The following is a 144,179-nucleotide window of genomic DNA, read 5'->3' as shown; positions in this document are numbered from 1 at the left end:
ACGTCATATAGTCGTTAATTTAATTTTAAAACTATGAACGCAAGTTTATATTCTTATTGGGAAAAAGATATATCTGTTGAAATTTAAATATAAGTTTGTAACAGGAATGAAATTAGTGTTTTTTATGTAATTTATTGATTGAGACTATGTGTTAATTATTACAGGGGGTGTTTGAATGGTGTGAGAAAGTTAACCTGTGTCCACAGTTAAATAATGTTCTTTTAATAACAGTTTACTTATTAATGGCGCTATGTTATAGAAACCTCCACGTTGTTTAATAGTGCTTGAAATTGCGATAAGCGCAGATTCAAGGAGTCTCCGGCGCGGTTTATTTGAAATGAATTTAACTACTTTTGCTTGTTTAAAATCAAAGGTGTGGTTATGTTGCAATGTATGAGAGAATAATGCACTTAGAGAATTGCTATTTTTTATATCTCTTTTGTGTTCATTGAGCCTTTTTTCCAATTTACGCTGAGTTTCACCAACGTATTTATGATGGCAATTATGGCAAGGAATAGTATATATACCTCCATCGGAAACTGGTTTGTTATAGAGATGTTTCGTGGTTTTTAATATATGTTTTATGGTTAGTGATGTGGTTTGTACGATAGGAATTTTTAGTTTGTTTACTGTGTTATAAATTATTGTATTATTGGTGTGTGTAGGTAAAAGAAGATGTCTGTTTATGAGAGAAAGGTCTGGTGTGTATGATTTTTTATTATTATTTATTCTGGAAAATATTTGTGTGGCTTTTCTCTTAGCATTCAATATGAAATATGTCGGATATTGCAAGGTTTTCAAAATGTTTGTAAGGTATTTGAATTCTTCGTCCAGATATTCAGGACTGCAAATTCTGAAAGCGCGTAAGAAGAAACCAATTATCATTCCTGTTTTTATTTTATTGTTATGGTGTGAATAGAAATGTATGTAATCGTTTTTGTGTGTAGTTCAAACACCCCCTGTAATAATTAACACATAATCTCAATCAATAAATTACATAAAAAAACACTAATTTCATTCCTGTTACAAACTTATATTTAAATTTCAACAGATATATCTTTTTCCCAATAAGAATATAAACTTGCGTTCATAGTTTTAAAATTAAATTAACGACTATATGACGTCACTAAAATTTCCTTCTCTTTAACAGCGCCAGCCCCCCTTCCTTTTTGAATTTCCAACATCAATTTTTCCGTTTCTCTTAAATAGAACTGCGTCACACTGTGCACGTGAAACTTTTTCAAATATTTTGTACTGGTATATTTTTTGGTTTCTTAATCTCATTCACCCAGAGGAAGTCTCGAAATAAAGACGAAACGTTGGTGAACACATAATACGGTTTGTTCCTTTTTTATTTTCTCTCTCTCTCTATATATATATATATATTCGGCATAATCACATTGACCCACCGGTTCTCGTCAGATCACAGAAGTTAAGCAACGTTTAGCCTGTCTAGTACTAGATGGGTGATCATTTGTGAATTCTAGGCGCCATATGTGCTCTCCGCTTATCTTAGCATTGTTTCTAGTCGTCCTGAACCTCCATTTGCCAACTGGTATTTAACAATGTCGACCCAGCAGATGTATGGCTGAAGATTGCGCAACTCTTGCCACAATAATTCCACACGAATGCACCCTTACAGTGGGTATCCATAGTCTGTCAATACTGAAAGGAGGCCTTATATATATATATATATATATATATATATATATATATATATATATATATATATATATATATACTAGCAAAAATACCCGTCGGTGACTGGGTTCAAAAACAGCCAACAGGAAATGGACTCTGATTTATTAAAGTATGATAGGTTATGAAAAGGAAGGGTTGTAAAGAGATAGCTTCGAATTTGGGTATATCAAAACCAAAGTAAAATATGATGAAAGTAAAAATAAAATAGATAAACCCCAAAATTCATTATACCATACCTGTTCAAACTGAAACACTTATCACAATATTCTGTGGATCTATATTAAAAAAACCTTGTTAAACTTTGTGACATATTTCTATCCTATGGAGGTCAGGCGCGAACGAACACCCCATAATTTTATTATAGCATATTTCTTCAAACTGAAACATAATTATCAAAGTATACTTACGCAAATAGATATGAAAAGTTTTTATTAAAATTTGTACCTATTTCCGAACGCAGACCCCACAATTTTATTATACCATCCCTATTTAAGTTAAAACATACTTATCAAAGTATTATCATGTACATCTATATCAAAAACACTTGTAAACGTTTTTTTTTTTTAATTTTCAAATTTTTTATTTCCATACTTTGTGGACCAGGCGCGAATGCAGACCCCACAATTTTAATTAATCATCATTATGCCAGATCAAACATACCCATTCCTGTGTCTCGATACAACTTCTATCATTATATGTGACCAGTTTTCTATAATAGTCAACCACATAGGAGCCTATTCCTGATCAGACACACACACAGAGACGTTCAGCTTTATATTATAGATATATATCGCATGTCAAGAGGCGATGAAAAAATCCATAAAGTGCTCAATGTGAGAGCTGAAGATACAATATTTCAATATTTACTACGAGTACATATATATATATATATATATATATGTGTGTGTGTGTGTGTGTGTGTATAATTTATTTAGGCAGCATTTTTCATTTAAGTAAACATAGTTACAAATAACAGAGGACGTTGTTTATATTATGCCGCTTTTATTTATTTTTTTTTCATTCCTTATAGTCTTTTTTTGTGTGAGAATAAAAAATAGTATAAGTTACATAAAATTAACGCAAAATTAATGATGTATGTGTTTTCCTTGAACTGTCTGACGTCGCTCTACAAACGCTGCTTTTTAGAAGGACGATTTTTTTGTCACAAAAGTTTTTTCAGAGGGTAGCAGCGACTGAAAGCTCAGTTGTTTAATATAAACACAATAATCATTTATATACAAATAAATACATATTGCTCTTTATTATAGACTGAAAGATTTCTCGTGTACTCATTATTATTAAAAACTATTGTTTTCATTGCTATGTTTGCATATTATTTAACTATATGTTCATATATTTTTAAAAAATCCTATATTTTATTAGTATTATTGTGTGCATGCGTTTTTTTTTAATTTCGTCAGTTAACGACTTCCACCATTTTAACCCAGAACATATTGAACTCGACTCCATATTCTCTTTTTCCTTTGCACTTCCTGTGAAAGAGACACTGCACGAAGTGAAACTAGTTGCCTCTCGCTTTGGCTAGCTAATCAACCAACCAGCTAAGCGTCCTACCGGGTTGGCTATTAAGATATTTCACGCTTGCATTGGTCAATTCTTTAAGTCAAACATTGGTTTGACTCGTGTGTCGACCGGAAGGGGCTGTCGGCATGTGGCCATTTGCCTCGTGAGTAATCGCCCCCACATCTTCGCCACTTTATCTTCCCTAATCTTTTTCTCGCTACCACTCAAGCTTGTCGTTTTTTTTTTCTTTCCCTGATTTCTTATTCATAGAATTTTGCAAGTTCCTTCCTTTTCAAATATTTTTCTGGCTCCTGTTTTTCTCTCTTCCTTCCTCGGTCCACCATTTTTTTTTTAATCGCCTAAATGCAGATTGTCTCTTTTCAGACATTTTTGTTCAAATGTTTTTCTTTATCAGTATTCGTTTAATTTTGAATCGATTTTGTGCAAATTGTCGTCATTTCCTTTGAGTTTCGTATAATTTGCTTGATTCATTTTTTTTTAACGGTCGCGGTTTCCCGTCGTTATTCAGTGACATTATATTCAATATTTTATATCCTTGTAACGTTAATATTCTGGTGGGCGATGTCCTTTTCTCCTCCATTATACCCCTTTCTCATAGAAGAGATGTTAGTAGTCTATCTCTACTCTATCATGGCAGGTGCTCGACTGAGTTTCACTCTATGGTTCCCGCCTCCCTGTAAGGCTTTCGGCGGCAAGAATCTGACTAGCTATAACCGCTGTCCATAAGTTTACATACTCGCTACCTATACCTACAGCTAAACAAAAATTCTATGAGCAGAGCTTTTTTTCTCAGAACTGCTCGTCTGTAGAACGCAATACCGCTGAGCTGCAACCCAACTTACTATAACATGATAATTTTTAAGTGCAACGTAAACAAGTTCTTGATGAGATCACTAAAATAAAATAACTTTTCGGATGTTTTTAAGGAAAACCAAACTCTGCTCGTCCGTGGAACACAATACTGCTGAGCTGCTTTCCAACTCACTATTAGCATGAATAAACAGAAGGGACATTGGCCTGTAATTAATAAAACGTGTGTTTTTGTTAATGAAGTTGTTCTCACAAAACTGAACGGAAAGTGACTCTGCACATCGATATATATATATATATATATATATATATATATATATATATATATATATATATATAAGTGAGAACGTGTGTGTGTGTAAGTACACTTCTCAACCTATATACTCTACAGTAATAATTAGTAATAAATAGTGATATTTAAAACTAGAAATAAAATAGGTTTAAAACTCCTAAAATTCGTACTAATTGCAAGGATCCGTGGCGCAGTGGTAAGAGTACTTGAAAACAAAAATCCATTGTAAAAAGTGATATTCTCCTGAAGATTGAAGGTTGTATCCTCAGTGTGGGCGACCGAAAAATAGAATCGCTGACGGAACAAGATCATGTTATCCTCGCGAATTAAAGGTTCAGCTCGAAATTCCATCCAAATTCCCGAGTTCGACAGAAACATTCCCGAGTTCGACAAGGTACACCTGAAGAATGTCGAAGGTTAAATCGACCGAAACGTTGTGAAAATAACACTCAAGATGTGAACAGTAGTTCAATAAATCCAAATAATACGAATAAGTTTAAAAGGTATCTTTTGTATTTACCGTAATCATCTTGCGTTTTTGTTAAGTTTTTTTACACCTGGGGGCTTCACGCCTTGTCTTGAGCGATTTTGATCAGTATGTTTCTCGTCCGATTCCTCAACAGTCATCGTTAATATTGCTTGAATAAATAACACACTTTGACTGGGAATAGAGTGCAGTATCTGTTGTGATACTATACGTCATCTTTTTTGTCCTTCTTGAATAAAACAATTTTTAACTTTTACCCAAATCTAGAGTTTTTTTTTTTTACTTGTGGACTGTGATGTTCCCTACACTGAAAACCCACCTTGTGTCTAACTCGGGGATGTGGATGGGGGGGGGAGTTAATAACTAATGTCTTTCCGCGACAATGAGGAAACTGATCTTGGATTCACACTTTTGTAGCACTGAAATAGTTACCAAAAAATCATTAGTTTTAATTAAAGTCATAATAGGCTCCAATACCTCGCATCCAATTTTCCGTGAATCGTCGACCGAAATAGATTAGTGGTGGTTGGTTGTTTTCTTTTACGGCATAGTAATCATTTTTGTACTATTTAATAGGGATCCAGTATTTTTAGAAAATGTATTCATGCTTCAAATTTTTTATATCTTCAAATATTTATTCATGGTGTTTAGTTTGGCTATTTTGTAGAGGAAGGATTTTTGTTTACTTAGCAGAACATGACTGAGTTTTTCAAAGTAAAAGAAAAACAATAAGATCAATGTTTGAACATGTTAGGTCTGGAAGCCAATATCTCCAGACAGCCTGATTTAGTAGCAGAAGAGAAAAAGAAAAGCCGATGAAAGATAGAGAGAGAGAGAGAGAAAAAGAAAGAGAGAGAGAGAGAGAGAGAGAGAGAGAAAGTGAGGGGAGGAAGACAGTTAGGGAGTATGTGTGCCAGTTGAGAGTAAAATAGATAGATGAGAATAGAAAAGGAATAAGGACAGGGATAATAGAGAAAGAAACAGACATATAAGCAGAGAGGGACAGACAGATTGTGCAAGAGAAAGAGAAAGAGAGAGAGAGACAGAAAGAGAGACAGAAAGAGAGTCTGCCAGACAGAAGGAAAAGATAAAACAAAAATAAAAAAAGAAAGAAAGGTGTGTTGGTAGTTGGTGATTATTTTGAGGAATTACGACCGAGCAAGACTTGAAGTCTTCAGTGACAAATCTGCGACATTTTCAATCTCATGTGATTAGAACCCTATCAGGAGCAGGTGCTTTTCACGATGGATATTTTCAGTCTGCTATTATTATTATTATTATTATTAGTAGTAGTAGTAGTAGTAGTAGTAGTAGTAGTAGCTTTTGTTGTTGTTATTGTTTTGTTAGTAGTAGTAGTAGCAGTAGTTTTGTCATATTTCCTGTAACCTCACCTTCCCCGCCGTCTTTTTTGTGTGTGAAGTGCATGTACAAGGCCACGCCAGAGTGGATATCTCGACCGCTCTTCCCCTCATCTTGCAGCTGTAAAGTGCATTTCTTCTATTTAAACGAGTCTCATCGTGCCTATTTTTGCGACCCCCTTTTTCTGGCCCCACCTCAACATCAAACATCTGCGTCGGTACATCTGTAGGTGAATCCGTCTACGCACGGACAGTGCTAAACCCTTTAGTTCAAAGGGTGTCTGATGATCGGTCTCTACGTTTCCCGTAATATACAAATAATATAGGTTTTCATTTTTATTTACGAAGAGTCATCACTTATTAAGGTCCGAAGGCCATTCGAGGATAAGAGTTACTGAGGGTCAGGAAGACGGTGAGACAACACCGGGATGATTGGTTATGGTTATGGAGTTTGGCAGAATACGATTATTTGTTTACATTGGACTTGAAGACGACAATATTGTTGTCAGCTAGGAAGTAGCTCCGCGATATTTTGTTCATCGAAACGGTTAGTTTTATGTGAGAAACTTTGCTCCCGTAAGTTTCGTTTACTTATAGGCACAGAGCGATAGAAATGAAAATCATTTACAGTGATTGTGGACGAGTTTTTGCTGTGAATGTTTTACAGGAAGGTCATAGTTTGGAGTTCAACCGAACATCTGTCATGAAAAGACCTATGGAATAGATGTAACAGAGCACGTGTGAAAGCATAGAAAATACGTAACTTAAATACTGGGATATTAATCGATATAGTTTCCTATTCTATATTCCAGTTCAAAAAATGCCATTATGCACAGCCGAGAAATTGAAAATTCTTCAGGAAATCTACTCCAACCTGTACTAACTCTTTGGGCGTGTAACAGAGCTCGTATGAGCACGTGTGAAAATATTAGCAGCAGACGAAGAATAGTTGGTTAGTAAAGCATCAACAGCAGCCGTTTGAGCACGTATGCAAATTAGCAAGTGTTCGCGAGCTTGCGTGACAAGAAAAAGAAAAAAAGAACAGCAGGGAGTCGAAGACAGATACAAAGTGCTCGCTGGGAAAGATTGACGTGTTAAATCGAAGACGAGAAATCGCTGGCGTGTTAACGAGGAGAGAAGAAAATTAACTGGGCGAGATGGACGTGTGGCCCCGTGGTGGCGGCGATAGACTTTTGAACTGGTGTCGAGACAACGAGGTTTTGTTAATCTCATGGCAGATTAAATGAACAGTAAAAAAATAAATAAAACAAAGCAAAACAGGCATTGTTTGGAAAGTAACAGTGATAAATGCCTTTTGCTTAAACAGAAAAAAAAAGCCGAGTCGAATTCATTTATTTTTGTTTGTTCCTTTGCGAAAATACTGGACGACGTGTAACGAACACGGTTGAAGCGTCACTGTCATGTTACACAGAGAAGGATTAGTAACGTCTCTACTGTGAAAAAGACGTGGTAGGAAACGATATCATCCACTAGTACTTGATTATACTTAACTAGTTGTCAACCTCGTGTCAGATCTGAATTATAAGATATACTTTAATAGGTGTTTAAAACAGTTTCCCTCCATTCACGGTGTTTGTTTTACACGGGAACCACCACTTACCAAGGCCCAGGGACCACTCGATGATAAGGGTTAATGGGTATACATTAGTCAATGTGATTATAGCGTAGTAAACATAAGTAGTGGGAATTTTGTAAATTGGATTACTTAAGGGGACGGCTCATAAAGAACTTGTTTACATTGGACTTGAAGACAATCAGATTGTAGTCAGCTGGAGAGCAGGCTACCGGAAGAGAGCTCAACAGGCGTGCGGTTCTGAGAAAGAAGCTTTGTTCGTGGAATTTACGTTTAGGTTTAGGCACAGATAAAGAGAGTGGGAAATTATTGATAGTGGTTTCAGCTAGACGAGTGTTTTTCGTGAAAGTTTGGCAAGGGGGGACCATAGATTGAAGCTCAGCTGAGCACTTGCCATGAAAATAACGATAAAGTAGAGATAAGCTCGCAACGTCTCTTCTGTGGAAAAGATGTTGCAAAGAAGCGAAAAGGGCATCCCCCACTAAGCTACGAAGTTTATTTTGCACTCTGTCAAGGCAGGATAAGCTGCTTCTAGCAGCTCCTGCCTATATGTGGCAAAAGTACTCCATTGTTGGCCGTACCTGGCTTTTGTTAGCTATGTCTAAGGCAAAGTGAAGAGTCGTTATGCACACTTAAACAAAAAACGCAGGGGGAGTCATTCTAAGCAATGTGGACCGATTTTCTTCGAAAGTGGAAATTTTATGTGAATATATAAAAAATATTTACATATATAAAAATGCTATAGATGTGTGTATGCGTGGATATATCTGTGCATAAAACTTCAAGTGTGTTTACGCATTTAAGAAGTGAAGGGTTACAACAAATTTTCCTGCTTTTGACAAATAAATGATAATTCCAAGAGTAATCTCCCTTGGAAAAAGTCAATATTTAGAATTAAAATTTAAAAAAAAAAAAACGGTCGTACAAATTAAAATCAGCGAAATATATTTTGAAACCCAGATTTACGATTAATTTTTTTTTTTACAATTAATCATGTTACGCTGTTTTCTTCCAGCCAGGTGCGTGTCGATACCATCTGTTTTGTCAAATGTTCTTTCAGTACACAGGACCTTGATTTTTAACATGGTAGACATAATAACTAATAAAGTATAACTCCTATAATTTGACCATCCGCTCCGTTCAAATTAGAGGATGCTGTTCAAGTTTCGTGAAAAAAATGTGCTGCAGTAAATTTTAACTTTCTAAGAATTAAGAAATAGTAAATGAAATTCATTGCTATAGGATACTTCAAGTATATATTGAATTTACGATATATTGCAAGTAAGAATTGTTAAATATTATTACCAGGGACAAAAACATTGAAAATAAATTAAATCTACTCTTACTTGTTAGGTATTTAGTACCTAAGTTATCATCTACAGAAATCATACATTTATGTAAAATACAGTTTTTATTTATTTATTCATTGAATGAGTCTCATTGCAGTTTCTATTTTCATTGATTGAGCTCTCGGACGCTGCCATTGTATTCCGTAAGCGATCACGAAAATCTACAATTTCTTGGTTCTGTAGCTTCTTTATGATTATATCTCTTCGGAGTGACATTGTTCGTAAAACATAGTTGTCACTAAAGTAAGGACTTTTTTCTAGAAATGTTATAACCGTCTTCATAGACTTTTCTGCATCATCCCATGATATTGCTTCATCAGACTGTTCTTGGTTATTTACATTAGCGTAAAGAGAATGGGAGCTATCGTTATTTTTATCAGCATTACTGCCTTCAGGATATTGATCAGTAGTTTCCTCATCTTTTTGCACCCACATTTCAACATCATTTGCATTAAGTGATTTAAGAACAGCGTGGTTGGTCGGTAACCATTTGGTTTCAAGAATTTTTCTAGACCAGATGTATTCTCTGATTCTTTCAGCTCAGAAGCCTTTGGCGCTGGACATAATTTACGCCATGCTTTTGTTAATGTGCTTGCTTTAAATATAGCAATTTGAAAAAAAAACATTATAGTTAGTGTAAATTAATTATCAATAGCTAATCTACATTAATTACATAGTACCAATATTAACATTTCTGCGCAATATCTGACTAAACCATGTAAACAGTTTTACTGCAACTCCGCATCAAATATGCTAATACAATTTCAATGACGAGACAATTCAAGTTTAGAGAAAATCCAGGTTTAGAAGAAGTCCAAATGAGAGGAAGTCCAACTTTAGAGGAAGTTCAACTTAAGGGAGTTTTACTGTATTATTTTACGCTTACCTGATAACTGGTGTACTACTAATACTATGCCAGCAGTGACAAATGGTGTGGTGGATAGAATATAAGATATGCAGTTAAATAACGGTGGTAGAGTAAGCGTCCATAAATGAAATTGTATGTAAATTACATGTAATATTAATAAGGTTACGATGCCGGTCTTAATTTCAGAAGGAACCTCCGCACATACAACACCGTGACAAAACTGACAAAATTTCCCACATCGACGCTTTCTCTCTAGCCTTCAAGTGTCTACGTTTAATTCATCGTTGTAAAGTCTGCTATCCTCTGCACATGCAACCCAGTTGCTTACGCATGCAAATTAATTGAAATAAAAAAAAGAATGAACCTGAACCTTTTCTCGCTAGAAAATAGCTGCACGACACATCGGGCATATTTTGAAGTTTTCATCTTTATTGCTGCATTCCATAAATTTGCCGGTTATAAAACCAGAAAATAAAAAAAAGGCTTAACTAGTGATAAGGTATGGCTTAAACTTATTTTGTTAACCAGCCATGTAGCCGCTTTCTTCCATATTGGTTTCTTGAAGGGTTTCCATTTTGGTTAACCTGTTTGGGGTCCAGGCGATTTAAATCTAGTAGTGGATGCGTGGATATACTTGTGCATAAAATCTCAAGTGTGTTTACGCATTTAAAAAGTGAAGGGTTACAACAAATTTTCCTGCTTTTGACAAATAAATGAAAATTCCAAGAGTAATCTCCCCTGGAAAAAGTCAATATTTAGAATTAAAATGAAAAATAAAAAACATCGTCAAATTAAAATCAGCGAAATATATTTTGAAACCGAAATTTACGATTATTTTATTTCTGACAATCATGTTATGTTGTTTTCTTTCAGCCAGGACTGGCTTGTCTGATAACTTACAGATAACAGGTAAATATGCTTGGTAGAAGGCAAGGTCATTATGATTTTCTGGTCAGCATTTTTCAGGCTAATGATACAGAGTAACCGAACTCAGGTGTATTTCATGGGAGACTTCTCTATCAGCACACGCTAAATGTGGAAGCACTCTCGAATATCATCCTACGCATAGCTATGTGTAAATTGTATGTGACATTTACTTTCTTCCCACCGCAGAAAAACAAGGTCGGACGATGGGGAAAGTTCCTAACGGATAGCAACTCTGGCATTTTAAAATTTGTCTATAATACTCTTCGATTCGGGTATCTCAGGCAGTAAGCAATAAATCTTACTTCGCCCTTAAAAAGGAACGGTAAGGCCTGGGAGGGTGGAACTCCTAGGACTATCTAGAACGAATGCCTTAACCCGATGGATAAAAGATCACCGAAATGGTCAAGTTTCTGTCAGACTGATTATTCGAAACGACAGGCTCAATTGTCATGTGTCCACGACCACGGACAATTTGCAAACGAATGTCACGAACCGATGCGATTATCTATTGTATGTGCGCCTCAGGCGATTTGCCCAGGAGGGTGGACTTCCATACCTCAGAGTGACAGATGCTATGTCATCATCTTCTAAAAAAAAAAAAAAACAGATACTGCCGGACTGATTGTAAAAGACGTATCCATGAACCATTCCATATGCAACAAGTGAAGCATGCGTGGCCCTCCGTCAGTGCACAGTAAACGAGGCATAAAAATGACTAAGTTCAGCATTTGACCCCCCCCCATTTAACCCTAAAAGTCCTCAAATCCTGGTAAAAATGAACAACCGGTGCAGTTTTAGGCCTTAACATATGTAAAATTCAGTTCTGTACCATGCAAAAAAAAGAAATGACTAAGTCCATCATCTGCCCCCCACCATTATGTCCCAAAGTCCCCAAGGCCTTAACATATTTAAATTTGAGTTCAGCACTATGCAAAACTGCTAAATAGACATACACAGGAAATTTCGGACAAATATGGTAAAATAGTTTCAAAAATGGAGTATTTTTATTAGCCCTAAAACAGCCCCTGGGGTACAGCTAAGCGTTATCGCGAAGTATAGACAAATAAAATTATATAGAAATCAGTTAGTTGCAATTTTTCAGAAAGTTCTATAAAAATCCATTCTTTTAATAAGCACAAAAGTGTCAATTTTAGCCATTTAAACCCGAAAGACACCATTAGGGGGAGCAACTGGAGTTTTCCTGGATAATTATTTCTGTTACTTTTTTTACTTATATCATGTTTTTACTCATATCATGTTTAATGTTTGTGCAAAATTTCCAAAATTTCCAAGGCGTAGTTATTGAGAAAAGTACGGGCAGACGAACGGACAAGGGTGAATTTACAGGTTCACCCTCCTGTTCTCAGGGGAACATTTAAACGATGTTCATGCCTTTGATCAATTTTAGTACTTCTATAGTGCTCCTCATATATTGGATGACAATCATCAAATCTCATTAATACTTATCCTAGAGGTTCTTGTGATATTGAGAAGTGTAGATCCGTCAGTATAATTAAAGTGTAAATGACCACAAGGTAACCGATAGGACACTGACGTAGCATGCGACAATATCTATAAGGCAGATCACGTACTCTCTTTATTTCCGGCAATAGCCTCAAGTAGGCTACAGGATTTTAATCGTCTTGTGGCCGGTAAAGCAGCATTCAACAAATAAACTGAATCGTTTCCGCTGTCGGGAGACATTTAATGACACGACAAGCCAACTGTGCTAATTTATTGTGATAAAACGCTGCGACTGTGCCAATTCCTCGCTCGACCGCACGGCCGTTGTTGACAGGTTTTCCGTTTTTAGAGCACTAGGGTCAGACACAGTCATGCTGTTGACAGGACAGTCATCTTGCTCACGCAACGCTCAGATGTCTCTTTTACAGTAAGCATTAATATAAGTGTCTGCGGCGTGAACCGTCTGTGATAGATAACGCCCATGCTGGACTTATAGACCGATAGTCGCACCAACTAGTGACAGAATAGAGAAGCAAGATGTGCTGCCGATGAGGAAGAAACTTTAATTTTATATTTCAAATAGAGTATGTCTAATCTATTACGTATCAGCTTTTTCGTTGTTAGACGGGCACTTGGCGCAACAGACCAAACCCGACAAGCAATTAAATCCCACCCCTTCACAGTAGGAATCCCTAGGTGTAAGAAAGCATTCTACTTCAATAGTTTCTTCCCCAGAACTGCTAGACTTTGGAACTCCCTTCCAGGATTCCACTTTCCCAACTGTACTGATATGCAGAAGTCCAAGAGTAATGTGAACAGACATCTTGCTACTCATTTTCCCTAATAATACCCCCTCAACCTATGCCCCTTATAGTAGCCCCTACTTCAAAGTGGCACTGTATCTTTTTTGGGGTGAAAATTGAATTTAAAAAAATAGATAAGTTTGCTGAGAAGTTTTGCGAGACTATCTCTGCGCTATTTTTATTTTTATTGTATGTGCTCAATTATCTCTCCGTAGAATATTTATGGCAAGCACTTGCCTAACTACAACCACTATCAACAATTTTGTTTTTACAAAAGAGTCAGCTGAAGCCACTCGAGGATAAGGATGAATGATTGTACAATGGTGAATGGGACAATATCTTAATAGTGGAAATTTGGTATATTAGACTACTTAAAGGGATGGCTAATCAAGAACTTGCCCACGTCGGACTCGAAGACGACCATAATGTAGTCAGTCGGAAATCAGGGAAACGAGAGTTACACAGGCGTGTAGTTCTAAGAAAGAAGTATCGTTCATGGAATCTACGTTAAGCCTTAGGCACAAATAAAGAGTGGAGGAAAATATTGATAGTGGTTTTAGGCAGACGAATGCTTTTCCTGTAAGTTTGGCGAACACTTGCCATGAAAGCAACGATAAAGCAGAGAGCTCGCAACGTCTCTTCCGGATAGATCATGGTGTTCGAATGGATTATGGTGTTCTAATGGATTATGGTGTTCGAAAAGAGATAACTGCAGAAACTTGAAGGTGACATTAGCCGAAACGTTGTGAGGATAATATATAAATCCAAATTATATAAATCGTACAGACTGACCTATTGTCCTAAAGTAATACGTACACTGCATTGATTTGGTGCAAAGAGGCAAACTGACATTTGCAGAACAAGATTTCGGTCACTTTACATTGTTTAATCCTCCGCTTTAATACATACACGGACGTCCGATATCCAATGAAACCCCCTCCTATGCACCCCTGTTCCTTACTGATATCGTCAACATCTGCAGACAAACGGTAACCAAAGGCAGAACGGGCGGAGACCAAAAACCATTCAGGAAGGACAAAATTCAACAGACCACTAATACGATGCACTGACCTAGACTTGCGACGTCTGCAACAATGTAGATCGAAAATAGTCTTATTCAGCCATAGAAGACGGCGTTAAATCATCTCTACAGCTGTTACCCCATAGTCTTCTAGACTGACGAATGCCAACAGCAACATTCGTTCCTATTAATTTTAAGCTATAAATAAAACATGGAGTAAAATATATTTCCTTTACATGTGTGGAAAACGCGAACAAAGGAAAAAAAGCAAAGTGTTACTCCTTTCATTAATATACATATCCAAGCCGCTTGTATAATGTACATTCAAAATATATGCATGTCTATGTGGCTTTATCTCATGAAATTAGCATGAATAAACAGAGGGGACATTGACTTGTAATAAATAACACACGTTTTTGTGTTAATGAAGTTATCATCACAAAACTGAACCGAAAGTAACCTCTGCATATCTATTTATAAAAGTGAGAACGTGTTTGTAAGGACACTTCTCAACCTATATACTCAACGAATGTTTATCTACAGACTTTGAATTTGGTATATAGAGCATTTAGACATGGGGAAAATTTTTTAATCCGTTTGCATCCAGAAAAAAGGGGCTGCTAAGGGGATTAAGATGAAAAAATAGTACTTAGGAATCATCGGATTTTTGTCTGTTTGCCAATTGTTTCACGAATGCGCAGGTACGGCCAGGAAACATTACAGCTTTTTTATGTCAAGAATAAGTAGGTTTGAAAACACTTTTTAAAGATCGTGTCAAACTGATCTAATGGATATTGTCCTTAACTCACTGTCTTTAGGTTTTGGTTTCACAAGAAATGTTTAGGAAAAAAAAAAGCAATAATACTCGCATGCACATGTCTTAGTTTCTGTATTAATAAAAATATAATATATATGTATATTTGCTACGCCGGGCGGCCTGCTAGTATATATATATATACGGTGTTTTTTATTTGTATTTTGGGTTTGGTTTGAAGTTGAACTTTTAAATGTAACACTGATTTTCGTCATTTGAATTTGTTCTTATTTTAGTGTAAAAGTTGGTTTCTTTTAAATTGAAATTCATTTTTAATTGGACAATAACACTTTTTATGTAATGGTTAGCCCTTAAAAACTTGAATTGATCGAATTCTTACCATAATTGTTAGCTTTATTTTTAAAAAAATTTGAAGCTTCAAGCTTTAAATATAAGTTCTATTTATAAATATGAAATTGAACTTTTTACAATTTTAAGTTAACCTATTGTTCTTCAATTTAGTTCAACTATTCTTTTAAAGTCTGATGTTGAACTTTTTAGGTGTAAGATATACATTTTTAATTTGAATTTAATTCCATTTTAATATAAAATTGAATATATTTAAAAACAGAAACTGGAATTATTTTAATTTAAGTTTTTGATATTTTGTCTTAATTTTTTAAATTTAAAGCTACTCAAGTTTTATGAGTTGTTCAATTTATAAATATGAAATTGAACTTTTTACAATTTAAAGTTAACCATTTGCTCCTTAATTTAGTGCATGGGGTTTTTCTAATTTGAAGTTGAACTTTTAGGTGAAAGGCTTAGTTTTTAAATTTGAATTTAACCCCATTTTAATATAAAATTATCTTTAAAAACAGAAATTCGAATTATTTTAATTGTGAACTTTTTGATATCAAAAAATAATTGGAGCTATTTTAATTTGAGGTTAAATACTTAATTTTAAATATAGATTTTGTCAATTTTTAATTTTGATTATTTTATTTGGACATTAATTCTTCTAATTTCAGCTTAAGTAGACGTACACGGAACCTTAAAAAACACTATTGTTCAACTCCCGGACTTGAACACCGACCCGTAATCCGTTGAGATATACGCTTCCCAGCCACCACATGGTGGTAGTGGAAGTGTCTAAATATTGGAAATAAAACTTTAGGCAGTCGATTAAAGTAATAGCCACCACGACGACGACAGAACAAAAATAGCCACCAACTGCGGGCTTGTCTTTGACAGTCATCGTTGCCTTTTTTTTCTGTTTAGAGCGACAGTTATCAGGGCAAAGATGATGAAGAGGACAAAGGATAGAGGACATTTGTAGAGATGCTGTTTTATTGTTGTTGCTTTCATAATGATTATCAATACAATCATTATTATAAAGCCTGTCTCCCTCCAGAGAGATTGGCGATAATAAGTGAGAACTAGGCAAGAAAAGCACAATTAAAAATTAAAAAAAGAGAAAACTTATCAGTTTCAGATGTTACGCGCTGTGCAGACCCTTCTCCCAGTGTCATTTTCATAAATGAAGAATTCGCCGGTTGACAACGATAGCCAAAATTAATGATTAAAAAATAAAAAAATTAAAAAGAAATGAAATATGGAAATCTATATTATAATTCGCTTCGTCTGTCTTCTTCTGTTCCTATCACTTTTTCTCGAAAACTACGGATCCGATATAGCTAAAATTTTGTATGCAACATTGTTATGGTGACGTGCAGCAAACTAAGTATAATGGTATCCGTTTGATTCCCAGTTAACCCTGCATTAGTCCCATGGGGTGTTTTGTCACCCCAATTTTGTTCAAGTGCTCATAATTCCTAGTTGGAAACTTATTTCTTTTCTTCCCTCCCAGTACTCTCCTGGCTCAGTAAGGGTACAGCACACTTACATTTACGAGGGCAGAGTGTTTTCGTTTTATAAGCCATATGATAATTCTCATTTATATTCTTGGTATCGCCCACTGTGAGGATTGAACCTTCAATCTCCAAAAGATTGCCGTTTACAACTTAAATATAATTTAGTGCGTTATCCGTTACGCCACGGATTCTTTTATGAATTTCGGGAGATTTAAACTTATTCTTGTTTATATATATATATATATATATATATATATATATATATATATATATATATATATATATATATATATAACTTTGCAATTTTTACATAACTTTGCAATTTTTATATAACTTTGCAATTTTTATATATAACTTTGCAATCTATATATATATAAATTTGCGATTTATATATATATATATATATATATAAACTTGCAATTTTTATATATATAAACTTGCAATTTTTATATATATAAACTTGCAATATATATATATACATATATATATAAATTTGCAATTTATAAATAAATATAAATAAAATTGCAAATTTTTATATATAAATTGCAAATTTTTATATGTATAAATTTGCAATTTTAATATATAAAAATTGCAAATTTATATATATAAAAATGTTCAATTTATATATATATAAATTTGCAATTTATATATATATAAATTTGCAATTTTTATATATATTCCTATGGATCACTACTTATTTGTTATTCATAACGTTTCGGTCGATGTGATCTCCAACCTCATTCAGATAATAAATGCATTGTGGAATGTGTCTCATTTCGAAATATCAAAGATGATAACTACTTTTAGAAATAGTAAATAAGTCCCAAGAATAAAGGAGAAATTGAAACCTTAAAAATCTTGAATCTGACATTCTATAAGTAATACACTTCAAACTTTCTTATAAATAAAGCTTAAAACATTGTGTTAATAAAACAATTATAGCTTTCGTGTGACGTTATATATTTGTAACTAGCGGGAGATGAGTGCCCCGTTTTGCTTGGTCGTAAAATACGATTAAAAATACAGGGTGGTCGCTAGAAAAGCAGGAAATTTGTCAAATAACGATTTAATTTTACAAAGAATAATTTCTACAAAATTCTTAAAAGACAAATGTTATATTATACTCATAGATACTCAAAATGTCGTCCGCTCACTTAACTGCAGCGTCTTAACCTAGAAATACAAGCTCGTGTGGCGTTTTGGAGGGTAAAAAAATAAGAATCACGCATTTTATTCATGATTAAATTTCCCGCTTTTCTAGCGACCACGCTTGCATTTTAATCATGTAGATTGCGTTCTTATTATTACAGAGCCAAATTTCTATTGAATATTAGATTCTATCTATCCACAATTATATAAATGCAACCTTGTCTGTGTGTGAGTTCATTCCTTATAGACTCCGAAACGGCTAAACAGATTTTCTTTAAATTTTACAGAACTTTAATGTATAAGTCTGGGAGTGATCTTAGTTAAGTTTTGTCTCAGAATACCTGGATAATTACCGATAATCGAAACCGTTATTTTAATTTATCTATCATCGGTAAAGCCGTTTTTTCTGTGTCGTCGCTTAGCAACAATGATAGAACAACAGGCCGTGAAAATTCTACTGCGGGTAAGTTGATAGCGTTTTCATTTATTTATTTATTTATTTATTTATTTATTTATTTGTTTGTTTTTGAATGACATGGTCTGTAGGTTCAAACTCCGCACGTAAATTTCTTAACATTTTTCATTAACTGCAAAGAATTTTATAAGACTTGAAAATTTACGTCCCCGCTATTTTAGTATATAGTACTGATTTCAAAAGTTAAAAAAAAAAAAAGAAAAAGATCTGTGTGTTAACGGCTAGAATCGAAACATACCGTTGGAGCTATTGGCAGTTAGATAAAATTTTAAATGAAACCACTTCAAGCTATGAATGGATTTGCCCATGAGTAAAATAATAGAAATATCAGCAAGTTGAAACGAACATTTTGCATTTACTTGCCGACATTTTTCTGCACACGAGAATTTTCAATCCAAATAAAGATTTTACTTGTTATAAACCATCCTGGGTGTATGATTACTATTTTCCGTTATTTTCAGTGTTATGTAAGATTTCAGCGGTTAAATCTTTTCACATAAACAGACACACATACATACACGATAGAACGATGGAGTTTTCGCCCTAGAAAAGACGACATGATTCCATTTCCGTTTGATGATAACCGATTTTATTTATTTTTTTTTTTTTGTTGCAAACAATTTACTAGCTGGCCAGTTATGTACAAATCCCAAGAGTGATAAGAGTCTTCTATAATGTCTGAAAGTGACACAATGTCCAACGAGCAAAATCGGAGATGCGCCGCTGTACAACTCATGCTCTCTACCGATCCCAGTTATGGCAAGAGGACCATTGCCAGCACCCTCAAAAATGCATCGCCAGATTGCGAAGAATGACAAGGACGCGCCCAGGATGATGAAAACAAAGTTTCCGGTCATGCTTATGGTCTTTGGTGTGGTTCCAAGTGAGAGCCACATCATACCACCTCACATCTTCGAAGTCGGCTTGAAAGTCAACACCAAAGTGTACCTGGATATGTTGAAGAGTATGGTCCTCTGACGCAATCAGGTGGCCGCTGGCAGATCATAGATGTGACAGCAGGGATCAGCGCCGGCCCACAAGTATAAACAGACTCTGGCTTGGCTTCAGAAGGAGTGCTACGACTTTGTACCTTTCTCTCACTGCTCCCTGATCTGAATCCACTGGACTACTTTGTTTGTCATACGTCGAGAACATCACCAACATGACTTCCTACAACACCAAAACCAGCCTGATCGCCGCCATCTGCCGATTATTCGTCGAGCTCCCACCAGCGCTTGTGTAAAAGACATACTTCCAGTCTCGGACCCGTATCGAGGCTGTGATTGTGAATGAAGACGGCTACATTGAATAGATATCAATTTTGCTACATAATCCAGCTGTAGTGTTTTTTTTTGTTTTGTTTATTTAGGGCGACACTTTTATCGTTCCACCCGTACTTCTACTGCTTTGTTTATATAGATTTACGCTGTTTTCAAAACATAAATTCAAACGTAAGCGAAAAATTAATAATAATCAAGTAAACTATCAATAACGTTGAACATTATTTTAAAATTTACAAAAACTGTTTTGCTTTAACTTCGTATTGGCGTTAAAAAGTTGATATTCAATATATACTAGGATTTGGAGTGGTAGGGTCCATCATTATATTTAAATAAATAAATACAAAATACAACTCAGTTAACGGGAATAATTTAAAAACGCTTCTTATAAGACGCAATCATCTATATATTAATACGATAGCGCGTGTGTTATTTATTTTGTGTGTCACGCTTACATCCGAGTTTTGGTTTCGTTTTTATTATTATTTATTATTATTATTTTTTATTTATTTATATTTTTTTTGCCCAAAACACACTTCAAAACACCTAAACAACGCCGGGCACCCAGACTAGTTTTTTTTTTTTTTTTAATAAATAATTTAACCGAGAAGTCTTCATAAGTTTTGGGTTTCGGTTTCGATTATAGCTGATGGCACTCAAGTCATTTATTTTTTATAAATAATTTTACCAAGAATTCTTCATTAGTTTTGGTTTCGGTTTCGATTCAAGCTAATGCATCCAAGTCATATGGATATATTTTTTTATTTCTGAAATCGCAACTTTATAACTATATAAAAATCGATAGAACATTAACTCTATAATAATATATTCGAAATCTGCGAGAATTAAAATATCATATTTAAGCGTACTTTACGACCGGGCTACGCCAAGCGTTCCTGCTAGCTTAGATTAATACTTTCGCAGTGTTAACAAAAAAGCTACAATAATATCAAAGCATCTTCATTTACGCTGAACGTCTACAGAATGCCAACATCAATATATTACATATGAATGAATCCCCTGTCGAATTTCCATAGGTCCCGCTAGCATGATATGGTAAAAATACAAACCAATAGCGTAACGGATAAGTGTTGATTTAAATAAGTTCATAGTGGCAGTTTACTGGTTGTTTAATCTTCAATATTCACTATAGGCAAGAATAACATTTTCTTTTACGTGGAAATCATAACTTATAAAGTCCTGAAACACACACGAGGATAAGGATTAATGAGTGTCCAGTGGTCGGTGCGACAACGCCGTAATTATTTGTAGTGGTGGAAATTGGGAAGAATTTGATTATTTAGGAGGACAGCTCAACACAACCATATTGTAGTTAGCCGGAAGGCAGTCCCGCTGTATAGAGTTCCACAAGCCGGAAGTTCTAGGAATAAAACTTTATCCCTGGAATCATTATAAAAAAAGTATTACTTTATCCTAATAACCGATTATGGCCGGAGAAAAATATTCTCGATGAAGGTTGGAGAATACATCGGTCGAAACGTTATAAAAAATTAAAAAATAGGATTAGAATAGCTGCAGAAATAATTCAAATAATACAAAGCAGAAATCTTCATCTAAAAAAAAAAAAAAATCCGAAACAAAAAATTAAATTCAGTTTGGGACGCATCGCAGTGCACCGGGAGGAAGCTTCACACGCCTCCCTGTAGTGACGTAGCATTTACTGTTGACTTTATGTGACCGGTCTCACTGCTTGTGCGATTATAATGGCTTGAATTCAAGTTTAAGATGAAAAAGTCAAGTATCATGGTGCAATTGTGCTTTAAATAAACATATTCATTTCGAACGCGCCCCTGTTATATCAAAGAAGCTATTGATAATTACAACAGAAACATTCATTTCGGGCGCACCCTTGTCATATCAAACAACCTACTGTTGACGTTGTGTGCCGGTATTATTGCTTGTGCGGTTATAATGGCTTGAATTTAAGTTAAAAATGAAAAAATCAAGTATCATGGTGCAGCTGTGCTTTAAACAGAAACATTCTTTCCATGTCATATCAAAGAACCTACTGCTGATTTTTATGTCGGTCCTTTCGGCTTTTGCGGTAATAAAATTTCTCGGATGCACTTGTTATATTAGGCTGTGTGAGTAGTAATTTTGGGCAAAATCGCCTGTCCCTTCTTTCATCAAATTTCTCGATTATCGATACTTATCGAAGACATTCCGATACAAAACTTAAGACCACTGCTAGGCACATAAAGTGCCGTTTCTGTGAAATTTCATAAAAATCGGCCTAGCCTTTTTTGAGTCCATGGGAGACGAACTAACACACAGAGACAGAGTTCCTTTTATATAATAGTATTGATAGAGATAGTGATTGGATAATTGGAGCTTCTCGTAAATAAAATGACGTATGGTTTTCATGAATAAATCTGTGATAAGCTTCTATTTCATTCAATTTAATCAGTGTGAATCTGTGTTTATTTTATTGACAATATCATTTGCATTTTTTTTTCTGGATTATCTCCCTTTTTTTTTTCTTGCGTAAAAAAACAAAAAAAAAACTAAAAAAATGTCTTTGTTTTTGTTTGTCCGTTGTTTGTTCGGGTTTACACACATCAAACGATAGACCGTCCGATTTAAAACAAGTCTACTTTCCCCCCCCCCCTTTTCGTGTGACTGCATTTTTCAGCTGTTTCCGACTAATCGGTTTTAATTGTTCTCCACATACAACGGATATTTCCCTCCTTTCTTTTATTCTGTTTTATCATCCCGTCAGATGGTCGGCGGCCTTATTTTTTTATTTTGTATTTTTTTTATCATCCTAGAAATAAAGCAATACAAACAAAATGATAAACATCCTTGATAAATCATAAGAGTTTGAAACGAAGCTAAACAGAGCGAAGTTAAAATATCCGTGCAGATCCCGAAATTCCCAGTAAAGTCATTAACATTCCAATAATTGTTCGAACCACTGAATTTATCGTCTATTGTTGTCGTCAGATGGATTCTACGGCCTTCTTTGGCTGTAAAATTAGTGCATAGAAATGGAAACACAATTGAGAGAAGGAAATTATATAATTCAAAGTTTCATAAGTTAATACCTGTAATGACAGACGAGGAAAAGACAACCAAAGACTTGTAATTACAATAACTGAACTAATATAAAAAAGGGAAAGATGGTCTCTCTTTATGAAAAAAAATAAAAAAAAACTCCTGCTCGTCACTGGAATTTTCTTACGTAGTATACTTTTCTCGACTGATATCGTTTCAATGCAAACAACGTGTTTATAACTAAATATTACCGTTTTAGTGAACTTTTCTTCGGCAACATCATTTTTAATATTGAACTCGAAAACAAGTTGCTCTCAACTGGAACTTCGTTACGTAGTATACTTTTTTCAACAACATCGTTTTCAATACCGATCGCTTTCGCTCAGTGATCTTAGCCCTCCGAGTACTAAAACGTGTGACAACTTCTGTTAGACTCGCCTTTTACTAATGAAAACATAACGATCACACAGAGATTAGAGCTCAGCCGAGCATTTTCTATGGAACTAACGATAGATTAGAGACAGAATGGAAACGTGCTTTCTATGAGAAAAGGGCTTTAAAGATCAGAAGAGATAATACTTCCTTAGATTACTAAGTGAATTTTGAAGTATGTAAAAAAAAAATGAAGAGTGCTTCGAGCGGCACATCTTCAGATGTGGCAGCGCTACTCTATCTTTTCTCGTTAAGTTCATAAAGCTGTTAAAGCCTTAAAGTTATTTCTTTAATAACCTTGTCTATTAAAGACAACATTTTCATTTTCATTTTCACGTAATCTTGGTAATTCTGAATCATGTGATAGCCACTAGACTTTAATTACGTGGTATACTTTTTTCTCAAACTAAAACATATTCAATGAAACAACGTGCTTGCCCCTAAATGTTTACAACGTAGAATAGTTTTTTCCAACAATTCTGCTTTCAACTGAAACTTGAAAACAAGTTGTTAGCAACTGAAGCTTTGTTACGTGGTATACTTTTCTCCAAAAACAACGGTATCACTTCGTGATCTTAGACCCTAGTTGCTAAAACACATGTCACAGCTTATGTTAGGGCTGAATTTTATAGATGCTAAAAACAACAAGCATAAATACTCTTGTTCCGACGTACACTTGTTTTTTCTCACATCCAGGTTCTACACACTAAGTATAGACGAGCCATTTTAGGGCAAATATAAGGTATGTAAAAACTATTTCCACTACACCATTCGGGTTCTGGCTCATTGTGTTATGTAGAAAGTATTTGTTAGTTATGTGTCTGTCGATCTATCTATATATCTATGTGTATTATCGATATATCTATCGATCTAGTTATCTATCTATTTCTGTATCTATCCATCTCGATCTATCTATTTCCCTGTCTAACTGGAGAAATAAACATGAGATGAATATGAAGAATGTTGATAAAAGGCTGTCAAAATATAACAAAGCTAGATCATAGACAAGTTTGCAAGAAGATCTTATCAGCTGATCGAATTGACGTGTGAGTCACGTGGATCAGTTTAGCTCGAGATGACCTTGGAGTTGGAATTTGGACATTGAGCAGAGCGGACGGTTTAACATGTCGCCTACCCCCATTACTGGGGAAGGAGCTGGCGTGTCTTAGAATGGAGACCTAGAATTAACCACTCAAGTAGAGATATTCACTTTCCATTCTTCTGCGATCGAAACCTGGAAAGTCAATAAAAACTGTATTAAATACAATCAGAGTTCTTGGAAGTGAATATATATTCGTTCAAACCGGTTTCAGCCTTCTCTCCAAGAACAAGATGAATTCCAGGTGGACCAAGATCAACGACGCATAAAAATAAGGTATGGAAAATACGTGTATGACACACACACACACACACACACACACACACACACACACACACACACACACACACACGAACATTTAGACGATCATAAGAACATAACTTAGGGTTCAGACAGTGAAGAACCACCATAGACATTTAATGACACGTATACATATAATGATAAACCCTTCATCACAATTACATATATCCTGTATGATGTTGGTACACAATACACAACAGACCCCTTTATGGTACCCAGTATACAACAATCACGTCCGTTAATATAACTGATACACGTAAGAGTTGACCAATTCATACTTTATGCTACATATTATGGACTCTAATCGATAGCGATTAAGCTACTGTGAATTTTTACAAGGTTCACATTTCGTACATGTCAGGATTACCCAGATCTGTAAAAGAGTACCGTTGCTGGAGTTGAATGTCATCATATATAACATCATATATCACGTCAACATATATAACATCATCTGCCATGACGCAACATATGACGTCATATTTGACGTTTTTTTGAACAAGCCAAATATAAACATGACGTCATCAAATACAACGCATCTGTCATATGACGCATATTGGACAAAAAACATCTGTCATATGACGCATCTGTCATATGACGCATATTGGACAAAAAACATCTGTCATATGACGCATCTGTCATATGACACATATTGGACAAAAAACATCTGTCATATGACGCATCTGTCATATGACGCATATTGGACAAAAAACATCTGTCATATGACGCATCTGTCATATGACGCATATTGGACAAAAAACATCTGTCATATGACGCATCTGTCATATGACGCATATTGGACAAAAAACATCTGTCATATGACGCATCTGTCATATGACGCATATTGGACAAAAAACATCTGTCATATGACGCATCTGTCATATGACGCATATTGGACAAAAAACATCTGTCATATGACGCATCTGTCATATGACGCATATTGGACAAGAAAAAAACAGGAATACGGCTTCATTATTATATTATTTATGTCTACAATATACGTCATATATGACGTTTTTGTGAACAAGCCAAACAATATAAACATGACGTCATCAAATACAACGCCATCTGCTGTCATATGACGAATATTGTGAATAAAAAACAAAAAGACAGGAACACGGCTTTATTCTACAATATACGTAATATATGACGTCACGATGCCATATATGATGACTAGGGCTATGGCAATAGAATATTATCATCGTTTTGACTCTCGAGTATATATCCGACACAGTTTGACAGTTAATCAACCGAGAACCAAATCACTGTATATAAAAGCATCTAAGATATCAACGGATACACACTCGAGAGTCAAAATAATGAAACGAATATGTTGTTGCCCTAATGATGACGTCATATAAGACCAAATGACAATTTTATCGCTTGGAGCTGGAAACGCTGCGTATATGCAGCTAGTATGTGTTACTTTCGGAACGATCCTCGTATATCTCTGGTTATAGGATATACATCGACATTATGTAAGGGAGTTTATTCTCTCAAGCACTAAGTGCATCACTATAAAGAACTGTTCGTAAGCTGTTATTATCGCAAGAAAAGCACTATACATGCATGTATACGATATACATACATATACATCTATATGTCGGGTGGAGGCATAAGAGCTATGAGCTCATCTGAGCGTACTCCATTAAAAAACAAACCGGGATGCAAAACTGCGGCGATAGCACAAGGATTGGAGCAAGGCTGATAGTACATGGCCTATTAGATTGGAGACTCTTCTTTGGACATTATCTAAAATAAAGAGAAGGATCCACCGGACCAGATGAGACAACAATGGTCCATGAATGGGCGAATGATGGTTTTGTAGTGATTAAAGATACTTCGAAGTATGTGTAAACTTCTAGCACGTTAGACCGTGCGCACATTCTTTGCAGCAGCCTTGGCAATGTCCTCGGTGTATTTGTTCCAGATCATGTTGCCTGTGGATGTCAAGCCTATGAGCTTGACCAATGGGCTCTTGTGTAGGGTGTTATTTACTGTAACAATCGGTTGTTGGTAATTGCTAAAAGAAAGAAGCTTGTTTTTAGTAGCATTAAAGGTTACTATTCATTTATGGCCCCATTCTACTACAAGTTAGAAAAGCATTTCATCCAAGGCATGAAAAGGTTACATCGGCCGAAACTTTGTGAGAATAAATAATATTAATTTAGTTTAATGAGAGAAGAGTCAAATTGAGGATGGAAATATTTCATGAAAAGCCAGATGCACCCGAGTATCTCCCTGTTGTAGATATTGACGGTGTGAGACTTTCAGAAAGCAACCCATGTCATGCATGTGTGTTTACGAAACCGATGCAGTTGATGTTAGCGGAGTTAGGAGATGGATTTATCGATTTCATGTGGCGACAGACAATAATAATAATCTAGAAAATGTAGAAACATCTAAACATGTAATACACATTAATTAATAAATACTCCTCCATTTTCAGTTCCTCTCTATTTTAGATTATTTTTACAGGGCATTATACTGGACCACATCAAATGGAAGGTGCAATAGTGAAATAAAAAGTCGGTACTAGTGCAGAGAGTGATCCGGACGTAAATAATAACGTTATTACTTAAAAAGCCATTCTTAACATGGGGAGGGGAGGGTGTTTTGTACCTATTCTATACTTCAACCTTACAATTGAATAAAAAACATATCATAAAACTTTAATTAATCTTGGAAATACGATTTAAAAAATAGCGCGGATCACTCTCTGCACTAGCACCAAAAAATCGTATAGGAGCAGTCACATTCACCTTCAAGAGACTGTCATTAATCATAAACGAGAGAAACATTAAAATCGACACCAAATTCAAAATACTCTTAACGCATGCGTGGTCTGTTCTTTTATACGGTTATGAGTGCTGGACAATCACCAACAGCACGAGGAAAAATCAAGAGGCAGCTGGAATTTGGTTCCAGAGGAAAAATTTTGAAGATATCCTGGACAGAAAATAAAACAAACCAGGAGTATTAGAAACAGAAAACACAAAAAGGTCTCTAATAAGAACAGTACGAAAAAGACAAACAAGGTTCACAGGCAATGTCTACATTAAAAGCGGAATAGAACAGATTAGTTTGACAGGAAAGATCATGAGTAGAAGAAGCAGAGGATGACAGCGAGACTGACAATTTGAATACCTGGGCAACATCAACAATGATGAGCAACAATCTGTTTCGTAGCGACTTTACTTGCAAATTCCAAATGGCGTACGTTTCTGAATGCCTCGAGGGAGAGAGAGATAGATGGAGACCCATAGCAGTTCATAGCCTGTACAAGGCAGCGCACCACTTCATGATGATGATGATGATGATGATGATGATGATGATGATGATGATGATTTCAGGACATCATATGGCTCCAATCTCCGATTTAAAAAAAATAAAATTTCAGATTTGCATGAAGTTCGATTCAGAGTAATTAGAAAAGATTTCCTGAATTTTCTATTCTTCTTAGGATCACGTAAACTTAAGCCTCTAATTTTAAATACATATTCTAGAATTTAAATGGTATAATAGAATTGGAATAGAATTGTTATAAGGATTTCAGCCATGAAGTTTGGTAGCATTATAGATTGATTTTAATCTTTCCAAAGGCACATAAAAATGGTGCGAAATTTTTCTGCGTCAGGAATTAATTTTACCTGTCCTGAAACGAGTATTCGTCTAGTTAATCGTAAAATCGACTTATCTTATATGGACGCGGGAATATATTATTGGACGAAGAGAAAACTTGGCAATCATTTTTTTTTACTTGGATAATATATAGGCAGCAGCTATAAATGTCATACCCAATAAGAACATCCAACATAATAATAATAATAATAATAATAATAATAATAATAATAATAATAATAATAATAATAATAATAATAATAATAATAATGATAATGATAATAATAATAATGATAATAATAATGATAATAATAATGATAATAATAGTGATAATAATAATAATAATGATAATAATAATAATAATAATGATAATGATAATAATAATAGTAATAATAATAATGATAATAATAATGATAATAATAATGATAATAATAATGATAATAATAATGATAATAATAATAATAATAATAATAATGATAATAATAATAATAATAATAATAATAATAATGATAATGATAATAATAATAGTAATAATAATAATGATAATAATAATGATAATAATAATGATAATAATAATAATAATAATGATAATAATAATAATGATAATGATAATAACAATAATAATAATGATAATAATAACAAAAACAATAATAATAACAATAATAATAATGATAATAATAATAATAATGATAATAATAATGATAATAATAATAATAATGATAATAATAATAATGATAGTGATAATAACAATAATAATAATGATAATAATAACAACAACAACAACAATAATAATAACAATAATATTAATAACAACAATAATAATAATAATAATAATAATAATAATAATAATAATAATAATTGCAAATGTTATCGAAAGAGGTGGAGAGGACTGGAAAATCTGGGGAGACTTGTTGTCACTCAGTTTCCAGGGAACACCACACACTGTATTCAATGAGATCTTCGATGACCTGTGTGAAAGCTCTTTGTGATCCAATAATAATAATAGTAATAATAATAATAATAATAATAATAATAATAATAATAATAATAAAATGTGGTTGATTTTTCTCTGTTACGTAGTTTTTGATGCATTTTAATTGATCTAAAAAATAAGTTTTTACGAGCGGTTTACAAAAACATTTTTATTTTTGTTTTTTTTTCTTCTTCTTTTAGGAAGTTTATTCAATTTAACGTTTTTCCGTAAGTAACGCTCCACATCATCCACCCCCCCCCCAATTTACCGTAAGTAACGCGCCGACATACACCGAGCAGAAGAACTGTTCAATTTTTCACAAAAATTCCGTTTATATTGGAGGGGGGCAATTGAGGGACAGGGGCAGGGAGGAACGGCTACAGATGCAAAACACAATGGGGCATTACATGGAATCATGAAAACTTTTTTCTTCTTCCTGAGAGTGTCACCATAAACAGGCACCACACCAAATAATGAGGGTCAAGGATGAGGGAAAGACCGAGAAGAGAAAGCACTAGCCAGACCTCCGCTGGTTGAGTACAAAGAGAACTAAAACATTGGGGCGGCTTATTGCCAGCCATATTCCAGTGAAGACGGTCGCCACCAACAAGAAATCAATGGTAAGAAGCTGCTGCGAAAACGCATATTCTTTTGCAAAGGTTATCGAAAGAGGTGGAGAGTACTGGAAATCTGGGAAGAATTGTTGTCACTCATACTCCAGGGAACACCACAAGTTGTTCTCACAAAGCAGCCTTTGATAGTGGCTTGTGTGAATACTCATAGTGAGTAAATAACAACAACAACAACAATAATAATAATAATAATAATAACAATAATATAACAATTATGAAAATAATAATAATAACAATAATGACAATAATAGTAATAAGAACAATAATAATAACAATAATAATAAAAATAATAATAACAGCAACAATAATAATAACAATAATAATAGCAATAATAATAATAACAATAATAATAATAACAGCAATAATAATAACACTGGTAATAATAACAATGATAATAATAATAATAATTACAATAATAATAACAATAATAATAACAATAATAATAAAAACAATAATAATAGCAATAATAATAACAACAATAATAATATAACAATAATAATAACAATTATAATAATAATAATAGCAACATTAATAGCAATAATAATAATAATAACAATAATAATAATGATAATAATAGCAATAATAATAACAATAATAATAACAATAATAACAATAACACCAATAATAACAATAATAATAATATTATTAATAATAACAGTAATGATAACAATAATATGGAACCAAGAACATTGAAGCTGCATATCTATAAGTTCTCTATCCCCTCCACCCTCCTATTTCCCAATCACTGTCCCCCCACCACCAAAAGAATGATGCCAAATAGCCGGGAATGGTCAAGGGGGGATGAAAAATCCGAGGAGAGAGCGCTGACCAAACCTCTGCTGACAACTGCAAAGAAAACTGGGAACTTGGGGAGGCTTATTGCCACTCACATTTCAGTGGTGACCAATAGCCACTGCTAGCGAGAAATCAATGGTAAGCGGCCGTTGCGATAATGCAAATTCATTTGCAAATGTTATCGAAAGAGGTGGAGAGTACTGGAAATCTGGGAAGACTTGTTGTCACACAGCTTCCAGAGAACACCATAGGTTGTTTTCAAGGAGAGATCTTTGATGACCTGTGTGAAAGCTCCGTGTGAGCAAATAACAATAATAATAATAATAATAATAATAATAATAATAATAATAATAATAATAATAATAATGAGAGATATTGGCTTAGTTCGATGTTTACATAATTTAATTGATAAATCTACTTCTCAGCTAAACGTTAGAGCATTGGCTGTACACACCGGATATTTCAATACACTGGGTACACATTTTCCCCACTCTTTATCTGTGCCTAAATACAAACGAAGATTCCATGAGCAAAGCTTCTTTCTTAGAACTGCACGCCAGTGGAACTCTCTGCCGCTTGCCTGTTTCCCACCTGACTATAACTTGGATGTCTTCAAGTCCAACATAAACAAACTCCTGACAAACCGCCCCCTTAAGTAAGCCATTCTATCAAAACACCCAATACTAATGATTACTACAATACTATCTCATTGATTACTCTACATGCAATAACCCTTATCCCTGAGTGGCCTTCGGGCCTTGATAAGTGATGGCCCCCATGTAAAAAAAAAAAAAAATAGTAGCTATGATGATGCCCTATCTCTGGTTAATTTCTATTGGTTTTCGACAATTGCCAAGAGTGAATACTAATGTTAATTTATGCCATTCTTACTTTATAAAAATGCGAGAAAAACTAATAATAATACGAATTTACACTTCTACTATGTAATGGCTGACGGAACGAGAAAAAAAAGTTACCAACGTGGATTAAACAAAAAGTTCAGTTAAAAAATAAAGATTCCCGAGTTCGACAAGACGCACCCGTAGGAAATCGGAGATACGATTGGTCCAAACTTTGAGAATAACATCAAAGTGATAATAGCATTTCGATTAATTCAAATAATTTCAAAGAATTCTTAACATCCGGGCACTATCTTGTGTCAGACTAAACTAAGCGAAATGAAATGAGTGTTTGAACTTGGGATAATCTAATAATCTCCAGGGTAGTGAACCATACTGAGTGTAGTGTGCTTCCATTACCATGAAGTGCTCGGTGGCATTGATTTTGTGCCAGACTCAACTAAGAGCAGAACATAGAGCAACCGTAGACAAGCTATACTCGAATATTATTAGTCATGACCTCTGCCGGGCGAAGAAAGCGGACGAGAGCTAAAGTACTCTTCAGTTTCTGGCGAGTGGTTCGAAATAGGAAAGCTGCGTAAAGAATGTGGATATCGAAGTATACGAATAGGAAAGACAGAATGAGGGAGATAGATCGTATGGAATGATGAATAGAAAGCAGAAGAGATAAAAAGAAAGAAAGGGGGAAGAAGGCGCGTGCGAGATAGAAGAACGGTGTACAATACAGAGCCAATTAAAGAATTTCGTAAGATGAATGAATTAGTGTGAGGTGGATGGAGTAAGAAACATGATAGGAAGAAATACTGTATATTTTTAATAGAAAGAAGGGACAGATAGCAGATCAAACGAATCAGAAAAAAAGCGGATAGGAATTAGTGAAGAGTTTCACTAAATAGCATAAAGAAACATGCACGTTTGAAATCGAACACATGCCTGACGAAGGAAAGACATCTCGAAATATAACTACACACACACACCACCTGATCGTCTAACTCAAGTAAGGAATCCTACATGTAAAATATTATATATATATATATATATGTGTGTGTGTGTGTGTGTGTGTGTGTTCACTGTTTTTAGAAAATAATTGTTATCAAAGTGCTCGATTACAAAGGAACATTTCAATATAAGAGCTTAATATTTATTTATTTAAAGCTGTAAATAATGCTAGGCTGACGAGAGCCTAGCATTATTTACCATTAACTATCACTCCTTATGTTAGGCTTGAAACCGACGGTACCAATGTTTTTCTGACCTTCTGTACAGTTATAAAAACTGACGCAAGAAACATTAAAAAAATAAAATGTTTAAATTGCAACGTTCTTTAACACGGTTAACGATAGCCGCATGGATACAATCCTTGCTGATCAAGCCAGAGATGACTTGTGTCGCCAGGTTCGAATCTATCGACTAGATTAATCGTGACACCCTGCACTGAAGATTCCCGAAAGGATGAAACACTAGTGTCTGTAGGTATTTAATTATTATAATAAATAATTATGTCAGCTCCTTTAAGAAACTCGTTTCTTATCGTTGAGCACTTTCAGTTGAATTAAGTCGGTCAATTTAGCTCTTATACATAGATCATCATATAACGATTAGATCACTCTGACTGACGTAAAAAAAACAATAAAAAATAAAATGTTTAAATTCACCATTATTTCACGCGATTAACGATAGCGGAATGGATACGGTCCTTGCTAATCAAGCCAGAAATGACTTGTGTCGCCGGGTTCGAATCTATCGACTGGTGTTAATCGTGACACTCTGCTCTGAAAATTTCCGAAAGGATGAAACACTAGTGTCTGGAGGTATTTAATTATTATAGTAAATAATTATATATATATATATATATATATATATATATATATATATATATATATATATATATATATATATATATATATTAATGAATCTGTTCTGCTCTTAACTCCTCAGAGGAAATAGCACCTATCAATCCATTAAAAAAAAAAGAAAATGCATATGAGTATAATGACAAAATCCAAAAAATTGGTAGAGAAGTTAAAATTACCTTTTATTTTTTTTTATTTATTATACCATTTAAAACATTTTCAAGTAAAGTCACTACGAAACAGGTGCCGCTAAGAATTGTGAATTTAAGCGTACTTAAAGGAATAAATAGCAAGACGGTCAACATCATGGAATTTTGAATACAGACTTTTGTGATTTATTTGTTATATGCTCTGTAATTACAACAGCAGTTCAGCCCGCTTTGCTCGTGCTCTATGTACTGTTCATAAGTTTATGTGCATATATATATATATATATATATATATATATATACATATATATATATACATATATATATATATACATATATATATATATATAGTGTTATAATGGAATAGTTCCAGGAGGAAATCCGCGTATGAGAGCTCAATGTGGTAAACAGAGCAATAACATAAAAATATAACACGGAAATTACATAATTGTCGATGCAATAATTTATACTCAAGTAGAGTATCAAAAATGTAATTGTCTAGTTTAGATGCTTGAAAATACCATAAGGTTGAAATAAATTATTGCATCGACAATTATGTAATTTCCGTGTTATATATTTATTATATATATATCACTTTTAATATATATATATATATATATATATATATATATATATATATATAGATTATATATATACATATAAAATTCCAAGTTAGTAATATCAGGTTTTCCCAGTTGGTTATTTATCTATCTATCTTCTATACTCCTATAAATTCGTTTTTCTTTTGTGTGCATTGATATTCATATTCAAAACTCTCTTTTCTATTTATTGAGAAAGAAAATACCATTTTATATATATATATATATATATATATAGATAGATAGATAGATAGATCGTGCAATTGCATTCATCTGCAAAATATCTAGCTAATTTGCATATTCTTTTAAACATTCATTTTAATTAATTCCCTATTAGTTTTTTCAGTTTTCTCATGAGATGATCATCTTTAGTTAACTATTACGTGCAATTATATTCATGCAGATAATCTACATGATTTATACTTGCGTAATATTTGTGTAAAAAGGTTATAGTAAACACAAAATTGTTTCCATATATATTTATGTATACGTATATATTTTTATTTAATCTCTATATATATCTATTTATCTATCTGTATATATCTATAAAAGTGAACGTGTCTGTGTATCTGTGTATCTGTGTGTCTGTGTGTGTGTTTACATTCCCTTACGCAATAACTCTGTCAATTTTTAGTCTACAGACTCGAAATTTGATATACAGCTTACTGAGATTTGGTTTGGCCAGAAATTTGGCGATTAAGGGGTAAAAGTTCAACGATTTGACCTTTGAGAACTCTACCAAACTCCTCCGACAATTTTGTGTCTACGCTCTTGAAATTTTGAATATAGGTTCCTTGGACATGGATCTAACTTAATAACTTGATTTGAGTCCAAAACAATAAATTTTAAGGGGTCATAATAGAATTTCTGGTCTAAATATTTGAAATTTTGCATAAAAGGTATTCAGAGATAGGGCAAGCTTTATCATCAGTTTGGGTCGAAAATTTTTAGTTACCAATATATAAATGTATGTATGTATGTCTGTTTGCATGTTTGCCTAAAATTTCCAATAGAGGCGACGGATTTTACCAATATCAGTATCGTTTTAAATTTCGACCTTTCATACGACAAATATCGAAAAATTGGCTAAAAACATAAATATCTTCCCCTTCAACTAGGCACTTTTCTACAGGGAGGGTCACTTTTTTCGCCGATATTTTTTAAAGTTATCCTCTCCTTTAGATTGTCTAGCCTTAATTTTAAAAATGTCACTTCCGGTTTGGCGGTGGTAATAACAGCATAAACGATAGGTTTTACCCCGTTCTTTTCCTCCTTTGCGGTACGGGTTCGAGCCTTTCTACTACCACTTTTTGTTTTTGCTCAACATACACATCCAAACACTCGGGCAACGCCGGGCGTCCATGCTAGTATATCTATAAAAGTGAAAGTGTCTGTGTGTGTGTCTGTGTGTGTGTGTCTGTGTACATTTCCATACGCAATAACTCTGTCAATCTCTAGTCTACAGTCTCGAAATTTGATATACAGGTTACTGAGATTTGTGAAAATTGATGTTATCGGTTGTTGGCCAGAAATTTGGCGATTAAGGAGTCAAAGTTCAACGATATGACCTTTGAGAAATCTACCAAACTCCTTCGACATTTTTTAGTCTACACACTTGAAATTTTAGATATAGGTTCCTTGGACATGGATCTAACGTAATAACTTAATTTGGGCCCAAAACAATAAATTTTAAGGGGTCATAATAGGGGTTAAATTTTAAAAAAATTGACCGCTTTTTTTGTTTTGCTCACAGCATACACCTCAAAACACCCGGGCAACGCCGGCCACCCATGTTAGTATATATATATATATAGTAAAATGTTTGACTCTATTCTAGGTAACGTACATCTAAAATTTAAAGTATTTAGACCCAAAATTGGCGGAAGACTTTGGTAGAATCTACAAAGGTCAACTCTTTCAACTGATCTCTTGGTAGGCAATCTCCACACAAAAACTGATTAAAAAGCCTGCTGCATGTCTGAATGCCTTTTATGTAAAATTTCAAATGTTTAGACCAAAAATTGATTTAATAGAGACCGCAAAGGTCAAATTTTTTGATCTTTGACTCCTTGGCAGCCAAATTTTCGGCCAAAAACCGATTAAAAAGCTTGCCATATTTCTAGATACACTTTATGTAAAATTTCAAATGTTTTGACCAAAAATTGGCGGAGGTGTTTGGTAGAGTTTTCAAAGTTCAAATGGTTGAACTTTGACCTCTTGACAGCCAAATTTCTGGCCGAAAACCCATTAAAAAGATTTCAAAAATCTCAATACCCTTTTGCTAAATCTCGAATCTGTAGAGTGAAAATTGACAGAGTAATTTGCTAGGAAAATGTACACACAGAGACAGACACACAGCCAATTCCACTTTTATAGATATATGAATTAGAAATTTATTTTGTTAGTAGTCATTTAATCTCCTGCAATCGTTTAACAAACCTTCTGTCCCGACTAACAATAGTCTTACGTTTTCAGGGATCATCAGCTGTTTACTATAAAACATTGCTATATCACATGTTATATATATATATATATATATATATATATATATATATATATATATATATATATAGAGAGAGAGAGAGAGAGAGAGAGAGAGAGAGATAGAAAGAGAGGGGGTTTGTGTGTATTTAAATAGGTCGTATTAACGGACATTGGGCATTTGCCTTACACTTAAGATTTGCAGAAACAACTTTATAAAAGGTTGTCTCTATTTCTTACAGTTATTGCATCGACTGCAGCGACCCTGCTGGACACCATTGTTCGTCTCGTCTCATTTAATTCATGGCCGATCGATGGCAGCGCCCTCTTGTGGCGGACAGCGGAAATGAACAGTTCATTGTACGCCTAACCTACACCAGTCTTCGGCCTTCAGCCTTCTTACTCTATATTTTCTCCTCGCATACGTCGCCATCGCTCTCCATCTCTATTTTTCTCTCTCACTCTCTTCTCTGATGTGTTCTTTTTTCCTTTTTGTAACGACTAAACCCACCTCTAATCCGTGGTATGTCATATCTAGCACAATACACACGTTCCCTAATGTAGTCTCACTTAAAAATCTCATTCTTTCTCGACCCAGATCTGCCCTTAATTCCTTACCGTACAACGTCGATCAAGGTTTTTTAAAACCCCTTATCTTGCTTTTTCTCAATCTCAATCTCTCTCCCCCCTCTCTCTCCCCCATCTCTCTCTCTCTCTCTCTCTCTCTCTCTCTATGTATCTATCTATCGTCATCTGCTCTGTACCTCATCATTATTATCTCAATATGATTCAATGTTATTTCATTTTTCGTTCGTTCATTCCATTCGAATTTCTTTCGTTCTTCTTTTCTGTTTCTCCTTCATTTGTTAATTTTACTTTATTCTCCACGTTTTTTTCAATTTCTTTCTTTTGTTTGTTTTATTTATTTTTTATATTTTTGGTTTCCTCGGTTATTCCCTCTATTTCCTTTCTTTTGTTTCTCTGTTAATACGTTAAATATATCCGTATTTCCTCTATTTCCTCGTCTCCCTATTTCATTCGTTCGCTTAACAGTTATTCTTCCTTTTCGTTCTTTTATTCGAATCTTTTTTCTTTGTTTTATTTTTCATTATTGTTTAATTTGTTTTCTTTCTTTCGTCGTTTGTTCATTCCATTCACATTTTAAAAAAAAATCATTTTGTTTTATCTTTCTTTCTTATTTAATTCGTTAGTTTCACTTTTTTGTCTTTTTGTGTTTCTTTCTTGTTGCCTCTATTTCGTTCAATACTACTTTTTCATTTTCATTCATTTTTTATTTGTTAATTCGCTCTAATTGCATTTGTCCTCTTTTCGTTTTTTTCCTTTATTTCTTTTTTCTTTATTTCAATGCTTTATTCGACGATAATTTCCCATCCCTTTCTTTCCATTTAAATTTTCTTTCTTCTTTCTTTCGTTTATTTTCTCTTACTGTTCCTTTACCAATTCGACTCCCATTTATTTCTTTGTTTATTTTTTAAAAATAATTTTCATGCATTAATTTGTTTAACTCTCTTTTTTTTTGTTTGTTTTTGCTTTTTTGTTAATTTGTTTGTTCTTATTCTTTTTTCTTTTTCTTATTCATTTATTTCTTTATTTCTTTATTTCATTTATTCAGTCAACTCTTCCTTCATCGCCTTCCTTTCTTTTCTTTTCTTTGCTTTTTTTGTCCCCCTTTCCTAATATATAAAATATTGTCGATTGCCAAATGTTTTCTTTCTTTCTTTTTTCTCTTCTTTCGCTTCGTCCCACTCTTATACCTTTCTTTTTTTTTCTTTTTTTATTTTATTTTGTATTTATTTCTCTATTCGCTTTCATCTTTCTTATTTCTTTTTTATACATTTTTCTACCTTCATTTCTTCATTTTACTATTCATTCATACATTTTTTTCTATCGTCATCTCTTTATTTCTTTTCTTTCTGCATCTTCCATTCAATTGTTCATGGTTTAACCCTCATTTCTGTTTTTCCTCTTTGTTTTTTTTGTCATTTATTTGCCCTATTTCATTCTGTCTTTTTCTGTTACTTCGATATGTTTAATAATACGTTTGGCAATAATTTTTTTCATTTTAAACCTTCTTCTTATCTCTCATCTTCTATAAAAAAGAAGAAAAACTAAAGGAAGAAAAAGAACGACCAATTAAACAATCGTCATTATTTAATGTGTTTTCTGCTTTTCGTTCTTTCTTTCTTTCACTGTCCATTTGCTTTCTTCTTTTCCTTTTTGTTTTATGTTTTGCTTTCTCTATTTTTTATCCCACGTGACCATCGTTTCGTTTTTCGGCTTCCATTTTTGTTTCGTCTATTTGTTCTATTTCATTTCTTTTTCTTTATGCATTTGTGTTTCTAACTCGTTCAGTATTTCCGTAAGATCGTCTTTTGTTTCTTTCCATTTTTCTTCTCATATCTTTTTCTTTCTCTTTTCTTTTTTTTTTAGTATTTTTCTTTTTTTTTGTTTTCCAATTCTTTTCTTGTCCTATCTTTCCTTTCCTTTTTAATTTTCTTTGTTTTATTTCCTTCCTTTTTTCTTGTTTTTTCTTCTTTTCCTTGTTTTTTCTTTCTTTTTCTTTTCTTTATTTTTTTGTTCTTTTCCTTTCTTTTTTTCTCTTTGTACTTTTTTTAATGTTAATTCGTTCGTTCGTTCCTTGTTTCTTCTTTAAGTTCTATACTTTATTCGTTCATCCACTATTTCTTCCCTTCTTTCACTCTTTCAGCTGAGTCCCATTTCTTTATTATTCCTCTTTCCGTTGATTGTACGTCGTTTTTCTCCTTTCTTTCTTCATTTCACCATCTTCTTTATTTATTTTTTGCTCTTTTTCTTTATGTTCGCTCTTGGAAACGTCCTTTTTCTTTCCTTTCTTCTTTCCTTCCTTCTTTCTCTCGCTCGTTATTTCATTTCTTTAAAAAACAAAACAAATGCTTATATTCTACTTAATTCCGGTTCCGTTGTCACTGTTGGTATTTGTTTTTTCTTTTTATCTATCTATCTATCTATCTATCTATCTATCTATCTATCTAGCTTTCTTTTTTTCTTTTTATCTATCTATCTATCTATCTATCTATCTATCTATTTCTTCTTTCCCCTATTCCTCCCTTTCATAAGCCTCCCACCACTAACAGGACCACCGCCACTGCCAAGCGTCTTCCTTAGATTCCCCTTCAAGTTTCTTGGCATTATCTCAGCACCTTCGAATTGCCTACACCACTATCCCCCCAACACGCATACTGATCTTCGGTTTTTGAAAACTTCACAGGAGAAACCCCCAGCTTTGGCGATCGTCCATAACATTGTTCACATTTCCGTTTTTGACATCACCGGGTTTGTTGCTTGCTCTATAGTGATTTGCGAGGAGGAAAAGTGGGGCATGCAGTGGGTGGGGGCAGGATTGTGGCGGGGTCGGAGCGCCAGTGCTAAGTACAACGCACATCGATGGTAAACGGCGATCAATTAACAGTACAAAAATGAAGGAAGAAACCAACACAGAAAAGAGAAATATATATCTTAACATAGTGAGATAGAATTTGTTAAGTTATAACTATAAAGTGATCGATATTTGTAAATAATAATAATAATAATAATAATAATAATAATAATAATATAGAAAAATAATACGGTTCATGAACGAGGAAAAACAAAGCTCCCATCTTTAAGGAACTACGAGCGGAAGAAATTGAAAACAGAAACAGAGAAGTTTAACAAGCTCCTCCCACACATCACAGCAGATACAATCACAGACTTAAACAATTTAATTCATGCATGCGCCAAAATCGTAACTATGGAGTTCAAATCAGAAAGATGCACTGAAACAAACCTGGATCTGAAATGAGGCTAGAAATCCAAGTCAACAAACATTAAAGAAAAAGAAGCGACAACGATAAAAAGGAAGAAAACGACGGAAAATTGGAAATGCGACTAGCAGGGAGAGGTTAAACAAGAAACATGAAGAACTTAACCAAACATAGAAACAAAAGAAAGGAGATTAATACGATATAGATACAAATCTTAACAGTGCAAGTAAAATATGATATTTGAAAAGCAATGAAAATGTGAACGAAGGAAAAACAAAAACAGAACAACCAAACCTGACAGAAACAAAACTCCGCTGGAGTAAGATATGGGAAGAACGACGGAATCACAATAGAAATGCCGAATGGCTGAAAGACATGACAGAAGACATGACATCTAAGAAGGAACAGTGAATGAAATCAGCAGGGAACCCGTAAGGAAAACCATAGGAAATGTGTATACAGGAAACAAACGTGCCAGATTAGATGACAAAAGGTAGAACCACACTGAGACAGAAGGACACGGAGAAAGGAACTGTCCCCATCAACTATAGGCTCATCACCTGCTTACCTAATATGTGAAAAATACTAACAGCACAACTGAGGGAACAAATCTATCACTCTTTGAATAATCGTTGACTTCCCCCTCCCCCAAGGAGTCCAAAAATGAAAAAAGAGGCACACATGATCTGCTATATATAGATCATGAGATCCTGAAAGAGAAAAAAAAGGAGAAAGAATTTAGCCATGGCATGAATCGACTACAAAAAAAAGTACGACAGAATCTCACAAACATGGATAATAGAATGCTTAAAAATGTATAAAATCCCAAGCACGATCATCAACGTTATAGAAAACGCAATGAGAACATGGAGACTGGAACTCACAGCTAATGAACAACACATAACAGAAATTAAGATACAAAGAGGCGTCTTGCAAGGAGATTCACTGTCATCATTACTGTTCATTATAGCCATGATGCCCCTGAACAATATACTGAGAAAGTGACAAGCTGGATGCAAGTTCTCTAATACAGAGGAAAAAAATGAACAACCTGATGTACATGGACGATCTGAAACTTTTTTGCAAGGAACGAGAAAATGAACAAGAGACAATAATAAACACTACAAGAATCTTCAGCCAGGATATCCAAATGGAATTTGGTATGAAAAGTGCACACTACTTGTTATAGGAAACGAAAAAATGGAGACGCAGAAGGCATGGGACTACCCAACCAAACAGATATAAGGGAACTAGGGGAACAAGACGCCTATAAATACGTGAGAATTGTAGAAGCAGACGCCACCAAAGCAACAGAAATGAAAGAGAGAATTGAAAAGAAATACACCAGAAGAACAAGAAAACTTCTGGAAACAAAATTATATCACAGAAACCTAATAAAAAGTATAAATACATGGGCAGTATCACTAGTAACATACTTACGAACCGTTCATTTGGTGAACTAAAAAAGAACTGAGACAGCTCGATCAGAAGACCGGGAAACTCATGATCATGCGCAATGCACGAAACCCAAAGCACGATGTTGACCAACTCTATGTAAAAATGGAAAGGCGGCCGAAAAGGACTGGTTTGTATAGAAGACTGTGTGAATGGCACAAACCAAGAACTAGAATAATACATCATGCAGAACACCGAAAGAATGATTATGGCAACGAGAGACACTGAAAAAATCAACAAAACAGAGACAATGGATAAGACAATAAAAGAAAAATGGGAAGAGAAATAATCACATGGAAGATTCATAAGAATGACAAAAGATGAGAATAATGAAACCACTTTGACATGGATGTGAAAAGGACACGTAAACTGAGAAACTAGATCCCTAATAACTGCAGCACAAGATACCTCGATAAGAACCAAGCACATCAAAGCAAAGATCGACAAAACACAAAAAAACCCAGAAAATTCAGACTCTGTGGACAAAGAGACGAAACGATAAACCATATAGTAAGCGAATGGAATAAACTAGTCAAAAAGGAATACAAAAACAGGCACGACAAAGTTGGAAGGGCAGTACATTGGGAATTATGCAAACCACGGCATCTCGAATAGCCCATAGACACCTTAACATCGTTCCTTGTCAAAGTGACTCAAGAGGAAGACAAGGGTGAGAATCCAATCAGATCTGGATAAATCGTACAGACAAGAATATGAGAAGGTCAAAGAATGCCAAATCAAGAAGCTCACAAAGTTCAAAGACCAGAGGAATGTAACATCAAAACACCGCTCACCTGTGAAAGCGGTCATCAACCTCAGCAGCCGCCAACTGAGTCACTCAGAGGGAGCAGTACTAAATAAAGGTCTCAGCTTCGCAACAACAACCAAACGCGTTCCATTCTTCACATGGAAGATATAGCCTTGAGAATCCCATCAAACCAAGGTGATGAAATAAGATGGAAAGTGAGACAAGTACTCGATAAAGCCAAGCCTCCTAAATCAAACATCTCTCGGGAAGATAGGCTGGCTATAAAAACCCTACAGAGTGACAGCAGTATAATAATTCTGCCAGCAGACAAAGGCAATGCTACTGTGGTGATGGAAATGTCAGATTACTTTGAAAAAATGGCAGGCCTAATCGCAGATGGTAGTTACGGTAAAATAAAGAAGGACCCAACTTTGAAAACCGAAAGAAAGCTGTTACAAATCCTTACCAAAAACAAGGAACACATCGCTCCGATGAGATATAGACAGCTGGTCCAGCATTACAGTAAGCTACCACATATGTACGGTCTCCCCAAGATACACAAAGACGGTATTCCACTCAGACCCATAGTGAGCTGCCGAGGCTCAGCATGCCACCCACTGAGCAGGTACCTTGTGGATATAATAAGCCCATTAGCAGGCAAGTCAGCAACACATGTAAAGAATTCTGCCCACTTCACGGAACTGATCAAGGGAGCACCCATCAGTACAAACTAAATGGTAAGCCTAGATGTGGTTAGCCTGTTCCCTAAAGTCCCAACTAGTGAGGCACTAGCAGTAATTCAAGACAAACTTGCTGCAGACCTCTCCATAGAAGAGCGCACATGTGTACCATTGCCAAACTTAATGGAAATGCTGACATTCTGAAACAACCTACTTCAGAATGGGTACTGACCTATATCGGCAAGAGGAGGGGCTAGCTATGGGCTCGCCATTATCACCAGTGATGGCGAACATATACATGGAATACTTCGAAGACATGGGCTTAGGTTCAGCTCCCTTAAAGCCCACCATGTGGCAAGATACGTTGATGACACCTTCATACTCTGGCCCCATCAGGAAGACATCCAGGCTCTCCTAGACCATGTGAACTCAATAAGACCATCGATAAAGTTCACAATGGAGAAAGAAAAAGATAACAAACTGGCCTTCCTTGATATACTCATATCACGCACAGAGCATGGGTTTAAGACATCCGTATATCGCAAGCCTACCTTCACTGGACAATACCTAAACTTCAACTCCCATCACCCATACAGTATCAAACATGGAATCGCACGCTGCTTACAACATCGAGCAGAGACAATAAGTAGCGATAACATTACATGAAATGGTCAGGTTGAAGAATACCCTCCGTAGTAACAACTGCCCCGATAGCATACTATCCACCAGACGTGTTAATAGTATAAGAGAGGAGAGTGAAGCCCCGCATGAAGGAGAACATGACCAAAAACTGCATATACTCCATCCCATGCAGTTGCAGAAAGGTTTAGAAGGGGGAAACATGCCGCTCCCTTAAAGTAAGGTTGGAAGAACACCGAAAAGCGATAACTAAAGGGGAGACGAAAAAATCGGGTATAGCCAACCATGTCTGGATGGAGAGGGAAGACCATCTATGGGATGAAGTAAAAATAATAAACAGAGAGACCCACTGGAAAGTGAGAAAACTTAAAGAAACAGCTCACATGCTCGGACATAACAACCTACTGAGCAAACCAAGCATAGAGTTGAATGCAATTTGGACACCTCTGAAATAGAGAGAGAAAACCTTGAATAATAACATAGGTTTAACATTAACAAAAATCAACTAAGAATTGTCCTAGTGACATATGGCCGAGTGGTCCTAGACGTTGTATCAAAGTTTACAGTAACCCAAAGGTGCTGAACGAAAGCAGTAAAAAGTAACATTCAAAACAGAGAATCAGCAACTATGTCCCAGATGTAACATTCAAAACAGAGAATCAGCAACTATGTCCTAGATGGAGTCCGAACACGGTACCCCTGTAATAATAATAAAGGGTTGGGTTCGAGACTCCTAACAAACGGTTCCCCAGTTCGATACGAAACCCCTGATGAAGGCCGGAGGGCAAAACGGCCGAAACGTTGTGACGATTACAACCAAGCTGGGGAAGTCAGTCCGACAATCTCAATCAATGAAAACACCTCATCTCAAAAATATAGACAATTACTATCCAATCGGTACGGACCCGACATTAGGATTGAATGGCGACACCTAGAAGAGCGTCATATGAAACTGGCAAGACTCGCTAACCATCTAACCTTCCTGTACAGATGTAGAGACTTAAAACTCATACCAGCAGGGTTGACATTACAAACAGCAGTGGATTCCAGGAAGGCACGTAGAGTCGCGGAAAAGGCAGGGCATGCCCTCGTTCGAGAAAGGATCCAACACACCCGCTGGAATAAACAAAAACTAAGGAACGAAATCTCCGACACCTTAACATCGTTCCTTGTCAAAGTGTCAGAATCCAATCAGATCTGGATAAATCGAAGTCAGTCCGACAATCTCAATCAATGCTTTCATTAGGTTTCCTCCATACACTTTCGACTTTGCAATTAGTTTCACTCTTCTAAGATACTCCTTCCTGACTTTTTCCTTCATTTCTCTGTTCATGATGCCCTCCCACTCCCAGCACTCCCAAATACTTATATCCTGTATCTTCTATTTCTTTCATGATTTCTCCATTTGGCAGCACTATTCCGTTCGAATGAACCTTTACTCCTCTTTTCATTACCAGCACCGCACATTTACTAATCCCAAACTCCATCCCAATGTCTTCTGAGTATGTCCCCACAATTTCTACCAGTCCATCCATTTCCTTTTCATTTCTATCGAATATTTTCAAATCATCCATAAACAGTAGATGGTTGAGGCGTCTGTCACCAGATCCAAAGTTATATCGCAGTTTTTCTCTCTTCAAGAGGATGCTCAGTGGCATCATTATCATTACGAAAAGAAATGGCGATAACGAATCTCCTTGAAATATCCCACGTTTAATGCCAACCTGCCCCATCTCCTCTCTGTTTGCTGTCAGCACCGTTTTCCATTGAGCCATACTTGTCTCCAAAAGCCCTACCACATTCTCAGCAACCTTCATCATCAATAGTGTTTCACGTATCCATGAATTAGGAACCATGTCATAAGCTTTTCTGTAATCGATCCATACTACGCTCAGATTCCTCTTTTTCTTCTTCGCATCCTGCATTATTGCTTTATCAATTAGTTGATTTAGTACGTCTGGAGCCTTTCCGGCACCCCTTTTGTTCGTCATGAAAAACACCATTATTCTCTAGATGTTCATACATTTTCTCCGCAAATATTCCAGTCAACAGTTTCCACATCAATGGCAGACATATAATATGCAGTTTCCACATCAATAGCAGACATGCAATATGCAAGCCTCTTAGACCTTTTTCTCTCAACTTCCCCTGAGCTATGTTCATGTTCTGTTAATTCTCCTCTAGGATCCTCCGACCACTCCGTCGTATCAGTTAAGATAAAAACGAAATGTAAGAAGCCCCCAGACGTACCCCTCCACCGTACTGTATACCGATACTCTGTGGCTGACTGGGATAGCTTCCGTACATTCATATCTGATTTACCTCTGCACTCCATGTTTAAAAAGGATGTGTCCTCTATAGTATCAGATCTGACCGAATGGTTAATTGTAGGCATATACCAATTCATACCATCTAAAAAATTTCAACAAAAACCTAACAGCCAGCCATGTTTCTCCCCAGAATGTGCTGCTGCTATCGCGCACAGAAATCACTTTTTCCATAGCTACCAACGTAATAGATGCACTGAAACTAAAGCTGCTTTCAGGTCTGCCAGCAACCACTGTAAAAGAGTAATCAAAAATGCAAGAGAGCTATATGCCCAGTCTGTTAAATCCAAGGTAGCTGATCAGCGGCTTCGATCCCACCAGTTTTGGCAAATAACAAATAAAATCCTGAACAGAAGTGTGCGTTCTATACCAACCATTATCAATGGACCAGAGGTCATCTCGTCAGCGTCAGACAAGGCCAAACTATTTGCAAAGAACTTTGCAGCTAATTCTACCCTATGCGACGAAGGCCATCAACTCCCCATATTTCCTCCTATAACACAGAACAAGCTAGGTAACATACAAATATCCGTGCAGGAGGTCGCCAAACTAATAAAGAACCTAGATTCCAGTAAAGCAACTGGCCCTGATGGCATCCCAATTATAGTGTTAAAAAAGCTTCAACCAGAACTTGCTCCCATACTTACGAAACTATTTAAGCGCTGCCTTAAGGAGAAGTGCTTTCCGACTCCCTGGAAGACCTCTTCAGTTTGCCCTATATTTAAAAATTCAGGTGATAAGTCATCTCCCTCTCAACACAGACCTATAAGTCTCCTGTGTGTTATGAGTAAGTTGCTGGAATCCATATTAAATAGAGTCAACCACCTCAGCAGGAATAACCTACTTAGTGACACACAATATGGTTTCCGGTCTGCAAGATCTACCGCAGATGTGCTGACGGTTATATCCCACAGGATAAGTGAATCTCTTGACAAAGGCTTCCTTTCTAGGGCAATTGCTCTTGACATATCAAAGGCCTTTGACAAGGTATGGCATAAGGGTCTACTTCACAAGATTTCCAGCTACGGTATAACGGAAAATGTTTTCTCAATCATTAAATCATTTCTCTCCGATAGGCTCATAAGAGTAGTGGTCGATGGACAAAAATCGGAAGCCTGCAATATAAATGCTGGAGTCCCCCAGGGGTCAATCCTGGGCCCAACTCTCTTCCTGATCTACATCACTGACCTCCCTAAACACATACTTAAATCATTCGTTGACATCTATGCTGATGACACAACCATCTACGGCAACACATCAAAGGCTGTAAATGACAAAGTTCTCTCTGATTCTCTCTCCTCTGATCTCGAGCGCGTGGTTCAGTGGGGGAAGATGTGGCTGGTTACCTTTAATGCATCCAAAACCAAAATCCTATCCTTACATCATCAACGCTCTGATCCCCGGCTGGCATCAATTGTGATGGATGGCTCTCGTCTGGGTGAGGCTCCGTGTTTTGACAAGCTTCTGGGTTTGACCTTTACTCCTGATCTGAAATGGAACACGTACATCAAGTCTGTTGCCAAGGTCGCTGGAAAGATGGTGGGATCCTTCTACCGCTCGAGAAGATATCTCACTACTGATGCAATTCTCTATCTATATAAAAGCCAAGTACGTCCAAGGATGGAATACTGTTGCCATATCTGGGCAGGAGCTGCTAAAAACAGCCTATCCTGCCTTGACAGAGTACAAAATAGAATTCGTGGCTTAGTGGGGGATGCCCTTTTCTCTACCCTGCAACCTCTCTCCCACAGAAGAGACGTTGCGAGCCTGTCCTTGTTTTATCGTTATTTCCATGGCAGATGCTCGTCTGAACTCCAATCTCTGGTCCCCCCTCGCCAATCATTCACGAAAAACACCCGTCTAGCTGAATCCACTGTGAAAAATTTCCCCCACTCTATATCTGTGCCTAAATCAAAACGCGGATTCCATGAACAAAGCTTCTTTCTTAGAACTGCACGCCTGTGGAACTCTGTTCCGTCTGCCTGCTTCCCTCCGGACTACAACTTGGATGTCTTCAAGTCCAATGTTAACAAATTCCTAATGAACCGCCCCCTTAAGTAAACACTTCAGCAAATCTCCTCACTAACTTAATGTACTTGCAATAACCCTTATCCCTGAGTGGCTTCCGGGCCTTGATAAGTGGTGATTACTGTGTAAAAAAAAAAAAAAATTGGTCTATAATTATTGGTATCTGTTCCTTTCCAGGATCTTTCCTAATCAGTGTTGTTCTTCCCTTCACAAGCCAATCAGGGACATCTCCCGACTCTACAACCCTTTGCAGAGCAGCAGCTATAGGTGGATAAAGGCATGGAAACTGTTTAAACCAGAAGCCCATCACTCCATCTGGACCAGGTGCTTCCAGTTTCTAATCCTTCGTATGCCAGCCTTAACGTCATCGATGGTTATCTCAACGTTCTTCATCTGCTGCATTTCTGATAGCCTTTCTCTGACCTCTCCCAACTAGCTAACCTTCTCATTATATCGGCCTTCGACAGACCAAATCCCACTCCAGAACTTCCTTGTATCTTTTGCATTTGGAGGGTTGTTATTTCCTGCCTGTTTACTACCATTTAATTCTTTATATAGCTGAGACTGGGTGTTCCGGAAAAGCTTGTTCTGCCGAAATGCAACACTTTCCAACAAAGTTCCTAATTTTCATACCACCAGTGTGGACCTTCTCTTTCAACATTGTTAGAACGTTCATCGTTCCTTTTTCCAGCAATCTATACCTCCTTTCAAGCTCGTCCTTGGCTTTCTGTCCTAGTTTAACCCCTTTTCTTATTTCTTCGATTCTACCAATGTCTTTCCGCCACCGTTTTATACTTTCTTCAAGCCGCCTCTACCAGTGTGGCCTTCTATCCTTCATTTCTCCCTTTTTCTTGTGTAATAAGCCAAGACGATTCGTAATAACGTATGACGCTGCATACAGAAGCCTGTTAAGTTCCGTAATCGATATTTTCTTTCTTATGATGTTGTGAATTACTCCTTGAATTACTTTTACCTCGTTTTTCACCTTCCGCCTATCACTTCTCTCCATACTTGGAATCTCTATGATATCGTCTCTAAGAAGAACCTCTCTTAACTTCTGAAGTACTTCTTTTTCTACATAAGTCAAAGTTCAAACTTCATCACCACTTCTCCATACATCTGCTCCTTTCACTGGCTCCATTGTCTCAGAGTCAATGATTTCATCTGCCTTAGATCCTTCAAACTCTTTCTCATTACTTCCCGTAACCATAGGATTCCATACCTCCTCAGTTGTCCGCCTCCCATCATCGCTTACATTTCCCTTCTGCACTTCCACTCTCTCAGTTCTTTCATCAGAGCTAGTTTCATCAATTTTACTTTCGTTATTCATTTCATTCCTAAACACCCATTCAATCTCTTCTCTTGCAATCATTGAAAGTAGGTTGTTATTTTTAATTTGTTTTAACTGGGATACCAAACTCGCGACACTTCTAGCTCCTACTCCTCCTCTTGATTCCCATTCTTCGTTCACTTTTCGGATATATCCACCAGATTTGGTACTTCCACTTCTACAGTACTGGGACCTTGAGGAGGCTTATTGCCACCCTAATTTCAGTGAAGGCCAATGGTCGCGGCCAACTAGAAATCAATAGTAAGCGGCTGTTGCGATGGCGCAAATTCTTTTGTAAAGGTTATCGAAAGAGGTGGAGAATACTGGAAATCTGGAAGGAGAATTGTTGTCACTCAGACTCCAGGGAACACTACAAGTTATTATCAAAGAGTAATATTTGATGACTACTGCTAGTGAGTAAATAATAATAATAATAATAATAATAATAATAATAATAATAAAAGAAACCCCTTAAATGCAGAGAATAATACACATGAATCACATCCATGAGCCAGACAAACTGCTCCAGCGGTAAAGCATGAAGAAGCTTTACAGGGAATGAAGAACGCTGAAGCTGCATATCAACACGCCCTAGATTCCCATCATGCATCCCCTCCCATTGGTCTATCGCCCACCCCCCAAAAAAGCAAAGCGTGAAACCAAATAGCCGAGAAAGATCAAGGAGGAGAGAAAGACCGAGAAGGGAGCGCTGACCAGACCCTCGCTCGACAAGTGCGAAGATAACTGGGACGTTGGGGAGGCTTAGTGCAACTCAAATTCAAGTACAGACCAATGACCGCTTCCAGCGAGAAATCAATGGTGGGAGGCTACTGCGATGACGCAAATTTATTTGCAAATGCTATCTAAGGAGGTGAAATGTGGTGGATATCTGGGGAGACTTGTTGTCATTCAGCTTCCAGGGAACACCACAGGTTTTCAATCAGATATTTGATGATCTGTGTGAAAGCTTAATATGAGCCAATAATAATAATAATAATAATAATAAGAAGAAGAAGAAGAAGAAGAAAAAGAAGAAGAAGAAGAAAATGCTGCTGCTGATGATGATCATCATCATTATCATCATGATTACGATTGTCCACTCTCAATGTTAGTATATTTCGTCAGATAAAATGAACCGCTTAAAATTTATATAGACTCCGGACGCTCATCGCAAAATATTATTTTATTCAATTTAAGTAAACAAAATTACCATTTCTCGCTACATAAGGCCATTAAAAGAATGGGCTTGTGTTAGAACGGAGACCACTGCCGTCTTATGATGATTTTGATTAGCTCAATTGATAGAAATTAATATACCACTCTTTTTTTTATCGAGCATTATTAACAGCGTCGTTCAATTCAATGGTTTTTACTTTTGCATATATTTTATCTAGAATATATATATATATATATATATATATATATATACATATATATATATATATTTGCCTACTTATACGTAAAATTTTCATTATTTACTTCTACAGTGCTCAATACATAGGTAGAGCTAAGTAGTAAGTTATGAAAATATATATGGCAATTAAGCTACACAATATTCCGCGTTTTATCCTCGTGAGAATTTCGAGGATAAAACACGAAATATTCTGTGTAGCTTAATTGCTATATATATATATATATATATATATATATATATATATATATATATGAATCACTCCTCATCGTGGTTAGGTCGTAAAATACGCTTAAATATGGTACTTTAATTTATGAAAATTTTGTATTCATTATATTTTAGAACTAATTCTCTACTAATTATAATACTGAACCCAATATATAAAACCGGTCATCTGGTCCTAAAATATGTTTAAATATGATAATTTAATTCATGCAAGTTCTGTATTTATTATTACAGAAGCAATACGCGGTTGATTATTTTATTATACCCAATATATAGTAATGATTTCAAAAGTAAAATATAGATATTGCATTTTTGTATCCACTATTTTTTAGGGCTGTTTCATAGATATTGGTTGACCTGTTAAATGCATTTTCATCGCTTAAGTTATTACTGAGCCTACTTATAATCGAGTTAGGAATCTGTTTTATAATTGATGGTGGATGATTGGACTTAGAGTTTACGTATATTGGAGTAACGTTACCTTTTAAGTAGGGTTCCTATGTGTTTTTTCTAAATTTAACGTGACGTCCAGGAAGTTTGTTATTTTTATGTTAGCTAATACGTCTACTTTTAGGCCTAATTTTTTCATTTCCTTGTCTATGATTTTCTTAAAGTTATCTCCCTTGACTTTGTTGCAGTTTTTTACTATAGCTAATCCGTCATCTCAAAATAGGCCGATGTCCGTAGTTTGATTATTCATTCTATATACTCTCACAATCATATTTGATACTACGGATATCGGCCTATATATAGATGACGGATTAGCAATAATAAAAGACTCCAACAAAGTCAAGGGAGATTACTTTAAGAAAATAGTGGATACAAAAATATTGATATCAAATATAAGCAACAAAACACCAATAACTATAATAAAATTAAAAATAGAAGAAAAAGAAATATAATCTGGTATACAGCCCCATACAACCAAATGTTAAAAACAAAACTTGGAAAGAAACTTCTTGATCTTATAGAAAAGAACTTTCCCGCAACCAACCCCTTACAAAAAAGTTTCAATAAAAATACCCTAAAGTTATCCTACAGCTGCTGCGAAAATTTAGAGATGATAATTAAAGCACATAATAACAAAATATTAAATAAAAACAATGTAAACAATAACAAAATAAACAATAAAAAAGTAGACTACTACTACTACCATGTCTCCTTCTCCAACATCAGAGGTCTACGTTCTAACCTTCCAGAGGTTGAAACCCAATTACAGGAGACTTTTTTAAGTGAAACTGGCATTGGACAGGCTATTTCCCTAGAAGAGTTCGCAATTAAAGGATACCTAACTTAACTTCTAAATCTGACCCCCAAGATCGCCATGGGCATGGAATATGTGCCGATATTAAAGATAGCTTTCCATGTAGTAGGGACATCTCCAGGGAAGATCCTAACTTACCCTATATGTGCTTCCGGGTTGCTTTAGCTCACACTACGGCATTTATATTTACTCTCTATCGCCCCCATAACAGCGGAGTTACTATCTTTCAAAGCATATCTGAGAAAATTGACCAAGTCCTATCTGCTTATCCTTCAGCTAACATTCACGTATGTGGTGACTTCAATGTTCACAACGTCGAATGGTTGACCCACTCTAACAAGACCGATGATGAGGGGAGGTTCTGTCATGATTTCTCCATTGCCTATGACCTCACTCAGATTGTTCAGGAACCTACCCGTGTGCCCGACAATGACGGCCAGTATGCGAGCCTACTAGACCTTTTTCTCACAACTTGCCCTGAACTATGTTCAGTTTCTGTTCTGTCGCCTTTTGGATCTTCCGACCACTCTGTTGTATCAATTAAGATAAAAATGAAATGTAATAAGTCCCCAGACGTACCTCTCCATCATACAGTATATCGATACACTAAGGCTGACTGGGATAGCTTCCGTACATTTATATCTGATCTATCTCTGCATTCCATGTTTAAAAAGGATGTGTCCTCTATAGTATTAGACCTGACTGAATGGTTAATTGTAAGTATTGACCGTTTCATACCCTTGAAAAGGTTTCAGCAAAAACCTAACAGCCAGCCATGGTTCTCTCCAGAATGTGCTGCTGCCATTGCGCACAGAAATCACTTTTTCCACTGTTTCCAACGTAATAGATGTATGAAAACTAAAGCCGCTTTCAGGACTGCCAGCAACCATTGTAAGTAAGTAATAAAGAATGCAAGAGAGTTGTATGCTCAATCTGTTAAGTCCCAAGTAGCTGAACAGCGGCGTGGTTCCCACCAGTTTTGGCAAATAGCAAACAGAATCCTGAACAGAAGCGTGTGCTCCATCCCAACTATTATCAATGGACTTGAGGTAATCTCGTCAGCATCAGACAAAGCCAAACTCTTTGTCAAGAACTTTGCAGCTAATTCTACCCTTTGCGATCAAGGCGGCCAACCCCCAATATTTCCTCCTGTATCAGAAAACACGCTATGTGATATACATACGTACGTGATGTTGCGAAGCTAATCAAAAACCTTGATTCGAGTAAAGCAACTGGCCCTGACGGTATTCCAATTATAGTACTCCAAAAACTTCAACCTGAACTAGCGCCCATACTTACAAAACTGTTTAAACGTTGTCTTAAGGAGAATAGTTTCCCATCTCCCTGGAAAATCTCATCAGTATGCCCTGTATTTAAGAATTCAGGTGATCGCTCATCTCCCTCTCAGTACAGGCCAATAAGTCTCCTGTGCGTCATGAGTAAGTTGCTGGAATCTGTGTTAAATACAGAAGTAATCAACCATCTCAATAAAAATAACCTTCTTAGTGACACTCAATATGGTTTCCGTTCTGCTAGATCTACAGCAGATGTGCTTACAGATCTCATAGGATTAGCAAATCTCTCGACGGAGGCAACCTTTCTAGGGCAATTGCTCTTGACATATCTAAGGCCTTTGATAGGGTATGGCATAAAGGTTTACTTCATGAGATCTCTAGCTATGGTATTGCTGGAAATGTCTTCTCAATTATTAAATCATTTCTTTCTGATAGGTTCATAAGAGTAGTAGTTGAGGGGCAAAAATCAGAAGCTCACAGTATTAATGCCGGTGTCCCTCAGGGGTCCATCCTGGGCCCAACTCTTTTCCTGATCTACATTAATGATCTTCCAAATCACATCCTTACATCATTTGTAGACATTTATGCTGACGACACTACCATTTATGGTAGCACATCTAAGACAGTAAACAACCAAGTTCTCTCCAATTCTCTCTCCTCTGATTTTGAGCACGTAGTACAATGGGGTAAGAGGTGGCTGGTTAATTTTAATGCATCTAAAACCAAGCTTCTCTCTTTACATCATCTACATTCTGATCCACATCTGGCATCAATTGAAATGAATGGCTCTCGTCTTCAGGAGGCCTCAAGTTTTGACAAACTTCTTGGCTTGATCATTACTCCTGATCTTAAATGGAACACGTACATCAAATCTGTTGCCAAGGCCACTGGAAAAATGGTGGGATCTTTCTATCGATCCGGTAGATATCTCACTGCTGATGCTATTCTCTATCTATATAAGAGCCAGGTACGTCCAAGGATGGAATACTGTTGCCACATATGGACAGGAGCTGCTAGAAAGGACTTGTCCTGCCTTGATAGGGTTCAGAATAGATTCGTAGCCTCGTAGGAGATGTCCTTTTCTCTTCCTTGCAACCTCTATCTCACAGAAGAGATGTTGCGAGTTTGTCTCTGATGTATCGTTATTTTCATGTGTTCGACTGAGCTTCAACCTATGGTCCCCCCTCGCCAAACTTTCACAAGAAACATTCGTCTAGCTGTAAACACTATCAATAATTCCCCCAACTCTTTATCTGTGCCTAAACCTAAACGTAGATTCCATGAACAAAGCTTCTTTCTTAGAACTGCACGCCTGTGGAATTGTCTTCCGTTTTCCTGCTTTCCGGCTGACTACAATATGGTTGTCTTCAAGTCTAACGTAAATAAGTTCTTGATGAGCCGTTCCATATAAGTTATCAAATTTACCAAATTTTCATTACTAATGATTACTATATTGTCCAATTTCTACTGTACACTCTTTAACCCTTATCCTTGAGTGGCCTCTGGGCCTTGATAATGTGGTGATGCCTATGTAAAAAAAAGACACCATGACAAAAATAAAACTAACACAAAAGACACATATATAACTAGCAGAAATGATAATGATAATAATAATAATAATAAATCAACTCCGGACAACAACAACCATACTAGAAATAAAAATAAAAATACTAATAACGAACAAGATAAATGCAACTGTAGATACCGCACACTTTGCCCACTTCAAAATAAATGTCTAACCAAAAACATAGTTTACCAGGCCACAATATTTGCGAAAGAAACCCCGAATAACAAGAAATATTACGTAGGTATGACTTCCTTAGATTTCAAAACTCGATATTATGACCACAAAAGTACATTCAACAATAAAAAAAACACCGTATGAAAACAACATTAGCAAATAAATACTGGGAACTCAAGGAAAGCGGCTGTTCGCCGGTAATCGAATGGAAAATAGTAAGACAAGCAAACACCTGTAGAGACCTAGACTACTCATGTAGATTATGCTTTCATGAAAATTTGCAATCCTGTACTTTAAAGAACACCAACATCTATTAAACTGTAGGATAGAAATAGCGAACAACTGTGTTCATAGGATAAAATTTACTCTAGGATAGACATACAAAATAACTTTAAAACTAACAAAAACAATAGAAAATAAAGAAATAAAGAAATAAAATAAATAAACATGCATATACAAAAACAATCATATATATATATATATATATATATATATATATATATATATATATATATATATATATATATAACATAAAAAAAAACTAACCTAGATTTGAGACAGGTCAAGACACTAGATATCCATATCCAGGCTAAATAGAACACACACAAAGAATCAGGTAAACCAAAGGTCAAATGGGCATTTGTTCTGTAAGTGCATGTCCATTGGCTGATAGGAAGGGCGCGGTGGATACTAGAAAGCTGATTGGCTAACTAAAATCTCAATAGAAAGTATGTATATAAAAACGACAGACAACCACAAAATTCGCGTATAAGCCTGAAGAATCCTAGAGATGATGACACGCGGAATATTCAGTGTAGCTTAATCGCCATATATATTTTATAAATTACTAACTAGTTCTACTTACGTATTGAGTACTTTTGAAGTAAATACTTAAAGTTTACGCATAAATTTATACTTTTGTATATTAACTTTATGTGAGTAAATGAAATAGTTATATATATATACATATATATATACATATATATATATATGTATATATTGTGTGCATTTAGGCAGCATTCTTTAATTTAAACGAACGTTGTTAAAGACTAAAGATAGCTTCCGTTTTGTTAGACATTTTTATTTATTTCAATTTTTCTGATTATCATTTTACTGTGTATATCCAAAACTTAATATAAGTTAAGTTAAGGAAGACATAATCAGGAAGGATGTGTTAATCTTAAAAAAACGAAAAGCACCACCGCGATCAACTTCGGACTACATATGAAACTTATATTCATTCGTTGGTTCCACACAGTAAAAGATCGTAAGAAAAATTTCAAAAATGTTATAATTAAATCAAAGCACTCGTTTGTCTTTAACAACGTCTGTTTAAATTTATTTATATATATATATATATATATATATATATATATATATATATATATATATATATACAGTAGCGTCCAAAAGTTAAGGGCTAGTAAAACCTCAGCAAGTTTAACCATATATTTGAAACAAATACACACGAACAACAAAAAATTACTTCACAATTATATAAATAACATGTATATCTTCAATGGGTCATAATTTCGTTAGCCTACACTAAGTATTTTTTGAATAACTGCCATTTTAAATAAAATTGTTCAAAATTTGTGTGTCCAAAAGTTAAGGGCTAACACGATTGCGGCTTTTGTCCTTGCTGTGAATGGCTGAAATTACCAACTAACTAGTATTTGGTAAACAAACCCTTGCTATTTATGACTTCTTGACACCTCTTGGCAGAGGAATCCACCAACTTCTTGCAAAACGCTGGCGTTATCGCACTCCATTCAGCATGTAAGCACTGCCAGAGTTCTTCTTGATTTTTTGGGCACTGAAGTTGAGCACGTTCACCAACTATTTTCCAGATATTCTCAATAGGATTAAGATCTGGACTCTGAGGAGGCCAACGCATCGTTTCAACTTTTACCTAGTCTAAAAATTATTTTTACTTTCTTAGCAGTGTAACAAGGTGCGTTATCCTGCATGAAAATTGCAGGTTGATAGAGCGACGACCGAAGACTAGGAACTGCATGCTGCCGTAGAATCTGCTTATAAACTTCTGCATTTATTCCACCTTGCAGACGAATCAGTGGTCCACAGCCTGCAGCTGACATAACGCCCCAAACCATTACACTTCCTCTTCCAAATTTCACAGTTTTTTTCACGCACTTAACCTCCAATCTCTCACCAGTTCTTCGCCGGACATACGTGTTGCCATCAGATCCGATAACGTTAAACTTCGATTCATCACTAAAGTGCACACGGGACCAGTTTTCGGTTGTCCACACAACGTGTTATTGGGCAAAAGCGAGGCGGAGTTTCTGATTCTTTTTGGAGATAAGAGGCTTCCTTGCTGGCACTCGAGATTGCAATCCAGAAGCGTGCAACCGGCGTGTAACAGTTTGCCGAGACGCTTGAACAATAGACCTTTGCTTTAGTTCTCGAGATATTTTAGCAGCAGTGTTAAATCTGTCTTAAGTTGACATTTTGACAATAAGACGATCCTGTCGAGCAGTTGTGATTCGAGGTCTACCAGATTTTGGGGCAGCTGCCATTGATCCTGACTGCTTGAAGTGTGTCACACTACGCTTTACTACACTAGGAGACCTTCGTACGGTGTCAACAATCTCAGAAGTTTTCTTGCCATTACTATGAAGATGAATAATGAGCTGTTTTTCTTCGACAGAAACGGGACGACGTTGTTTTGCTGCCATGTTGTACTAGTGCGATACAAACACTCATTTCTTTTACCCAATTACAATAATTTTAATGTTCTTTAGTACAAATTTGAAGTAGGATTATTCATAGTACCTGTCTGACAGCGAAACGACGTGTGTCGACTTCAGAATGAAGATTGACGTTTCTCTCTCTTTTTATAGGAGAGCGAAGTCCACAAATGTAAAGTTATGAGCCAGGGGCGATAACTCTTACCCGTTGGAAACTCCACTTATGTAAAGTATGTTCAGGGGCGATAACTCCTGTCCACCTATACAGTACCTTACTGTTATAATAATTAAAGATTATACCGCCTAGCCCTTAACGTTTGAACCACGAGAATTTGGACAAACTTTTGTGTTATTGGTCATAACTTCAAAAATATCCAACGGATGCTTATGAAATTTAGGCGAGACATGAGTGATGAGTATATCTATAAGTATATATGCATATTAAGTATTTTAAATGAACGGTATTTCTTAAAAAGTACTTAAACTTGTCTTGAAACTACTAGCCCTTAACTTTTGGACGCTACTGTATGTGTGTGTCTGTGTGTCTGTACATTTCCCTACGTTATAACTCTGTCAATTTTCAGTCTAGAGACTCGAAATTTGATATACAGAGTACTAAGATTTTGGAAAAATCTTTGTAATCAATTTTCGGCCAAAAATATGCCTGTTAAGGGGTTAAAATTCAACGATTTAACCTTTGAGAACTCTACTAAACTCATCCGACAATTTTGGGTCCAAACACTTGAAATTTTTGATATAGGTTCCTTGGACATGGATCTAACTTAATAACTTTATTTGAGCCCAAAACACTAAATGTTAAGGGGTCATTATAGGGGTCAAAGTTTTAAAAAAACTGACCGCTTTTTTTTTTTTTTGCTCAACATTCATCTCCAAAAAAACACGGGCTGAAATACGTGTGTGTGTGTGTGTATATATATATATATATATATATATATATATATATATATATATATATATATATATATATATATACATATATATATGTGTGTGTGTGTGTGTGTGTGTGTGTGCGTGTGTGCATGTTTGTGCGTCTGTGTGTGTCTGTGTGTGTACGTGTGTTCACACAGCATTGTTTATGTGAAATTATCAACAAAAAAAAATTCGAAAGAAAACAATTCACTATATCAGATTATCTAAATTATAAATCTCACCTGTCTGTTTAAATGTATGTATGTATGTATGTGTGTATGTATGTGTGTATCTTTTATTCATGTTGAATTCACCTATTCGTCACAACCATCATCGTCGTCGTCATGAACGTTGAGGATTTGTGCCGTTATGAACGCGTGTTCATTTTAAAAGCTGTACTACCGGCCAATCGAACGTCTCTCTATTCTATGTTCTGTGTAATTGGGATTGTTTTATTCTTTTATTCATGTTGAATTCTATTCGTAACAACCATCATCATCGTCATCATAAATGCTCTTTCATATATATTCTACATGTACGTGTATGTGTACGTGTGTGCATATGTATGTACATGCATGTATGTATGAATGTATGTGTGTATGTGCATGTTGTCATGTGTGTTTGTTCTTGCGTATGTATGTTTGCGTGCATCTGTTTGTATGCATGCTTGTATGTGTACCTGTATATCTTTATTTCGATATGTGTGTGGGGTGGAGAGGACTCCCAAAAGCCCTGTTAAGGCAACCCCTCTGGGTGAAGCAAATCTCTGATTAAAAAAAAAAACATAAAGCGGGAGACCAGTACCCGCATTAAGCTGGTTTGCAGTTTGATTTGTTGCTGGCTATCTTGCTGATGCTTGTTGCTGGATCTCAACATTTTGAACAGAGAGAGACTTAACTGTCGTAAAAGCTAAAACTCTGTAACACCATATTTGTATAGATACTTCCTCAGGCATCTGTCTATAAAAATTGTCCGTGGCGATGGAAAAAGTGTCACATGTGTAGCCCTGAAATGCTGGAAGCATGTAATAATTGATCTGCCATCATTCTATATATACATATGTGTGTGTATGTATGTGTGTATGTATGTATGTTAATATATGTACTAGTGTATGCATGTGTATGTATACCTATTTGTATATGTATGTATATATGTATGTGTGTATATATTTTATTTATTTATTTATTTTGTGTGTATATATGTTTATGTGTGTTTGTATGTATATACGTATATATATGTGTATATATATACGTATATATGCATATATATGTATGTGTATAGGTGCATTTATATGTATGTGTAGGTATATGTAGGTAACTTTATGTGTATGTATATATATATATATATATGTGTGATACATGTGTACGTATATGCATGTGGATATGTGTGTATATGTGTGTATGTATTTGTATATGATAGTATATATGTGCATGCATATGTATGTATAAGTGTGTACATATGTGTATGTATATGTTTGTATGGATGTGTTATATGTATTGTGTATGTATGTATGTATGGATGTATGGATGTGTGCATGTGTGTATGTTTATGGGTATGTATGTGTATGTATGTGTGTGTATGTATATATATGTATGTATGCCAAGGACCGTCTTCAATGTCATGTCTGCTTGAGCGTGTGAATTTGCTGGCAGGACTAAAAAAAAAAGAAGGTTATCTTCGGGCTCATGGACTTTCGGTGACTGAGGGAGTGGCACTCGCCTGACAAGACGTTGCAATCATCATGCATCATTTATGTATGTATGCGTGTATGTATGCATGTGTGTATGTATGTGTGTATGTATGTGTCTGTGTATGTATGTATATATGTGCGCGTATGTATGTGTGTGTGCGTATGTATGTATGTATGTGTGGGTATGTATGTATTTATGTGTGTATGTATGTATGTATGTATGTATGTGTGTGTGTGTGCGTATGTATGTATGTGTGTGTATGTATGTATTTATGTATGTATGTATGTATGTAGGTATGTATGTGTGCGTATGTATTTATGTATGCATGTATGTGTACGACATAATCACGTTGACACACCGGTTCTCGTCAGATCACCGGAGTTAAGCAACGTGGACCTATCTAGTACCAGATGGGTGACCATTTGAGAATTCTTGGCGCTGTATGTGCCTTCTGCTTATCTCGGCATTGTTTCCAGTCGTCCTAAACCTCCACTTGCCATCGGTATTTAACAATGTCGACTCAGGGGAGGTGTGGTTGGAATTGAGCAACTCTGGCCATAAAACATTCACGTGCAGGCACTCTTACAGTGGGTATCCATAGTCTGTCAACACTGAAGGAAGTCTTTTAATGTATGTATGTATGTATGTATGTATGTATGTATGTATGTATGCTCATAACTTTCGACAGTGGCGACGGATTTTCACGAGATCGGTATCGTTTTGAAACTCGAATCTTCGGACGACAAATATCAACGAATTGGCTAAAAACATTATTTTCTTTACCCTCAACTGGGTACATTTCTATAGGGAGTAGCGCCTTTTTTCGCCGATATTTTCGAAAGTTATCCCCTCTTTTCGATTGATTAGTCTTAATTGAAACCTTCGCCACTTCTGTTTTGGCGATGGATGCAACAGCAAAGACGTCACTTTTTTTCACGTTCTTTTCCTCCTTCGCGGTAGGGTTCGAGCTTGCTTGCCGACTACCACTTTGTTTTTTTTTGTTTTTTTTTTTTTTTGTTTTTATTTTGCTCAACACACAACTCCAAACACCCGGACAACGCCGGGGTCCCAGACTAGTATAAAAGATTGTACGAATAAAAATTTAAAAAAAAAAGAAATATCGACCTTTTTTTTACCAGTTTTATGTTTTTACTATTTTATGTGTGTTTTTTTTTTTAGAACGTTGCACGTTTTGCCACTTTTATGGGACAGTCTAAGAGCTTTTGCTGACCATAAAACATATCATAGGTTTCATATCTGACATGATATGACTCAATATTTACATCACAAGCATGATTTCTCTTAAACTAACATCTAACAATCTATATAACCATAACCATCTACATAACCTAATAAAGGTGAATGTGGTTAGCAATATATATAGTAATATATTCTTAGCATTATTCCGACTATTGTTCTAATCCTGGATGTTATTTTCACAAAGTTTCGACAAGTGTAATCCTCGACCTTCTTTGGTCGCCTCTTGAACTAAACAATCGTTGTGTTGAACTCGGAAACTCGTACCGAATTTCGAATAGAAACCTTTTATTTAATTTACGGAGGTAGCTGGATCGTCTCCCGTCAGCAATGACCGAGTAGGAATCTTAACTAATTGTTAGCTCTATTCTGAGTATCGTCTACACTGAAGATCGGACCTCTAAAAATCTCTCTCTCTCTCTCTCTCTCTCTCTCTCTCTCTCTCTCTATATATATATATATATATATATATATATATATATATATATATATATATATATATAAAATTTCTTGTAAAAAAAAAATATGCTTTCTGCTCTAACAGTCTTCCACAGGGTACTTTCAATCTCTCTTCGTTTTACGAGGTGCCTTCAATAATTTTCCAGACTTTTCTTGTATGAGCACTTTTGTATTACACACATTAAACCCTAACCCCTTCGAAGTAATCTCTCCGGCTGCAATGCATTGATTTACCGTTTCGACAACTTCTGGAAGACCACTATTATCATCGTGACAGCCTTTTTACCCCCCCATTGTCTCATAACGAAAACCTCTCTAGAGAGAATAAGGAACTGTCTTGATGCCCATTTGGGTTCAATTTAATTCTAATCTTTTCTAAGAACCCTTAGGACGAACTTAGTTTCTCGTTTGTGTATATAGTTCCCACACTGACATCAAACTATGTACTTATTATCTCTATAGACACATGTTGGTGCTTATCCATGAAATGCTTTCTTCAGCAATTCAATTCTGGTGTTCTGACTTCGTTACTTCTCCCACACCTCTCATCATCCCTCACAGACTCCCTGCCTTCCTTGAATCTCTTATGCTACTCAGAAACTGATGCTCGATTCATGCAAGAAAGCACAAAAGCAGTCTGAATCATTACATACATTTCTGTAGCATTTTTTTTTCAAATTTAAAGCAGAATTTTATTCCATATCATTCTTTTTTTTTCATGAGGATCACCACTTACCAAGGCCCAAAGGCCACTCAGGGATAAGGGTTATTGCGTGTACAGTAATCAATGAGATAGTATTGTAGTAATCATTAGTATTGGGGGTTTGTCCTCATGTTCAGATTACATTTTTAAGATTCACAAGCTGCGACAATCCGGCTTTAGTAGGGTGTATTCCAACTCCTGCTCTAGCTGTTTATTTGAACGTGAAAACATAAAATTTGGTCAGTAATCTCATAAGATGTATAGCAATAATATACTGAAATTTCAAGAGTCTACGACAATAGTAAACGCATGTCGACAGAAATCGTTATCCACCTATTTCTCCTGATCTCTCTTCTAAGTCAAACTATCAGCTGACATGAAGATATATGATAAATATCAATATCTAATGGGAATATAAGAAAAGTTTGAATAAACAAAAACAGAGAAACGACGGAAAGAAAGGAAGAATTACAAGAACAAGAAGAGCCAAATGAAATACATAAAAGGAAGGGGGTAAAAAAATAATAGGAAAAGGTGTAAAAAAGAAAGAACGCGCAAAAAAAAAAAAATAAAGTAAAAGGTGTAAAAAAAGAAAGAACGTTTAAAAAAAACAAAGTAAAAGGGGTAAAAAAGAAAGAGTTAAAAACATAAGGGTTGAAAAAAGTGCATCATTCCAATATCGACGATTTTCATAGAAGATAACTACTGACCAACCTGGAATCACACAAAAACCGGCTTCCTGACCGACACACCCAAATAACTTTCTACGCCTTTTTACAACCCAGACACAGTCCAACCTTCAACTTTCTGCAAGCCAAATAAATATTTGCATTGTTTTGTTTTAAAAGACGATTTTCTAATTCGGTGCTTCGCGTCTGATAATTAATTATTTTATTGGCAAGCTAAAAGTTATACAGGTTAACTAAATAGCGGAAAATCACACTATATTTTAACTAAAAGATATATTACAATAGAAAAAATGCGAGCATGAAAAGTAATATGGTTAAGCTTAAACATGGACTAGTTGTTTAAATTGGAAAAGAAAAAGACAAGATATTCTAGTAAACAATATAATAAATTTGTAACTTAAAATGTTGCAGTATTAAGAATTGATTATATAATGCTATAAATTGAAATAAAAAATCTTAATGCTACAATATTTTATGATAGTTATAAATTTATTATAATTTTTACTAGAATATCTCGCCCTTTTCTTTTCCAATTTTAACAACGTCCTTTACTTTTCCATGTTTTAACTTAACCATATTACTTTCCATGCTCGCATTTTTCTATTGTAACCCATGATTTTCCCAGGTTTCCAATAAATTCACTTGTTATTTTTTTAATTTCAGTCTTATTTTTTGCCCCCATAAAGACATATGTAATAACAATGTATGACACTCGTCTGCTTTCAACAAAATCCCCCAATTATCTTCCTTTCATGCTTTCATTCTCTCTTGTTATTTCTTTTTTCGAATTAGTAGCAACAATAGTCGCTGAATTGACGTGGTTGCTATGGAAACCAGTCTTAAAAAGCGTCACTCACGTCTTTACATATTTTTACGATTTTGAACAACAGAAAATTCATCATAACTTTTGTTTTATTGAACAAAAATTGAATTTTATTTCACAATATAGCTAAGAAGGTGATCTATAAACTGTAATAACTGTTGAAATTTTGGTTGAAAATAAGCGAACCATGAAGCTTTAAAGCAGTTCTAAATGATTAAACTGCCACTTAACCATATATTCAAACACAGTAGTGCTTGAATGATATATCCTGGTATGTATATGGACACCGATGTCAACTATGTCAATCGAAAATTATGATCATACTAACAGAGAAACCTGACGTTGCCCGGGATTGAAGGATGATCAATAATAGTTTCACACTCCCATATTTTCATCGAAATTTGTGAGATCCCCCATTTGTAAATCAATTGTCTACTCTAGTTGGGGACCCATCGTGGTGCACCTGGAGGGAGCTTAACATGCCTCGCTGCAGTGACTTACTCCACATAACATCATACTTTACGTTGCACTGCAGAGAACCTACCGTTGATTTTATAAAATTATTTTAATATATAATGGCGTGAATAAAAGTTTAAAACGCAAAAGTCAAGTATCATGCTTCAGTTGTGCTATAAAAAGAAATACTTATTTCGAACGCGCTCCTCAATTATCAAAGAATCTACTGTTTATCTTATATATTTTTTCTTTCTGCTTGTGCGGTGATAATTGCTTGAATTAAAGTTTAACATGAAAAAAGTCAGTCTCATGTTTCAATTGTGCTTTAAAAACATTAATTTCGAACACAACACCATCATAGAACTAACTGTTGGTTCTATATGCCAGGCTTTTCTGCTTGTGCGATAATAAAACTTCTCAAATGCACTTGTGATGTTAGGCTTGATAAAGTGTTAACTTTGGTTAAAATCACCTGTTCCTTTTTTCACCGGATTTTTTTTTATTTTCGATCATCGATACTTATCGAAGCCATTCCGAAACAAAAGCTATCTAAGAATACTGCAAGAAGTTACATAATGTCCATTGTGTGAAATTTCATATAAATCGGCCTAGCCCTTTCGGAGTCCATAGCAAACTCTCTCTTTCTCTCTCTCGCTCTCCCCCCCCCTCTCTCACGCACACACAAACATAAAGTTTCTTTCATATAATACAAGAGATTTATCATGACAATACTCGAGCCACCATGCGACAGCAAATCGTTGTCAGTATAAGTTTATCACTGCAATCATTAAAGATGTATTTTATGCTTGGAATTTCCACGAGGGCAGTTGTTGGCCGTTGCTGATTCCCACATGTGGATGTTGCTGTCTTTCTAACCTTCACTCTTGCTCGAGTACAAGTCACACATTCCTTCTTTGGAAGCACCTTAGTTCTTGTATAGCTTTTCTGTTTATTTCTAATATAGTTATAATAAGATAACACGCAGGATCATGTAAGATCATCAAAGTTAGGCAACGTTGAGCCTGTTCAGTACTTGAATGGGTGACCATTTGGGAATATTAGGTGCTGTATTTTACTACTACTACTACTACTACTACTACTACTACTACTACTACTACTACTAATAATAATAACAATAAGTAGAAGAAGAAGAAAAAGAAAAAAATAAGAAAAACAATAGTAATACTACTACTACTAATAATAATGATAATAAATAATAATATGCAATAATAAATAATAATAATGAATAATAACAATAAAATATAATAATATATAATAATAATAACAATAATAATAACAATAAAATAATAGCAATAATAATAACAACAATAATAATAACAATAAAATAATAACAATAATAATAATAACAATAATAATAATAACAATAATAATAATAATAACAATAATAATAATAATAACAATAATAATAATAATAATTACAAGCGCTATGATCCAATAATAATAATAATAATAATAATAATAATAAACCAAATAAGAATGATGAAAATGTTAAAGTATGGTAAAACAACAATGATCACAAACTAATAATAATACTAATAATAATTACAAGCGGTATGATACCAACAACAACAACAACAATAATAATAATAATAATAATAATAATAATAATAATAATAATAATAAGAAGAAGAAGAAGAAGAAGAAGAAGAAGAAGAAAAAAAAAGAGAGAGACAAACGACAAAACGAGAAAAGAGAAATGGGAAGAGAAACAACTCCACGGAATATTCATAAGAATGATAAAAGATGAGAATAACGAAAACACCTGGACATGGATGCGAAAAGGACATATAAACCGAGAAACTTAATCTCTAATAACTGCAGCACAAGATAACTCGATAAGAACCAACCATATCAAAGCAAGGATCGATAAAACACAAGAAAACAGCAAATGCAGACTCTGTGGACAAAGAGACGAGCAATAAACCATATATTAAGCGAATTTACCCTTATCCCTGAGTGGCTTCCGGGCCTTGATAAGTGGTGATCAATGTGTAAAAAAAAAAAAAAAATGCAGCAAACTTGCCCAAAAGGGATACAAAAACAGGCATGACCAAGTGGGGAGGGCGGTACACTGGGAATTGTGTAAACGACTGCATTTTGAGCGTACAGACAAATGGTACAAGCATAAACCTGCAACAGCACTCGAAAACGAGAACCACAAAATCCTATGCGACATGGACATACAGACGGACAAACCCATCCAAGCAAGAAGACCAGATGTCGTAATAATTAACAAGAAAGAAAAATCCTGTCAAATCGTAGACTTTGCAGTCCCAGCTGATCTCAGGGTGTGTATGAAAGAAAAGGAGAAACGAAGCAAATGCACAGAGCTAGCCAGAGAGTTAAAAGAGATTTGGATGATGAAGAAAGTCCAAATAGTACCGATAATAGTAGGAGCACTAGGAACAATTCCGAAAAACTTCGAAAAAAGAATGTCAGAAATTGGAATCAGAGGAATAACTGCAAAAGTACAACGACTAACGATAATGAAAACGACTGAAATATTAAGGAAAACCCTTGAATGCGGAGAATAATACAAGACAATATAACGAATAAGCGTTACAGGGAATGAAGAACACCAAAACTGCATATTTACAAGTTCTACACCCCCCCCCCATCATGCATCCCCTCAATTGTTTCATCACCGATCCCCCCCCAAAAAAAAATGATAGCAAAGGGCCGAGAAGGGTTAATAAGGACTGAAAGACCGAGGAACAAGCACCAACCAGACCTCGGCTGGACAAGCGCAAAGAGAACTGGGACCTTGGGGAGGCTGTGTGCTACTCAAATTCCAGTATAAACCAATAGCCACTACCAGCGAGAGATCAATGATAAGCGGCTGTTGCGATGATGCAAATTCATTTGCAAATGCTATCGAAGGAGGTGGAGAGGGCTGGACATCTGGGGAGACTTGTTGTCACTCAGCTTCATGAGAATACCACAGGTTTCCAATCAGATCGTTTGCTGACTTGTGTGAAAGCTCCATGTGAGCCAATAATAATAATAATAATAATAATAATAATAATTACAAGCGCTATGATACCAATAATAATAATAATAATAACACTAATAATAATAATAATAATAATAATAATAATAATAATAATAATAATGCTATCGAAGGAGGTGGAGAGAACTGGACGTCTGGGGAGACTTGTTGTCACTCAGCCTCCAGAGAACACCACAGGTTTCCAATCAGATCGTTTGTTTACTTGTGTGAAAGCTCCATGTGAGCCAATAATAATAATAATAATAATAATAATAATAATAATAATAATAATAATAATAATAATGATAATAATAATAATAATAACAATAATAACAACAACAATAATAATAATAACAATAATAATAACAATAATAATAATAATAACAATAATAATAATAATAACAACAACAATAACAACAACAACAACAACAATAATAATAATAATAATAATAATAATAATAATAATAATAACGAACGTAATAGTAAAAATAAAATAATAATAATGATAACTCATTTGGGTAAAGAAAATACAAAACATTCTGGTATTAATATTAACTAGTGAGAATGTAAAACATTAATAGTAACTAGTGAGGATGGGCGTTGCCAGGTCGTAAAATACGGTTTAATATGATATTTTAATTTACATAGAAATTGAAAAAAAAAATAAGTAAACGGGACTTGATTACTATCAGTAAAGAGCGACACCGAAAGCAACATTTTAAAAGCAAAAAATAAAAAAAAAATGGATAAGGAAATCCCACGTTGTAGATGCAAACTCGCAAAAGTTAAGCTCGTAAGCAAACACATTAGCAATCGGCCCACAACGACACAGATGTAATGACATTGCAAATTTACCTTTTGAAAATGAAACAATGAATCGATCGTTCGGGCATGCACGATTAACAAACAGCGTCGAAACCAAGGTTTTCTTTTTAATTTTTTACCTGACCCTTTCAAACAAACCTCATTTCTACATGAAATAGTTGACGATTCTTTCTAATTTATCGATATAAACTTGATACATCGCTCTTTCTAACGATATCAAGTTCCTGCCTGTTCGATACAGATGACAAAAGTATTTAGCGGACATACAAACACACACACACACTTACACATAAACACGCACATAAAGACGGCTGGGATTCATATAATAGATAATCTAAACTTGTGAGATAAAGTGAAGGAAAGAGAATATTTGAAGAAAACACTTAGCAATTTCAACCAATAAAGACTAAAATTCAAAATTTAAGATTAAAAACAATTAAAATAAAAGTTAAACTATACCTAATGTAACAAAGTTTCTAAACTCTTAAAAATGGACGCATAAACACCACACACATAAATTGAAACATTCACATGTATATAATATATGCGAGCTAAATAATATGGGTTATATAATAAGAATCATAATAACCTATAAAATAATTATACATAAGAATATACAAAAAAAAAACATCATTAAAAAATAACACACTTAAAACATTATTTTCCCTCCATTACCAAGAAACTCTTCAATTACGCCATTAGCTTGGGGTTTCTTCTTTCTGACAGCTCTGATAATAAAACAGATATTATCCGAAAATGTAGAAGTACTGTACTAATTAATAAAAAGAATCAATTTGTTAAAAACTCAGCTAGAGCATTTGATGTTTCCATAGGCTCACTTGATTCAGCATAAATTACTGGTTTAGTTGGCCTGTATATCTATAATATAAAGTTGAATGTGTGTATGTGTGTGTGTGTCTAGTCACGAATAGGCTCCTAGATGGTTGACTGTTTTAAAAAACTGATTACATATAATGATAGAAGATGTATCGAGACACAGGAATGTGTATGTTTGATCTGGCATAATGATTATTCATTAAAATTGTGGGGTCACAAAGTATGGAAATAAAAAAATTGAAAATTGAAAAAAAAAATGTTTACAAGGATTTTTTTATATAGATGTACATAATAATACTTTGATAAGTATGTTTTAACTTAAATAGGGATGGTATAATAAAATTGTGGGGTCTGCGTTCGCGCCTGGCCTCCATAGAATGAAAATAGGCACAAACTTTAATAAAGACTTTTCATATCTATCTGCGTAAGTATACATTGATAATTATGTTTCAGTTTGAAGACATATGGTATAATAAAATTATGGGGTGTTCGTTCGCGCGTGATCTCCATAGAATGGAAATATGTCACAAAGTTTAACAATAGTTTTTTAATATATACCCACAGAATATTGTGATAAGTGTTTCAGTGTGAAAAAATTCGAAGCTATCTCTTTAAAACCGTTCCTTTTCATAACCTATCATACTTTCATAAATCAGAGTCCATTTTCTGTAGGCTGTTTTTGGACCCAGTCAACGATGGGTACTTTTGCTAGTACTATATAATCTTACTAAAATATAGCGATAGAAACTATCGGCTTTCATAGAAATGATGTACTTCTTTTAGTTAAAAAACTTCGATCGCCTTAAATGCGATAAAATAAAAAAGACTTATTATGAAGGAAATAAAAAGAATTAACCTTAAAGTAGATATAACCTTAAATATTAAAATAGTTAATTTTCTGGACGTAACTTTGAATTTCAGCAAAAGAACATGTGAACCTTATGAAATGGAGAATATGAATCTATTTACATCCAACACCTCTAAATCAATCATTAAACACACACCCAAATCTATCAGCAGAAAAATTACTTTTAACTCCTCAACTAAAGAAATTTTTAACAACCATTATAATTTTATAATAAAGCTCTTTAAAAAGCAGCTACTAAAATACATTGGACCTAAACTAAATACAAACAGAGTTAGAAAAGAACGTAAAAGTAAAATAATTTGGTTTACACCTCTCTTCAACTAAATGCTTAAAACTAATCTAGATAAAAAAAAAATATCTAAATCCCTTTAAGTTACATTTCTACCTAGAAATATTCTTCACAAAATTTTGAATAAAAATACTATTAAATCAAGCTATAGTTTTAGTAATACTATTAAATTAAACTATAGTTTCAGTAACAACTTAGAAAAATAATTAAAAAAAAAAAAATCCTAAATGACAAGACAGAATTCAACCAAAGCAAAAAATAAATAAATGAAACTTGTAGTTGTATGACTGCTACCTCATCTTTATTTCGAGGCTTTCTCTGAGGAAGTCTCGAAATAAAGACGAAACGTTGGGGAATACATAACTCGGTTTGTTCATTTTTATTTTCTCTGGTGTGTTGGAGTACTACTTTCATTATTCTCATCATAAATATATATATGCATATATATATATATATATATATATATATATATATATATATATATATATATATACATATATATAGATATATATATATAGAGAGAGAGGGAGGGAGAGAGAGAAGGAGAAAGTAAGAGAGAGAGAAATAAAAAGAGAGAGGGAAATCGAGAACATCAGGAGTAAAAAAAGTGTTAGATGAAAACAAAGTAAGAGAGGAAGAAGGAAAGAAGATAGGGTAAGAGAGAGAGAGAGAGAGAGAGAGAGAGAGAGAGACGAAAATAAATAATATTAGATAGAATAGGGTGGGAGCTCAGATCGATATCGAATGGATGCAAGTGATAATTGCAACCGTTTCAATTGACCTTTTTCCAAAACACCATTGTTCCATTTTTTTTTTTCAAGACGGAAGAACTTTTGTTTTTATTGTATATTTTTTTCGTTCCATTTCAACGACAGACATGGCCGGCGCCAGGGATCAGGGCGCCCATGCTCGGGGTTAATCGGATTTGCAAACTGAAATATCTCGAATTGATTCAGTCGGATAATCAGCGCGAAAATGTCATCGCGTTCATCAACCGATCGATCCGACTGACGTCCGGGTCGGTGAAATAAAGAAACTGGCAATAGCAGTGACGATAGTGGCCAGGCATAACATCAATTTAATATATATATATATATATATATATATATATATATATATATATATATATATATATATATATATATATATATATATATATAAGCGATCAACTTTAGCGCAAATGCGACTTCACGGCCGTTGAAAACTATCTGTCAGTTTACTGGCCTTTATGGGTAATTTTCTTCCATTCATCTGTTAATTGCCGGAAAGATGTAACCACACGAAGTCAAAGGTAGCTTTGTTCGAATTTCAGGACCAACAGTAATAATAACTTCATGCACTGGATATTGCGTAATCATGAACATTAGTGCCTATAAGTATAAAAATAATTGTTAATATTTATTAAAAGCATAATATATATATATATATATATATATATATATATATATATATATATATATATATATATATATATATATATATACCCGTCGATGACTGGGTTCAAAAACAGCCTACAGAAAATTGACTCTGATTTATGAAAGTATGATAGGTTATAAAAAGAAAGGGTTGTCAAGAGATATCTTCGAATTTAGGGGTATCAAAACCAAAGCAAAATATGATGAAAGTAAAAATAAAATAGATGAACCCTATAATTTATTATACCATACCTGTTCACACTGAAAAACGTATCACTATATTCTGTGGATCTATATTAAAAAACCTTCTTAAACGTTGTGACATATTTCCATTCTATGGAGATCACGCGCGAACGAACACCCCATAATTTTATTATACCATATTTCTTAAAACTGAAACATAACTATCAAACTATACTTACGCAGATAGCTATGAAAAGTCTTTATTAAAGTTTATGCCTATTTCCATTCTATGGAGGCCAGGCGCGAACGCAGACCCCACAATTTTATTATACCATCCCTAGTTAAGTTAAAACATACCTATCAAAATATTATTAAAAATATTATATAAAAATGCCTGCTAACATATCTATCTATCTATCTATCTATCTATATATATATATTTATAAATATCTATATATATATGTTTATATATATGTGTATATATATTAACATATATATTTATATATATATTTATATATATTTATATATATTTATATATATTATATATTTATATATATATTATATATATTATATTTATATGTATTTATATATATAATTGTATTTATATCTGTATATATTTTTACATATATATATATATATATATATATAGAGAGAGAGAGAAGAGAGAAGAGAGAGAGAGAGAGAGAGAGAGAGAGAGAGGGAGTGAATGTTTATTCCAGAAATGTTATTTATTTAAATATATACCGTGTTTATTTAATGTGTTAAATTTGTTACGGAAAAAAAAGAATAAACATTAAATAAGAATGAAGCTCAATGCATCTGTTTTATAGTAGCAGAGCAAATATATTTTGCAATTTTGCTAAAACCCCAAGAATTAAAATAGGCTTAAATATGATATTTTAATTCCTGCAGATTTCGTATATATTATTATGGAGTTAACGTTCTATATATTCTTATATATATATATATATATATATATATATATATATATATATATATATATATATATATATATATATATATATATATATTACAAAGGAATCACCACTTATACAGCTCCAGAGGGCACTCGAGGATAAGGGTTAATGAGTGTGAGAAAGAGGTTGTAGGGATGAGAAAAGGCATCTCCCTCTAGACTGCGAATCTATTCTGAACTCAAGGCAGTGTAAGGTCTTCCTAGCAGTTCCTGTCAAGATGTGACAGCAAGAGTCCATCCTTGGACGTACCTGGCTCTTATATAGGTAAGAAATTTAATCAGTGGGTAGATATCTACTGGATCGATAGAAGGATCCCATCATTTTTCCATCGATCTTGGCAACGGATTTTATGTACGTATTCCATTTTAGATCAGGAGTAAAGGTCAAACCCAGAAGCTTGTCAAAACAGAGATCCTCCCCAAGACGAGAGCCATTCATTTCAATTGATGCCAGATGGGGATCAGAGCGTTGATGATATAAAGATAAAAGCTTGGTTTTAGATGCATTAAAAGTAACCAGCCACTTTTTCCCCATTGTACCACATGATCAAGATCAGAGGAGATAGAATCAGAGAGAACTTGGTCATCTACGGCCTTTCATGTGCTGTTGTCAACAGCAAAAATGACTACGGATGATCTAAGGATGTGATTTGGAAGAGCATTAATGTAGATCAGGAAGCGAGTTGGAACCAGGATGGACCCCTGAGGTACTCCAGCATTAATACTGTAAGCTTCTAATTTCTATTCATCAACCACTACTCTTATGAACCTATCCGAGAGAAATGATTTAATAATTGAAAAGACATTTCAAGCTATACCACAGCTGGAGTTCTTGTGAAGTAGACCTTTATTACATACCTTATCCAAACCCTTTAATATGTCAAGAGCAATTGCCCTAGAAAAGAAGCCTTCGTCGAGAGTTTCGCAAATCCTATACGAAATAACCGTAAGCACATTTGCTGTAGATCAAGCAGACCGGAAACCATATTGCATGTCACAAAAAGGGTTATTTTTGCTGAGGTGGTTGACTTCTACTCTATTTAACTCAGATTAAAGCAACTTACTCATTACGCGCAGGAGATCTGTACTGAGAGGAAGATGACTGATTACCTGAATTCTTAAATGCAGGGCATATCGATGAGATTTTTCATGGTGTTGGGAAGCAATTCTCCTAAAGACAACGCTTAAACAGCTTTGTAAGTGCAGGAGTTAGTTCTGGTTGAAGCTTTTTTAGCATTATGATTGGAATGCTGTAAGGGGCAGTTGCTTTACTTGAATTAAGGTTTTGATAAGCTTAGAAACATCACGCACAGATATTGGTATGTCGCATAACGTGTTTTCGAATCCAGAAGGAAATACGTAGGGGGGGGCGGTGTTGGTCACATAGGGTAGATTTAGTTGAAAAGTTATTGGCAATATTATAAAGTTGCGATATAAAAAATAGAAAAAAATATATCCATATGTCTTGGGTGCATCAGCTTAAATCGAAACCAAAACTTATGATATATATATATATATATATATATATATATATATATATATATATATATATATATATATATAAAGGAGAGAAAAACATAGATAGATAGATAGATAGATATAACGTGAGTCCCTTCAACTATAATCGAAACCAAAACTAAAACTTATGACGAATTCTTGATACAATTATTTTTGAAAAATAGATTACTAAAATGCCATCAGCTATAATTGAAACCCAAACAAATACTATGACGAATTTTTGGTAAAATTATTTATTACAAGAAGAGGAAGTCCATAAAATGATATATATATATATATATATATATATATATATATATATATATATATATATATATATATATAATAGAAAGAAAATTAAAACTACAAGTTGAACTTTACACTCAAAATTTATTGTTCGACTGAATAAAAAAAAAACAATTTACTTGGGACTTTGTAAACTGTTTTTTTAGAGTATTCAGTCGAACAATAAATGTGATTGTAATATTCAACTTACAGTTGAAATTTCCTTTCTCTTATAATAAGCTCTACACTTTATTGCGTATTGAGCTTTTTTATTCGATTGAGATTAAATTTTATATATATAAATATTGTTATTTATATTAGTTTGTTGTTTACAATTGCGTATATCAGGTAAACACTACATCCCTTCGATTTTCTTACTATATATATATATATATATATATATATATATATATATATACATATATATATACACATACATATATAAATATTCATACATATACATACATATATATCTACATATATACATATATATATACATATATATACATATAGCCACACACATATATATATACACATATATATATACACATATATACATCCATATATATATATATAAATAAAGTATTTTTTATTTTAACCGTTGTCTAAATTATTTTATATATATATATATATATATATATATGCATATATATATATATATATATATATATATATATATATATATATATATATACAGGTATACATACACACACACATATATATATATATTAACTATTCATAAATTGATTTTTATTTTAACTGTTGTCTAAATTATTTTTTGGAATTATTATTTTAGATATTGGAGAGATGTGAAAGAAGCCTTTTCTTTCGGTTATTATATTGGAGGAATGGAAGATTAGAGTATGTTTTTCTATTAATAATCATATATATAATGTATATATATATATATTTTTTTTCTTTTTGTACACGGAAATAAATGTTCTGGTGTCCCCCTACCTCTTAATAGATATACCCTTAATTAACTTACCTTCTTATCAGCGAACATTTTTCTTACTCTTAAAAAAGCCATCACTAAACGTCGAGTTCTGAGGTCACCTACCCCTCTTTTTAATACTATATATATATGTGTGTGTGTGTGTGTGTGTTCCTATGTGTGTGTATAGTGGTTTATGCGTGTGTATGTGTGAAATGAAAACTCACCTTCAGTCTTCTCTATTTTTCATCATTATTTATAGCCCGTCACAAGGGGTCATATATTCCAACGGAATCTCTCTCTTTTGCTTTATTTATTTTCATTTTTAACGTTGATGAAGGGTGAAGTGTCAGTTGACACCACATTTTTACCTTTCTCTTGAGCTCGAAAACTATATGGCCATTTTATCCCAACCTATAATTGCTATCAGGGTATTACTACAGTTTCTTGGCATTGTCTAGAACAGTTCCTATTCTATTTCTGCCCCCCCCCCCGGGCTGTGCGATTGGCGCTGGGTTGAAAAAGAAGAAGAGAAAAAATATGGAACGCAGAATAAAGGGGCCAGCGAAAATGGCCTTTTCTTTTCTTTAGAAAAGGAAACCCTAAACAATGGTTCTGAACTGTTGTTGTGTCATCGCGACGATTTCCGCCCCAGCGTTCACTTCCGGTATCAAACCCTAGAGACGCACGGGACTTTCTTTGTGTCACATCCGATTGGATAAGGTTTAGCTAGAAAATATCAGCTCGTTTCTGAGATGAAGAAAAACATCTCGCCTGACAAAGAAACGACAGCAATTCTCTATCTTGAGTTCTTTTATGACAGCCAGGAATATTATTAGAAAAAAACAAAAAAAAAAAAAACAAAAAAAAACGGCGTATTTATGTCAATAAGTCTATTTATATAAAGTTAGGCGTGTGTACATGTTTATAGATTTCTATATAAAGGATTTACCCAAAAACTATTTTATGGAAATCGCTCTAGACAAGCATGAAGCCACTTTATATAAAGAACTAAAAATACTACTACAGGGTAAAATAAAACTTGCCAACGGCAAGTGTTACCTTAAATAGATTATGACCCAGAAAGCAGAATTCTTTCCTCTTTGCCAGAGATATCACTCATGAAATACGAGGACCTGAGTACAAAAAAAGGGAAGCGAACGTAACGAGGCTGCTGAAAGTAAATCAAATATCCAGTCTCTACTCTCCTAAAATCATCCCTCTATACTCCTATCATTTGTGTGTGTGTATTGGTATTCATATTAAACACCCTATTTTCTATTTATTTAAAAAGAAAATACAACTTTGTTATATATGAGTTGTGGAATTGCATTCATCTGCAAAAAATCTAGCGAATTTGCATATTCTTTTAAACATTCATTTTAATTAATTCCCTATTAGTTTTTTTCGGTTTTCTTATGGGATGATCATCTTTAGTTAACTATTACGTGTAATTATATTCATGCAGATATTCTACATGATTTATGCTTGCATAATATTTGCGTAAAAAATGTTACAGCAAACACAAACTTCTTTCTATATATATTTATGCATGCGTTTATATATTTATTTTTAAAAAATTACCTACCACACTCCTCTCTCAGTTTTTGGTCTACAGACATGAAACTTAATATGTGGGGTATTCGAACCCAGGCGAAATTTTATATTTGGGTTTTAGTCGGAGAAAATCGATACAAAAGTGTGAAAATTGAAGCAGTGAAATTTGCGAATTGAAGATTGAACGACGGCATAACGAATATGCATGTGTAACGTAGTAGCTATTAATTCATGTTTACATTTTTAGCTTTGCAGTAAACATGTCTTCATAGCTCAGGCATCAACGTCAAAAAATAAGTAAATCGTAAGCTAAACATTTTGTTTCGATTCTCAGTGGTCGCACACGAGTGATTTTTATAAAAAAGCTTTTTTAATCATTACTATATATTGAGTCTAATATAATATAATAATAAATACGAAATCTGTATCAATCAAAATATCATATTAAACGAATTTTACGACCGGGTAATGCCAGGCTACCTGTTAGTATTAGTACAAAACTCTTGAAACTTGAACCAAAAATAAATGTTCAACTATATTTGCTTCATTCTCCCCCCTTACATCTTCATTATTCTCCATCCGTTCTTTATTTTGTTTCAACTGAAAAACCGATGCGTTCCTCTAATCGTTCCGTCTTGAAAATTAAATATTGTTGATTTTGTTTTTTGTTGCTTAAATTTTTTTTTAAAAATTTATTTTGTTTAGTTATCCACGGCATTTTCAAAATAAAAAAAAAATTAAAAAACAACACGTTCAGCCCAGAAGAATTTAAATTTTCCAACTGAAAAACCGATGCGTTCCTCTAATCGATCAATTTTGAAAATATAATATAGTTGTTTTGTGTGTGTGTATGTGTGTGTGTGTTTTAATTAACCGATCAACATGACTTTTGCAACATATATAGTAGGCGTAACGGTGAGCAATATGGACAATATTAGTTTACTCTTGTTTAACGCTAAGGTGAGAAAGTCATGGCAGAAGCCCGGTGTGAAAATTTAGAGACAGTTGATGCGAAATTTTAACAAAATTATTCGGTATCAAATAAATATTCCTCAAATTTATTTAATAAGATATTTTGTGGATTCAAAATCATTTAATGTATTTTGATTAAAATTGAAATAAGGATTCTAGACATAATTAAAATATCTTGATTTTAATTTATCAAGGGGCCATAAGATGTTGCAAATACTGCTTTGCTTATCTTACTGATTATAATACAGGGGTCTTTCGAAGAGTAAAGCCTCCTATGTTGAAGAGCTACGAAGACGGGAGTGCACAGTCATCCTTCAAAATGTATGTCCCAGAATGTATTTTTCTACATAGTCACCACCATTCTCAATACACATTTGCCAGGAATTCAAGGACGCATTTCTATTTCTGACGCACCTCCATGACTGGTTGCTTTCTTAGAGTATTTCACCGTCAATATGTGAAACAGAGAGATGAAACTTCCAGGTTATGAATGCATAAGTTAAGCCATTATAAAAATTCAACTTGCATTCTCCTCCGATCAATTCGGAAGGAATAAAAAAAAGTAGGGGGTACTAGTTTTTGAACGCTACTCGTACTTGGACTCAGGGTTTGAATCGTCTAACCGGCTATACAATTATGTCATCCATACTGCTGAATTTAAGTGACACAAAACATGTATGCTTTCGGATGTCTCGTATCCGGGGTTCGCATTGTGCGCCTGGCGTAATAGTTATCTCCATTCTCTATCCGGCAAAATATCTTCTATGCGATGAACTTAAATTCTGAGCACACGTCAATTATTTGTCTAAAACAAAATAAATCATCATTTTTTTTCTCGAACACTCTACTTATGTATGTACAAGGAAGAATTATAAAATTGTCGCCCTAGAAAAGAAAACGTGATTCCATTTCCGTTTGATGAAAGCCGGTTTTCTTTTTATTTGTTGCCAACCATCTACTAGTTGGCCAGTTGTGTACAAATCCCAAGAACAGTAGGAGCCTTCTATCATGTCTGAAAGTGACACAATGTTCAACGAGCGAGATCGGAGATGCGCCGCTGTACAATTTATGCTCTCTACCGATCCAAGTTATGACAACAGGACCATTGTTAGCCCTTCAAAATGCATCGCTGGATTGCTTCGAATAACTGCTTAGCGTGATGAAAACAAAGTTTCCGGTTACGGTTATGGTCTTTGGTATGGTTTCAAGTGAGGGCCACATTAAGCCACCTCATATCTTTGAACCGGCTTGAAAGTCAAGACCAAAGTGTTCCTGGGTGCTCTGAAGAGTGTGGTGGTCCCCTTGGCCGCTTGTAGATCTTGGGTATAGCAGTCCACAAGTGGAAAAGGCATGCTCCCAGTTCCGTATCCGTATCGATGCGGTGATTGAGGTTGAAGGCGACTACACTGAATAAATGCTCTTCTACATAATGAAGTTACTTGAATTATTTTTTTTTCAATACAATCTATAAATTAAAGTTGTAGTGTTGTTTTCTTTAGGGCGACAATTTTACCGTTCCACCTTCTATTTCGCGCATCTACGTGACTTACAAGTTATTATTTTTATTTGTCCGTGAGTTAGGCTTATATTTTAGTAAAAAAATACACAAGAAATGGATTACTAATGTAAAGTCATTTCGGCATTTGCTCTTCAGAATTATCTGGTTTATTCCCCCACGACCTTGATTCTAGTTCGTTAGACTTTTTTGTCTAATGATTTCCATTCATTCGCTGTTTTGATATCTCATTGTAATACAGCTTATTATTACAGTAACTTCTTTTCAAGAACTTGAGTCTTATTCCTGCTGAATGTTTTCCTACTACGTATAGCTTTAATCATTTCAAGACTAATAGATAGCACTTGTCATTTCGACTATCACCTTTCATTCTTGTTAGCTCCTTACATAAAGTGGCTTTACGCTTTGTCTGAAGCTATTTCCATAATCTATAATATAAATCTCACGTGTTTGTTTAAATGTATGTATGTATATATTTATTATATGGCGGTCAATCTCTGTTGTGGGCGTCATATTACGCTTCTCCCAGACAAATCAACCCCACGTGCACGTCGTGACCACTGCCACGCAGACGGGGCTCTGATGAACGGCGAGTGTCCTGCGCCGTATAACTGGACCTCCACTGTCTTGTGGGCCAAGGTTCTTTTAACCAAAGGCTAAGGCTGAGGTAACCCTGACAGAAACTTCCAGAGGAGCTTAGGCCCTGTAAGCTGCGGCATACATGACGCACCGGCGTGTGGAATATGCTCTGGTACCAAACAACCTAAGTCCCAGTCATGGATCAAATGGCATGATGGGGGAGAGGGCTCCGTAAGCCGTGGTGAAAGCAACCTCTCTAGGAGAAGGAAAACTCTGATATAAAACCTGCAGCAACTGCTGCATCCAATGATGTTGACTTGTTCTTCTTTTTGGTTCAATGTGGCAGTTGTTTAGAGAGTGGAATTGTCTCAGTACAAAGTCTTTCGTCACTATAAAAAGCTTCAAGCACTGGCATTACTTGATATGTAATTGGATACACATTTTACTATCAGTGTGTATCTCGATAATAAAAAGGCTGGCTGAAGCCTAAAACGCAAACAGACACTCAATGAGGGCTGATGCGGATATGGGCGTCAATGGAAATAAAGGCTCTGAAACATCCAGGGTCTGGTCCGGCAGGTGTTCGAGGCACCACGGCCTGAACCCGGTCATCAGCGGATGTGCAGGCCTGTGTGCGTGGATATATACATATATATATATATATATATATATATATATATATATATATATATATGTGTGTGTGTGTGTGTGTGTGTGTATGTGTGTATATATATGTATATGTATGTATGTATGTATGTATGTGTGTGTGTGTGTGTTGTAGGTGACCGTCCCGCACGTGCTGCTAGTGGCGCTCATTTCTGCGTCTTTTGAGCCAGAGATGTATTAAGTAATGGAACTACTCGAGAACGAGTTTGCTGCCATCATGCATTATGTATGTATGCCTGGCTAAAACTTTTTGGCAGAGCCGACGAGATCGTTATCGTTTTGAAGCCGACTCTTCGAACGACAAATATCGAAAAATTAACTAAAAATATTAATTCTTTTACCCTGCACTGGGCACTTTTCTACAGGGAGGGGTCGGTTTTTCGCCGATATTTTCGAAAGTCCTTCTGCTCTTTTCGATTGACTAGCCTTAATTTTAACCTTCGTGACTTCCGGCTTGGCGATGGATGCAACGCAAAGATGTCACGTTTTTCCCCCCCATTCTTTTCCTCCTTTGCGGTACGGGTTCGATCCTGCCTGCCTACTACTACTTTTGTTTTTTCTTAACACACACCTCTAAACAACCGGGCAACGCCGAGAACCCAGGCTAGTAAATAGTAATAAGAATGACACAAACTGTTTCTTAGTTTGTAAATAAACTATTTTTTTAGTAGTGTTTATATTTATTATATTGATTGATATATTGATTATATTGATTGATATATTGATGTTATCGGATAAAACAAAATTATTTACAATCACCAGGAACGTTATTGTTTGGGTGAGTTTTACATTTTAAATCATATAAAGGAAACATAATTGCTATTCGTTTAAAGAGAGTTTTTGTGACTCTCTTATCCATCCAGGTTTGTTTATCCTTTAGTCCTCAAAATACATGGGCAACATTTCTGCCAAAGTGGGAAGACATGCTGGTGTCTAAGTCCGTTGGTATTTTGAGTGGGTTATATTTTTAATCCTCTCAGATTATTCATAATCATTTAACTGTTGTTGTGAAGAGTTGCGGTAGATTAATAAATAAATATGTATGATATGAGTAAATGTCAGGGTAAGTTAATGCATATGCGAGATGGGTTTGCGTAAGGGTTGGGATTAGTTTATTGATATGCAAGGTTATTTGGATTAGGTTTCGGGTTAAGTAGAAGATATGCGAGATGATTTGTGGCAGTAATTGCAGTACGAGTAAGTTAATAGATATACGAGATGAATTAAGGATAGTATTGGGTTTTACTAATATATGTACAAATTGGGTTAGGGTTAGAATTAGGGTTAAGTATTAGATATGCAAGGTAGGTGAGGTTTGGGTTGGAGTAAGTTAATAAATATGCGAAATGGCTTAAGGTTAGGGTTGAGGTTAGATGATAGATATATGGGATGAGTTAGAGTTAGGTAAGAGATATGCGATGTTGATAAGGGTTAGAGTTAGGCAATAGATGTAATACATAGATATGTGTTAGGTTTGAAGTTAAGTAACAGTTCTGCGAGATGGATTAAGGTTAGATATGAGGTTATGTATTAGATATAGGAGATGCGTAAAGGTAAAGATTGGGGTTAAGTAATTGATCAACGAGATGGGTTAGGATTAGGATTAGATAATATATATGTAAGATTAGTGATTGTAGAATATTCCGAGATACTTCTTTGAAGAAATAATTTAAATTGAAAACATTTTTCTAAAATTAAAAGACCTTAAAAATAATTGCAAAAATATTTTACTTACTGGCATTGAATGAACAAAATACTCGAAAAGAAACAAAAATGTATTTGTTTAAAAACAATAAAATAATAAATGAAAATAAATGTAAAAACAAATATCAAATAGTTTATATATATATATATATATATATATATATATATATATATATATATATATATATATATATATATATATATATATATATGCCACAGAATTTCTCTCGTCCACAACTAGGACCGCTGGGAGAGATTAGCTAGAAAATGAATCAAACAATTAGCATTGAATGAACAAAATATTTGAAAGGAAACAAAAAATTTTTCGTCATCTATATATTTGTAAAAGTGAGTGAGTGAGTGAGTGTGTGTGTGTGTGTGTGTGTGTGTGTGTATATGAGGACACTTCTCAACCTATATACTCAATAATTTTTTATCTGCGGATTTTAAATTTGGTATATAGGATATTCACACACGTGGAAGTTTTTTTTAAACCATTTTCACCCCTAAACAGGGCTGCTAAGGAGTGAAAATTGAAAAATTGGTACTTAGGTCTCATCGGATATTTCTCTCTTTGCTAAGTGTTTCACGAATAGTTCACATTACAGATTACTTATGTAAAGAATAACTAGATTTAACATACTCTTTACAGGTCGTATAACGCTGGTCTAGTGGTCAATTTACTTGATTCCGTGTCTTAAGGTTTTGGTTTCGATCCCAGCCCGAGTACTTTTTTAACTTACAAGAAGGGAACTGTTTAGAAAAAATAATACTCGCATGCATATGTCTCAGTATCTGTATGAATTAAAATATAATAACTATGCGTATTTTACGACCGTATAATGCCTGGCAGCTTGCTAGTAAAACAAAAAAGAAATGGAAATAAAATATATGTGTCATGCGAAAACAAATATCGAATATTTTTGTTATATACATGCGATACCATAGAATGTCTCTCATCCATAACAAGGACTACTGGAAGAGATTAGCAAGAAAATGAATGACAGTAAAAGTAAAACATTCAGATCGACATCCTCGAGTATTAAGTATCTAGCGGGGGTACCCGGCGTTGCCCTAGTGTTTGTTTCCGGGACGGGGGGGGGTTTAAAAAATTTTATGGTAGGTGAGTAGGAAGGATCAAACCCGGAGTCATGAGTAAAAGTAGGAAAATAAAGTGTGAAAAAAAACAAAAAAAAAAAAACATCTGCAACGTTAACAGTTCGGCCACCAAGAAAAGTCCAATCCAGTTGTTTAGGAAAAAAAACAAAAAAAAACGACTACGGTAGGTCGGCGTGAACGTGAAAATATAATGTGAATTGTCCAGCACGCTAACCACTACGCCACAGAGCACTGCAGCTTAGTTTAGTGATTTTAAATAACTTCACATGAAAGAACTACGAAGCCAAACCGGTGTTCTCTTCTCAACTGTTCCTTGTGAACGATCCACAAACGGTGTTAAGTGGTGATAGGGGGAGGAGGAATTTATTAGAGAGAAAATATTTTACCACTTCCATTGATTTTAACCGATTTTGGCCGTGACTTCTCAGCAGAAAAAGTATAGAAATCTAAGATTATCGAGGAATTTGAGAAATAATAAGCCTATAACACACCTCAGATATTGTTCTGCCGTTTGTGCATATTATATTTGCATGAAATATCTTGATTTTTAATCCTATTAATGTCAAAATCCGACGGGAAAAAATGAGTTCATTTTATTTATATAGAAGAATAGATAGAAGAAGAAGATAGAAAGAAAGAATAGAAGATAGAAGAAGAAGATAGAAGATAGAAGATAGAGAATAGAAGAAAAGATAGAAGAGATGATTGATTAGTATTGAAAAAGTTGAAGAAAATGGGCAACATTTACATCTTTACTCGTTGTCGGTACTCTATGCAGAATATGGACCATGTTATCGCCGGCATATTCCGGACAGGTTACGTAAATTGCCAGAAAAAGCGAACGAAATGTTCGTGTTTACTTTTTTTATTTTATATTTTTTGGCGAAAACGTGATTCAATTTTTAAGCTTTCGAACGAAAATTTTCTGCTTCTTTTTTTATTATTGTAAACGATAGACACTATTTCAAGCACTAGTATGAAAATTAAGCAAAGAAAAATATAATTACAATCGGCAACAGTCATCGAATGGTAATTTCAACGATAATATATATTGAAACAAAAACAAAAACAAAAAAAAACAAAAAAAAACAGCATATACAAACACAACCGTCGTAGTAATTACCGCCAAAATGGCGGACTACAAAAGTACACCAACTACACCGAAAATCGTAACTTCTAGTTAATTTATAAAATTCGAAAGAGTTCATCTTTTGTGCATGGGCGAGTCGCCACAATAAATATATATAGATCACAAAAAGGGTTAATTTGCTGTTAAACGTCCATAGAGAACAGAAAGAAGACTTTTCGCAGCTTTGTAACTTTTGTGTCAACTTGGTTATACCTTTAATCATCAAATTTCATGAGCAATATTTTTAACACGGGTTGACTACTGTTTTCTAGATCAGCAGTTTTTTCGTTTGGTAGCATTTAAAGTCGTCCTATAATATTCATCATCATTCAACCTAATCAATCTGAATAAAAAATATTTTTGAAAACGGTAAAATAGCACGCAATGAATCGGAACAAAAATATGGAGGAAACTGCTTGGTTTTAATGTGTGAAACGAAGTGTACGATTTTTAAACGGTAAAAAAATGTCTTACAAGACGGGTAAACCAGACGGCTTCGATAGAGAATTTAATTCCAGTGCATTTTATATAAATTATATGCTGTTTTCTTTCTAATTTTTGAGTTCCTAAATATTAACTATTAGCAGAGAGACTCGACGTTGCCCAGGATTGTACAATGTTCAACAAACGTTTCACACTTCCATATTTTTATTGTCATCGAAATCGGCGAAATCGCCCATTTTTCAATTAAATCCATTGATTGCTCTCGTTGGGGATCCATCACAGTTCACCAGGAGGAAGCTTAACATGCGTCTCCGCAGTGACTTAGTCCACATTTTATTGTAGTCTACATCATTGCACTGTAGAGAAACTACGGGTGATTTTATAAAATTATTTTAGATACTACTGCTTGAATTAAAGTTTAAAACCCAAAAGTCAACTATTATGGTTCAGTTGTGCTCTAAACAGAAACGTTCATTTCGAACACGTTCCAATCATATCGAAGAACTTGTTGATTTTATATGCTTGGCCTTTATGCTTGTTCAGTGATAATAGCTTGGATTTAAGTTTAAAATGAAAGCCGGGTACCATGCTTCAGTTGTGCTCTAAACAAAAACATTCATTTCGAACGCGTTCCTGTCATATCAAATAACATACCGTTAATTTTATATATCATACCTTTCTTCTTATGTGGTAAGAAAACTTCTCAAATGTACTTGTGATATTAGGCCGTGTAAGGTGTTAACTTTGGTTAAAATCGCCTGTTCCTTTTTACATCGGATTTTTTTTTTTTTTTTTATTATCGATACTTATTGAAATTATTCATTAAAAAAAGCTATCAACGAATTGTGTGAACTTTCATAAAAAAAAAATCAGCCCAGCCGTTTTGGAGTCGATAGCGAACGAACACACAGAGATAAAGTTCCGGTCATATGATAGTAGATGTTGTACTTTTAGCGAAGAATATAAAAAACTACTTCCGTTTACATGTCACTAGGTTTTGGTTTCTTTCGTTTTTTTTTTCTTTATTTTTCTGGCAATTTCTGTCCGATCTTTTTTTCATGGGACGGAGCGGGAGGATTATTGAACTAATTAATGAATTCAGTCGTGATTGAAGGAAGGATTTTATTAAACTTTGCAGTTAATTTCCTTGTCGGTTAGTTAAAAAGAATGTATCTCTCTTTAGAGAATCTCGTGGTCTTGACTTCCGTTTCCTGTTCGCTTTTTAATTTTGCATTATTTAACCTCTCATATTCTTTCCCTCTCTTTCATCTCTTACTCTGTCTCTCACTCTTTCTCATGCAATCACTCTCCGTCTCTCTCCCTCTAACTAAGCTCTGTATAATTTGCCAATTTCTAAGTGACAAGCGCAGTGACAGCTCCCGTTCTTGTCTCATTTGCTCGCTGTCAGCCTCGCCGAATCGGTTCGCCTTTATTGGATCACCGTTCGCCATTTTGCTCGTTGACATTATATACACAGAAATTATCTGTCGTTGGTAACCGCGAGTCAAATTGGCGGGAAGCGTCTCAGACGGTGATGCGCGGGAAAACTCTGATTTGACAGGTGACAAACAGTCCATCACTAAGAACAATTGCCACCGGATATTTAAACTTCTGCTTTTGTCCTGAACTAGAAAAATTAGAAAAGGCTTAGCAGACTTGCACCTAAAACAGCCGAAAGAAAAAGATATTCATTCATTAAAAAAAAGCGTGCTTTCACAATGAATTAATGATATCTGTATTATACGCAATTATTATATAATATATAAAATAATCGCAACTATTTATAGATGGCGTTTATCTAGTCCCTATTAACATTTATATTTTACTATCTAACATTATTTTCATCTCAACAAAAATGTATTTCGAAAAATTTCAATGAGGAATCTATTTCGTCTGGGTCTAGATTTTCAGTTTTCGTATTAATACAATTAATGGCCGGATATATATATATATATATATATATATATATATATATATATATATATATATATATATATATACTAGCAAAAGTACGCGTCGTTGACTGGGTTCAAAAACAGCCTACAAAAAATGGACTCTGATTTATGAAAGTATGATAGGTTATGAAAAGGAAGGGTTGTCAAGAGGTAGATTCGAATTTTAGGGTATCAAAACCAAAGCAAAATATGATGAAAGTAAAAATAAAATAGATAAACCCCATAATTTATTATACCATACCTGTTCACACTGAAACACTTATCACAATATTCTATGGATCTATATTTAAAAACCTTGTTAAACTTTGTGACATATTTCCATTCTATAGAGGTCAGGCGCGAACGAACACCCCATAATTTTATTATACCATATTTCCTCAAACTGAAACATAATTATCAAAGTATACTTACGCAGATAGATATGAAAAATCTTTATTAAAGTTTGAGCCTATTTCCATTCTATGGGGGCCAGGCGTGAACGCAGACCCCACAATTTTATTATACCATCCCTATTTAAGTTAAAACATACTTATCAAAGTATTATTATGTACATCTATATAAAAAACACTTGTAAACGTTTTTTTTTTTTTAAGTTTTAATTTTTTTATTTCCATACTTTGTGGACCAGGCGCGTACGCAGACCCCACAATTTTAATGAACCACTGTTCTGCCGGATCAAACATACCCATTCCTGTGTCTCGATACATCTTCTATCATTATATGTAATCATTTTTTTTTTAAATAGTCAACCATATAGGAGCCTATTCATGACCAAACACACACACACATTCAGCTTTATATATATATATATATATATATATATATATATATATATATATATATATATATATAGTTAAAATAGAAGAAAGCTTCTATTTAATTATAACTATTTTATGTTTTCGCCTTTTCTTATTATCTTATATCGTATGAAAATTTAAAAAAAATGAATAATGCAAGTTCTATAAGTGTCAAGAAAGTTTTCGATTCCCTGTCGAATAATCATCCGGTGAGGAGGCAAATGAACGAGTAGGCTTCAGTAGAGAAATCTCCATAGGTTTGCAGGAGTCAGAATTTAAGTCACAGATAAAAAATAGTATCACATCAAGCATTTCCGAATATTATTTCTAGTTTGAAAGGAAATATATACAGTTTATCACAAAAATGAATACACCTCTCACATTTCTTCAAATATTTAAGCATATCTCTTCACGGGACAACACTGAAAAGATGATTTTGGACACATTGAAAAGCAGTCTGTCTGCAGCATATATAACAGAGTTAATATATTTTTCCCTCAAAATAACTCAAAATATAGCCATTAAAAGCTAAATCCCTGACAACAAAGGTGAGTACACCCCTAAGAAACTACACCCCTAAAAAGTGAGTACACTCCTAAAATCTACACCCCTAAATGTCTAAATTGAGTACTGCATTTTTTTCCTCAAAAATAGCATGTGACTCATTAGTGTAACTATGTCATGTGTTCATAGGGAGCAAGTGTATTCAGGTTTGTAGTGCAGCTCTCACATTCACTCTTACCAGTCACTGAAAGTTCTAACATGGAACCACATGGCAAAGAACTCTCTGAGGATCTTTAAAAACGCACTACATAAAGATGGCCAAGGCTACAAGAAGATGGCTAACACCTTAAAACTGAGCTGCAGCACAGTGGCTAAGACAATCCAGCATTTTAAAAGAGCAGGGTCCACTGAGAATAGATCTCGGGTAGGTCGTCCAAATAAGCTGAGCTCACGTGCTGAGCGTCACATCCAAATTCTTTATTGAATGATCGGCGTAGGAGTGATGTTAGAATTGCTGCAGAGATTAAAGAGGTTGGGGCTCAGACCATACTCTGCACATCACATCAAATTGTTGTGCATGTCTGTCACTTCAGGAGGAAGCCTCTTCTGAAGGGAATACACAAGAAAGCCCGCAAACTGTTTGCTGAAGACATGTCAACAAGGCCCATAGATTACTGGAACCATGTCCTATGGTCTGATGAGACGAAATTTAATTTGCTTGGTTCTCATGGCCTTAAGCATGTGTGTCGGTGACCAGGTGTGAGGTACAAAGATAAATGTGTCATGCCTACAGTCAAGCAAGGTGCAGGTATTGGAGAGTTACATTTCATTGAAGGAAACATGAATAGCAACATACTGCAGCAGAGCATGATCTCATCCCTCCAGAAACTGGGTCGCAGAGCAGTGTTCAGGCATAACAATGACCCAAAACACACCCAAGACAAGCATTGCTTTACTGAAGCGGCTTAGGGTAAAGGTGATGAGCTGGCCAAGCATGTTTCCAGACTTAAACCTCAAGCAGGGGCTGGATGTGCGCAAAGTCTCAAATATTCGCCAGCTCGGCAAAGTCGTAACTGAAGAGTGGAAGAGCATTCTAATTGCTACATGTGAAGCTCTGGTAAACTCCATGTCCATGCCAGTTTTGGATAATGATAGTGACCACACAAAATATTGAGAGTTCACATATTGTATGTTAATATTGACAACTTTTCGTAAGGGGTTTTGTTGTCAGGGATTTAGCTTTTAATATATATATATATATATATATATATATATATATATATATATATATATATATACTTAATTTACTTACATAAAATTAATATACGAGAGTATAAATTTATGCGCGTAAGCCTGAAGAGTCCTAGAGTGGATGAAATCCGGAATATTCAGTGTAGCTTAATCGCCATATATATTTTATAATTAACTATATATATATTTATATATATATATATATATATATATATGTGTGTGTGTGTGTGTGTGTGTGTGTGTGTGTGTGTGTGTGTGTGAATATGTTGAATATGAAAACTAGTGGCCACACATATGCAAATATGTTTCAGTGACCACCCTGCTAGGGAAAATCACATCAAGAATATCTCCGAAAGTATCAGTCAAAAATATACCTTTTTTTATATTAAAACCAATCAAATTGCCAAGGGTAAAAGGGGTAACCAGATAAAATAATTTATCACATTATACAAATTGATGTGGGATCTCCCAATATAATTTCATAGTTATGTTTTTTTAGTTAGCATTAAACATACGGCTCTACTTTTAGTTGTTATTTAAGGAAGACGGATTTTAGAAGAAAAAGTCTTATACTAGCGCAAAAACTATTATTAACATTTTTTACATTTAAATTGATTATTAATGTTCTTAAGTTGAGATAAAATCATACATATATAAATATAAACGCAAATATGCATGTATATATACATATATATATGCATATATATACATATATACATATATATATGTGTATATATATATATATATATATATATATATATATATATATATGCATACAAGTCTCGTTAAATACGACATATTTTCTTTTTTCTGAGCTATCATTGTAAAGTTACCATTAGCCGAGCAATCTTTTCGTTTCAGCAGGCAAGTTGTACAGAACAACACCCAGTGATTTAATCGACCATATTCTTTTCTATTCTGTACATTATATACAAGTACTATTCAATAGTTACATTCATCGGTTGAGATTATTAATCCCTTTCTTTCTTCATTAGACTAGTTGTGTTTAAAATAAATAATACACGTTTAAAGCATAACATTATATTTAAAACAGATGCTTAAACGTTTAAAATAAATAAAATTACTATCAGATGATTGATTGACGATTGAAAAAAAAAACATTAAAAAATTAAAAAGTGACTTTCAGTTAACTATACTCATTTTACTGGGTTTAGAATATGTATGCTCTTTTTTTTCTTAAGATACTTATGATAGCATTAGTGATTAATTACGAATTACATAGTTTAGAAAGTTACGTTTTGTATAAGTACAATGCATTATTTTATTTATTTTACCCGACTACGAAGATATAAACTGTTTAACTCATTAGACTAATTGCATTTAAAACAAGTGATTAACGTTTAAAATCAATAAAATAAAATGAGAGGATTAATTATTGACTGAAATACGTACTTAAAAATTTTGATGAGATATTAAAAATTATCTATCTATCTATCTATCTATCTCTCTCTCTCTCTCTCTCTCTCTCTATATATATATATATATATATATATATATATAGTAATTTATAAAATATGTATAGCTATTAAGCTACACTGAATATTCGGCGTTTAATCCACTCTAGGATTCCTCAGGCGCATAAGCCTGAGGAATCCTAGAGTGGATGAAACGCCGAATATTCAGTGTAGCTTAATCGCCATATATATTTTATGAATACTAACTAGCTCTACTTACGTATTGAGCACTTTTGAAGTAAATACTTAAAGTTTACGCATAAATCTATACTTTCGTATATTAATTTTATGTGAGTAAATGAAGTAGTTATATATATATATATATCAACATAAAAAGGAGAAAATAAGGTACGTCGAAGTAAAATTACTATGCATAATTTACATTTAAATCAATCTGGCTAAGAGTATATATCTCTTTCTATCTCATTACACTACCCATGTTTAAACTATATATATATATATATATATATATATATATATATATATATATATATATTAGCAGTTCAGCACGGGTTCGCTCGGGAACTATGTAGAGTTCATAGCTCTATATGCATATGTATATACACAGGCGGCAAAAGGAAAGTTCGCACTTGTATTTTTTTTAAACTGAAAAATTTAAGCTAAATTTAATGTAACTGTTTAAACAAACTTTACTTCATTTGATTGGTCTTTTATTCTTCTATAATTTACCTGTTCATGTCTGACTTTTAATTGAAATATTCTAGTGTTCACGTTAATTAAAAAAAAACACTTCAAATTGTGGAGGTAAAAAGAAAGTCCGCACAATGGAAAATTGTTATTTAAATGTAACTTTAGGACATAAATGTAACACAAATAAAACAGGAACACAATGAACTAGTTATTATTTAGTAGCATAGTCCTTCTGCAATTTGACAGCCTGCAATCTTTTGGGAATTCCTTGAATTAGACTGCAACAATACTCCGGGGAAAGATTTGAAATTTTATCTTTGCGTAGTTGTTGCTTGATGTAATGCCATACGTTTTCGATAGGATTGAGGTATGGAGATTGTGCAGGCCAATCCAAACACGGAATATCATGTTCTTCCAAGAACCTCTTGACATTGGCAGCTGTGTGAATGAGAGTATTATCCTGTATGAAGATGGGATTATCATTCAAATTCCGACCAAAGTAGGGTAGAAAATGCTCAGTCAACATATTAATGTACTTGGTCGAATTAATTTGACCTTGCAAGCGAACTATAGGCCTTATACCATTGGTACTTATAAAGCCCTGCACCAAAACTGACCTCGACCACTTTGAACGGGTGAAACTGATCACCTAAAATTATGAAGAGTCATGATCTGCATTGCATCTGACGAATCCAGAAGGCGCTTTCTGTTCTTTACAGAAATCATTGGCTTGCGTCTTGCAACATATATTCGCAAATTAAATTCCTTTAATATGGTCTTGACAGTAGAAAAAACCACTTTTTAACAAGGTTGCACTGTTGTTGGATTTGGGGAGCCGTTTCAAATCTGTTTCTTAGGCTGAGGATCTTGATAGCATTTTCTTCCCTGTAAGAAGTAATTCTAAAATTAGGGGCATCACGAACACTGCATTTTCTTCCCTGTAAGAAGTAATTCTAAAATTAGGGGCATCACGAACACTGCCGGAAAAAGGAAAAATATGTACAGAAAAAAATAAAAAAAAATTAATAAAGATGCAACCAGAAAAAAATAATGAAAAACATTTAAAAGGGAACGAAAATAAAACTATTAGAAAAATAAGAAAAATAATAGTTAAAAAAAAAACAGAATGGAAAAATATGTACAGAAAACAATAAAAATACCATGAAAATAAATCAATAAAAAGAAGCAACGAAAAATAAATACCCCCTAAAAATAAAAATAATAGTTTTAAAAAACAGAAAGGGAAAATATGTACAAAAAAAACAATAAGGAACAATGCAAATAAAAGAAAAAAAAATAATGAAACATATTTAAAAAAAGAACGAAAAATTAATATCCAAAATAAAACAAAAAATAGTTGAAAAAGACAGAAACAGAAAATAATGTAAACAAAGCAATTTAAAAAAAAAACAATGAAAATAAAATGGGATTGACTAAAGCAAGAAAAAATAATTAAAAATATTTAAAAAAAAAAAACAAAAAAACATCGGATTTTAAAAAGGGGGTAAACATAAAAATATTAAATAATAAGAATAAAATAAAGTAAAAAGGGTCAAACCACTAAATCAATACAGGCGTTTGCAAACGACATTAATACATTTAGAAACAGGTTTAATCTACCCTTGGCGACCCGCAGAGTAACGTTCAATGTCATTGGCTTTTTTTTCTCACCCCGAGGGGAAAATGTCGTGTCGCAGGTGGGGCTAGCTGAGGGGGAAAAAGCCGCCTGAGCATAGAGATAAACGGATAATAAAAGAATAGATAATTTAGTTTGGGTGGAGAAGGAGGGGGATTAAGAAGAGGGAAAACAAAATAAATAAAAGAATTAAAATAATAAAAAAAAAGACGGACGGAAGGCGGTATCGTTAAGAAACGAATAACAAGCATCGGCGTTTGTCTCAGCCAGCATCGAAGGTCCACTGTAAGCTAGCATAAGCGAGAATGGAAAGAAGAGAAGAGGAAATAAACGGAAATACGAAAGATTAAAAATCCCGAAACCGTGAGGGACTAATCAAGAATACCGACAGCCTGGTGAGAACCCCCACCACTAATCCTAACCCCATCGTACGCTCCACAAAACGCAAATCAAGAAACAATTTTGGTTATTTAAAAGTTGTCTTAAACGTTTTTCTCCCCCGGGGGAACAAATCTGTGTCCCGACTCGCACGATAAGGCATCCTCATTGTTCAGTCTTTGCAAGGATACCTTTGTATCGTCCAATCATCTGCCTTCGTCGATTGCCACCTCGACCCGGCAGGTGGCGCCCTTGCAAGACGGGATCTTTTTTCGTTTTCCTTGCAGGGGTTCTAATCAAACATAGAGTCATGGGTGCGTGTCTTTTTTTGCCTCGAAGACATGTGAAATTAGTCCTGTCTTGATTCTGTCATTTCGTTAGTTACGCCTTTTTAATGCACACAAACACACACGCATAAACAAACGCGCACGTACACGCATAAATATACCGCCTTTGCAATTATCATTTTTTTGTAAACTGATTGACTTATGTATTACTCCGCGTGAGTAAAAGCAAATGTCGGTTCCCAGACGATAATCGTTTTAAAATGTTTTCGTTCATAGAGACGGGACCGTTAATCGGATGTGTGAATATACATACATAGTGCGCGCAAAAGTTTACAACATCTTACGAAAATGTTTATGCACGAGGTGTTTTCAATAAGTGTCCATACTTTTTTGTACAGAAATTTAAAATTGTCGTTGACTCTTGAAAATGCAGTATGTTATTGATATACATCTTATGAGGTAACTGACCAATTTTGATGATTTTAGGTTCAAGTAAAGAGCTACAGCAAGAATTGGAATACACCCTACTAGAGGCTGATTGTCACAGCTGATGAATTTCAAAACTGCAATGCGGACGTGAGGAAATTTGAGAATAACGATATGTAATAAAATTCTGTTTCCTCCACTAACCAACAATCATGAGGTTGTTTGCTCAGCAACCGAAAAGGCTAATATGCTTGCCAGTCGGTTTGCCTCAAACTCCACACTGGACCCTTCCAACCACCTCCTACCTGAATTTCCTATGCGGACAGACGCCACGCTAGACGATCTGAAAATCACCCCTGCTCAGGTGCATGCTATCATAAAAAACCTTGACACTTCAAAAGCATGTGGACCTGATCTCATCCTAGCTGTGCTATTAAAAAAGTGCTCAGCCGAAGTAGCTCCAGTTCTCTCCAAACTCTACAACAAATGCCTTAATGAAGCTTGCTTTCGGGCTGTTGGAAAACTGCTTCTGTGGTACCAGTATTCAAGAATTCTGGCGAAAGAACTGACCCATTAAATTGTCGCCCCATTAGCCTCCTCCCACTTTTTGCCAAAATATTTGAGACCTTAATTAACCATGCTCTTACAGATGCTAAGCTTCTGACTGACCAACAATATGGATTTAGACAAGCCCGTTCCACAGCAGACATCCTAACTTTAATCTCTGAACGTTATATACCATTCACTGGACAAAGCGGGGGAGGGCAGAGCGGTAGCTCTAAATATATCTAAGGCTTTTGACAGGGTATGGCATGAGGGTCTCCTCCGGAAGATTAGATCATACGGCATCACTGGTAGAATACTTAACATAATTAAATCCTTCTTAGATAAGAGAAAAATCCAGGTTGTCCTCGACGGTCGTACATCTAAACAATATGATATAAATGCGGGAGTGCTCCAGGGGTCTATCCTTGGACCTCTACTGTTCCTGATATTTATAAATGACCTCCCCGACAAAATTTCCTCTGAGATGGGTATATATGCTGATGACACCACACTCTATAACAGGCATGACTGGAAAACAAATTAACACATATCTAAAGAAATGGCAGAAACACTAGAGGATGACCTCCAATCTGTAGTGGAATGGGGACAAAAATGGATGGTCACGTTCAATTCCGCCAAGACTAAACTAATTTCATTCAATAATTACAAGAAACCTTCTCTACCACCTATAGCAATGGCCAACAACTCATTATCTGAGAATACGTCTTTCAAGCTCCTTGGCCTAACGTTCACAGGAAACATGAGTTGGAACAATTACATCGAGGGCATTGCCAGGGCCGCTGCGAAAAAGGTAGGCTCTCTCTACCGTGCTAGAAAACTACTAACACCCGAAAGTATCCTGTACCTCTATAAGACAACCATTCGCCCATGTATGGAGTATTGCTGTCATATTTGGGCTGGTGCATCGGCTACTAGTCTCTCGCTCCTTGACAAGGTTTAAAAGAGAGTCGCAAATATGATAGGCCTTGAACTGGCATCTAAGCTTCAGCCTCTGTCCCATCGACGAAACGTTGCATCCCTTTGCCTTTTCTACAAGTATTTTAATGGTGAATGCTCTGACGAACTGCAAGCACTTGTGCCCTCACGACGTGAACACCCTCGACAGACCCGAAAGGCTGCAAAATCCCACCCCACACTGTAGAGATCCCTAGATGTAAAAGATCTTTCTACTCCAGTAGTTTCTTCCCCAGAACCGCTAGACTTTGGACTTCCATTCCAGGTCCCTGCTTCCCCAACTGTACTGACGTGCAGAAGTTTAAGTGCAACGTGAACCAACATCTTGCTGCCCAAATCCCTACATAGTACCCCAGTAGTTGTTGCCCCTGTTATAGCCCCCTACACCAAAGTGGCAATTTGCCTTCTATGGGATGAAAATGTAATAAAAAAAAACTTGGAAAAAAATTCCACAGAAACGTATGGAATGCTTCAGACTGCTTTTGGACCATCTTGCACGAATCGAGCATCAGTTTTTGAATAGCGCAAGAAATGTAAAGAAGTCAGTGAATCTGTGATGAATAAGGAGAGCCGTGAAATGAGTACGGAAGTCAGAAAACTAGAGTTGATTGGCCAAATAAAGAATTTCATGACTAAGGACGTCGTGTGTATATAAGTGATACGTGCACAGTTTCATATCATTGTGGGAACTTTACATACTTATTAACTTTACATACTTATTCATGGGGAATTGAAGATGCGGAAAATTTGCGCGATGTTTGTCCTAACGGTGCTCAGAGAAGATCACACTATTTGACCAAGATGGGCATTAAGAGTGTACCTCACCTTTCCTATAGTCCAAACCCTCTCCCTGTGATGGTTGGTTATTCCTTAATCTCAAGGAAAACCTAAGAAGCTATCGTATGAGACAAATGAGGAAATAAAAGAGGCTGTGACACGCTCACATAAGAGGACGTCCATAAGATTTTTCAGAATTTGTTGAGAAGGTTCAACAAGTGCGTTGCAGCCAGAGAAGATTACTTCGAGTTTCATGTGTGTACTATCAATAAAAGTGTCTATACGAAAAAAGTATGGAAACTTATTTAAGACACTTCCCATCTCTAACATATTTAGTTTAGTGGATCTTTTACTGTTAATAATTATTTAAGCCTCTATTCAAACACACATAATCATATTAATATCCTTCAAGGGAAACACTATCTAATAACTAGAAATACTCGTGGTATTACAAGGAATGAGATCCCACATATATAGCGCAAAAAAGAAAAAGTTTGAACAGAAGAACCAATAACACGCAGTAAGTATAAGTTTAACATTCATATGAAAATAGCGTATTTTAAATATAGAACTGAACCAAATGAGATAAATTAATAAGTACTAATAAATACTCAGAAAGTAATATTGTGCTACATAGTTCAATACAACGAATTCGTTTCTCACGCCATTACAAAATAATATTTAACTGATAGTCGACAATTAGGCTACATCTAAGAGAGGTCACTCTCAAACTCTTGTCCAGGGTTGCTAGATTGTTTTGGGGGGCTAAATTTCCAAAATTTGGCCTTTTTTTTTTTTTTTTAAAGCGGTTCGACCTTTAAATTTTTTTTTACCTTTTACAAAGCGTAACTAAAGACAGAACAAACAGAATATTATAGAGATTAAACAATTTACAATTAATTGACAATGTTTTCAATAACAAAACTGCTCTTTATACGTATTTCGGATCTCTTATCGTTTTTTCTGACTCCACCGATTTTCCTCATCATCGTAGTTTCGTCTAGTAATGCTGTACAACTAACTTCTTTACACACATGAAAGACACAAGGAGACGGTCGCTGAGGGTTATTTTTAACCTATATTTTTTGTAGATAATTGATTCTGGAGAGAGAGAGAGAGAGAGAGAGAGAGAGAGAGAAACTAACGTTATCTTAAGTTATTTAGTATTTAGTTAACTTTTTATCTTTTATTAAAATATATGCCACACAGATATGGGGATCGAAGCAAGATTTCCCGCTTTGGTTATTACGGCCTCGTACATTATTCGCGATGTTTCTTTCGCATGGCTTCTACAGAGAAACTCATTTGAAAACTTTTGTTTTTCCCAGCTAGGAACACGTGACAGCATTACGTCACTCATTTCTGGGAACGATTTTGTTTTGCAGATCTGAGTATTTATAAGTCACCACCATTCTGAATGCACATTTGCAAGGAATTAACTGACTCATCTCTGCTTTGGGCACACGTCTATAATAGTGGTCGCTTTCATAAGAAGATAGAAATAGAAAAAAAAATGATATATATACAATATCTGCAACAGAGAAATGAAACTTTCTGGTCGTGGATGCCTACGTTCAGTCATCAGAACAATATAATTAGTAATTCTCTCTAATCTATTTGGGTGGAATAAAAAATAAAAGCTTTACTTTTGGAACACTCCTCGAAAGTATGGATTGGGCTCTAGAGCTTATTCTTACTATTTTTATTGCGTTTTGATAGATACAATCATTTTCTGGAATGATCAAAATTGTCAAACAATAAACAAAAGTACCAATCAAATTAATAAAACATGGCGTCTCCTATTCCTTCATTTTGAAAAAATTGCTTAATTTACTAAAATAATGATTTTACTACAATACTTTTACAAACAATTAATTTTTAACAAAAACGTGATTTCTTCATATAAAGACAAAATTCATTTTTTTATACACAGAACGAGCGTTCCTTCTTTTTTACTTCCATTATAAGTGTATTCGAGGAATAAAGGGATATCGAAAGGTCATAATTTCGTTCGAAGCCAATTATTAGCTTATTAACGAAAACAAAAAACATCAAAAATTGGTTATTATTCAGAATAGATTTCAAGTTGGTTGATTTTCTCTGATATATAAAAGTTGTCTATTATTTTCTTTTAAAATTTGCGAGTTCTCGTGTTTTTAAAAACCGTCTCTTTGATAATTGTCCCAGTCCATGGTTTCGCTTAAGAAGTATTTTCTTTTAAAGGCTTCAAACAGATGGCATATCGACGTCGTGGAAGGTTTTACATTAGAGTCATTGCCAAGGTCACTGGTAAAATGGTTGGATGATTTTACCCCTTAAAAAGTTATCTCACACTTGACACGGTCCTGGATATGACCTTAAACTATATATATATATATATATATATATATATATATATATATATATATATATATATATATATATATATATATATATATATAAGTAAATTTTTGGTACAGCAGAATGGAAGGAGAAATTTCAGAGGAAACATAATTTAATTTAAATACCAAAAAAAAAAACAAGAAATGGGCAGGTGAAATTAAAATTTTCCCTAAGGCCTTATCGTCTGACCCTCTAAGAGGAAACGTCAGAATGATAGATTAAAAACTAAGAAAACGAATGAGGGAAGAGGGGAATTTTGGTTACAGTTGGAAGAACAGTGGAGAAAAAAAAATAAAAAAATAAATAAAAATCTCACTGTTCAGGTGGTTTTAAATCAATGAATATCTCCAACTGATGTCTAAGAATCTTTTGTCTACACAGGCTAGGTCGAGAGTTGTTAATAACTAACGCCTCAATGATATTGAGATGATAGTTCGACCTAGCACTCCCAGGCTCATGAGTCTGCCATTGGCGATCACCTGTTGAGTATAAATAGGTGTGCCGATCAATATTCCGATGGGTGGTTTTCTGTTTTATACAGTGCTAGGTCGAACTATCATCTCAATATCATTGAGGCGTTAGTTATTAACAACTCTCGACCTAGCCTGTGTAGACAAAAGATTCTTAGACATCAGTTGGAGATATTCATTGATTTAAAACCACCTGAACAGTGAGATTTTTTATTTTATTTATTTTATTTATTTTTTTTTTTCTCCACTGTTCTTCCAACTGTAACCAAAATTCCCCTCTTCCCTCATTCGTTTTCTTAGTTTTTAATCTATCATTCTGACGTTTCCTCTTAGAGGGTCAGACGATAAGGCCTTAGGGAAAATTTTAATTTCACCTGCCCATATATATATATATATATATATATATATATATATATACTAGCAGGGGTTACCCGGCGTTGCCTGGGTGATCGGCCCCCTTCCCACTCCGAGGGGTAACAAAAAAAGTCACTCCTCTGGATTTACATGCTTGGTGCCGGCCTCCCCCCTTCAGGGATAGATAATCCCCAACCCCACCTTCAGGGAGGAGGGTGCCTGGAGGCTTCTCCCCCCCCAAACAAAAAAGTTACCTCCTCCTGGCCTCTTCGCCCCCCCACCCTTGGGGGTGACACCGGCTCCCTCCTTTGGGGTGAGAAAATGCCAGGCTTCCCCTTTTGGTGGGGGGATGGTGGCCAGCTCCCCTTACTTGCCCGTAGGTGGGTGGAGGATCGGACGCCCTTCCGTTAGGAACCCACCCTTGGGTGGAGGTGGAAGGAAAGGGTATAGCCCTCCCCGCTTCGGATAGGATTTAATAAAGAAATATAATTAAAAAAAAAAGTAGAATCGATCAGGATCGAACACGCAAACTAACGGTTCACAGTTTAGTATGCATACCCGAATTACTCTCTTACCTTTAATAAATAAAAAAATAAAAAAAAAATGTAGTAAAAGAAAGTATAAGCAAATGAATGGATAAACGGGAACGGGCTTGGTTGCCATAACAACGTGACGTACACAAGGACGGTAGTGAACGTGTGTATGTGTGCGTGTGTGCGTGTGTGCTGGGTAGTAGTACTAATAGTCTGTCCTTTGGAGGACAGCGTTTGTTTTCGTGTTGTGTGTACGTGTGTGCGGCTAGCGCCAGAATGGCGGACGTGGTGTCGGAGGTTGGATTGTGATGGCTTGTGTAAGTTTCGTAATCTTGTAATTTGTAAATGGCAAGTTAGGAAAAAAATAGACCCTTCCAAGATGGACAATAAATAAGGGCATAATATTTTATGGTAAATTTAAAAACGTAGGAACCATAGTTTTTTTAGGAGATGTGATTATTGGATTAACCAATCAGAAATCGTCTGTGGCACACACATATCTGTTTATATATATATATATATATATATATATATATATATATATGCGCGGGCTTTGAGGAGTGTGGAGACACTCTTTAATTGCCATTGCTCCCAGGTATACTCTGACCCGGAGTGCAAGTACCTGTTAGGGTCCCAACTATGGGTTAAATAGAAACCAACTTAAAACAAAAAATATTCTATCAAAAAAATTTTCTTCAAAATCTTTGGATTCGGCATTAAATAACCTGAAAAGGGTTGATATGCCGTAAAACAAAAACAAGCAACCAACCACATCTGATACAATCCTCTACATCCTAATATGTTCTGAGGTGAAGTACTATTGTGACACGTTCGTGATGTTTCCTTCGTTAGGCTTCCACAGATGGCCTCATTTGAAACCCTTTGTTTCTCCCATCTAAGAAAACGTGACACCAGTCGTCATTTCACTTTGTTTTCTTTACGACATTTGACCTGTTGCCCCACCCCCTTTGTCAATTTTAAGTCACTCATTTCTGGGAACGATTCTGTTTTGCAGATCTGAGTATTTATCAGTCACCGCCATTCTGAATGCACATTTGCAAGGAATTAACTGACGCATCTTTGCTTTGGACACACGCCCATAACAGTAGTCGCTTTCATAAAAAGGTAGAAACAGAAAAAATATATAGTCAATATCTGCAACAGAGAAATGAAACTTTCAGGTCGTGGAACATTCAGGTCCTTTTCCAGGAAGCTTTTGAGCTATCTACACGTAAAAGCTTGTACCAGACTTGTACGCGCGGGGAGACTAGCACATTAGCTGCATTTTTTTTTTATTTCAAAATGTCAGTGCATATCAACTAGACTCAGATTTACAGGAATCAAATCGTTTATGTAATCGAGTGCACAGCGGCAAAGGTCACACTTGCCTAAACGGCAGCAGAATTAAAAACTAAACTAACATTCACCTTTCCTTGTTTTAAAATGGATGCATGTTTCTCTCTTTTTTTTCTTATTCTATATCTCTCTCTTTCTCTCGCTTTCCCCACTCTCTCTCTCTCTCTCTCTCTCTCTCTCTCTTTTCAAGAAAGAGTTTGGACACCATCTACAGCGGACGTAAAAAATGAGACCCGAACGCCCTAGGCGAAGCAAACGTCGGATAGAGTTTAAAAATGCTCCTTATATAAATTTTGCAAGAAAGTTCTTGCAGTTTTTAACATTTTAAAGCCTTTCTCATACAGAAAGTTGCCGGGATGCTTGAAAAAGTAGAAGTCTGTAGATGAGTGTCTTGAGAGTATGGTGGATGAGTTAGAGTTTGTAGCCTTATACGTTCAACTTCTGCAAGGTCGGTTTAACAACGTGCGGCGGGCATTATCGTGGAGAATTGGCCCTTTTCTGTTGACTAATGCTTGATGTTATGTCGACGTTTATGATACATTTCATCCATTTGTTGACAATACTTCTCCGCCACAATTGTTTCGCCTTAGACCGGTCGCAAAGCACCAAAAAGTCAATTCTGGCTTCGGGAAATGTCGTAGAGCTCGGTCGGCGTCTAACCACTGAGCCGAGCGCCGCCGGTTGTCGTAAAGAACCCACTTTTATCACAACCCAGTCGAGAAACGGGTCGTTCTTGTTGCGTAAAAGTACGAAAGATGACACAACGGCGTTTCTTTTGGCTTTCGTTCGATTCGTAAGGCTCCTATTGATCAAGTTTTTTTTGTTTGTTTTTCGAATCTCGCTCGTGGTTGGAAATCATCGTATATGTATTGTCTAATTGAGAGGCAAGTTCTCGAACAGTTGTGGATAGATGGCTCTTAATTGATCGTTGTCAACATCCGATGACCGACCACAACACTCATCATCTTCTAGATATCCATCACGGCAACGAAATTCTTTAAACGATCGTTGCGCTGTGCGTTCAGTAGTGGTTTCTGTGCCATACGCGAGCTTTTCGACTTAGCTTGAATCGAAATAAGAAAACTGTGCGAATTTGCTTTTTTCCATTTTGTATTCGCGTTCTGAAAAGAAAACAACATAATTGTTTTAAAACGATTGTAATTTAAAAAAAAAAAACACTCTTTAAAACAATATATAAAGTAAAGGTAATCTGAAAACTTATTTGAAAAGGCATCATTCCCCATTTTATACAAGCGTTCAAGTTTCAGAAAGCGGTCGATATCATCAATACTGATGAGGAAATCCTGCCCGTAATAACCCCAAAATAACCCAGAGACAAGGCTCACAGCGGATATAGCCTACCGTTGGTCGCATCAACGCCTTAGTCTAAAGAGAATTTTTTTTTTACATAGAGGTCACCACTTATCAAGGCCCGGAAGCTACTCGAGGATAGGGTTACTAAGTGTACAGTAGTCAGTGCGATAATATAGTAATCGTTAGTAGTAAAAATTTGGTAAATTGGATTACTTAAAGGGATGGTTCATAAAGAATTTGTTTACGTTGGACTTGAAGACAACCAAATTGTAGTTCGATGGAAAACAGGCAATCGAAAGAGAGTTTCACAGGTGAGCAGTTCTAACAAAGAAGCTTTGTTCGTGGAATCTACATTTTGGTTTAGGCACAGATAAAGAGTGGGGAAAAGTATTGACAATGGGTTCAGATAGACGAGTGTTTTTCGTGAAAGTTTGGCGAGGGGGGGGGGAACCAAAGATTGGACCACCGATGAGCACTTGCCATGGAAATAATGATAAAGCAGAGATAAGCTTGCACCGTCACTTCTGTGGGAAAGAGGTTGCAAGGAAGAGAAAATATGCATCTCTTATAAAACCCTCCAGTGTACTTATTCTAGAAACGCCTCCATGACAAACCAAGCAACTCTCTACGGGTTCACAAGCTATTGTGTTACACTATGGCAACATTTGGGGAGGTACTGCTCAAAGCACCCTTTCCTGCCTGGACAGAGTACAAAACCGATCTCGAAACCTAGTGAGCAATGCCCTTTTCTCTTCCCTATTACCGTTTTCTCACAGAAGAGACGTTGTTAGTCTTCCTGTACTCTATCGTTACTTTCATGGCAGGTGCTTGACTAGGCTTCCATCTATAACCCTCGCCTGTGAAACATTCTCAACAAAATCCCATCTAGCTACAACCGCTCTCAATAGTTTCATTTTCCTTCTCTACCAAAAACTAAACACAATTTCCATGAGCAAAGTTTCTTTCCTGGAACTGCTCCTATGTGACGCACAATAGCACGAGGTCGCGTTCTAGCTGACTATAACATGATCGATTTCAATTGCAATGAAACAAGTTCGTGTCCTATCAACTGGAATTAATGGCTTATCTAACTGACTATGTGTATTTATTACGAATTTGTATAAAGCCCAGCAATAACCACTGATTGCCGTGACAAATAACACTCCATCTGTGAGCCACTCCTTCAAATTCTTCGGCTTTACATTCACAGGCAGCATGAATTGGAGCAAATATATAGAGGACGTCACTAAGGCTGTTGCAAAGAACGTGAGCTCTCTCTACTTTGCTAGAAAATTACTTACAACAGAGAGTATTCTATGCCTCTTCAGAGCCACCATTCGTTCATGCATGAAGTATTGTTGCCACATTAGGCTTGTGCATATACCACTAGTCTCTGTCTTTGACAGGATCGCATAAAAAGTCTCAAATTTAACAGGTACCGTATTATCGGCCAATTTCTAACCTTTGTGTCATCTCCGCAATGTTACATTCCTGAGCTTGTTTTCCAATTACTGTAATAGAATGCGCTCTGATGAATAATTACACTTGACCCTCCCCTCGACGTACACACTTTTGATAAAACCGATAAGCAGTAAAATTCCACCCCTTATCCGTTAAAGGTTTATAGATGCCAAAAAGCGTTCTACTGTAATAGTTCCTTTTTTCGGATTACTAGACTTTGAAATTCCCTCACTGTTTCCAGCTTCTCTGACTGTAATCACATGCAGAAATTTAATTATGACGTGAACATACATCCCGCAATTAAACTCCTCAGAATCATTCTGTTAAATATGATTCCAAATAGTAGCACCTCACGTCCAAGTTGGCAATACGCATTGTTTGAGGTAAAAGAGAGTCAATAACTTCGTTTACTGATGTATCGATCAATTATTTTGCTTTTTATCATTTTGTCAATGATTATTTTGACTATTGATAGAAAATATATCATACAATATTTTTAATTATTATGAAAAGTAATAATAAAATAAAATTTAAAAAAATCAATCCGAAACGTGCTGTAAAACAGCTTCATCTAAATTTAGACGACTAAATAACGTTCAAATTCTACGAGAATATTCTAAATTAAGTGTCTATTTCAGAATCCATCCATCCATTCATCCATCCATCCATCCATCCATCGATAGCCTAGAGCCCGGGGGGAGGGGCATAGGCCATCCACAACTTTGTAGATGCTTTTGTGACCAGGAGTTCTTTTTTCGAGGTGAGGTAGCTGGCCCCACGTCCAACCTTCCCAGAAGGAACATACAGCGCCTAGCCTTCCCAAATGGTCACCAACCTGGTACTGGCCAGGCTCAACGTTGCTTAACTTCGGTGATCTGGCGAGAACTGATGCTTCAACGTGATTGTGCAGAATGTTTTGGGTAAATTTTTTGATTATTAACTGTATTTGTTGTCAAATTTTTTAATCGATAAAAACAAAGAAAAGGAACGAATAATAAACAAATGATTCCTACCACAAGCAAAAAATGTTGATTTTTACTTAATTAATGCCTAATCTTTGTGTTTTAAAGTTTTTTGCACCAGTTTTATTTACAGGTATTTCGGTGCCTTCAGGATCTTGTAACCTCGTCATTTTCAAAGATGGCGTAAGAAGTTAATTGCAGTAAAAACTCACACATTGAAATTTACAAAAACAGAAGTTAATAAAACATAGATATATTGGCAATTACATTCTTGATTGATTAGTAACATTTATCTCTAAATATCTATAAAAGTGAAATTGTCTCCGTGTGTGTCTGTGTGTGTATATTTCCCTACCAAACTACTCTGTCAATTTGCAGTCTACAGAATCGAGATTTGACATAAGGGGTATTGAGATTTGGGAAAATATTTTTAATCGGTTTTCGGCTAGAAATTTAGCTGTCAAGTGGTCAAAGTTCAACGATTTGACCCTGGAAAACTCTACTAAACTTCTCCGCCAATTTTGGATCTAAACACTTGAAATTTTAAATGTAGGTTACGTGGACATGGGGCAAACATTTTCATTTGATTTGAGCCCCAAAAAATAAATGTTAAGTACTCAAAATTGGGGTCAAAGTTTTAAAAAATTTAACCTCTGCGGTCTTTACCAAATTACTCGGCCAAGTTTAGGTCTAAACATTTGAAAATTTACATAAAGTGTATTTATAGATAGGGAAAGCTTTTCAATCGATTTGGGTTGAAAATTTGAGCTGTTAGGGGTCGAATTTCAAAGAATGTATTCTTTGCTATCTCTAGTAAGCTACTCAGACAATTTTTGGTATAAACATTTGAAATTTTACATAACGGGTATTCAGACATACGGCAAGCATTTTAATCAGTTTTAGGGTAGAAAATTTGGCTGTCAAAATGTCCAAGTTTAAAGAATTGACCTTTGCAGATCTAGCAAACTTCTCTGTCAATGCTGGGTCTAAACACTTGACATTTAAGATGTACATGTATTTGGACATGGGTCAAACTTTTATTTTGATTTGAAACCGAAACAATAAATATTAAGGGGTCAAAATTGGGGTCAAAGTTAAAAAAAAATTACCTCTACAGTTTCTACTAAATTACTCAGACAATTTCTGGTCTAAACATTTGAAATTTTACATAAAGGGTATTCACACATAGGCCAAGTTATGAACAGTACACAGGGCCTGAGCAAAGCTGAGCTGAACTGCTAGATAGCTATATTCTTGTTTACATTTTGAGTTTTAAGTTGTTCTACGGTCTCCCTCGGGACTTTACTTCGATTAATCCCCGGCACAATTTTTGAAAATGGCAGATTTACAAACCTGATACGTCATTGATAAAACATGTAAATAAATGTACTTTAAAATAAATGAAACCACCCAAAAAATAGGCATGTGTATAGAAAATTTAATTGGCTCCCAATTATTTTCTCTACACTCTCTCTCTCCCTCTCTCTCTTTCCCAGGCGTGATGTTGCTAGTCTCAGTCTTTTTTTAAATACTATTGCTGTAGTTATTCATAGTTTTCTGACTTTGTCCCTACTTCTTTTGTTCCAGTTTGTTTGACTCGTTGGTCCAGGGGACTCCGTCAATTCGCTGTTTCGATATCTAATTGTAATGCAACTTCTAAATCCAATGGCTTCTTTCAAAGAACCGATTGCTTGTGGAACTCTTGATAATTGTTTTCCTCCTAACATTATCTTCAGTCTTTTAAAGAACATAGTAAATAAGCATCTCTTAAATTTCCAATCATTATGTTTCCTTCTTGTTAACCTCTTCATTAAGTGACTTTACGCTTTGTTTGGTGCGATTTTCATAAAAAAAGTTACTTGTCTTGCTTGCGGTAACTGTTTATATTATTATGTTTATATTATTATGTTTATATTACCATGTTAATATTATAATGTTTATATTATCATGTTAATATTATCATGTTTATATTATCATGTTTATATTATGATGTTTATATTATTATGTTAATATTATCATGTTTATATTATTATGTTTATATTATTATGTTTATATTATTATGTTTATATTATTATGTTTATATTAAGTTTATATTAAGTTTATATTATTATTTTTAAATTATCATTTTTATATTATCATGTTTATATTATTATGTTAATATTATTATGTTTATATTACTATGTTTATATCATGTATATATTATCATGATTATATTATGTTTATATTATCATGTTTATATTATCATGTTTATATTATCATGTTTATATTATTATGTTTATAATATTATGTTTATATTATTATGTTTGTATTATCATGTAAATATTATCATGTTTATATTATTATGTTTATAGTATTATGTTTATATTATTATGTTTATAGTATTATTTTTATATTATCGTGTTTATATTATACTGTTAATATTAATATGTTTATATTATTATGTTTATATTATTATGTTTATATCTTGTTAAAGCTTTCATGATTATATTATTATGTTTATACTATTATGTTTATATTATGTTTATATTATCATGTTTATATTATTATGTTTATATTATAATGTTAATATTATCATGTTTATATTATGTTTATACTATTATGTATATATTATCATGTTTATTTTTGTTTATATTATTATGTTTATATTATTATGTTAATATTATCATGTTTATATTATTATGTTTATATTATCATGTTTATATTATTATTTTTAAATTGTGTTTATATTATTATGTTTATATTATTATGTTTATATTATTATGTTTATATTAAAATGCTTATATTATGTTTATATTATGTTTATATTATTATGTTTATATTATTATATTTATATTTTTATGTTTATATTATTATGTTTATATTATAATGTTTATATTATTATGTTTATATTATTATGTTTATATTATGTTTATATTATCATGATTATATTAGGTTTATATTATTAGGTTTATATTATACTCGTTATATTATTATGTTTATATTACTACGTTTATAAAATCATGTTTATATAATCATGTTTGTATTCTCATGTTAATGTTATCATGTTTATATTATTATGTTTATTTTATTATGTTTATATTATTATTATGTTTATATTAATATGTTTATATTATCATGTTTATAATATTGTGTTTATATTATTATGTTAATATTACCATGTTTATATTATTACGTTTATATTATTATGTTTATATTATGTTTATATTATTATGTTAAAATTATTATGTTAATATTATTGTGTTTATATTATTATGTGTATATTATTATGCTGATAATATGTTTATATTGTGTTTATATTATTATGTTTATATTATCATGTTCATATTATTATGTTTATATTAGTATGTTTATATTATTATGTTTATATTATCATGTTTATATTATTATGTTTATATTATTATGTTTATATTATTATTTTTATACTATCATGTTTATATTATTATGTTTATATTATTATGTTTATATTATGTTTATATTATCATGTTTATATTATCATGTTTATATTACCATGTTAATATAATCATGTTTATATAATCATGTTTATATTATCATGTTAATATTATCATGTTTAACTTATTATGTTTTTATTATTGTGTTTATATTATCATGTTTTTATTATGTTTATATTATGGTGTTTATATTATTATGTTTATATTATCATGTTCATATTATTATGTTTATATTAGTATATTTATATTATTATGTTTATATTATCATGTTTATATTATTATGTTTATATTATTATGTTTATATATGTTTATACTATCATGTTTATATTATTATGTTTATATTATTATGTTTATATTATGTTTATATTATCATGTTTATATTATCATGTTTATATTACCATGTTAATATAATCATGTTTATATAATCATGTTTATGTTAATATTATCATGTTTAACTTATTATGTTTTTATTATTGTGTTTATATTATCATGTTTTTATTATGTTTATATTATGGTGTTTATATTATTATGTTTATATTAATTTGTTTATATGATCATTTTTATATTAATCTGTTTATATTATTATGTTAAGACTATCATGTTTATATTATTATGTTTATATTATTATGTTTATATTATTATGTAAATATTATCATGTTTATATAATTATATTTATATTATTATGTTTATATTATCAGTTTATATTATCATGTTTATATTATTATGTTTATATTATTATGTTTATATTTTGTTTATATTATCACGTTTATATTATGTTTATATTATTATTTTAATATTATTATGTTTATATTATCACATTTGTATAATTAATTTTATATAGTCATGTTTATATTACCATGTTTATATTATGTTTATATTATTATTTTTATATTATCATGTTTCTATTATGATGTTTATATTATTATGTTTATATTATTATACTTATAATATGTTTATATTATGTTTATATTATTATGTTTATATGAAGTGTATATCGTTATGTTTGTATTATTATTTTTAAATTATCATGTTTATATTATCAATATTTATACTATTATGTTAATATCATTATGTTTATATTATTATTTTTTATATTAAGTTTATATTATCCTGATTATATTATGTTTATATTATCATGTTTATATTATCATGTTTATATTATTATGTTCATATTATTTTGTTTATATTATGATGTTTATATTATTTAGTTACTATTATCATGTTACGAGTATTATTTTTATATTATCATGTTTATATTATCATGTTTATATTATTATGTTTATATTATCATGTTTAAATTGTCATATGTATATTATGTTTATATTATTATGTAAATATTATCATGTTTATATTATGTTTATATTATTTTTTTATATTATTATGTTTATATTATTACGTTTATATTATTATGTTTATATTATCATATTTATATTATTATGTTTATATTATCATATTTATATTATTATGTTTATATTATGTTTATAATTTTATGTTTATATTATTATGTTTATATAATTATGTTTATATATATTATGTTTATATTATTATCCTTATAATATGTTTATATTATGTTTGTATTTTTATGTTTATATTATCATGTTTATATTATTATGTTTGTATTATTATGTTTATATTATTATGATTATATTATCATGTTTATATAATCATGTTTATAATATCATGTTTATATTATTATGTTTAATTCATTTTTATATTATCATGATTATATTATGTTTATATTATTCTTTTTATATTGTCATGTTTATATAATTATGTTTATATTATTGTGTTTCTAGTATTATTTTTATATCATCGTGTTTATATTATACTGTTTATATTAATATGTTTATATTATTATGTTTATATTATTATGTTTATATTTTACTTATATTATGATGTTTTTATTATTATGTTTACATTATTATTTTTATATTATCAGGTGTATATTATCATGTTTTTATTATGTTTATATTATTATGTTTATATTATTATATTTTTATTATTATTTTTATATTATCATTTTTATATTATGTTTATTTTAATATGTTAATATGTCATGTTTATATTATTATGTTTATATTATTATGTTTATATTATTACGTTTATATTATTATGTTTATATTTTTGTATTTATATTATTATGTTTATATAATGATTATATTATGATGTTTATGTTATTATGTTTATATATGTCTTTTTATACTATCTTGTAAATATTATCATGTTTATATTATCTATATATTATTATGTTTCTATTATTATGTTTATATTATGTTTATATTATGTTTATATTATTATCTTTATATTATCATTTCTATATCATCATGTTTTATCATGTTTTTATTAGTATCTTTATATTATTATGTTTATATTATAATTTTTATATTATCATGTTTACATTATTAAGTTTATATTATTATGTTGTTATTATATATATATATATATATATATATATATATTATTATATCTACTTATATCCCTCAGTCTCAGCCAGACAGAGTTTGCACTTATGAAGAGCATCTTCAAAACTACGGAAAAACGCGCTAGAGTCAACTGTCAAATCTACTTTTTGAAAAAATGCCGTAAAAACAAAATTATTCCTAACACAATCAGGAACATAAATCTGCCAACATGTTTCCGTTTTCTACACACTTCACGACAATTTATATATGACTATTGCTTCAAAATAATCATTAAGCAACACCACCGGACTCTACATGGACATATTAATTCAGTCAAGAACCTCCGGAATTCCCTCACTTCATCTACCCCTTAACGGTCATTCGCTAAACAACATCCAATCTCTGATCGACCGCGCATACCATTCCAGCTTCAACAATGAACAGAAACGTCTAATACGCAAATTTACTTGGCTTAAACAGAAAACTAATAAACCGGTCTACAACAGACACATACATAATTCACAGGATTCTTCCACCGACAAGTCCCTTAAAGATGATCTTCTAGTAACTGACCTCACTAACTCTCTTTCCACAACTGAAACGGATCTCCTTTCACTTGGCCCTAAGTTTATCCCCACAATGAAACTGACGGATAAAGCTAAACTCAACATAGAAACGCAGTTCTGCAGAACTGCTTACCACCTTAAATGGCTGCACGCTTTTGCCCCGCACGATAACAAGGACACCCCCCTCAACCTCTCAGGTAATCACAACACCTCTTTTCCTGTTTTTCAGCTTGATCACCCTTTATACCCACCTCCTAATAATATTCCACTAGATCTAAAACTTTCAAGGTTAAAGCATAAAATCCTCAGAATGCTTGAACGCGAACAACACCATATTACCCCCAATCTTACCAGGAACCAATACCTCACCCTTAAATCCCTTAAAGACAAAGATTTAGTTTACTTACCCTCTGATAAGGACAGAGAATTTTGCGTTATATCACAGGAATCTTATAACAACCTTGCTATAGAGCATCTTTCCAATACCGACCTTTACACCCCAGCACATAATATCACTGCTGCTCGTATTGAGAACAACATTAACAAGACATGGTCTCAAATTTGTTTTAAAAGAAATCTCCCAAAACAACACAGACTAAATTTTATTACTAAATACAGCAAATTACCTACCTTTTATCACCTTATTAAAACCCACAAAAATAGCACACACACACAGATCAGACCCATTGTTTCAAGCGTTAACAGTCCCCTTTATAAAATCTCTTGGTTAATATCCCGCCTACTTAAACCTCTACTCTCTACCTTCCTAACCCATGTTAGTAGTTCCAACCAAGTAATTAACAGACTCAACGATCTTACCACACCATCTACTCAAACTATACAGATACCCATTTAGCCTAGACGTCGTTTCTTTATACACCTCCATTCCTGCACATCCAGCCATCAATCTCATGGCAGACATTATAGCATCTAAAAACCCACAATGCTTCGGAATTACTCCAGGAGATCTCTTACAACTCCTCCGTATTATAGTAGACAACACTTACTTTACTTTCCTACAAAACACGTTCAAACAAGTATCTGGACTACCCATGGGCTCCAGTCTAACCGGTATTCTTGCCATTGCTTATATGGACAAACTCGAAAGACACACCCTTAGTACCTGCTACTCTTATCTCCTTTTTACTAGATATATCGATGACATTTTAATTATCACATACTCCCGCGAAGAAGCTATTAACATTTTCCACAAATTCAATAACGCCGACCCAAACTTAAAATTTACTATAGAACACCCAGACTCTTCTGAATCACTTTCTCTACTTGATTTTAAAATACAAATAAAAAAAATGGTGCCATATGCACTGAATTCTACAGAAAACCCGCCAGCAAACGCCTCTTCGTACATTTCAAATCTGCACTACCTCTCAAGGACAAACTAAACTACGCACATGCCGAAATCTCACGCATACAAGACAAATGCACTAACATCTCCGACAAACATACACACACTAACAATTTCCTACAGACCCTCTCACTAAACGGCTACCCTAATACGATCCTATCCTCACTTAAAAAGAAAAAACGCAACACCCGACCCTTCTCTAACAATTGTTTTCTAAAACTACCCTTCCTCAGTGACAAAATCTCATCTTCAATCCGAAAAGCCATCCGCAGCGAGGGACTTAACATTCAACTCATCCACACTAGACCTACTTTAAGACAACAGCTCAACCGAAAACATCCATCGCATACACCTTCCCCTTGTTCACTCTCTAATTGCCCAATATCACACACAGGTTTATGCTTTAAGAACCACGTTGTTTACGACCTACAATGCGCTAAATGCAGTGCATCTTACATCGGAAGCACTACCAGATTGCTTCATCACCGCATTAAAGAGCACTTAAACACTACTGCTTCGTCGTTCTATAAACATATTCGCGCTTGCATTAATTCAGAACCAGATTTTCACATCAACATTCTTGCTTCTTCAAGAAACGTAGGTCAACTTCGTATCCTCGAATCTTTAATTATTTCAAAAAATACTCCCACACTAAACAATAGACTGGAATTGAGCTCCGCTTTTATAATATAAGTTTAAAACATTAGAAAACAATAATTTAAAAAAAAAACAAAAAAAAAACTTGCTTGAATAGTCATCTCCCTTGATTCACAAACGCAACAAGTATTTCAAACATCAACTGATTTATTTTAACATTCTCCTAGCGTCATTTTTTGTTCTATATTTCGCGGCATCACGTGGCAAACTCTGCGGCTGCTTTTCCAATTTTGAACACTCTTCCGCTGTCTTCTCTTGAAAATGGACTAATAAGTCTGAAATATATTGAGATTTATAACACCATTGAATACAACAGAAAAAAAAATTACTGTTGTTTAGAGTTAAAATTTGTGTGAAAAAGAAAAAACAAACAAAAAAAAAGAAATTTATTTCTTTTGTTTTCATTTAATTTTACTCTATAAAAAAAAATCTCGCATTGTTCTTGGCTTTTAATTTTACCTCATATATATTATTATGTTTTATAATTATGTTTATATCATGTTTATATTATATTTAAGTTATTGTGTTCATATTATCATGTTTATGTTTATATTATTATCTTAATATTATGCTTACATTATTATGTTTATATTATTATGTTTATATAATTACTGTTATATTATCATATTTATATTATCATGTTTATATTATTATGTTAATACTATTATGTTTATATTATTATTATGTTTATACTATTATGTTTATATTACTATTTTATTTTAATATTGTCATTTTTATATTATCGTGTTTGTATTGTCACGTGTATATTATTATGTTTATACTATTATGGTTATATTATTATGTTTATATTATTATCTTTGTATAATCATGTTTATATAATCATGTTAATATTATGATGTTTATATTATTATGTTGATATCATCATCTTTATATTATTATGGATATATTATCATGTTTATATAATCATGTTTATATTATCATGTTTATATAAATATGTTTATATTATTATATTTATATGATCATGTTTATATTATTATGTGTATGTTTTCATATTTATATTATTATGTGTAAATAATAATGTTTATGTTATCATGTTTATATTATTATATTTATATTTTTATGTTTATATTAGCATATTTCTATTATGATGTTTATATTATCATGTTTATATTATCATGTTTATATGATCATGTTTATGTTATCATGTTTATATTATTATGTTTATATTATAATGGTTATATTATTATGCTTGTATTATTATGTTTGTATTAATATGGTATTATTATTATGATTATATTATTATGTTTGTATTAGTATGTTGATATTATGATGTTTATATTTTTATGTTTGTATTATTATGTTTATATTATTATGTTTATATTATCATGTGTATATTATCATGTTTATATTATTATGTTTATATTATCATGTTTATATTATTATGTTTATATTATAATGTTCATTTAATTATGATAATATTATCATGTTTATATTATATTTTTATTATTACGTTTATATTATCATGTTAATATCATTATTCATAAATCATGTTTATATTATTATGTTTATAATATCATGTTTATATTATCATGCCTATATTATTATGTTTATATTATTATGTTTTTATTAATATGCTTATATAATCATGTTTATATTATCATAGTTGTATGATCATGTTTATATATTTTTATGTTTATATTATTCTGTTTATATTATTATGTTTGTATTAATATGTTTGTATTATATCATGTTTATATTATTATGTTCATATTATCATGTTTCTATTATCATGTTTATATTATGTTTATATCATTATTTTTATTTAATGTTTATATTATTTAGATTATATTGTGATCATATTATCATGTTTATATAATCAATGTTATATTCTTATGTTAACATTATGTTTATATTATTATGATTTTATTATGATTATATTATCATGTTTATATTATCATGTATCTATTATCATGTGTATATTATTATGTTTATGTTATTATGTTTATATTTTTATCTTTATATTATTGTATTTATATCATACTGTTTAAATTATTATGTAGATATTATTATGATTATACTATTATGTTTATATTATTATGTTTATAGTATTATGTTTATCTTATGATCATATTATCATGTCTATATTAGTATGTTTCTAATATTATGTGTATGTAATTATGTTTATATTATCATGTTTTTATTATTATGTTTATATTTTCATGTTTATATTCTTATGATTATATTATTGTGTTTATATTATTATGTTGATATTATCATTTTTATGTTATTATGTTTATATTATTATGTTTATATTTTCCTGGTCATATTATTATGTTTATATTATCATGTTTATATTATTATTTATATTTGTTACGTTGTCGTATCATAAAATGAGCGTTTGTTGTATTGTCTATTTATAAATTTGCTTGATTATCTTATCAGACCTTCTGACAGTCTTTCCAGTGGAAACTCAGTGCATGTACATTATGTATGTACTTTAAAAAAAAAAAGGATCATCATAAGTTTTTGGGTGGATTTGCTCTGCTTAGCCTTCTTGGGTCTGGAAGAGCAATCATCCTTCCACTGGGAACTCTTTCCCTTGGTCTCTGGGTCATAGCAGCAGATATTTCATTGCGGGTCACCAATGTATCAAGAACTGCTGGATCTGAATTGATCAGCATCCCCCTGCTGTCTTTGAACAAATGTCGCTTAAATCTTCCGCATCTTTCAATTACTCGCAAATAATTGTGTGTACAGTTCCCTCACTGACATTCAACTGTGCACGTATGTCTCTATAGAGAGACGACGGTCCTCATCTTTGAAGTTATTTATTTGGCCAATGGATGTTCCTATTTGGAGCGCAATTGAATCATGGCACTTGATATTTGCATTTTAAACTTTAATTTAGGCGATTATATAAAAATAATTATATAAAATCAATGTAGACTACAATATATTGTAGACTAAATAATTCCGAGGAGGATTGAAAAATTGGCGGTTTTACCGATTTGGATGACAAGAAAATTGAGAAGCTAAAACATGCCTTGGTCCTCATTCATTCCCGAGCAACGGCAGGTATCATTGCATAATCATCTATATATCTCGTTCACAATATTTACAAATGCTTTGTATATATATATATATATATATATATATATATATATATATATATATATATATAGGATTGATATGTAGTTTGTTGAATCATTGTGTGGGATAGGTATGTAAAAGAGATCTAGAAGGCTGTCACAATGCGAGGAATTAATTATAGTCTCTGTTGGTAAGAGGAGACGAGAACAAGTGGCGATTTACAAATCAATAAGTACATATATATATATATTTTTTATTATTTTTTTTATATATATTTATTCAGTTATATGGTAAAATGTCTTACTTGTATTCATGCGACGTATTCCATTATTAATTTTGGAAAAATTTTCCCCTTTCAAATGGTGTGCGTAACAGTTCGATTCAAAGCATGCTGGATGAAGGGCCGGAATCGACCTGTTACGCACACCATTTGAAAAGGGAAAATTTTTTCCGAAATTAATAATGGAATACGTCGCATGAATACAAGTAAGACATTTTACCATAAACTGAATAAATATATATATATAAAAAAAAATAATAATAAAAAAATATATATATGTACTTATTGATTTGTAAATCGCCACTTGTTCTCGTCTCCTCTTACCAACAGCGACTATAATTCATTCCTCGCATTGTGACAGTTTTCTAAATCTCTTTTACACACACACACACACATATATATATATATATATATATATATATATATATATATATACATATATATATGTATATATATAGTTTAAATATGCAGGCTTTGTAAACTAAAGAGTAATAAAAATCTAATAAAATATGATAAACAGTCTTTTATATTTACATTTTTTTCCTAATTTTAGATTCAATTTACTCTTACTTCTTGACAAGATTTTGAATTAAATATATTAAAAAGTGAAGCATGCATGGTCCCCCGTGAGTACACAATGAACGAGGCATAAAAAATTGACTAAGTTCAGCATTGCCTCCCCTACTTAGCCCCCAAAGTCCCCAGAGGACGTCAAATCCTGGAGAAAATGAACAAACGGTGCAGTTTTAGGGCTTAACATATGTAAATTTGAGTTCTGCACCATGCAAAAAAAAAATAAATAAATAAATAAATGGCGAAGTCATCATTTAATCCCAAACGTCCCCAAAGCCTTAACATATTTAAATTTGAGTTCAGCACCATGCAAAACCGCTAAATAGCCATACACAGAAAATTTTGGACAAATATGATAAAATAGTCCCAAAAATGGAGTGTTTTTATTAGCCCTAAAAGAGCCCTTAGAAATCTATAAAAAAAAGTTAGTAATTATTCCATCAATACAAAATTTTCACGAATTATTAAGTGAAGAATGAACTTCATAATAGTGTACTTTTTTACATGATCGATATATTGTTTGTTTGTTTACGAACAGGCGATTTGAGCACTATAAAAGTGGTGGTGGGTGTCTAATTAAATAGACATTCCGACGAGTTATTTACGGGCGTCGATTCCATGGTTGAGTGGGAGAACTGTCGACGGTTCTAGGTTCAATCCTTGGCTTGAGAGAGATGCTAGTCTAGCGGCACTGATGAGTTGTGATACAACGAAACAGGACTGTATGTCGATGACTACAAATATATATTTATTTATTTGCCTAAAAACCTCCTTCTTTATTTGTGGGGAAGTTGCTTAACTTCGGGTGCAACAACTATATATATATATATATGTTTGTGTGAGTATATATATATATATATATATATATATATATATATATATATATCGCTTATAAAAAAGAATTAAACCCTTCACTTAATCGTCAAATCAAAAGATAGAAATACATGGCTAAATATAATTTATTTACTTCTCTCCAGGGCTCCGTACATAATTTTAAACTATCATTAAATTTTGTTGTTGTTTTTTTAATTAATCTATTAATTATTAAACTTATTTAAAGGCGTATTTATAGCAATAGCATTTATAATATATATATATATATATATATATATATATATATATATATATATATATATATATATATAAATGTGTGTGTGTATCTATAATATAAAACTGAACGTCTGTGTGTGTGTCTGGTCACGAATAGGCTCCTATATGTTTGACTATTATAGAAAACTGATCACATATAATGATAGAAGATGTATCGAGACACAGGAATGCGTATGTTTGATCTGGCATGATGATGATTCATTAAAATTGTATGGTCTGCGTACGCGCCTGGTCCACAAAGTATAGAAATAAAAAAAATTTAAATAAAAAAAACGTTTACAAGTTTTTTTGATATAGATGTACATAATAATACTTTGATAATATGCTTTAACTTAAATAGGGATTGTATAATAAAATTGTGGGGTCTGCGTTCACGCCTGGCATCTATAGAATAGAAATAGGCACATACATTAATAGAGACTGTTCATATATATCTGCGTAAGTATACTTTGATAATTATGTTTCAGTTTAAAGAAATATGGTATAATAAAATTATGGGGTGCTCGTTCGCGCCTGATCTCCATAGAATGGAAATATGTCACAAAGTTTAGCAAGGGTTTTTAATATAGATCCACAGAACATTGTGATAAGTGTTTCAGTGTAAACAGGTATGGTATAATAAATTATGGGGTTTATCTATTTTATTTTTACTTTCATCATATTTTGCTTTGGTTTTGATACCCCCAAATTCGAAGCTATCTCTTTACAACCTATCATACTTTCATAAATCAGAGTCCATTTTCTGTAGGCTGATTTTGAACCCAGTCAACGACGGGTACTTTTGGTAGTATATATATATATATATATATATATATATATATATATATATATATATATATATATGTTATGAGAAAAATAGAAAAAACCGAATGAAATTATTAAAAATCAACGTTTCGTCCTTATTTCAGAGGACATCTTCAGGATAATTGAAATAAAAAATAAAAAATAAAAATGTAAGAAAAGAAAAAGTCATAGATCGTGCGAAAAAGACAGTTCTTGAATCCTACCCATGTCGGGAAGGACAAACATATGTGTGCGTATGGGAAGGTTGGGTTGTTCGATGTCTATATATACACTTTTAAAAATGCGTTAAAATAAATATGTACATTTTTTTTTCTTTTTTTCTTCTGTAAACTTATTCATTTTGTTGAAATATTTAAGGAAAAACGGTTTAGCCAGGATCTGTTTTGATATTTTGTTCTTTGATTATCATTTTCCCTATGCTAGGGAAATGGTAGAAGCCTTTTCTTTGCGTAATAGTATTAGTATTCAATATTAGTGCTGATTCTAAAAGTCTTCTTTTAGCTCTATCTATCACGTATTTAATAATTTTCGCTTGATCTAAATTAAAAGAGTGATCGTGTTCTGCACAATGGCAAAAGATTGCATTTAGGGCGTTACCATTCCTTATATCTCTTCTGTGCTCGTTAAGTCTTAATTTCAATTTTCGCTGTGTTTCACCTATGTACGCTTGTTGACAGTTGTTACATGGGATGGAATATATATATGTATGAAGAGAAGTAGCTAGATAGTTTCAGTACCTAATATTTGACAATTTTAAAAGAAATATAAATAATATTTATAGATTACTCAAATCTTGATAAAAATGTACAATAGTCAAGCTAGAGAATTAATATTTGAAGAAGTTAAAATTATGCAGATTGGGATTTACGACAGAAAGAAAAAATATAAGACAAAGTGTATTATTTTAAGTCCTTTACACACACACACACACACACACACACACACACACACATATATATATATATATATATATATATATATATATATATATATATAGAGAGAGAGAGAGAGAGAGAGAGAGAGCAACAGTGAGAAAGAGAAAGTGGGATAGGGAGAGATTAAGCTCTGTTTTACTTCATGATAATATATCGAGGTTCAAATTGTTCTGGACAGATAAATTAATTATACATTATAGGAATATTCACCAAAAAAGAGATTCTAATTTATTTAATAATAATTATTGCATATCTATATATATAAAGGCAAAAAATGTGTGTATGTATTTATGTTTGTATGTGTGTTTGTGTGTCCGCTAAAAACTTTCGACACACAAAACAAAAATTCACAAACTTGGTATCATATGGAAGCCCCATCCTTCGCCCAAAAAATATCGAAAAATTGGCCAAAAACGTTAATTTTTTCACCTCGAAATCGACAATTTTCGACAGTGGGGATCAACAAAAACGGTCACCTCGTGACGACGACCGGTTCTACGCATGCGTCAGATTACGTAATGACTTGATTTACTGTAAATAGTTGAAGAACTGACCAAATTTCATGTTCGTCGTGTTAGCTCAGCTGGTTAGCGCGTTGTGTCATTACCTAAACGTTTTAGGTTCGAATCGTGGTGTGAGATGCCTTTTTTTCGATTTTTTTAATTTAAATATTTAACCAGTGTTATTTAAGCCATTTTTCACGTATCGTTCGTTTTTCTGTTTTTTTTTTTTTACTTCGCTTATCCACCCCCGACTACACACCCAAAAATACCCGGGTACCCACCGATTTTTTAAATTTTAATATCGAAACAGGCTTATTTAAGCCATCTTTCACGTGTTTTTTTTAACGTTCGTTTTTCTGTTTTCTTTTTTGTTTTTGATTTTCAGATTTTTACATTTAACATCGTTCGTTTGCCTTACGTTAGATGTTTTTCTGTTTTTTTTCGATGTTTTGATTACCCCCCCGCTTAAGTTTTAACCTTCGTTTTTATGTTTTCTTTTTTTACTTCGCTTATAACAAACAAACTTGGTCATTGACCTCATTAAAAACAACTTCTGAATAGCTGTTGCTTACGTCGTCGTCGTCGTCGTCGTCGTCGTCGTCGTCACGCTCGCAGAAAATCTTAACTCTACGACTTCCGTGCCGGCACCTGTCAATTTTGTTCTTACTTAAATAAATTAAAACATCTTTCAGTAACTCATTCTGGCTGGCCGAACGGTTCATGTTTTTTTCACATTTTATTTTCCAACTTCCCCTCAGGGCTTCGAGTTCGATCCTACCAACTTACCAACACTTTTTACCCCTCCCCCCCGGTTTCTTTTTTATTTAAGAGCACACACACCTCGAAACACCCGGGCAAAATTAAAATAATTAAATAAGAAATAATAAAATAATGCAAAAGGAAAAGAGAGAGAGAGAGAGAAATAAATAATAATGATACACATATATAATTCTAGGTATACGCGTATAAACACGTTTAATACATAAATATATACAGAGAGGATGAGAGAGAAAGAGATAAACTAATATTATGGATATACTGGTAGCTATCAATATGCCCACATGCAAACATATTTCATATATATATATATATATATATATATATATATATATATATATATATAAATTCCCGTTCACATAAACCTTTCAGGATAAAGCTAGAACCCAGAACTAGATAGAATCGAGCAATTGCATCGACAACGGACAACGCCAGACCCAAAGTGGGTTTCGATGTACTGCATCTCATCAGTGACGTGCTCCGACATAGGCGCGAACCCAGGTCGTCGCACTCATGAAGTGTGCAATACTGACGACCTAACGATATGGGCCATGGCGCAATCTATTGACTATACCTCGATTTTTTAAATTCTTATATTTTCATCCAGTTCTACATTCTACGATGTGACAAGCAACGCGTCATATACAACTAAGATAGTTACTGCTGGTATGCAGGCGGTAGATATCACATCTACAAACATTAACTGAAATTAGCCGACTCCCCAGACACGATTACGTTGTTCTGTTTATCATCTCCTCAGAGGAAACATTTTAGCAAATCTTATCAATGGATTGCACCTTATTTGCTAAAGACAATAAACATAAAAAATAAACAGTTTTTAAAGTTTTTAAGTTGTGTTAGCTACGTAAAATAAGTAAAATTAGATAATGAGACTGAAAAAAGGATATTGAACTTATAATCCAAAATGAATACTAAATCCTAAAATTGATATTCTTGGTAGAAAGGAGATAAAAAGATCCAACGTGTATTGTAACTCGTCCAAGGCACCAGGTAACAATAACATGCAAACATATTTCCTTCGTTTCTCCTTTGGTTGGATAAGATACGTCAAATATTTGATTATATCAATCCGGAAAACTTTTTTTTATATATGTATCAAAATTCACTCCAAGTGGTTAATCCAATTTGTGCATAAAATACAAAAATATCCGGAGGCATATATATATATATATATATATATATATATATATATATATATATATATATATATATATATATATATATATATATACGACCTTTTTCGGGGTCAACGGCCAACTAGCACCGTGTGTGTTTGTGTGTATGTATGTGTGTGTTGGAGTGGAGAGGGCTCCCATAAGCATGGTGAAGGCAACATTTCTAGGAGAATCAAAGCTCTGATTTTAAAACCACAAAGCGGGAGACCAGTACCCGCATTAAGCCCGTCTGCAGTTTAACTTGTTGCTATTTATCTTGCTCTTGCTTGTTGCTGGATCTCAGCATTTTGAACCGTATAAAGCTTAGACGCTGTAACATCATCTGTGTATAGATACTCCATCAGGCATTTGTCTATAAAAATGGTTTGTGGCGATGGAAAAGTTGTAACGCGTGCAGGCTTGATATGCTGTAAGCATGTAATAATTGATCTCAACGACCGTCTTCAGTGTCAGGCCTGCTTTAGCGTGTGAATTCACCGGTAGGACTAAAAAAAATCATTTTTGGGCTCATGGACTTTAAGTGTCTGAGGGAGTGGCACTCGTCTGGCAAGACGTTGCAATCATTATATATATATATGTATGTCTAGATAGATAGATAGATAGATAGATAGATAGATAGATATGCATATAAACGGAAAATTAATTGCAACTTTTCTCCTGCGTTTATTTTCGGTTAAAGTTGATTAGTATTTTTGTTCTGATGAGTTAAGGGCGAAAGAAATTCAAGAATTGACATAATAATTACATGAATGAGTCTGGGCTGAGAAAGAGGCGCTGTAAAGAATTTTGCATGCAAAACGTACTTAAAGAAATAAACGGTAAGATGGTCAACATCTTGAAATTTGGAATATAGATTTTGTCATTTAATTATATATGTTCTGTTGTTACATATAGCTTCATAGGATTGGTATGAATAAAAAGTTGAAATATAATTGAATAAACATACTTCCCTCTCTCTCTCTCTCTCTCTCTCTATATATATATATATATATATATATATATATTATTAGTGTATATATATCAAGTAAAGATAGGGAGATAAAAATTAAAATTACATTAGAACTTTATTACATTATCATGTCAATAAGGATGAGGGTGGTTACAATAAGTGGAAGGGAAATGGAAGTGGGATCTCTTTAAGCCATGGCGTTTTAAAGCTAAATGTCTCTCACCAGAAGAGGAGAAAAAACAGCGTTGTACAAGATTAAGGGCAAAGAATTTTTCTCTCATTCTCTCCCCCCCTCTCTCTCTCTCTCTCTATATATATATATATTATTATTATTATTATTATTATTATTATTATTATTATTATTATTTACTATAATGATTATTAAATACCTACAGACTCTAGTGATTCATCTTTTCGGGAATCATCAATACAGGGTGTCACGATTAAGATCAGTCGATAGATCCGAACTCGGCGACAAAAGTCATGTCTGGCTTCATTAGCAAGAACCCGAACCACTAGGCTACCGCAAACCGCGAGGGATACAAGTTAAAATTAAAAATTTATTCTTATTAAATGAGAGTGATCTAATCATTATATGATGATCTGCTTGACCGACTTTGTTACAACTGAAAGTGCTCAACGATAATAAACAAGTTTCTTTAAAGGGGCTGAAATTATTATTTAGAGGGGGACAGAGAGAGCGAAAGGGGCTGAAATTATATATACAGAGGGGGACAGAGAGAGTGAGCGTGAGAGAAGGTAAGGAGATTCCCTTATATATATATATATATATATATATATATATATATATATATATATATATATATTGGGGTGGAGAGGGCTCCCGTAAGCCGTGGTGAAGGCAACCTTTCTAGGAGAAGCAAATCTCTGATTACCCGCATTAACCTGGTCCGCAGTTTAATTTGTTGCTGGCTATCTTGCTCTTGCTTGTTGCTGGATCTCAACATTTTGAACCGAGAGAGAGACTTAGCTGTCGTACAAAGCTAAGACTCTGTAACATCATATTTGTATAGATACTCCCTCAGGCATTTGAGGGAGTGGCACTCGTCTGACAAGACGTTGCAATCATCATATATATATATATATATATATATAAATCGCCTTACTTATTTTTATAAACACACACACACACATAAAAATTAAGTACTTAAATACATACAGACACTAGTGTTTCATCCTTTCGGGAATTATCATATATATATATATATATATATATATATATATATATATATATATATATATAGAGAGAGAGAGAGAGAGAGAGAGAGAGAAAGAGAAAGAGAGAGAGAGAGGGTAAGGAGATTCACGTGTGTATATATATATATATATACATATATATCCTTATCTATTTTATAGACACACACACACATAAACGCACACCCATAAACACACGCACACACTCACACACACACACACACACACACACACACATATATATATATATATATATATGTGTGTGTGTGTGTGTGTGTGTGTGTGTGTGTGTGTGTGTGTGTGTGTGTGTGTGTGTGTGTGTGTGTGTCTGATATAACCTCTTGCTACCTCTGGAGTCTAAGCTATTCGAAACTCTTTAGAACCTGAGGCGCTTTCGAAAGCTGAAAGGATTGGTAAGTTGCTGTCTCGAGAATAATTCCTTTTGAAAGGAATGACTCACGAAGAACTTATCGATGGATGAACACCTCAAGTACTGTCAGACAATGCAACGTACGCATGCGTAGATGAATGACCCATAGTTGTCAAGGAGACCGATCGCCGACGGGGATGAAGAACCGGCGACAAAAATTGAATTTTTCACCAAAAAAGTTTGCAAAAAATTGAACAAACTTCGTTTTTCCACGTAAAGTTGTCATTATTCTTTATTTCTCTTGTTACTGTCCTCGTTCCCGTCGTCGTCGTTATTGTAATAATAATAATAATAATAATAATAATAATAATAATAATAATAATAATAATAATAATATCCGAATAGGATGTAATTTCATTTTTTTTCGGGGATATATGTAAAATGATGATAGAATCATCTTACCCATTTCAGCACCCATCAACATAATCATATATATATATATATATATATATATATATATATATATATATATATATATATATATTTTGTGTACAGAAAGTTGTTAGTTGAGACAGGTCATTGGTACCGTCGGTTTCAAGCCCGATAATAAGGCCCGTTTAAGGTATCCTTATCAAGCTCTCTTCAGCCAATATTCGTCTCTGTACACAAAATATAAGTACGCTCTTAAAATTTGGATTTTCCTTTTAATTGAGCACTCTGCTGGAATTCTTTTTCCAAAAAAAACTAATCATATATATATATATATATATATATATATATATATATCTCCTTTCATTGGATATATACAAATTCATAATCCAACTGATATTTATACACACACGTATGTGTGCGTCCTTGCGTCCGTGCGTTCGTGTGTGTGTATATTTAATAGTTACAAGAATAAACACAACATAAACTTAACCCAACCTCATGATAAATTTACTTCAATCCTCTATGAGCTTTATTAGATGGGAAGAGCTAGTCAGGTTAGTAGCTGACTTAAAAAGTGAGAAAGTTGCAGCGTTTTTTTTTTTTTTAAGCATTTATTAGAAAAATCGTGGAGAAAAAGGATGGAGAAAAAGAGGAAGAATAAAATTTAGTTGCGAAAAATGAAAAAAAGAAGTCGAAAAATGTCAGGAGGGATGAAAGGGTTGAAAGACTGGAGTGATTTGACGAGAGAAAAAGGGAGCAAGTTAGAAAACACAAAGAGGAAAAAAAGAAATATTGGATGCATAACATACAAAAAATTCAAGCTGTTTACATCTCTGACCAATTTCAATTCATGTCTAGATTCAGGAACGTTAGGAAGGCAGACGGGAAGGCTCGAACCTGTAACGCTAAGAGGAAAAGGAAGTGATAAAAAGAAGCGAACGGTTAAGTCGCCTCGCCCACCCTGACATACGCCGTCACTACCGAATTTGATTTCAGCTTAGTCATTGCAAGTCGACAAAAAAAGTGACGCCTACTTGTAAAAAAACGACCCAGTTGACGGTTAAAGAATTACTGTTTTTGATCAATGTTTAAATATTTGTCGACCGAGAGACTGGGCCTTCAATTTCCAATTTGTCAGTGTTTGTCGCGTGTATTGAAAGTTTTAGTTAGACACACACACACACACACACAGACACACACACACACGCACACACACACACGTACACTAACAGACGTTTGAGATTTATATTATAGATAAACATCTTAGATAAAAGAGAGGAACCAATTGTTCATTCTATGTTTAATCTACGAAATCAAAAGTTATCCGCACTTTTTTTTGTTGTTTTATGTTTTTATTTAAAAACATGAAACACGGAAAAAGATTGATAATTTTTCTTCGAAATCTCTACCAATTTCGATGCACTTGTTCCAGAGGTCTCCGAACTTATGAATGCCATCTGAGAAAAAAGTCTTTGGCTCGTCACACAATCACCGCTATTTGCACTGCTTCATTAGAAGAAAGTTTACGACCCATAATGCATGTTTGAGTGGAGCAAATAGATCATAGTCGGAAGGAATTAAGCTTCAGCACCTTAAAACTCAGTTCGTTATTGGTTTCAATGGTTGCCTTAGCAACATGTGGGCGTGCATTGTCATGCTGCAGACAAAATCATTTTTTGAAAGTTTGGTGCGAACTGCAGGCTTTCCGGCGCTAGTCTAGCAAATCTAGGAAATCACAATATCTTACATTGTTGATTATACTCTACTTTTCCAGGAAATCTTCCAAAATATTTCCTTCGGCATTCAAAAAAATAAAAAAGTTAATAGTATAATGTTTGCTGCAGAAAGTTGACTCTTGAATATTTTCTTTGCTGAGGACGGAAATTCTCATTCCAATCTTTGCCTCTTGGTTTCAGGACTGTAGAAATGAATCCAATGATTCATCTCCAGTGATTATTTCACTCCAAAATTCTTCACCATTGTTGTAGTGCTTCATTAACGTTTAGCAGATCTTCACACATCTACGCTTGTGCTTTGCTGTAAGCGTTCTTGACACTCACCTCGCAGAAACTTTATTGTGGCCAAGGATTTCATGAATAATTTATTGAGCAGAGCCGAAACTGATCTGCAAAGATTGCACTGTCTCATCAAGTCTAATGAACCGATTTGCCAATATCATTTGTTGAGCTTGCACTTGCGGACTTTGATGGACGTCCTGCTAATTCTGCATGTTTCACACTGGTCGGGCAGTTTTAAACTGCTCAGTCCACTCATGTTAAAACAAGAGTGCGCTATAGCGCAATATGCAAATACTTTTTTATCCTCCTATATACTTAAAAAAATGTTGACTTTTTCTCGCTTTGATATTGATATAAAAAGCCTACGTTTTTATTTAAGAACTATCAAACAAACTTCTTAATATACACAGTCGTGAATATGGAAACAAACATATCAAGGTTAACTAATTTGCATATTTATTTTTTTTAAATGAGCGTTAAGTAATAATTTATATATATTTTAAGGTTTCTCATTAAACGATTGATTTTATTTCGCTATTACGCTAAATCCCAGTTAATCATTTTTTCAAGAATTGCGTAGAATTCAAGATGAAAGCTTTCTAGCAAACCGATATATATATATATATATATATATATATATATATATATAGTAAGTTATAAAATGTATATGGCGATTAAGCTACACTGAATATTTCGCATTTCATCCACTGTAGGATTCTTCAGGCTTATGCGCGAATTCTGTGGTTGTTTGTCGTTTTTATATGCGAATCTTCTATTGAGATTCTAGTTAACCAATCAGCTTTCTAGTATCCTAACAACCGCAGAATTCGCACATAAGCCTGAAGAATCCTAGAGTGGATGAAACGCGGAATATTCAGTGTAGCTTAATCGTCATGTGCATTTTATAACTTACTAACTAGTTCTACCTGCGTATTGAGCACTTTTGAAGTAAATACTTAAAGTTTACGCATAAATCTATACTATCGTATATTAATTTTATGTGAGTAAATTAAGTAGTTATATATATGTATATATATATATGTATGTATATATATATATATATATATATATATATATATTGAAATGATTTGTCGGTGTGTTTGCAAAAAGTCTCTACCAACCTCTTCTTTGACATAGAGTATTGGCTCTATTATAATGAAAAAAAAGAATTTTGCATGAAGTAAAATACAATATTTATGTGTATCTTACGACCAGACAACGATCTGTAGGAAATTCGATAAGTAGATATCTAAATACATAGATATAATTTCAAACGTTTTTATACATATACATATTTTGATACGTATGTATATATATATACACACGCGTGTGTGCGTATATATATATATATATATATATATATATATATATATATATATATATATATATACAGGGTGCCCACAAAGTCTGGCTACATAATCTAGAGGATGCTTTCACAAAGTCTGGCTACATAATGTAGCCAGACTTTGTGGACACCCTGTATATATTTATTTATTTATTTCTAATAATATATATATATATATATATATATATATATATATATATATATATATATATATATATATTATATTATATTATAATGAAGACATATTTCTATTTTACTATAATAACGTTATAGCATATACATATATACAATGCCGGCAAAAAAAAAGTCCGCACTTGTAATTTTTTCAAAAACTGCAAATTAAAGCTAAATTTAATGCAATTATTTTATACCTCATTTGATTCGCCTTTTATTCTTCTATAATTTTACGTGTTCATATTTAACTTTTAATTAAAATATTTTAGTGGTCACGTCAATTTAAAACAATAACTTCAAATTGAGTAGGCGAAAAGAAAATCTACAGCAACAAATTCGCTTAAAATCAGCTTAAAATATCACCCCTAAGTCAGTTTAAAATATCACCAACAGGCAACAAACCATCTCTAATCGTAATTGTTGTTGTTCCAGGTTATACAACGTATCATTTAGTCCATATGCCACGGATTTATCTTAGTGATCGTCAGGAACTCATTAATCTCCACCTTTCTGATTTATCCAATTGATTAATCGGCCGCAGATTGAAATGTGAGTAGAAAACGGTATGAAAAACTGCAAAAGCACTAAAACACTGGCAGTATTAGTGATGCCCCCAAAACTGGTTGCAATAGAGTTACTTCTAACAGGGAAGACAATGCTATCAAGATCCGAAGCCTAAGAAACAGATTTGAAACAGCTCCCCAAACCCAACAACACTGCAATCTAGTTAAAAAAGTGCTCTGTTTCTACTGTCAAGAAAAGATTAAAGGAATTTCATTTGCGAGGATATGTTGCAAAACGCAAACCAATGATTTCTGAAACAGGAAACGCCGTCTGGACTTCGTCAGATGCAATGAAGATCATAACTCTTCATATTAGTCAAAATGCTTTTTATCAACGAAAGCAAGTTCAATGGGTTAGGCAGTAATGGCAGTACGTCCGTCGGAGGAAAGAAGAATTTAATACTAGGTGCTCACTTTCAACACTGCAAGCTAGTGGGGGTTCAGTTTGGGTGTGGGACATTATTAGTACCAATGGTCCAGAGCCTATATTTCGCTTGCAAGGTCAAATTAATTCGACCAAGTACATTAATATGTTGACTTAGCATTTTCTACGCTACTTTGGTCGGAATTTGGATGATAATCCCACCTTCATTCAGGATAATGCTCCAATTTACACAGCTGGCAATGTCAAGAGTTTCCTGGAAGAGCATAATTTCTGTGTTTGGATTGGCCTGCACAATCTCCAGACCTCAATCCTATCGAAAACGTATGGCATTACATCAAGCAACAGCTATGCAATGATAAACCTTCAAATCTGGAAGAACTTTGGATAAAAATTAAAGAAAAGTGGGATGCCCTTTTCCCGGAGTATTGCTGCAGTCTAATTCAAGGAATTCCAAAAATATTACAGGCTGTCAAATTGCAGAAGAGCTATGCTACTAAGTATTAACTGTGTTCCTGTTGTATTTGTGTTGCATTAATGTTCTAACCTTACATTCAATTACAATTTTCCATTGTGCGAGCTTTCTTTTTGCCTCCTCAATTAAAAGTGTTTTTTTTTAATTGACGTGAACACTAGAATATTTAAATTAAAAGCCAAATATGAACAGGTAAAATTATTGAAGAATAAAAGGCCAGTCAAATGAGGTATAGTTATTATAAACTATTAACATTAAATTTAGCTTAAATTTGCAGTTTTTGAAAAAATTACAAGTGCGGGCGTTCTTTTTTGCCGCCTGTAATTATATATATATATATATATATATATATATATATATATATATATATATATACATATTAAACTGGTAATTAGTAAAAACCTGAAGAGAGTGCTCAATACTAAGTAGGAGCAAATATGTTTTTTTTTATTACCGTTTTATCTGTTTGGTTACATATGTTTCGGATGTTGGACCATGTTTACGATCCAACCGCCTCGTCAGACCTTCTTCCTCGTCACAGGGATTTAATATCAGGAGGTTCAGGATATAAACTGCTTGTGATGAGGAAGACCTGATACTTTTATTGCAAACTTTGTTTTTGTATAAGCCGTATAACCTGCCGAGGTTTCTAGTTACTGGGAACTAGCTGACCGAAACATGCTCCTGACTGTTCAGCAACATATTATTCCTTCTGTAAAAACAAATAAAAAGTATATATATATATATATATATATATATATATACACATATATATATATATATATATATATATGTGTGTGTGTGTGTGTGTGTGTGTGTGTGTGTGTGTGTGTATGTGTTACAGTAGGTCAAGATATTGTTAATACCGTCGGTTTTAAATTTAACAAAAAAAGAACAACGTGTAACCGCATTTGCGGACTCTCCTGTGCCTCAGTTCTAGTCCGTGACTGAGGAGAGTCCACTAAGTATAGTCAAGTGCTATTCCACTTTGAACAGATATCAAGCCGACGGTTACAATGATATCCTCATCTACTGTAACCCCTAAAATTATTTAGGTTTTAATGTAAAATAAATTAATGTAACTTATGTGCAACTTCCTCTCGCGATATCAACCTAAAGTCATCGAATTATGGGATACTCCGGTCGAGCTATATCAGGAGAATATGCTGGAAGGGACAATATTTCTGAACTAAATTCTCATAGTTGATCTTTAGGTATTAATCTTCTGTGAGGACGAGCATTATCATGATGGAAGATGACTCCCTTTCTGTTGACTTAAGTAGATGGTTTTCTGATTTATATGGGTGAGAACATTGCAGAAAAAATATGAACGATGCTTTAATAATCTGAAAGGAAAAGTTATAAATCTATCGTGTCGATATGTTTAAGTAATAAAATCATGCATTGATTAAATAACTATTGTTTAAAATGACCCTTTGTACAAACGGGAAAAACTTCTGCGCCGACCTTACACACCCACACACACACGCACACACACACACACACGCACACGCAAGTACACAGACATACACATACACACAAATAATGCAAGAGGTTCGAATGCTCAGTACGTCAAGATTTAAGTAGCTGAACAGCGTCTTGTTCCCATAAGTTTTGGCGAATAACAAACAGGGTTCTGAACAGGAGGGTGTCCTCTATCCCTACCATCATCAATGGACCTGACGTAATTTCGTAAGCATCTGCCAAAGCAAGACTCCTTGACAAGAACTTTGCAGAAAATTCTACCCATTGCAACCAGGGCCGCCTACCCCGTCATATTTCTTCCTGTGACTGAAAACACACTATGCAACATACAAATATCTGTACGTGGTGTTGTCAAGCTTGGTTTCAGGAAAACATTTGACTTCGACGGTATTATAGAGCTAAAAAAACTATAACTTGAACTATCTTCCTTACTTACAAAGCTGTTTTAACATTGACTTCAGGAAAAATGCTCCCAACACATTGGAAAACTTTATCCACCTGTCCGGTATTTAAAAATTCCGGAGATCGGTTATCTCTGTCTCAGTATAGATCAATCAGTCACGTGTGCATCATGAGTAAGTTCCTTGAATCTGTGATAAACAAAATAACCTGCTCAGTGACAAGCAATATTGTTTCTTTTATGCGAGATCTAACGCTGATGCTCTAACTGTTTTAGTGAATCTCTCGACGGGGGCTTCGTTTCAAGAGAAATAGCTCTTGAGATAGGACGTTCTTTGATAAGACAGGGCGCGTTCGAAATAAAATGTTTCTGTTTAGAGAACAACTGGACCATGATACTTGACATTTGCATTTTCAATGTTAATTCTCGGCATTATATAAAAATAATAATAGCAACGTGAAGGTCATGTGAAGCTCCCTCCTGTGCACTATACTGTTCTTGCATTATTTCGTGCAATATATTGTTCCTAACTATAGTGATCAATAAGTCGATTTGATTGAGTTAAAATATGTGGATTTCACCGATTCTGATGACATTGGAATGTGAAATAGTCACTGATCCTCAGTGAATACCAGGCAACGTCGAGTCTTCCTGCTAAATTGAATTCATTCAAAATGTATCGCAAAAACAAAAACAAATAAAATAACATCTACGTAAACCGCGATATACACAAACAGTCGTACGAGATGGGCTGGTGGTAAGAGTTTAGGCTTCTTACCATGAGGTCCCGATTTCGAATCTCCCTAGGTTCAGCCACTCTCATGAGTCGTAGACGACGAAATACGTGTCATTTGGTAATTATATTAAAAAAACAGTATATATATTAAATTTTAAAAGCAATATATATATATATATATATATATATATATATATATAGCTGAATAAATTGTCTCAGAAAATGATCCACTATCTTCTTTTTATGATCGTGTCCACTCATATCGAATCAAGTAGGTACCATGCCTTATGTATTACCACCTGCCATGTCTCCCACATTTATTCAAATGTATTCACTTAGAGTTCGTCTGATTTTATTAAAACCTCTTGTATTTCTTTCTCCAATGTGCACATGTCTATCTACATCATGGCTAGACACGACGACTTAAGAGTTGACGTTGGAGCCAGCTATGCAGAAGTCAACACAAAAAAGCGTCGTCGTTTACTGAGGAATTGGATGCTTATACCAAAAAAGATAAGAATTTAACAAAAATTTATAATAAAAATAATAATAATAAAACAACACATTTTCTCGTCATTTTTTTTAATTTGCTCGCATTTATGTTCCAATTCTCACTCGTCTTTGTTCTTTGCTTTAAATAATTCATGCACATCTTTCTGTATCCATTTTTTTCTTCCGCTGGTAACTTCCGGCTTCAAGGCACCCAGACGTCTATCATTGAAGTTATTAAAAAGACCTTTTAATGTCCGCCATTTTGTCTCCTTGTTTTTGACGCGGGTTGTGGCGGTTTTTCATTTTCATTTTTGATAACGTGGAAAAAAAAAATTCTCGAAGGTCTTATAAAGTTTAAAGACGATTTAGACAATAATTAACTCATATTACTTAAGGCTAACAAGCAAACATAAATATACATGTTCTATTTGTTTAATGCATACACACAAATACACACATATCTATCTATCTATCTATCTATCTATCTATCTATCTATATATATATATATATATGGAGAGAGAGAGAGAGAGAAAGAGAGATAGATAGATAGATAGATAGATAGAGATAAACAAACCGAGTCATCCTTTCATCAAAGTGTCGTCTTTATTTTGAGACGAAACGTTGATGAACACATAACTTGGTTAGTTCCTTTTTATATCTCTATATTTCGTGAAAATGCTATTTCCATTTTTCTCATCATATATACATATATATATAAATATATATATATACATATATATATATATATTTATATATATATATATACATACATACATATATATATCATCAAAACATGGCAGCGTTTGAATATATGGTTAAGTGGCTGTTTTAGTCATTTAGAACTGCTTTAAAGCTTAACCGCTCATTTATTTTTGGACCAATTTTCAAACAATAATTACAGGTTATGGATCACCTTCCCAGCTTTATCATGAAAAAATTTTCAATTTTCGTTCAGCAAAATGAAAGTTATGATGAATTTACTGGTGTTCAAAATCATAAAAAACGTATAGAGGTGAGCGACGCTTTTTATGACTGGTTTCAATAACAACCACGTGGCTTTTGCGACTACTGTTGCTACTAATTCCACGCTGTCGCGAAAAGAGAAGTAACAAGTGAAATAGAGAGAATGAAAGAATGAAAGGGAGATAATTGGGGGATTTTATTGAAAGCAGACGAGTGCCGTATGTTGTTATTACATATGTGTATGATATGTTTACAGGGTCAAAAATAAGACTGAAATTAAACAAAGAACAAGTGAATTTACTAGAAGCCTGGAAAAATCATGAATTACAATAGAAAAATGCGAGAATGAAAAGTAATATGGTTAAGCTTAAACATGGAAAAGTAATGGACTAGTAGTTACAACTGGAAAAGAAAAGGACAAGATATTCTAGTAAAAATATAATAAATGTATAACTTAAAATATTGCAGCATTAAGAATTTTTTTTTAATTCAACTTATAACATTATATAATCAGTTCTGAATGCTGCAATAAATAAATAAATATTAATATCGATACATTTTACATACACATTGGTATTTATTAGTGAGAGATTTTAATATACTAAATCTCGCTAATATATTAACGGTCTTAATTCACATACGGACGAAAGTAATATTAAATTATCAAATGTTCAGACGGATGTGACATCATAGTACCGGATGTTACGTTTGATGAGTCGTAGACGACGAAACACATGTCAGTGAGTAATTCAGGGTAGCCGAAAAGTCCCAGGACACTCTATGTTTAATATTGTAATGCTGTTAAATATGATTAGACCACTAAATTACTCTAGTTGTTTTCTGCTTTGTTTCTCAATAAGTTCTCTTTTTTTGTTGAATATATATGTTTTCTGTGTGTTTCATTAAAAAATACTGTGTTTTATTAAAAATACATGTATAGTGTCCTGGGACTTTTCGGCCACCCTGTATATATATATATATATATATATATATATATATATATATATATATATATATATATATATATTATATCTTTATATAATACATGTACATATTATATTTTAAAAACAATATATAATATATGTATGTATATATATATTGCTTAATAAATTGTCTCAGAAAATAATCCACTATCTTCTTTTTATGATCGTGTCTACAAACCGAGTTATGCTAATATGCATTTCATAAAATAAGATTTCTGTTAAGATATAAGAACAAATTAAATGGTTTCTTAAATCAATTTAAGCTGAAATGGAGTCTATTTTACTAGAATGTTTTTTTTTTGTTTCAGATTCGCATTTAAAGGCCGTGAATGTACCAGCGATATGTATAAGAAATGGAAAATGTCTGCAGTTTGATTGATAAGGAACGTAGTACGTTCAAAGAACTGCCGAATTGTAGAACTTTATTCCGGTTTACTCCTATATCCTACCATAGTCTTGGTCCTGGATGTGACCTTAAACTATATTCGATGGTGAGGCCCCAGCTTGCGGGTTTTGGAGAGTGTGGAGCCACCCCTTAATTGTTATTGCTCCCAGATCCACTCTGGCCCGGAGTAGTAGTACCTTTAGGGTTCCACGTATGGGTTAAATAGAATCCAACTTATATATATATATATATATATATATATATATATATATATATATATATATTTAATTATTATAGTAAAAAAAAATAATTATGACAGCCCCTTTAAGAAATTCGTTTCTTATCGTTGAGCACTTTCAGTTGAATTAAAAGTCGGTCAATTTAGCTCTTATGCGTAGATCATCGTATAACGATTAGATCACTGTCTGACTGACGTAAATGAACACTTAAAATTAAGATGTTTAAAATTCAACGTTATTTCAAGCGGTTAATGGTAGCCGAATGGATTAGGTCTCCGTTAATCGAGCCAGAGATGTCTTATGATACGGGGTTCGAATCGTTCGACTGGTAGTAATCGTGACACCCTGCACTGAAGATTCACGAAAGGATGAAACACTAGTGTCTGTAGGTATTTAATTATTATAGTAAAACAAATAATTATATATATATTCTATTAAATCTTTTTCTTCAAAATCACTGGATTCGGCATTAAATAACCTGAAAAGGGTTGATATGCCGTAAAACAAAAACAACCAACCAACCAACCAACCAACCATAGTCTTAGTCTATTCAAGACTAAGGTCCTGTTTTAGCGATAAGTATTTTGTTAGCTCATTACATCAAGTGGCTTCGGTCCTTCTTTGGAGCGATTTCCTTAGAAGAAAAGTGATATAAAATCATAGACTTATGTCAATAATTTAATTGTTCATTCGTAGAGTATAATTCAAATTCCTAATTAACTAATGGGAACGCCTACTTCTGTATTTTTATTTTGAGCGGGAGATTTCTTTCCGAATTAATTTTATGCAACGAATTTTGTCTAAATGTAGGAATTGCTATTTGTCTTCCTTCATTTCTCCTCTTCCAATGATTTAATTTGAGATTAGAAACGCGGATTTTTTTTTTGCTAACTTACATGTGACCGCGTAATTTTATAGTGTTCGTATTCAAATAAATTAGCGGGTCCTGTAGAAATTCCACAACGGTATATTTCATATGTAATATATTGCTGCTGGGCATTCTGCGGACTTATACCCCGCGATATTATTGTAGCCCTTTTGTTAAAACTGCAAAAGTATTTATCTAAGTGATCTGGTTAATGTAGTGTCTGATTATTAAGGTTTATCTCCAATATCCTTATAGGTTGGTTAGTTGTTTTTGCTTTATGACATATCAACTCGTTTCGGGTTATTTAATGCGAAATCCAGTGATTCTGAAGAATTTTTTTTAACAGAATATTTTTTTTTCAAAGTCTGTTTCTATTTATCCGATAGTTGGAACCCTAACAGGTACTACCACTTCGGGTCAGAGTGGACCTGAGAGCAATGGCAATTAAAGGGTGGCTCTACACTCTCCAAAGCCCGCAAGCTTAGGCCTCACCATCGGATATAGTTTAAGGTCATATTCATGACTTATCTTTGTGTCCTCCTTTTTTTTAATTAAGATCTCCCGATCGAATAATTTATAATCTGGAAACCGTGACACACGTACGTACGTACGTTAAAGGTACAACGATATTAATATATAGATACTCATTAGCCTTTATTATACGACTGATGATTGCACTAGTCTTTGTTTTTACCTTAAATAATCCTTAGCAATTCATTATACCGTTTTTTTTTGTTGTTGTTATTTTGTTTTATTTTTAACCTTCCGGCTCTGAAACATCGGCACGTTCTTATTGAAGTTGTTAAAAACACATTTGTGTATTCGACATTTGATATCGTCTTTGTCTCTCGCAGTTCTGGTGGTTTTTATTAAAATGATTATTGTTTTTTTTTTATTACTGGGAAAGATTTTTTTTCGAAGGCCTTAAAAACTTTAAAGGTGTTTTATACAATAATAATTAACTCAGTTGACTTAAGGCTAATGAGAGGAATATGAAAATGTGTCGCACAGAATATGCATATTGCATTTGCGTAATATTAATCTATATAATAAAATTAATATGAAACTAAAGATCTAATAATTGTTCTGGTGGAACTTGGATTTATAATCATGGTTATTATTAATGATATTATTATTATCATTATTATTATTATTATTATTATTATTATTATTATTATTATTATTATTGGCTCACAAGGAGCATTCACACGGGTCATAGAGGATCTCTCATTGAGAATAACCAGTGGTGTTCCCTGGAAGCTGATTGGCAACAAATCTCCCCAGATTTCCAGTACTCTCCACCTGATCCGATAACATTTGCAAATGAGTTTGCATTATTGCAACAGCCGTTTACCATGATTTCTCGCCAGCAGCGGCTATTGGTCTCCAATGCCTCCAATAAGCCTCCTCAATGTACCAGTTCTCTTGGCATTTTTTCAACGGAGGTCTAATCAGCGCTCTCTTCCCGGTCTTTCCATCCTCCTTGAGTATTCTCGGCTATTTGACATCATTCTTTTGGGGGCGGGAATGAGTAATGGGAGAGGGGATAGAGATCTTGTAGATATGCAGCTTCATTGCTCTTGGTTCCATGTAACGTTTCGTGTTTTTGCTCTGCAGCACGTCGTCTGGCCTGCACATGTTGCTCAAGTGTATTAGAACGACAGTCAAGGGTTTTCCTTAATATTTCAACTGTTTTCATTATTGTTATTCGTTCTATCTTTCCGGTCATCCCTCTGATTCCAATTTCTCCCATTTTTTGTCAAAGTTGTTATTATTATTATTATTATTATTATTATTATTATTATTATTATTATACACCTCTGATCTGATATGGGGGTGTCCAATGTCACAATAAAACAAAATACACATCTATCATTTATGAAAACCACATTCACAATATTACAATTAAGTCCTGCCTCGTGCTAAACGTTTTACCTGTGACTGGCATATTTCCTCAAGCAATCATCTCCATATCTCGACTGTAATCAAATTCTCCAAACAATCAAAGTAAATAAAATCCTCTAATTTGAAGAAAGAATACTTTATTGAGATTTTGACGTTGCCTTTTCTTCTGCTCGTACCGAAACAAGAGCCGGGCGAAGGAAATCTGCGAGTCTAAACCTCTCAATTTCTCAAAGATCTTAAGTCATTCTTTGCATGGACTGTTAGTTCCGAGACTTCAAACGAATTCCTACCCACTCACTCATTCTCTCTTTTTTGGAACACCGTGACGTCAGATCTACTTTTCGCCTACGCGTGAAATTTTTGTGACAGGAGTTGCACAATCTCCAACCACACGTCTCCTGAGTTGACATTGTTAAATACCAGTGGCAAGTGACTAGAAACAAATGCCGAGATGAGCGGAGAGCACATACAGCGCCCAACATTCCCAAATGGTCACCCATCTGGTACTAACCAGACTCAACGTTGCTTAACTTCGCTAATCTTACGAGAAACGATGTGTCAACGCGACTATGCCGTATACAAAGTATACAACGTGTGTATATATATATATATATATATATATATATATATATATATATATATATATATATATATATATATATATATATATATATATATATATATATATATATATATATATATATATATATATATATATATATATATATATATATATATATATATATATATATATATATATATATATATATATATATATATATATATATATATTAAATATGAATATTTTCACATAAAAACATGGCCATGCACAACGCACTACATCCGAAGGACGATGTTGACGACTCTACGTGAAAAGGAAATACGCTGGGAGGGGACTGGTTTGTAGAGAAGACTGTGTGAATCACACACACACACACACACACAAGAAAACGCACCAGAAAAATCAACAAAATAGGAAACAGAAAGAGAAAGAATAACACAAGAAAAGAAAAATAGGAAGAGAAACTACACGGAAGATTCTTAAGGACAGCAAAAGATTAAAATAACGAAAACACTTGTACATGGACACGAAAATGACACGTAAACCAAGAAACTCAATCCCTAATAATTGCAACACAATATAACTCGATAAGAAACAGCCACATCAAAGTAAAGATCGACAAAACACAAGAAAACAATAAATGCATCCTATGTTTACAAAGAGACGAAACAATAAACCATATATTAAGTGAATGTAGCAAACAAGACAAAAAAGAATACAAGAACAGGCAGTACACTGGGAAGTGTGCAAAGAACTGCATGTTGAACGCAACAGTAATTGAAGACGAGATTAAAAAATCCTGTGGTATATGGGTATACAAACGGATAACCACATCCAAGCAAGAAGACCGGATGTCGTAATAATTAACAATGAAGAGAAAATCCTGCCAAATCGTAGACTTTGCTGTTCTTTGCAGCCAACCACTCTGTAAATATCAAAGAAAAGGAGAAACAGAGCAAATACCCAGAGCTAGCCAGAGAGTTAAAAAGGATATTGATGATGTAATAAAAAAAACAAGATAGTACCTATAATAGTAGGAGCACTAAGAAAAATCCCGAAAAACTTTGAAAAAGAATGGTGAAATTTGAATCAAAGGAATGACTGAAAAGATACAGCGAATAACAATAATGAAAACAGTAAGATATTAAGGAAAACCCTTCAATGTGGAGGCTATTACACGAGCCATATGCACGGGCCAGGCGAGTGCTGCATAGACAAAACATGAAGCGTTACATGAAACCAAGAAAAATGAAGCTGCATATCTATAAGTTCACTATCTCCTCACCCATCCCTCCCATTACTCGATCTCCGCTCCTCCACCAAAAGAATGATACCAAATAGCCGAGAAGGGTCAAAAAGATGGAAAGACCGAGGAGAGAGCGCTGACTAGACCTCTGCTGGACAAGTGCGAAGAGAAGCGGGGCCTCGGGGAGCCTTATTGCTAACCAAATTCCAGTTGTGATAAATAACCGCTGCTAGCTAGAAATCAATGGTAAGTGGCTATTGCGATAATGCAGATCCATTTGCAAATATTATTGATAAAGGTGGAGAGTACTGAAAATCTGGAGAGATTGTTGTCACCTTCCAGGGAACACCATAGGTCGTTTTCAAGGAAAGATCCTTTATGCACTGTGTGAATGCTTCTTTTGGGCCAATAATAATTCACTGGGAGCTCTGCAGACGAATACACCTCGGACATGCTGACAAATGGTTCGAACACAAACCAAAGACATTACAGGAAAACGAAAACCAAAAACATCCCTGAGGACATGGAGATACACACAGATAAATCCATCGAAGCAAAAAACTAGACGCCATAATAATTAGCAAGAAGGAAAGAAACTGCCAAATAGTTAATTTTGACGTCCCAGCAAACCACACAGTGAAGATGAAAGAGACAAAGAAAACAAAACAAATATGCGGTATTTGCCAGAGAACTCCACGGAATATAGGAACCTGAGGAACATCAATAATGTCAATAATTGTCGGAGCACTAGTCTCCCCCCCCCCAAAAAAAAAACTCGGAAAAAAGATTAAGAGAAATCGGAATCGACGGTAAGACTGGGATTATGTAAAGAACGGTAATGCTGAAAAAATATATAATCTAAAGGAACATCATCGAGTGCGGAAACTAGTTCAAATGAGCGACAAATACTAGCCGGATATATGGAAACTGCAAGAGAAGTGAAACAAAAACACGCAATCAAGAGAACTAGAATACCAAAATTGTAAATTGCCTATCTTTCCCTTACAACAAACTAAAGAATTGGCGCCAGTCGAAGAGTCAAGGTGGGACCTCGCGAAGGATATTGCCACCCAAATTTCAGTGAATACAAATGGCCGTTACCAACGAGGAATCAATAGATGGCGCAAATTAATTTGCAAATGTTATTGAAAGAGGAGAAGAGTACTGGAAATCTGAAGAAAACGTGTCACTCAAACTCAAGGGAACACAATAGGTTGTTCACAAAGAGAAACCTCTGCCCTTTCTCTATCTATACGTTTCACATAATCAGCCTTGGTCTCACATACCTCCACTTCATTGGCCACAACCTTAAGCATCCACTCCTCACTTCTAACCACATGCTCCTTCAACGATATCTCCTCGGTTCTAACACAATCTTTTACACTTTTCAATCCTCCCCCACCGTCTGCCCTCATTTGATACAGCCTTGCTACGTTACTTCGAATGTGGAAAATACCAAACATTACTAAAAAATTTCTTGTTTTGATATCCATGGCATGCAACTCCTTGTCAAACCATTCTAAAATTCCCGCACTGTATCTCAAAACACTGACTGCCTATGAATTCACTGCTTTCATTAGGTTTCTTCCATAGTTTCGACGTCGCAATTAGTTTCACTCTTCTAAGATACTCCTTCCTGACTTTCTCCTTCATTTCTCTGTTCATGATGCCTACACACTCCAACACTCCCAAATACTTAGACCCTGTATCATCTATTTCTTTCATGATTTCTCCATTTGGCAGCACTATTCCGTTCGAACGAACCTTTATTCCTATTTTCATCACCAGCACCGCACATTTACTAA

Source organism: Euprymna scolopes, chromosome 12 (assembly GCF_053919585.1).
Source record: "Euprymna scolopes isolate OS-2025 chromosome 12, ASM5391958v1, whole genome shotgun sequence".
NCBI classification, from domain to species: Eukaryota; Metazoa; Mollusca; class Cephalopoda; order Sepiida; family Sepiolidae; genus Euprymna; species Euprymna scolopes.
This window is presented reverse-complemented; position numbering follows the sequence as displayed.